At 45.5% G+C, this 121896-nt stretch overlaps 7 protein-coding genes and 4 long non-coding RNA genes across 36 annotated transcripts; 8 read left to right on the top strand and 3 right to left on the bottom strand.

Annotated features, from left to right (window-relative positions):
* Window positions 1-870: 870 nt before the first annotated feature.
* rnf224 (ring finger protein 224) lies at window positions 871-6619 on the top strand. 4 transcript variants are annotated; one of them, XR_011183503.1, is made up of 4 exons: window positions 871-1271; window positions 1959-2933; window positions 3452-3506; window positions 3943-4624. XR_011183503.1 is itself a non-coding variant. In XM_015366567.2 (3 exons), exon 3 carries the CDS (start codon window positions 4624-4626, stop codon window positions 5203-5205), a length of 582 nt encoding a protein of 193 aa, XP_015222053.1. In that variant the 5' UTR covers window positions 2482-2933; window positions 3452-3506; window positions 3943-4623; the 3' UTR covers window positions 5206-6619. The 4 variants fall into 4 exon arrangements, 2 of the variants coding, with proteins under 2 accessions (XP_015222053.1, XP_015222052.1); XR_001480715.2 differs by having other exon boundaries at window positions 871-1304; XM_015366567.2 differs by lacking the exon at window positions 871-1271 and having other exon boundaries at window positions 2482-2933; window positions 3943-6619.
* prpf4 (pre-mRNA splicing tri-snRNP complex factor PRPF4) lies at window positions 6608-12340 on the bottom strand. 3 transcript variants are annotated; one of them, XM_006640489.3, is made up of 14 exons: window positions 12257-12340; window positions 10991-11178; window positions 10613-10799; window positions 10411-10498; window positions 10235-10314; window positions 9533-9626; window positions 9156-9250; window positions 8852-8910; window positions 8617-8740; window positions 8393-8482; window positions 8175-8297; window positions 7958-8065; window positions 7577-7695; window positions 6608-7460 (listed from the first exon to the last, which is right to left on the bottom strand). In XM_006640489.3, exons 2-14 carry the CDS (start codon window positions 11151-11153, stop codon window positions 7267-7269), a joined length of 1524 nt encoding a protein of 507 aa, XP_006640552.1. In that variant the 5' UTR covers window positions 11154-11178; window positions 12257-12340; the 3' UTR covers window positions 6608-7266. The 3 variants fall into 3 exon arrangements, with proteins under 3 accessions (XP_006640552.1, XP_015221983.1, XP_015221984.1); XM_015366497.2 differs by having other exon boundaries at window positions 10991-11273; window positions 12257-12322; XM_015366498.2 differs by lacking the exon at window positions 12257-12340 and adding an exon at window positions 12056-12199.
* A 308-nt stretch (window positions 12341-12648) lies between these two features.
* Window positions 12649-15361, top strand: cdc26 (cell division cycle 26 homolog). Of its 3 annotated transcripts, none has more exons than XM_006640488.3 (4): window positions 12649-12745; window positions 13006-13078; window positions 14082-14222; window positions 14514-15361. In XM_006640488.3, the coding sequence occupies exons 3-4, from the start codon at window positions 14142-14144 to the stop codon at window positions 14697-14699; spliced, it is 267 nt and encodes an 88-aa protein (XP_006640551.1). In that variant the 5' UTR covers window positions 12649-12745; window positions 13006-13078; window positions 14082-14141; the 3' UTR covers window positions 14700-15361. The 3 variants fall into 3 exon arrangements, with proteins under 3 accessions (XP_006640551.1, XP_015222298.1, XP_069039350.1); XM_015366812.2 differs by having other exon boundaries at window positions 12695-12745; window positions 13009-13078; XM_069183249.1 differs by lacking the exons at window positions 12649-12745; window positions 13006-13078 and adding an exon at window positions 13589-13694.
* Window positions 15362-15457: 96 nt separating this feature from the next.
* Window positions 15458-24356, bottom strand: slc31a1 (solute carrier family 31 member 1). 5 transcript variants are annotated; one of them, XM_069183246.1, is made up of 6 exons: window positions 24170-24356; window positions 22655-22741; window positions 18714-18822; window positions 18508-18580; window positions 17899-18067; window positions 15458-17683 (listed from the first exon to the last, which is right to left on the bottom strand). In XM_069183246.1, exons 2-6 carry the CDS (start codon window positions 22657-22659, stop codon window positions 17482-17484), a joined length of 558 nt encoding a protein of 185 aa, XP_069039347.1. In that variant the 5' UTR covers window positions 22660-22741; window positions 24170-24356; the 3' UTR covers window positions 15458-17481. The 5 variants fall into 5 exon arrangements, with proteins under 5 accessions (XP_069039347.1, XP_069039348.1, XP_015222296.1 ...); XM_069183247.1 differs by lacking the exon at window positions 24170-24356 and adding an exon at window positions 23253-23422; XM_015366810.2 differs by lacking the exon at window positions 22655-22741 and having other exon boundaries at window positions 24170-24352.
* A 4230-nt stretch (window positions 24357-28586) lies between these two features.
* LOC102691906 (cholesterol 7-desaturase nvd) lies at window positions 28587-43354 on the top strand. The gene is made up of 7 exons (XM_006640486.3): window positions 28587-29418; window positions 37852-38040; window positions 38471-38649; window positions 38811-38936; window positions 39524-39643; window positions 40086-40262; window positions 40477-43354. The coding sequence occupies exons 1-7, from the start codon at window positions 28989-28991 to the stop codon at window positions 40636-40638; spliced, it is 1383 nt and encodes a 460-aa protein (XP_006640549.1). The 5' UTR covers window positions 28587-28988; the 3' UTR covers window positions 40639-43354.
* Window positions 43355-44695: 1341 nt separating this feature from the next.
* Window positions 44696-46193, top strand: LOC138224958 (uncharacterized). The gene has a single exon (XM_069183304.1). The coding sequence runs from the start codon at window positions 44996-44998 to the stop codon at window positions 46025-46027; it is 1032 nt and encodes a 343-aa protein (XP_069039405.1). The 5' UTR covers window positions 44696-44995; the 3' UTR covers window positions 46028-46193.
* Window positions 46194-48286: 2093 nt separating this feature from the next.
* LOC138224940 (uncharacterized) lies at window positions 48287-52352 on the bottom strand. Its single transcript, XR_011183443.1, has 2 exons — window positions 52092-52352; window positions 48287-51011 (listed from the first exon to the last, which is right to left on the bottom strand). It is a non-coding gene; the product is annotated as an uncharacterized lncRNA (long non-coding RNA).
* grin1a (glutamate receptor, ionotropic, N-methyl D-aspartate 1a) lies at window positions 48489-76206 on the top strand. 15 transcript variants are annotated; one of them, XM_015366759.2, is made up of 23 exons: window positions 48489-49717; window positions 53648-53782; window positions 54120-54296; window positions 57548-57610; window positions 58252-58349; window positions 58872-58993; window positions 59211-59385; window positions 60074-60218; window positions 61090-61176; window positions 61625-61760; window positions 61955-62082; window positions 62403-62567; window positions 62691-62809; window positions 63196-63308; window positions 63621-63769; window positions 65543-65700; window positions 66033-66194; window positions 66365-66474; window positions 66641-66786; window positions 67289-67345; window positions 70074-70100; window positions 70919-71029; window positions 74659-76206. In XM_015366759.2, exons 1-23 carry the CDS (start codon window positions 49469-49471, stop codon window positions 74722-74724), a joined length of 2898 nt encoding a protein of 965 aa, XP_015222245.1. In that variant the 5' UTR covers window positions 48489-49468; the 3' UTR covers window positions 74725-76206. The 15 variants fall into 15 exon arrangements, with proteins under 15 accessions (XP_015222245.1, XP_069039266.1, XP_069039265.1 ...); XM_069183165.1 differs by having other exon boundaries at window positions 61625-61773; window positions 61956-62082; XM_069183164.1 differs by having other exon boundaries at window positions 61625-61773; window positions 61956-62082; window positions 74656-76206.
* Window positions 76207-81928: 5722 nt separating this feature from the next.
* LOC107079796 (uncharacterized) lies at window positions 81929-85342 on the top strand. The gene is made up of 2 exons (XR_001480709.2): window positions 81929-82284; window positions 83067-85342. It is a non-coding gene; the product is annotated as an uncharacterized lncRNA (long non-coding RNA).
* Window positions 85343-98072: 12730 nt separating this feature from the next.
* On the top strand, window positions 98073-99152 carry LOC138225006 (uncharacterized). Its single transcript, XR_011183536.1, has 2 exons — window positions 98073-98168; window positions 99053-99152. It is a non-coding gene; the product is annotated as an uncharacterized lncRNA (long non-coding RNA).
* Window positions 99153-115877: 16725 nt separating this feature from the next.
* On the top strand, window positions 115878-116959 carry LOC138224978 (uncharacterized). Its single transcript, XR_011183504.1, has 2 exons — window positions 115878-115975; window positions 116860-116959. It is a non-coding gene; the product is annotated as an uncharacterized lncRNA (long non-coding RNA).
* The last annotated feature ends 4937 nt before the right edge of the window (window positions 116960-121896 follow it).

Raw genomic sequence — 121896 nt, 5'->3', positions numbered from 1 at the left:
ACATTGCAGACATCTTCTGTCCACTTTCCAATATGAATGGTGATTCCATGTTCATATTAAAATTCTCTACACAGTATCTGCACACCTGAATAGTGATCCTGTCTGGAGCCCCTGTACAAAATCTATGTGAGTTTCACCAGGAGGAAGAACACCATGTTAATGCTGGACTGTCCTGCTGGCTGGGCTCCCCATGTTAATGCTGGACTGTCCTGGCTGGCTGGGGTTCCCATGTTAATGCTGGACTGTCCTGGCTGGCTGGGGTCCCCATGTTAATGCTGGACTGTCCTGGCTGGCTGGGGTTCCCATGTTAATGCTGGACTGTCCTGGCTGGCTGGGGTCCCCATGTTAATGCTGGACTGTCCTGGCTGGCTGGGGTTCCCATGTTAATGCTGGACTGTCCTGGCTGGCTGGGGTCCCCATGTTAATGCTGGACTGTCCTGCTGGCTGGGGTCCCCATGTTAATGCTGGACTGTCCTGCTGGCTGGGGTCCCCATGTTAATGCTGGACTGTCCTGGCTGGCTGGGGTCCCCATGTTAATGCTGGACTGTCCTGCTGGCTGGGGTCCCCATGTTAGTGCTGGACTGTCCTGCTGGCTGGGGTCCCCATGTTAATGCTGGACTGTCCTGGCTGGCTGGGGTCCCCATGTTAATGCTGGACTGTCCTGCTGGCTGGGGTCCCCATGTTAGTGCTGGACTGACCTGCTGGCTGGGGTCCCCATGTTAATGCTGGACTGTCCTGGCTGGCTGGGGTTCCCATGTTAATGCTGGACTGTCCTGGCTGGCTGGGGTCCCCATGTTAATGCTGGACTGTCCTGGCTGGCTGGGGTCCCCATGTTAAGATGGTTTCCACTGTGCTCGGATGCTGGGGAAAGTGTTGGGTTTCTGAGTGGCTTCTAAGAGCGAAGCAGTGGCTGTAAACTGATCCCTGTTTCACCTGTTCCCGAAGAATAGAAACCTGAGCCGGTGACAGCTCTCACCCCACCTGACAGCTGCCGCACCAGGGCAGCAGCAGGCCTGGCACCTGATACAGGCAGGTGGGCAGCACACTGCAGGGAGCCTCTCGAGAGCCGGTCCGATCTCCCTCTCCGAGCTGCAGGATGGCTTCAGTCTCAGTCTTCAGACTCGGGGCTGATGGGCACAGGACTCCAGGACTCTGAGCTGCCCAGGACATTTGCAGCTGGGGATCTGGACACAGCGGACATGAGCGAAGGCGGCAGGCAGCCACATCACAACCCCAGAGGGGCTCTGTAGGTCTCCACCGCAGAAGAAAAGGTCAGAAGTAAATGCAGGGAACAAAATGTAGAGGTAAAAATCTCAAATTTGAACTACATTCAAAATGAAAAACGAAGTAGAAAAATTTGGGGAAAATTCATGAATGAGGAATCTGTTAATTACTCTCTAATTAGATCAAATATGAATTAGAACTCCACTTGTTTTCACACCATAAAAAAAGATAAGATGACCTATCTAAACGCAAGCTTTAAAATAATCAGTCAACATTATTCATGGTTGTTTTGTAGCTGCTGTAGGATTGAAACAGAAATGAGGTGCTTGAATTTCTTCTTTCAGTAAGACTGAAACCAGTTTCTGAGATATATTAATGTTTCCAAAGCAGTTTCATACAGAGTAGTTCAGTTTTAATTATTCAAGAAACGTATTCCAACATTTATGAGCAAAAACTCTACTTCAAGTTTTAATGTCTTTTGCTTATAGACTATTGAGATTAATATCTTTAATTTCTTCTCTGTTTGAGGATACCACACCATTTTCTAGGAAGTGTATCCATAAAAAAGAAGGAAAAATTCCTTTGTTTTCTGACCACTGGTGCTAGAGATGCAAACAGGGCTGAGGGCTGTTGCTGTGGGACAGTGCTGGACAGGGTGGAAGAGTTTGCTGGACATCTCGAGGCACACAGAGGATTGAGGGTGACCGTCTTGCTTTCCGTGTTTCTCCCCTCAGCGAGGATGCCCCTGGAGGCAGGGGAGGCTCAGCCGGAGATGGCGTCTGCCTCGCAGGGGCCTGCAGAGGGCAGCGTGGAGCTCGCGGCAAAGCACGGCAGGGACAGCCGCAAGCTGGACTGCATCATCTGTTACTCCTCCTTCAACCTGGCCGAGAGGCTGCCACGCAAGCTCTACTGCGGCCACACGTTCTGCCAGGCCTGCCTGCGGCGACTGGACGTGTTGCTCAATGAGCAGCTCTGGATACCCTGCCCCCAGTGCCGCCAGAACACCCCTCTGCCTCGCGGGGGCGCCAGCACGCTGGACCTGGACCTGGCGGCCTTCCTAGCTGCCAAGGCCGAGGCGGAGAGCCAGCGGGCTTGCACACAGCAGGGTGGCGCCGATCTGGAGCGCAAGCTGTCGTCGTGCAAGCAGCCAATCACACAGCAGCCACCGTCGGTTTGGTCCCGGGGTACTCCCTCCGAGCCGCACTTTCCCAGGAGCCCCTGCTGCAGGACGTGCTTCTCCTGCTGCTGCGCGTGAGCGGGAGGATCGTTCAGATGCCTTCGAACTTCACGGCTCCCCCCTCTGTGAACATATCGCACGGTCTAAACACTTTCTAGTCACAGGAAGACTCCTGACTTTGTCTTGAATGGCTGATTTGTGTGTGATCAATCAACACCCTTTTACTAGTATCGGTTTCTTTGAGCAGGAAGCAACAGGCTGTTTCCCATGATTAAAGAAGGTGAATTCATTTAATGAAACAGGATCAGCTGTCTTGCACTGGACTGTATGGTCATGTGATTAAACAGCGCCACTTCGTCCCTTTTTCTCAAGCACACAGTGTCTGTGTACTTGTCTGTACCGGTGCCTATGGTACTATAAGCCACCACAGCCAGTCATGTTTCCACCTGAGAGGGGAGACTGGTAGAGAGGAGCACCTTGAGGGCAGCAGAGCCTCACAGGAGCTTTCTCTCTCTCGTTCTTCGAGTTTAAGGTAAAATCTGCGAGACCTTTGCAATTCACAGCTAGAATTTAGTTATTAAAATTAGTGTTCAAGCCTTGTGGTTGTTAGTTTTTACTGCTACTGTTATTCATCATATTGGAGCATAGCTAATGTGAAAGAGTTAATCTCTGCATTGTAGATCTGGCTGGTTTTCTTTGTTATTGCTTAAGCTTATCATTTGTTGAATACACTAGCTTTCTGTGGCTTGTGAGCAAAGGCCCAGGTCTGCAAGTACTGAGGGCCAGTGTGGTAGCTGTGTGCGCGAGTGGAGCTGTTCAACTGCAGCAGCTCACAGCGCACCTGTGGACACTGAGTCACATGGCCTGAGCACACCTGAGGCCTGTTTCCATAACGACACCCCCTTCCCTCCGCCTCCCTGGAGCCCTGCTCCACTGCGAGCAGCAGTTCAGCAGTCTCCAGCACAGCCGGCACCCTCTCTCCTCTGCAGGTGCTCTTTAACTGCTGTCAAGTCACTGAAACGATTAGATTTTGTGTTTTTCACTTCACAGCCTGTGAGCTCTTCGCACTCGGACCCCCGGAGCCAGGCCACAAGAACAAGGACAGGTAAGAGCTGACACTCCTGTTTTCTTACACTGCGCTCAGAAGAGCTCCGGCTCTCTGCACCAGGAGAGGAGGCAGGCTGGCTCGAGACAGAGGGACCGCTGCTCTGTGTGTGTAATGGGAGTCTTAACCTAAGAGCTGTGCTTATCTGCGTATGGGGAGCAAGTAATTGCTGGGTGTTTCTATGTGGAGAGCTGTGTGCAGCAGACAGCTGTTCACATGAACACGGTGACCACTGGGGTCCAGAGGCCGGACTGGGCCCGGCAGGCAGTAAGCCACACCGCAGTGCTGCCGATCTGACAGTTCACTTCGCACCGAGCTCAGGGGCGCCATTTTAAACTGATGGTTTTGGTTACATGACTATTCTGCCCACAGTCGCAGCCACAAAATGCGTCTGAAGAGCAGTCTAAGCTCACATTTCTCCGTCTCTCATTTACAGATATAAGCTGTGGACTGAGAATGGGGACTCAGGGTGCAGCTCCTGCCTCTGACCCTCCCCGACAGGATCCCCAGCATCTCTCATCCAGCCCTCTGCCCAGAGAGGCCCCTGTGTGCTACAGCTTTTGTGGAGCGAAAATCAGAATCTCCAGAACCTCTGTTGTTGTGCCCTGCTGGTAAACGCTGAGAGATGAGGGCATTTCCAGAAATACCTGTCTCCACAGAGCCAGCCCCTCTGGGCCATCGCCTGTAAGGAATCACCTGAGCGTGAAGCAAACAGGAGTCAGCTGTCAGCAGCTGCTGCTTGTGAAGTCCCTCCAGTCTGGAACCATGCTAGTTTACTCTCGGAGACAATCCCTCATCCAGCGGTGGTTTAAGCAGCACTGAACTTGTTGAGCGTTTAGCAGTTTGGTTTGTGGACTGGAAGCTGTTCATTTCAGAGTATTCGTATCTGCAGGCTGAATGGGGGGCTGTAATAAGCTATTGGAGTGGTGAGCCGGTCTGTATAGCGCTGGAGACTGAGCTGGCCAGTTGCTCCGCAGGGCAGCCCAAGAGCACAGCGATGTCTCGGACACACCTGCCCTTCCTGAAGCCAGCCGCTGCCCAGCGTAGCTGATCAGGGCACCCGGACTGCTTTTCTGCGGCGCGTTGCCCAGCACAGCCCCGACACCCAGTGTCAGCCATGGCCGAGGAGCCCCCCCCGCCCCAGCTGGACTGTGCCATCTGCTGGAGCCCCTTCGACAACGCCTTCCGGACGCCCAAGCTGCTGGCGTGCCACCACGCCTTCTGCCTGGAGTGCCTGGCGCGGCTCAGCCTGGCGATGGACCCCGAGCCGCAGGGGGGGCTGTCCTGCCCGCTGTGCCGCCGCCTCACGCCCCTGCACGACGCGCAGAGCATCGCCGAGCTGCCTACAGACCAAGCCCTGCTGGACCGCCTGCGGCTGGAGGCCCGGCCCGTGGCCCTGGAGGACGGGCGGCTGTGGTACCGGGCCGCCCCGGCCCGCTCCTGGCTGCGGCGCAGCCGGCCCACGGTCTACACGCTCAGCCTGGACGTGGAGCGCCGGCTCCGGGCCGGTCAGAACCAGGTGGGGCCCGGGGAGGAAGCTCTGGTCTCCGAGAGCGAGGAGGAGGAGGAGGAGGAGGGCTGCTGGTTCAGCCCTCAGTTCCGCGTCTTCACCTACCTCACCTCAGGGATCTTCGGCATCTTGCTGCTGCTCCTGCTCTGCTTCCTGTGGGCCCGCAGGGACCTGTGGGTGGCACCCTGAGACCGGGGACCTGGATACCCCTCCAGCAGGGGGGGCGGGGGAAACTGCAGATTCCCACCAGTGGCTCCTTCCACAGGACTGCAGAGACCCGTAACCCTTGTGACACAAGGCAGCGCCTGCTGGCAGCTTACCTCCCCCTCCTCTGGCCCCCAGAACCCACCAGCTGCGCCTTGTCAGCTGCAGCAGCCTGATGCCACTGCCCGGCCACTCTGTCCTTCACAGTGGACAGCAGCCCGATGCCACTGCCCGGCCACACCGTCCTTCACAGTGGACAGCAGCCCGATGCCACTGCCCGGCCACACTGTCCTTCACAGAGGACAGCAGTCCGATGTCACTGCCCGGCCCCGCTGTCCTTCACAGTGGACAGCAGCCCGATGCCACTGCCCGGCCCCGCTGTCCTTCACAGTGGACAGCAGCCCGATGCCACTGCCCGGCCCCGCTGTCCTTCACAGTGGACAGCAGCCCGATGCCACTGCCCGGCCACTCTGTCCTTCACAGTGGACAGCAGCCCGATGCCACTGCCCGGCCACTCTGTCCTTCACAGTGGACAGCAGCCCGATGCCACTGCCCGGCCACTCTGTCCTTCACAGTGGACAGCAGCCCGATGCCACTGCCCGGCCCCACTGTCCTTCACAGTGGACAGCAGCCCGATGCCACTGCCCGGCCACTCTGTCCTTCACAGTGGACAGCAGCCCGATGCCACTGCCCGGCCCCACTGTCCTTCACAGTGGACAGCAGCCCGATGCCACTGCCCGGCCACACTGTCCTTCACAGAGGACAGCAGCCCAGTCCCACTAGCTTGATCCAATCAGCGCCCTGATGTGCATCACATGCCCGTCGTTAATAAGAGGAGAGAAGTACTACTGATAGTATTAAGAAAAATTAGCTGTTACAAAAACAATGCTTTCTAATCTGGTGGTGAATTATAGCAGACATGGGACAATCCGAAGATTTAAACAGAACTGGCCCAACTATCCCCTGTATTTGTGTGCCTAGCTTACATAATGACTATGACTTAGTAAAACATGGGGAAAATGTAGCAAAATGTCACTGCTGTCGTATTCACTGAATGAATAGAGTCTGTTGCACAGTCTGCCTGCTGACAATGGGCTGCCAGCACACCGATTCGTGTAACAAGGGGCTGCGAGTAGCCGAATGAATCCAGAGATTAAGATTCAATGAAGTAACTGCAAGGGAACTGACTGAAGATGTCAAATGCTGGTCATCCACACACAGCCCTGCAGGACTTCTATAACTTATCAATGAAAATGACCCAATAATGGTCATTCATGATGACAACCATCAGTAATGTCTTATAGTCAGTCAATAATAAGTCAAACTGCAAATACAGACATTCCAAATGTAACCCAATAATGGTTGAGTAATGCACGAAATATACAAATTATGTTTTTTTTAACAAATGTTTAATTCAGTCATGCTGAAAAACTCATGTTTACACAGAAAAAACAAGGGTGCTCATTTTTTAAACTAAAAACAATTGTAAAACGAAAGAATGCTGCTTGATATGTGGTTTCTTTTCATCCATATCCTTTACTTTCTGGTATTCTAAAGAAAACAGCACAGCAGCAGCTGCGTAAGGCTGGATTAACACCCACTGTCCACAAGAGGGAGCCGCTGTAGCATTAATCAATGAGAAGTCCAAACCCTTGTTCTGTCCCCTGGCTGCTCAGAGCCAGTAGGGCTCGCCCTGTGAAAACCCCGGACTATTTAAAAAAAATAAATTCAAAAGCCTGAAACTGACCGTGGTTTGTAAGTCTACAGTCAGCTGTGAAAAAAAGGACCTCTTTGGTCTGAGGCGTGGAGACCCGCTGAAACGAAGGTGAATTGGTAAGAGGAGACAGTTTCCTTGAGGCCTCCAGCTCTGGTCCTGAAGTGTGTTACAGGCGTCTTCACCTGGGTCTGAAGAGCAACCTCATGAACTAATGACTAGTCTTCTAAGAAGCTAAAGGCTGGGGTAAGATGAAACAGACACATGGCTCTGTATGGCCAGCGTGGGGAACTCCAGTCTAGAGTCTCTCATACTGGGGTCACGGTCTCCTCTCACTCCGACACCCACAGTTTGAAGGTGCGGTCGTAGGAGCAGGTGGCGATGAGCTGCCCGTCGGGCGAGATGTCAAGACCCATCACCTTCCCCTCGTGGCCGGCCAGCGTCTTGAGGGGCGACCAGCCCGGGTGGCTCCAGACCTTGGCGGTGTTGTCGTAGGCGCCGGTCACGAGGTAGTGCCCGTCCGTGGCTGGAGGGGGAGAGAGAACGCGAATGTTGAGAGGCAGCTAGGAAAGTCAACAGGTGGGAAAAACAGAGGCTGGCAGAGAAGGAAAGAGGAGCTGAGAGCGCGGCAGCCAGACTCACGCTGGAAGCGGACTGAGGACAGCAGGTTCTGGTGCGCGGGAATTGTGTAAACGCACTTCCTCTGTCGCAGGTCCCACACCTTGCAGGTGTTATCCCCACTGCCCGTGGCCACATGAAACCTGCGGGCAGGGGCACAGGTTAGCAGGAAGGACACACTTCAACTTCAGGCTGTCTCCGCAACCCTGCTGAACATACACACAGTCCCCGAGTTCACTGTCCACAGCAGGGCATCACCTGCTCCTCCGGGCGCCTCTGCTGGGTTCACTGGTGCAGAAAGCACAACTCCAGCCTCTCCAGCCAGGACAGACTGTGCAAGTTACTTGCACCGTCTGGGGGTGCTACAAGTAACCCCCCTACTCAGAAACCTTACTCCCACATTACCCGTTGGGCGAGAAGTTGATGCTGTAGATCTCCTTTAGGTGTCCCTCCAGAAACATGACACAGCGGCCTGTGCGCAGGTCCCACACCCGGCCGAACGAATCCAGACCCCTGGGGACAGAGAGAGAGGCTGAGGAGAGTGCAGACCGGCTGGAAACAGGGCGCCGGCACTCCATGCGGCGGGTCCGAAGGGCACGGCGCATGCGGCGCTCTCTCGTACCCGGTGCCGGCCAGGGAGCCGTCGGGATGGAAGTGCATGTCGTGGACGCCCTTGCTGTGGCCCTCCTGATGCAGGATTTCCTCCTGGGCCTCCAGGTCCCACAGCCGCCACGAGTTGTCGTAGCTGAGGGGGGAAGGTAAAGGCCAGGGGTCAGAAAGACGGGCTGACCGTGTGCAGAGCAGTCACGAGCACCACTGACCGCACCGCTGCGTGCTCACCAGGTGGTTCCCAGGAAGCGGCCGGAGGGGTGCCAGGCTACCCGGGCCACACGCATGGAGTGACCCTCAATGTCGGCCACAGGCTCGTCGCTGTGGAGGGGAGAGCAGAGCTGTGTTAGCGACGCAGACAGGGAGGGAGCAGAACCGCGAGGGTCAGACAGAGGAACAGGAGCGCACAGACGGAGAGGGACAGATGTGAGAATCGGGACTGATGGGAGGCAGACCTGTCCAGGCTCCAGAGCTTGACAGAGCCATCGGCGGCGCAGGACGCCAAGTTCACGTCCTTCTCGTCCAGAGACAGTGTGGCCTGGGGGTGGAAGGTGATGGCACCTACGTTGGTGTTGTGTCCTGAGGGACAGACAGAGGCCGTTAGAGTACCCGGCCCCCACAGTGGACCCCACAGCCTCTCTCTGAAAGCCCTGAGTGAAGGAAAGCTTGTGAGCTGGACAGCAGACTCACCCCTCATGGTGCGGATGAGGCTGCAGTCAGGGATGGACCAGAGCTTGCACAGTCCGCTCCTGTAGGAAGAGGGACGTGCTCAGGGAAACTCACCGGCACGACGGACACAGAACCATGCAGTGGGAGACCCGTACCCTCTGAACATGAGTCATCAAAACAATATACAAAGAAACAAGAGGAGTCCATGAAGTAACTCATAACCGACAGGCAGGAAAAAGAGGTACAGGATTTAAAGTGTGTATATCCAGCTTGGGGCACTGGCGTGTCAGGCACCCTGTCAGCGGGGGGCGCTGGAGAGTCTCACCAGGATGCTGTGACCAGCATTTTGGAGTTGGGGCTGAACTGGCAGTAGGAGATAGACCGGTCATCCCCAATCTGACTGCAGAAATTATTCAGATTCTGAAAGACCCAAGTGCAAAAAGACAAAACAAAAAGAGTCAATAACATCAGGTAATTTGCATGGATTTAAAGCATGCCAACAAATCGAGTTTTTGAGTTTGATTGTTCAAGTATTAAATCTTTACTAAAGGAAAATCAAACAAAATCAGGAAACTCAAAAAAATCTTTTGTACCCCCCCCTCCCCCAACACAAAATCACAAACCAGAATCGCAAAGCTACATCCTCCAAAAAACGTGAACCTGCCACCCTCAGCTCCCGCCTGGCTTCCAGGCCCCACCCACCCGCAGTGACTTGTGGAGCTCCTGCTGCCGCGCGGTCCGGGTGGATTCTGGGATCTCCTTCTGGTCCCGTGCTGCCTCCAGCCGCTGCATTGTCCTGGGAACACAGAGCACACAGCGGGGTGACCCTGCCACCAGCCACGCCAGAGACTCGCCAGCCATGACACTGCGACCACAGGACCACCGCTAACTGGTCAGGGGCTGTACAATACAAAGTACTCCTGCCGGACAGACCACTGCCCCTCAATCACTGCCACTGACAAACTGAGACAGTCAGGAATCACTTCAACAGGCTGATAAAAGATGCTGGACTGCAGCCATGCAGTTCCAGAGGCTGACGGTGCTGCTACTCCGAGACAGAGAGGGGCTACACGGTCGGGGGCGATATGAATTCTTTTATGTCTCCACAGCTGAGCTTCCAGTGCGCTTCCAATCAAAGCCTCCGACAGCAATCAGCAGTGTTATATTAACAGCAGCCAGCCCAACCTGAGACACCCAGACAGGCTGCACTACATGTACAATCAGCACATCCTGCAACAATGCGCACAACAGTTCTCACGAGAAGATATAAAACAAGAGTTTTCTAGATGAAAAGTATTTAGTGTGCAGGTTAAGTATAACACAACCTGCTACTCTCTCATGCTGCAGTGCATCTAGAAGCAGGATTAGATGCCACTGAGGAGTGTAAACACCCTAGTTTCTCACCTGGGTAGGGAGTATCGGGCCAACCACAGACGGGCCTCCTTCAGACTGCCTGGGCCCTCATGGTACCAGGTCTGCTGGAACTGAGAACATGAGAGACAGAGAGGGAGGTTATTCAGACTAAAGAGCAGAGAGTGAAAAGAATAAAAGAATCCTGTCCTGCCCAGCTGCTCCTGTACCTCGTCCTGCGACCGCTTGGATTTGTCGTCCTCCTTCTTGGACTTCTTCAGAGCGTCAGTTCCCACCACCGACAGGATGTTCCGCAGCCTGGAGGAGAGAGGAGGCTTCAGCTCAGCCGTGATCTCTGGGGCTACGCTCCCCGCAGACTGGCACCACCGTCACTGCGCCCCCCTCGGCTGACCTCTGCCCTGCTGCACCCACCTCTCCCGGCGCTCGGCGGGCCCCTCCCCGAACAGCGTGATGGGCTCCCCCAGGGCGCGCAGGCAGGCCTTCACCTCCGCGTCATCAGTGGAGACGTTGATCTGCCGAGCACGCTTCCTGCGCTCAAACTCTGCCAGGACTTCTGCCTGACGTTCATTCACCCGCTCCTCCAGCTCCATAGACTCGCCTGAACACAGACAGGGCACCGTTCAGCGCCGGGCACACAGGCGGGGCCCCGCTCGGGGCGCTGGCACACAGGCGGGGCCCCGCTCGGGGCGCTGGCACAGACAGCCGACAGCGTCAGTGACACGCGGTAGCTACAGGCCCCGGCCCAGTGGGGGCTGTGCTGTGTGCTGTAGGCCTGAACTGCGCACTGACCGCTGCAGATGTTGATGTTGCCGGCCTCGATGCCGGCCTTCAGGGCCTCCCTGCTGGCGCCGCGCGCATCGCCCCGGCCCAGGCGCTCGCGCTCGCGCTCCTCCAGGCTGCCATAGAAGATGCGCGACTTCTTCACCGCGGGCACGTCCTCCTCGTCCGACATCGTGCTCGAGCCACTGGACCGCTTACTGGACACAGGGAGAAGGAAGAGAGTCGAGAGCACGTCTCCCCAAACTCCTGGACAGCACCCTCCGCACGGCACACAGCGGGGTCCGGATCACAGCTACACAAACACACAGACGCACAAACACACTTTCACCCAGGACAGGCGAGAAGGGTCCCCAGGCCGGAGGTGTCCTCTGTGTGAACACTGAGAACAGGGCACTGGGAGTCAGCAGGTCTGTGGTCACCTGTAACATCGCTGTCGACCCAAGAGTCATGAAATACCTTTCACATGAGACTTATCAGGACAAAATACTGACCTGTAACATCACATCACATTTTCTGTCCACTATTAACAAATGAGAGGATGTAAAGCAGCAAAATGAACGGGTTTTGTGCTGTTATAGGTGTTTAGGGTGACAGTGGCCGCGTAAACTCACAGGTCCACAGGTCCTGTAGCAAGGGTGTGTAAGGACTATGCACAGCATGAGTCGATGCGTTTAATATAACGTTGTTTATTTTGAGTATAGTTGATTTGTACTGTTAATGTATTTTTTAAGTGCGTGTAAAACATAACTGCTTGGATTTAAATCAAGTTTCTAAGAAATCAGAAAGTCTTATAGTTAACTATGTTAAACGGCAGTGGGAGCCAGACTGCAAACAAGGCAGCAAAGGTTAATAACTGTCGGCCCAGAGACATCAAGACCGATCGCATTAGTTTTCACGTTCAGCCAAATTAAACGTTGAATTCCTTAAGAAATGTAATAAAAGTAAGTCTACTTTCCCATAGAATCACAAACAGGCAGCGCAACGAGGAAACAGGACGAATTCAAATATTTCTACGCAACTCTGAGGATATCACGAAGAGAGGAGAAGCTACTTGAAGAAAAGTCACATCATTACTGTGTCCAGGAGCGGTGTTTCCGAACAGCAGTGCGACAGATATCAGCGCTGAGACGGAGCAGCAGATCTGAGGACTTAAACACGTGTGCAACCCTGCAGACCTGACCCCAGCTCTGCTCCAGGAACCGTGGACCCCACACACACTGCGGAAACTGCCAATTAATCGCTTCTATTATGAAAATGTATTGAAGTTACAAATACCTGAACTCCTAGACGAAACCACCGCGATGCTGGCGAGAGGAAGCGAGTATTGCACGAGCGCTCTCCAGTGGCAGGCGGACAAACCGATACCGGAGCCGGAAATTGCGTCACTGGTTGTAGTAGCAACCCATTCCGGACGGACAGCGCGTTCTGTCGGCCGGGAGGCCTAATAGACTTAAGGAATGTATTTCAAAACATATTTTTCCAACTAAATGTAAAATTCACCCATCGGTTAGTCTCACATATATTACAGAAGATATATCTATCACTTGAGATGGTGCATTGTTCTGACACATCATGTGCCCCAATATGAACCGCTAACTCATGAAACAAGGGGCTCACTGTAGTCCTATCTGGGAGATGTAGTTCATTGTACAAAGGAAGCAATCTGGATTAAGTCTCATTAGACTACAAATCCCATCTACAGGGGGTGCGCTTCCTTTTGTGGTTCACCGTTCATTTCAGCGGGGTCTATATACAATATAGGAGGTATGTGGGGTTTAGGACTACTTTACGTCCATTATTTACTGTATGTTTGCAATAAGAAGAAGTCCCAATTCCTGTAAATGTGTTTATTCCGTGCCTGGCGGCCTGTGAAGGAACACTTGTAATTTGAAGTTTCGAAACTTGGTTGACTGTTGCTGTTGTCCTCCAGACCTGCTTCTGCAGCCGGGCCGCTGGCAGCCTCTTCACCGCACGAATGACGACGCCCGGCTGCCTTTCTCATTTTGTCTTTATTTTGTTTTCAGCAGCAACGCCGGTTCGTCCGGGACGAGTGAGCGCAGGCTGGTCGGTCCGCGGAGAGCGCCGTGCGAGAGCTAGGTACCTCGGTTTGAGCTGCCTCGTCAGATATTCCCACCTGTAGCAAAGTATTATCTCAGTTAATGAATGTTACGAACACTTGGTTTTATTATATTTAGAGGCTAAGATTAATGCAAGTGCTGCCCCTTATAGGCACCGATGTTTATACGTTAGCGAGGCAGTATGCAGGATAGGCCGGCTAATTACTGAGTTCTGAACAGCACAGTTTGATAACTGTTAAAATCCTACCCTAGGTATAATATATTCTGAAATTATTAAAGGATTAATAAAGTAGTTTTGAAAGCAATAAAGTGCATTAAAGTAATAAGATAAGATCACTTTATTGGCCATATACAATTTCTTGCATCAGGAATTTGTCTTTTTGCATACCACAGCTTGCTCTCCATGAGACACACAGACAGGGAGAGAAGCTGGGGGTCAGAGCGCAGGGTCAGCCATTTATACGGCGCCCCTGGAGCAGCTGGGGCCTTGCTCCAGGGGCCTTGCTCAGGGGCCCAATGAAGTAGGATTCCTCTGCGGGCCGCTGGATACGAACCGGCAACCTCCCAGCCACAGGCGCAGATCCACCGCTCCGCACCTCAGGAACACAGTAGTACAGCAGACAACCAGACAATCTGTACGTGTATTAGCTACACGAGAAAGGCGTGCATGGCCCTCAGCTGTTGCATTATAAAAAAATCATGTCGAGGAAACATTCTGCAAGTGCCACCTAAAAAGTAGTGTGTTGCATTCTTTTATCATAAAATATATGGGAGTCTGAAAAACCTGTCTGATGTGACAGATGGACAGTAGATAAAACTTCCTGTTTCCTGTTTCCCAGAGTTTGGGAGAAAAAAGTTTTATTCTGTGAGCTTTGCCCCTTGACGGAGGACCCGTCCAAGCGTTACAGCAGCTGTCAGTTCAGTTCTCGCCGAACCGCGAGACCCGAGTGGTACTGGTGGTACCGGCTTGCGCGGTGTTGCTAGTTGCTAAGTGGAAGTCTCCCTGCCGCCCCTGTGTCCAGGACCCGGTTCCCGTGCTGCCGGAGGTGGGGTCCAGTCCCCGGAGCTGCCACACGGCCGCCATGCTGCGGAGGAAACCCACTCGCATCGAGCTGAAGCTGGACGACATCGAGGAGTTCGACAGCGTGAAGAAGGAGCTAGAGGTAGGAGAGCCGCTGGAGGAGCCTGCTGTGCTAACACTCCCGGAACCTGAGGACGTGGGGATATAACGTTAAGGGCAAGAACAGGCCCTCCGAGATGTGTTTTCCTGTGAGTGGTTCTGTCACTGTACGTGCCTGATTATTCAAGACCCCAGCCTCTCGGCCCGGGCAGGCCGAGCACGCAGGGCTGCAGCGAAGCTCGAGGCTCTGGCAGGCTCCCTGGGGCGGAGGCGGCGGATGGCGCTACTGTATTTGAATGAATTGACAGAGCCTGTTTGCCCTCCTCGCCCACAGAGCCGCAAGAAGCAGCGGGAGGAGGTGGATGTGGTGGGCGTGGCCAGCACCGGGGACATGGGCGGGGCTACGGCTGGGGGTGCCGAAGGCAAGACCAGGGAGCAGATGATCAATGAGCGAATTGGGTACAAACCACACCCCAAACCCAACACCCTGCCCTCCCTCTTTGGAAATCTGCAGTTCTAGGGGCTCCTGGGACACTGCTGTGGTGCAAGTGGACTGGCTACACACAGACCATCTTTCAGACTGTTCCATCACCAGCTCCAGCAGGGGGGGAAGGCATTTGTAGCCAAACTGTTTTTAATGCTTCCATAGCTGGACTGTTTTTTCTGGGAGTGTCTCTTGGTGCTGGATGCTGGTGTACTGACAGCTGAACCTTGGCTAACAAAGCCACCAGAGTAAAGTGAAAGAACTGGGGGTGGCACAGTGAGAGAAAGGGGCATCTCAGTGGGGAGCTGGGTCCTGGCTCCAGGGCACTCCATGCGGAGGACTGTACCACCGCTGGCCTCTAGAGGGCGCCAGGATGCAGCCACCAGTGTTCTGAGATTAAAATGCACTGGAAAATATTGCCGATACCTTTCTAGGAGCACTCAGTTTTTATGGATTTGAATGGAACTGACATTTAACAACAATTTTCTTTCTGAAACAACAAAAAACTTTAACAAGCTTCAGTGAAAGAATGATAAAAGTTTAATATCACCAGATGGCAGTGAAACAAGAGAATGTCTCCCTCGCCCAGGCTCAGGGTAAAAAACAACAAGGCTGTGGAAGCAGTGTCTGTGTAGACTGTGGTTATATGCAGTGTTTTATTTTTTAATCGTACAAATAAAACCATCAACATGTCGTGACCCTGTTCTTGTCAGGCAGCTCAGTCTTTTGGCCTCACAGCTGTGTGCTCAGAGGCTCTCATGCAGGGCTCAGTAACTCACAGGAAACGGCTCGGGTCAGCTTTCTCGTACCATTTATTGATCAGTTACCTTCTGATTGGTTACAACAGTACAAGTAGATATGAGCACATACTGTAGATGATTGCTGGCAGGCTGATGAGCCGGGACTGCGGTTCACCGAACTGGTTCTGATCCCAGAGCTGGAACCCGGACTGTCACTGCACAGCAGCTGGAGCCTTGCGAGGTGCTTATCGGATCACACGGGTGGAGCAAAGAACACGTCGCCTGCTCATTCCTGCCCACATAGAGTCACTCGGAGCAGTGTACTTTGTACTTTTAAATGTCCTGTTTCTTGTGTGCTGGATTACATACAAGAGCCAGCAGTTGCTGAACTGTGCAGTGGGAATCCAGATTCCTGCTCTGTATTGCCCCCAGAACTGGTACAATCCACACCTTGGTAACACACATCATATCGAGGCTTTTGGTACAATAAAAATTAACGGCACATGGCAATTAAAAAAAAATTAAAAATAAAGTGACACATGAATCTTAAGTTCATCTGCACAATATGACAGACACCTTGCCTGCTGGTCCTCTAGAGTTAAGCCTGGAGAGTGTTGCTCAAACCCCAGACTTGCAGGCCCCCCTGCCTGCCAGGCCAGAGCAGAGTATAGGGCTAAAGGTTGAACAGCTCCAGCCTCAGCACTTCACTCTGATGCCTTTAGAAGCAGCTGCCTGTCTCTGGGGCAGCTGCAGTTAACGGCTTGATTTTGAAACTCCTGGACTGAGTGTCCTCTGAGGCTGAAAGTTTGAATCTGTAGAGACAGAGTGTAGCTCTGTTGACACTAACTAGTGACCCAGAATGCCAGAACTGTCGGCCCCCTGCTGGTCCAAACGTCTTGGCGAGTCTGGTCTCCCTGGAAGCAACACAACTCACTCATCCTGGATTGTCGCCACAGCAAGGCTGCTCTGGGTTTAAATTTAAATTAGGCCACAGTGCAGTAACATTTGGAGGGACGGCAACTCTGATTAATACACGTTACTTCATGTACTGCAGTTAATATGCTTCTGCAGCCCAGTGGCCATGGAGGGGTTCAGAGACGGTTCCTGATGGAGACGTCGACAGGCACTCCGTGCTACAGTAAAAGTTCATGTAACTAGAAACTCACCCTGGAGTAGCTCAGGCTTGGGTTGGGAGTCTGACTGGCTACTGTGCAGCCTGGGCTGTTCTGCACCTGCTGGCCTGCTGAGTGTGAAGTGTTAAAAGGAAACGAGAACACTTAGCAGTAACGCAGAACACTCCCGTTGCTAAGCAGCACAGGCTGCTGTGGGCTTCAGGCTAAGGCACAATGCTAGTCGAGGGAGCCTAGTTCAGCTGCGTCATGGCTGCTGATTTGCTGGTGACCCGGTGAAACCAGCTGTATCAGCCCGGCTGGGGGTTGGAGCTCCGGCTGGGCTGTGGGGGAGGGATTTAGAAATGTGTGGGGGGACACTGCCAGGTGAGGGTGGACTGTACACGCGCAGGACCAGTAAGGTGGGACTGTCTGCTGAGTCACAGCTCTCCCCACGCTGGCAGCTACAGGCAGATCAGATTGGACCTGATGGGGCTCCTGCTGGAAGGACACCCACAGGAGGCGGTACTGGTGCCACATGGCCCACAGAGCTCCGGTTTCACAGGCACGGCTGTCGGTAGAGGTTCTTCATTGTCACCAGCTGCTTTGTGTTCTCGCCATCTTGTCCTGAATTCAGGAAACTCCTGAATACATAATCATATAATAACTTAATTTCAAACGTAATACGCGGTGAAAGTATTCAAATTGCCTAATGAATTGAATAATGGCTCATTAAAGTCTTTTAAGTATTGAAGAGGAATGAGACCCAGGAGACCGCTTCCCTCTGAGCTGCCAGGACACCGACTGCTGCCGCATCAGGAGAGACAACCGTTAAGGAGGGTGGCGACAACCTGACCGCTCCCACCTCTGGACATCAGAGAAGGGAGGTCACAGGGTCAGCGGGTCTTGGCAAAGGCTGGCTTTGAGGTGGACGTCCAGTCAGGAGTTGGCTCAGGGCTTAGGGGTCAGTTAGTGACAGTGCTCAGTGATGTCCACCACCACAGCCTTCTTCCAGCTGAACAGGAAGTACCCGGTTCCGGCCCCTGCCGCCACAGCAATACACAGGAAGCCATTGTAGGTCATGAAGATCAGCATGAGAAAGTAGCTGACCACCACCTGGATCACATGCAGCACCGTCTGGAGCAGGTGGGGCATGCTGAACATCCGCTGCCTACAGACAGACACCGCGTTACAGAGATGGACACTGACACACAATGCACTCAGAACTGAGACTGACAGCATTGAGCATGTAAATTGTACAGAGAAGTAACGTTTCTATAAGGAGCTTCTGGGATCTTTGACGTCATGTCATTAATATCAGTGCCCATCTCCATAAGTCCCCATGAGTCCCCATGAGTCTCTCAGTGCATCGTGCCCCTCACTCACCCCACGGTCTTGTGCGTCTCCATCAGGACGGTGCCATTGGGCCCAGGGACTGGCATGGAATTGTAGCGAACGCTGACCTGGCTCCGCCGCAGCAGGAACTCCCGTCCGATCTTCAGCCCCTCATAGAACACAGCCAGCAGGAACACGGCGATGCACGCTCCCACCATCTCTGCACGACAGTTCACACAATAAGGACTCTGAGCCCCAGAACCGCTCGGCAAAAATGAGGAAGTGCAGACAAACTCCTCTGACACGCCCACTTTCTAGCCGCTCGTGTCTGAACACAAAGTGGCTCGGAACTGACTGGAGGACAGAGACTTTCCTCCCCAACAGCACTGCAAGTTGCAGGAGTCCAGAGTGTAGCTCTGTCTCCAGATGCCCAGAGAGCCCGGGCTGACTGATCACAACCCTGCCCTCAGCGGGGATCAGCCACCTGTGTGTAGCCACCTAGGGAACCTTATCACTGTCAGCTACTACTCAGGCTCGAACCCCCGATGTCAAAGTCACAGAGCCAACCTGGAATCATAGGCAGCAGGTAGACCATTATTCAGAGATCCAGGGGCAGACAGATACTCAGGTAGCGTGTAACAGAAAAATGGAGAGACTGACCTCCTGGACTGTTGATGACGAGACCAGCGAACAGCAGCTCCACATTCTTATAGTCCATATAAAAAGTCATTTGCTAGGAAGAGAGAGGAAGAGAGCTAAGCAAATTAAATTCTGACAATTACAATAAAACTTACTGTAGTATATTGTGTAAACTGTTCTAAAAGGTAAAAATGTTCACACTACTTAAGTGACAAACTTATACTTACCATTGACATCCCATGCTCCATATCACCATGGTTATGGTCACCATGGGAACCAGTGGTTGACGGTGCCATGGTGCCGTGGTTGTGGTGCTCATGTGACATATTCATGCTTCTGTGGGGGGGATGGGACAGAAAGATTGATCAGTCATCAGCAGACACTAGGAACACTGTGCTGAAACTGGTTCTGTAAATCTAACGAGGAGTTTTAATCCCAGTGTCCTGGCTGTAATACCATTCCGAGCTTCTGCTATCCAGAGATAAAGAGACAGAGATACTGAAGTGATTTAAAACTTCCTGGCCGGTAATCAAGAGTGATTGTTTGCTAATAAAACCAGATAAATCAGGCCAATAGAACAGGCTACCTGGACAGAGCAGCCCTGGGGCAAGGTGCCTGCCTGCGTGTTCAGCTGTAATGGCGTCTCAGCCCCAGTAACTCAATCAAGGTGCACAGATGCTGCTCTCAGCTCCCTGATCAAATTCTCGGCACCCCTCGGGCCAGGCAGTTTGATCGGAACGATGCTGATTGAAAGGAAAATGCAACTAAATTGATAAGCTTGCTTGTAAACACGCTGTTCACTCTGGCAGGTACAGAACAACCTCTAGGCTGGACAGCAGGGAACAGTCTGAGCAGAGAGAGGGGTGAAGGACAGAAAGACAGCTGCAGAAAGAACTGGGGTTGGAGATTTCTTAAGGATGGACAAGGATGAGTCAAACAAGAGCTCCCTCTCATTTTTATATTTCTCAGTTCCAGGACAGGCAATTACATTCAGACATTCCTTTCTAGCTTTATTAGCAAACTGCCTGCGACAGTCACAGCAAGGTCACAAGCAGATGCTGTGGATATAAAGTGTCACTTTAATTATGGCTGCACTGTATTGGATTTTTATTGCAAAAGTGGTAGGTCTGGCTGAGCTACATTCTCAAATGTTCCTGGAAATCAAACAAAGGCTGAATTGAAGAAGGGATTGAAGGACAAACTATCAATAACACTTAATCACACTTTTTTTTCTCCAAAAACATGTCTTCAAATCCTTGAAAGAAAATCTCTCTTCAGAGTGACACTGCCCACATGAAGCCGATTTTGAACTCCTGGACGCTGGGCAGTTGAACTCGAGCAGGCAGCACATGTAGGAGCTATAAGGGCTGGTTCCAGGCTGGGAGGATGAATGCAAGCAACTCTCGGCAGTGAGGAGAGGGCTGACAGCTGGGCCCGTGCAGAGCTCTGCAGGGTGTCCAGAGTCCAGATGCTGATGGCTCTCTGAAATCTGGCTGATTAGCATCTCAACAACCACTGTGACCTGATATAGGTCAACAAGTACATGTTGACTCATGTAAATAAAGAAAACAAATACACCAGTGCAAACACAAGCTTACTCTCACACACAAATACATTACTAACAAACAGACACAAACATAATGCACTGATATATACAGTCATGCACTGAAATTGTCAGAAAGAAATGCACACTCATAGGCACACACACACTCTATGCATGACCTGAAGGCTCTTTTATCAGCTCCAGAGATTTTATTACAGTCATCGAGTAAGGCTGTGTTCAGATAAGTGTTTGACAAAGTACACTACTAGCGAAGTTCTTTACAATTGGGTTTCAATTCCAAATCTGTAATCTTTATGATTCTGCTGTAAGAACAAAGCACTCTACACTCTTACCCAGTCATATTTCTTTAGTCTTCATGCCACACTTCCTGGTCTACACATAGGAAATTACAATATTGTCAGCTGAAGAGTGGGCTGACCAGGGAGAATGAGCACTTAAGGCTTAGGCTCATCTTCAGAGGCCTTAAACATTCTGCTGTTAAATCAAGCTATACCCTGAGAAGAACAAAGGCCATCGACACATTTCACCGACCAGAACAGAACTCTGGCTTCTTCTAAACCCTGGGGAAACGGAGCCTCCTTAGCCACTTATCATGCATTCATCCTGCAAACTGTTCCATAAGAAGCACACAAAAATATGTACCCAAGTTCTTGTTACAGAGATGCCAGTCATTCAGTCTCTCACTCACCCAGGTTCCTGCTGTCTGTCTTCAGCCTCTGACCAGCTCTGGTAGCACTTTAGCACTTGGTGTATAGGAGTGAAGCCCCAGAGAGAATGTGTGTTAATCTGTCAACTGCTCTCTCATGTGATCTTTCTCCTGCCTCCAATTTCCTGCCTGAAACACCCCTAACCCTGCCCACAGCGGACAGGACTCCTCCTACAGCAGCTTACAATATATCTGCATCAGCTCTAGTCTCCTCCCTCTCCCTCTCATGCAAAGTCAATCTGTACTGTTAAACACCCTCTTTCTTGCCTTCTGCTGTCTCTCTCTTTATTTCCTCTGGCAGGGAAATCACTCCATTCCCTGTCGATGGAAATCACCCATTGTCTGTCTGGTTTCAGAAAGTGGCCATTCGGCCATAACTACCACTTTTCCAGTAGCTGTAACAACCACTGTAAAGAAGTATCTTGAGTGGCTCATGACATAACTCAGGATCTACATCACATAGTTCAGGTTAAGAGAATAGTCAGCTTCCTTCAGTCTGCATGCCGGAACATGTAGGAAAGTCAATGTAGATGATGCAGTTAGTACATTACTTCATAAATGTTCTCATTCAGAGAAACACAAGTCTTATTTGACTTCACTGTTGACAACTTTGAGTTTTTCTGGCCCCTGCAGATCTGTGTTCCGTTTATTCATAATCTGGAATGTAATGAGTTTCACTGCAACGAGCAGACAGATCAGTTCCTCTCCAGAGCACAAGAGAGCACTCAAGAAACAGGCCCTCTGTGACCATCTGGTTACTGCTTCCTGGGCTATATCTCTGACCTTGACCCTGAGTGTGCTTCTGGTTTACAGTCAAGGCAGATGGATGAGTGTAACCCTCTTCAGCAGGCCAGGAAAAGAATCAGAGTCCAGGCTAGAGAGGTGAAGCAAACACCAGGCCTTTATTTCAGGACTGAACTTAAGGCACCATACAGCAGCATGAAAGGAAGAAAAAGTTTCTCTCTCCTTTTTCTTTCTCCGCCCATTTCCTCTTTACAGCCAGATAACAGAAGTTACAATCCTCAATCCCACCCAACCCCCTCTTCCAGCAGCGAGATGGCTTTCCTTTCTAGCCTTTCTGTTTTCAAAAACTGAATTTGTAGCTGCCTGCAGTCTACGCGCTGCGTGTCATTATCCCAAGGACGTATTGTTAACAAAAGAAGTGCTTTAAACATAAAGAACTTTTTACAGATGCAAGGTCATTGGTGCTTTGAGTACAGGCATAATGTTATAACTGCAACAATTTTGAGATTATAATGGTGTTATATAAATGATGTAGGTGGGTGCCAGTACCTACAGCTTCCACATACCAAAAAACATTCCTGAACATCCCTGAAATTACACATCCCCGAAGGACCAATGCTGTGCTGAAAGGGGCTGGTGGGAAGTGTTTTAGGAGCTCAGTGTGATGAAGAACTGAAATGCAGACAAGTCTCAGGGATTCAGCGTCTACCAAACCTCAGAGAAGCATTGTGGTGCTGGTAAATTGTGACCTTGGGTAAATAACAGCTCTTAATCAAGAGCAGACTGCTTTCCCTCCCTTTGCAGCTTTCTGATCCAGTCTGTCAGAAAGGGAACACACAATACTCATTCTTGACCCCCTGCAGGGCTCAATCCTAGCTCCCTACTGCAAAGTTCCACGACAACAGCGCATTAATTAAAACACAGCTCGGCGTTTACTGACTGAACAACACAAACCTTCTGCCTGGGTGGGAGTCAGCAGCAGCTCTGACCTCAGGAGTTGCTCATTCAGAGACCCACTTCAACGGAAAGACAAACCTTCCCCTGAAGAGCGGGACTCTGGAGACCTGGTCTGGTCAGTCTGCACTGGTGCCCACGGCACACTCCGGGTTTCTGACTCATACAACACTCATTTCATTCCTCTTTTTTCCACCAACCTCATTTCCGGTAGATTGGATTCCTGGAGATCTCTGCACCCCTACCGTTTTCCAACCACTTCCCTAAGTGCCAGAGCAAACTTGATCCTGGTGGAAAAATGCCTTGTAAATAACCCTGGATATGTGGACACAGCCAAAGAATTCAGAGAAAAACTTCAATCTGAGTATTTTTAATATGAGTAATGCTTTAATAAGAAAAAATGTATGGGTGTCTACTTTTACTTCTTTTTTACAGACTAGTGTTTCCTGTTTGTTTGGTGTTCAGTTTGTTGGAGCAGCTTGGGCACCAGCAAGACTACAGCTGTGTCTCCATCTGGGACTGAACCCACAGACTACACAGCCTGGAGCACCGCCCCACACTGTGACGTGTCCACTCTGTTCCCTGTACTCCTGCTCTCTGCTCATCAGTGCCCACACTGTAGCCCGTACTCCTGCTCTCTTCATCTACACCAGACAAGCCTGCCTGCAAGACTGTTCAGTGCATCAGAACTCAGCACTTGCCTTGACAATTCTATTGAGCCTCTTTATATAGAAATATAGCAATTGGCTAAATACAAAACATGAAAGGTTTCCCTTTTCAGTGCCGATATTGCTGTACCTGTACCAGACTCCCAGCAGACGGCCATGTTTCACATAAGAAAGAAGAAACTCCTGTAGAAACCTCGGCTTCTCGGCTTCATGAAAAAACAGGCTGGTCACTGTAGCTGAGCTGGAAGTACTACAGCTAACCTGAGCCCAGCTAGGAGGTAAACAGTGTAGTATTGACTTTGGCGCTAACCCTCCAGAGCAGACTGTACTTACTGCAAGTGAGAGTCAACAGGAAATTGCGCAAAAGTAAATACAAACACTGAAATACCAGAGCAGGACCTGAAGGTTATTTCTAAAAAAAAACAAAACAAATTTCCAACCACAGCTTGTATGGTGTGCTTCGGGCTGGTGCTGGGGCTCTGTGTGGTCTCCCCCACTTCCCTTTGTGACCTGGGGTGTGGGTCAGAGGAGGCCAGCGTGCCTGTTGCTCAGTCGGGACTCCGAGAGCTGACACAGCGCTGCCCGCACCCTCTGGAGAGCGGTTTCATTACACTTCAGCGATTCTCTTCCTAAGAACATACAGCACGACTGGAGCAGTTTAATGTTCTCCAAAAGCATCGATCTGACAGCGATATGAAGAGACGCAGAAGCGCTGATGCAATCCTGCACGGCTCTCGCCTTCAGATGGCACACACACCGGTGTGCGGACTGCGCATCTCCAATGGGAACCAGTAACCAGTTCATCCGCAAACGCCAGCAGACGACTGTTATTTTTTTAAAAAAGCTCAAACTCACAGAAACCCCCTGAACATCCTACGTAAACTCATCATCAAAAAGCGCTCACTAACACACGCGAACATCTGCCGCTTGGCACTCAGGATCGTCATAAAGAAGCGCACAAGAACAGAGGTCAAACTGCAGACAACAGACCTCCTGTCTCCCCACATCCCACACACACACACACGGCCCAATATCGGATATACCTACCCTCGCCAGAACACCCTCCAATAGTGCCTGTTTCTCCCCTCCGCTTAATCCCGCACAAAGCGAACCGGCTAAATTCTCCAGACCAGCCGACACCGTCCCAGGACCCAGACACCTCTCGCAGCAGCAAGCTGACGTAACACACAGGCTGCAAGCGATCCGCCAATCATCGTGTCCGCAGCACGGGACTTCACCGGCTTCCGGCTCTGCCACATGTACACACGCAAAAACCGCAATATCCTAAAAAATAGATTCTTTGTCGTCCACAGGCAGAAGGGGGCTTAAATGCTTTAGATTTTAGGACATCTAATGCTATTTTTAAGATTAAATGGATACAAAACTATTAAAATAATTAGCAAAGTATGTGGCATATAATCCCCAATTTGATATTTCAAGAATTAGGGGTATAGAGTTTTTACTTAAGTGTAACTTTGACATTGGAAAAATCCCCTTGAAACTTCCTAGTTTTCATAAACGTACTTCTAACGTGGTCACTTATGTGTAAACATAACTTTTCCCCTCATAGATTTACTATTTGGAACAACTTTATATAAAAGTTAGAAATAAAACCTTGTTTTTAAAATTGGGTTAAGAATGGTATAATTTGGATTAAACAATTAATCAATGCTGACGTTGAAATATATAATTACATCGAGTTTGTTAATACAATATTTCTATTAATTTTGATCAGTATTTCATTGTAATTAACGCGATTTCTGGGGAAATATCGGCCTTTTGGCTAAGATCAAGTGTATCTACGCTTTTCAAAAAGCCGCCTGTAGATGACCAGACCAGTCCCGAAACAAATAAGACACATGAGATGCTACAGGCATCTTGGGTTTTGAGGAGTACAGCCTGGCTTCCCGAACACAAGCAGCAGATACATGCTCGACCTGTAGGAGTTAAGCACGAAGAGGTCCTAAAATATCTCCTGTAAACAAATTACATGTTTTGGAATGCATGAATAACATTGAGATAATGTTGACAGATAGATGCGAGTATGCATTTACAGATAATTATTCAGATCGCCTCTAAATGCCCTGCAGTATTTTTAAGTGAACGACGTTTACAGCGCTAAAATACATCCTAAGTATGTATTTGACGCTTTTATTAGCAGACCATTCTTAAAATTAAAGGTACGATGGATTGGTCAGCACTGTAATGCGACTATAACAGTTCAGTGTTAAGTCTTGTGTGAATTTCCAAATTAGGTTTTGGCATCGAAAAAAATACTAATTTCGTGGGTCACATACAAGTTTAAAAGCATTATGAAGGATCAACCAAGAATTTAGAACTTAATATTTTTATACCTTCGCAGTTTTTATTCTCATGTAGCCTCACTCGATATTACCCTTGGGGCGATGCATTTACTCCAACCTCTGAAATCCTTACGTAAAGGCAAGTTAAAAGCTCCGTGAAGCTGCCCCCCCTACAGACAGCACAAACGATGAAACCCACCTCATTCGTTAGCGCTACGTTTGTGCCGGTTTGTGCCGTTGAAAGTAGCGTTTGTGCTGCTTTCGTTCCCGAGATACACAGTGACTTTGACCTCCAGTGACCCCGTCTGCCGAGTTCAAGCGCTCTGTTACAGTTTAGCTCGTACCATTAACATTATAAAGACAATCAATATCCATAAACATATGAGCCTCCTTAGATGTGAATAATACTAAGACATGACGCATGCCGACAAGTTAACCATCTATGACATGAACCTGTGGCTGTAATTTACGTAAAATCACCGTGATTGTAAGATCTCTGTTTTTCCTTTTCTTCCTTTTCCTTTCTTTTCCTACCGTGACTTTTCCTGTTGCCAAACGCGTAACTGTGGGATACCATCGGGCAAGACCTCCGCAGCTTGTCATGATAGGGACCCCATGTATATCGCATGTATATCGCGGCAGTGTATATCACGACTGGCGCCTTGCTTCCATGCCACCCTGCCACAGCTATCGCAACAGGTCTCATATCAGGACATGATATACCCAGATAGACGTGTCGCGATGTATGTACTCCATGTCACGACATGGGGGTGGGGCATTTTGTCAGGGTATGTCATATCGCGATATACGGACTCCATGTCGCGACATAGGACAGGGCATTTTTGTCGGGGTATGTCATATCATGTCGCGACATGTTCTGTAAGGAATACATGGTATTTGAACAATTTTAATCGTATATTTAAGGTAGAGGAAACACCTGCTTTGTACTTCAAAAATGAATAGAAATGTAAAGTCTATGATCATTATATTGTTATGCTCGTGCTTTCAATGTTGTTTTTAATTGTTAAATTATATCGCTCTTGAAACTAATACCTAAAAATGTGAATATGGGCTCTCGTGTTGAACCAGCGGCATTTTGGAAACTGGTATCTCTTCACCAATGAAAGGAGTACACAAGCAATACATTTTCGGGAACATGGTTAAAAATTAAAAGAAAACACCTAACCCGATGAACTGTTGTGACATCTGTTGTGCTTCACAATCAAAGTGATCAGCGTGCTTCAGCTACGATTACCAGCTGATGCAGATGCCAGTATCATCAGTAACTCCTGTGCACTAGTACTGCCTACAGTCTTTCCACCGGCTCTTAAAGAGAAGAAGCAGACTCTGGGTTTTTATAGCGGCTGACATTTAACCAGTTACCAGCTCATTCCATCTGCAACAGATTTTCTACGCAAAATAAAATAAAAGCATCGTGAAGCCTGATTTCATGAGGTTAATTGATTTTTGGAGACCTGTATCTGTGTGAATGTTTCTGTTTAATACTTTGCAGCATTCTCATCTGCATATTTGAATTTAAAAGCTGTCAAGAGTTTTGTGTTGGTAGGATAGTTTGGCAGACAATCACTAATAGTAGTGATGCACTACTTTTGTTCTGATTTTTGACAATAGTGGATTCTTACAGATAATAAACCTGTTATACGTGTTTTCCTATTTGTATAAGAAAACAAGGGACCTCTGAGAGCACAATCATATCTATAGAGTTCATCATTGGCTTCTCTTACAAGTGAATCTTCCAGTATCCATAATAGCGCAGGAACAGGTGTTTTTGTTTTTTAAACATCACAGAATCGGCCAATAGAAAACACAGTACAGATATGTGCATGCTCAGAGTGGTGCAGTACCACAGGAGATCTGACAAGTCTGGCTTTTCCTAACAATCAATGTTCCGATATTAAAGTATACAAGTCTATATAGCAAATACTACATAAGCAGCAAAAGACGTTTTAAAAGACTTGGAGAACATTCAAGGGAGGGCAAAAAATAAAATAAAATGTATTTTCCGGCAGATTACATTTAATTGTGAATACCAAAAACATAAACTATAAATATGAAATGGGAAACTGCTTCAAGACACTACTAATGAAGAATTGGGTGTTTATAGTGATGCATCATTTAATTCTTATAGGCAATGTGGGTAAGTGATACAAACGGCAAACAAAGTGCTACGATAAATGTTTGAAAGTGTAGAACATGAATCACGGGATGTTATGTTGACATTGTACCTAATCAGCGTGACTTATGTGAAATTGAAACTAGACGATGCAAGTGGAAACTATTTGGAAATGCAACTGAGATTGATTTACAACTGAGTACAGGAGGAGTCTTTACACAAAGAGCTGCGGAACAGGGAACACCTGTCCGGCCCGGTTGCTGAAGGATTGACTTCTTTCAAGAAACGGCGTGGATCGTTAGCTTCTAAACGGCTTTCTTTCCTTTGTCACGTCTCTTGTGTTACAAACAGAAATATAAATAACGTTTAAATTAGCCACGCGAAGATAAACATCAAGCGAAACTAAAGACGCTGTTGCTTTCAGGATCAGCAGGTCCAGCTCAGATCTTCCGGGGAATGCACCGCAGTCCGTGCAGCTCCGCACGTCTCAGTGGGCCGTGTTGCGGAGATCTCCAAGGGTACAGTCTGAAGTGTGACGTGCTTGCTTGCTTTAATACGATACTCGCTGGAAGTCAAAAGGCTTGGATTTCCGTGAAAAGTTATATAAAGGATAGACTGGTTTTCAAACTGAACAACACCCGTCTGCCAAACAAAATGTACGCATATGCACACACATGACAAGAACTTCTTATAAATGAAAACGAATGAACAAAATGATATCCACATTTCTAGCAGATATCAATGTGAAATAGTGATTGCGAGGTAATGCGGTTCTCCGTCGCTAGATGGAGCCTAAGTTACAGTGTGGAGCTCCCTGGAGTCAAATCTGGATAAACTAAACATGCAAGTTGAATACACGACGTTTTGTGAACCGTACAAGAACGGACTGCTGATCTGTTTTAATGTATTTCTGAATAAGGTGAATTAATTCAACTGTACATGTAAGAAATAATCTTTGATACCATTATTAGCTGGTTACATTATTTTTATAATTCACTGCTAAGACGTGGTGCCTTGCATCAGGCTAGAGGGTGTGCTGTGGGTTCCGGATTAATGAGATCAGCACTGAGCAGCGCCTGTCCCGGCCTGGTCTCCAAGGCACGCCGGTACCGTCCCGCGCACCTGTCTGCCTCACCTGGAGGGGCAGGGCCAGAGCAGCTCGCGGGGAGGGGGCCGCGGCGCGTTTCCAGGGCGACTCCAGCGCGCACCGTGTTCGCCAGGTTTAAAAGCCAGACCCCCAGGAGCGAACCTCGTCAGCACGAGCCTCGGCGTCCGCACCAGTGCTTTAAGGGGGCAGCGGCGTTAGTTTTCTCCTGTATGGACAGTCGTCACCGGGGTTCAGGGGCGCGTCGGTGCAGCAGGGGGCGGGTCATTCTAGCGAAGACTAGCGCATTTTAGTGTGCGCACACTACAAGTGAGCAGGTCAGGGATGGAGAACTCCAGCCTCTCGCTTCTTTTCAAGGTGGTGGGCGTGCTGCTGCTCGGCCTGGCTGCGGGGCTGGTCCTGGACGTCCGAGGGCTTTCACACACCTTTCTGGTGACCGGGTACCCCGAGCACTGGAGGAAAGCGGGGCTGGCCGGCGCCCCAGCCCGGGCGGCAGCCTGCATTCTCGCCGGGATCTCGCTGATAGCCCTCGGCTGGCTGTATAGGCTGCTCTTTGCCCCGCTGGAGCTGCTCCGGAAGCCCGAAGAGGTGGGATACATCCCCGAGGAGGGTCGGACCCGAGCCCAAACCGCTAACGAGGTGAGGAGGCGGCGGAAGACCGGAGACCTGCCGCCTGTCTACCCGAACGGCTGGTACCGGGTGCTGGACTCGCACCTGCTGGAGAAGGGCGACGTCAGGAGCGTCACGGTGCTGGGTAAGTTCACCTGTCCGGACCATCCAGCGGCCGCACAGGGCCGCCTAGGGCAGCAGGGTATCAGACTGGGAAAGGCCGTTTGCTCCCGGAGCGCTTATGTAAGGAGGTCTGGAGCCTGATCGCCAACATTTGGATTGTGTCGCAGATCATGTCGGGCATTTCAGACACGCGTTTTACTTATTCAGGAGTCCTCGTCTGCCGCAGGAGGGTTCTTGTTAGTGCAGCGATAACTCAGATCGTGATATGCATGTTGTCACCTGGCGAGGGGGTCCCAGTAGGGGTGCCAAGTCCTGCCCAGAAGAGACAGGTGTGACAGCCAGTATGTCCGCTGTTATTTTACTGGTTAAGTACAGGTAGCTTCGTTTCAAGACTTCCAGACCACAATCCAGCGTTTGTACACGCGTCTCTCGCCCTAGAAACTGAGCAGCGTGGAGTCCTGCCGACTTCCAAACACGTGGGAAGTTTTATGCAATAGCCATAGTTGGTGAAATAGTTTCAGTTCTATTTTAAAATACAGTAGAGAAAAATTTGATTCATTCAGTAGAATTCTATAGACGCTGCTAGATCCCTTTCTGATGCCTCTGAATGGAGAAATCTGTTCTTGTTTGAGCCCTAATTCCAGTCCAAATGTGTCCGCAGGTTTTCATATCATCTCTACTCTCAGTGACTTAAAGTAGCTCATTCTGGGCTTAATTAGATCAATTTTAATTGGTCCCCACAGGTCTTTATGTGATCTCAAGAAATCTTGAAAATCTGCGGATACACTGGCCCTCCCGGATCATGACTGGGGATCCCTGCTTAGAGCAGAGAATGTTGTTCAGCGTGGTATGTGAAAGCAGGGAGAGAGGCCTGGGGTCAGAGCGCAGGGTCAGACACTTATAGGGCGCCCCTGGAGCAGTTGGGGTTAAGGGACTTGCTCAGGGGCCCAACGGAGTAGGATTCCTCTGCCGGCTGCGGGATACGAACCAGCAACCTTCCAGCCACAGGCGCAGATCCTGAGCCACAGAGCCACTGCAGCTAGGACTCTGGAGCCTAGTTTCTGGGCTCATGCTGGTGGTGGGGTGGAGGTGTTGGAGGTTTGGGTACCTTCCCGCCTGCCCATGTGGTATGCTTGAGCACTAGATGGCAGAGCAGCTATTCTGCCTGAGTCATTTGGCTGCTTGGAGAAACATCGGTGCTGAACCACAGGCCTGTGTCTTCTCTGCTGGTCCTAGTGGGATTTCATAACTCCAGGGCAGAAACGGACATGTTGCATTATACTGCTTTGTTGACTTGTAAGAAAGTGAGATGCCTGGAGTTGACTGTTTTGTCCATCTGAGCCTTTTGTCTTTCATTCCATTTTGTGATCTTTTGAGAACTGCAATATTCTCCACAAGGCCTCCATCATCCAGTACAAACATCAGCCACTCGTGGGCCTGAGCTTCTGCCTGAGCTTTCTGATGCTTGAGGCTTGTCCACTAGACAATGCTGGTTGTACCTGATCAGCTCTGTGCTTGGTGTTGCCATCTCCACCTTATCTCATCGTCAAGACTGTTCATTGGAAACCTGGAAATCCCTGTAGTTTCCCAGTATGTCCTTGTTACTTCATGGATTTATTTCTCTCTCTCGAGGGACAAGCAGACTTAATGATTTATGTCTCTCATTGTATATAGCAAAACAGCAACTTAAGTTCTGATATGGGGCTTGTGGGTTGTGCAGCGTTTTTCTTGGGGCATAAGAGGTCCACTATACATTTGTTATGGGAGACAAATTTCTCTACAGAGTCCTCTTGGCCACATGTTCACATGTTCACAGACTGTACATTCACAAACTACAGGCAGCAGCACAGGGAGTGGCCAGCCTGCAGAAGAGAGCAGAATCGCCTTGCTCAAGGTCCTGGTCAGAGCTCTCCGCTTTGATGGGGTTGCCAGGGGAAAATCATCTTGAAAGAGCACTGTCCTCTGACACCCTGCACTCTGCAAAGGGGCTTGGACAAACCCAGTAGCTCCTGCAGTCTTGAGACGTTAAGTGTACTGTGGGGCAGCCAGCTTTCCCAGCTGGCTTAGCTTGAGAAGAAGTGTTTCTGTGATATTGTTTTCATCAAGATCAGCTAATGGATCAGCTCATGTGCTCAGTGTGTTTCTGCGATTTGTTTTAAATCCAGCAGCAAATGGCTGGAGTATGACTGCCTGCACACCGAAACCCCCCTCCAGCCATCCCCACCTCCTCCGAAACTGTGTCCCATTTATCCGCCACTGCAGAGCAAGTCCTGGAAACCATAGCAACAGACTGAGCTGGGCACAGTGCCAGAACAGCCGCCAAAAGATCAGCAATGCGTCTGATTCCTGTTGTCCAAGTGGCTGTCCTGTCCCCTGTGGCATGGGACCATTCCCCTGTCCCCTTCCCGACTCCAGATCTCTCTTAAACGGATCTATAGATTTTGTTTGTGAAATGGTGTCTTGATTATATTTTGGAAACCAGTATTGGTCATACTGCTGCAGATTTTATTCATGTTGTGACCTAGATCAGTTCAGGCTGTTTTGTTCAGAGAATGTGTTTGGCAGCATAATCTCCAGTGTCTGTCCAGAAAAAGAAATCCGTGAGGCTCAATCCTGCCCCATCAGCCTTCTTCTGCTGGGGTGTATAAGGGCTTCTCTGCTGCTGATTGAGCAGTGTTACAAACACACAGGGAATTTGTTTTTACTTGTGGTTTTCAATTTAGTGTACATATTTTACCAGGCGTGATTTCTGAAGGTCAGTGTAACGTGCACATTACAAGCTGTGCCTGTAAATCCCATAGATGTCTGCAGCAGCACATTTTAGCAAGGCAGGAAAAACTCACTTTAAAGCATGATGATGCAGTAGTATGTTGTTCTGCTGACAGACCAGTAATTTAGCTATGTATCTAAGAAGCTGGTACAAAACATCAGGAACGGACTGGACAGTCTGTGGAAGAAGCTCCCTTGTGCAGTCGAGTGCATGTGCATCTTATAGTTCTGATAGCAGCATTGCTTACAAATTTCTTTTAACAATCCACTTCTTACAGATGAACAACCATATTTATTGTACTCGTAAGTAGCATTGATTTCAGCTTCCTCTCTGGTCTCGCACTGTGGAGCTGCAGTGCAGGCTTGTCCTTGCCGAGAGCAGCCATCTGTTAACATGCTATTGAGGCTTTTGCTCCTTGGGATTAATGGCGCACATGTTCCAGCAATGTGTCAGTGTGTCTGAAGGCTTTCCCTGGGCAGGTGCTGCGTTCAGGATTTTGTGGTGCAAAAAGCATTCCAGTCCTGAGACTCACAAATGTTCCTGACGCTGTTCAAACGTCACCCTGTCAACCTGTGGGTGTCTGAGCAGCTCTGATAGTCTCTCTCTCTGTGTTCTGGCAGGGTTGGCTCTGTGCTCCGAAGGGAATAGAGTCCCTCAATTACCCCAGAATGAACTGGGAACAAACACAGCTTTGTGTCCTGGATTTCAGCAAGAAATAATTATTCATGTTTTTGTATTCCAAGTCTCATTATGCTTCAGTTTACTTCCTCCTCCAATAACCAAATAAACAAAATTGTAACCACAGAAGCTCTACAGTGGGAGGTGTAGGGCCATGCATCTGTCAGTCACATTGTGTTGTTTACCAGCCCTGAATTTCATTCATTTCCTTAGAGACATGGGGTAAAACCTCCTTCTGCTACATTTGAAGAACCCTAAAAGAATGCAATAGCTGGTGAGCAGATGTAGTGTTTAATTACAGGAGTTGATCAGACGCCGTGCCTCTGTTCCGCTGTGTAGAGAGGACATGTCCACTGAGCAGGCAGGCAGCAGAAGCTGTATTCAGTCTGTCCATGTGTGCAGGTCCTGAAGGATAGTGTGTCTCTCTGTGCTGCTACAGCACATTGTTATCCTGTGCTGATGGAATGAATAGGAGCCTGTAGACTTCTATAAAGATGTGCTTGGGCTCCAAGGCATGGAGGCAGCTGTCACCACCAGAAACTCCAGGAGCAGTACTGGAAAGGATTTGCGTTCATGTTAATTTTTCAGGTTTAGACCACACTGCTTTTCAAAGCAGCACAACATTTTCATAAGAAGGGGTAAGTGGCTGATAAAGATGATTTCCATATGCAGGGCACTGAAATGAGAACCCTTTGGTTGGGAACTGGGAAGCGTTTTGAGTCCGTTCTCCAAGCTCTTCCGAGTGGCAGGTGTCTTGCTTGAGACCCTATCGGACTCGGGGTTGCACACAGAGCTGCAGTGTTGCAGAGTGACCGGCTGCTTCCTGTTCTCCCCTCTTGGGTGCACTGACCCCTCTCTCAGCAAACACCAGTGCACTGCCGTCACCTCTCCGCCTCAGGCCTCCTAGTGCCACAGGGCTGGAATGCACAGCACAGAATCGGGATATTTGCTTCTAAGATCTGTCTTATCGGTTGTCAGCGAAGTTGTTCTTGAGGTGTTTGTGTGTGTTCATTAACGATAGTATTAATTGTAGAGAACACCAGCCCAGTATGCATCATTTTATTTAACCTGGCACTCTTGAATTATTTGTTTTTTCTTAAACGCTCCAAGAAACACATGACTGCACAGATCACTTTGATTTGATTTCCATAGTGATAAAACCGTGAGTAACTACGACACTGAAATGTTTATTGCCTATTCTGTCAAAGGGGACGGCCAGGCGTTTGGATTGTCGACACAAAGGTATCCAGGCTATCAGAGCAGCCTGGACCCCACGGGCTGCTGCACACAATGGTTGTTTGCTGAAACTCTTTTCAGTAAAGAAAACGAGAAGAAACACAATAGAGGCTTCCTTGGCAACATGGCTGAGATACCTGCACAGGTAGAGCAAGGGGGAGCCCTTGTAACGGCAGCAGGAAGTTTGACTCGAGTGGTCATTGCCCTGACAGGATGGAGTCTGAGGGCTGGGACGGAATACTGGGGTGTCCCCAAAAAAGATACTGGGCCCCAGTTTGGCAAGGCGTTGCTGTACTGTGAGGGAGAAGTCGTCCCTTGTTGAACCCCATATATATGAAAAAAGCCTTCTGATTCCACTAGAGACCCGCACTATAATTAAAGAGCTTTGGTACAAGATGCAAGTAAAGGTTTATTCCTTGGTCAAAAGATAAGAAAAGAAACACAACGTTTCTGCTGTGGATCCTTTTTCAGGTGTGTCACACCCTTCTGTTTTCAGCATGGAATAAACCTTTACTTGTTCCTTTGCAGCCTACGCATGCTGACGCAGAGCCCTACTTGAACTACTTTGGTATACGATGTTTAATGAAGTGTTTTGAAATATTGCCCAGATTTATTGTCTTCTTTTGTCTTACACGTGCTCTCAATGTGTTTTCTGTGAAACTGAACTGTCAGATCTGTGTTAAATAGTCGAAGGTTTTTCGTTTCAGTGACCGCTGTGTGGACCTTTAATTCCACTGCACTTAAAATGTTGTGCTGCTTTGAAAACCAATGTGGTCTAAACCTGAAAATTACTTTTTAGTGCTGCTTCTGCTCAGCGCAATCTAAAATTAACTGCAAACATAAGGCACGTCTTTACACAGATGTTTGTGGGAGTCTGGAATAAGCTGCTCAGCCTTGTCATCAAAACTGATGGAATTAAAAAAAAAAAAAAACAGGATGAGAGCCAAGCATCTGTGATCCACTAGCAACTACACAAGCTAGAAGGGCCACATACCCCCCTCCTGTTTGTGCCCTTTCTTAAGTGTGAGAGGTTACATGAACTGTGAAGGTAACTGGAGTTCAAAGACAGGAACCAGTCTAACAGGTCTGCAAGCTTCAGTGTCAGGTCTGATGCAGTATGTTCTGGCACTCCTGGGGGGTAGTGCAGACCTGCATTCTCAGAGATTCACATGCACATCGCTGGGGGCTCAAGTGGTCACTGTGAGCCTGGATCATGCCATCTCTTCCGCAGAGAGAAGATGGTGACCTTTGTTCCCCAGGGGGGTGTGGCTGGAGAACAATCGGCTCTTCCATCATGGAGACTCTTTTTCTGCAAGCAGAACCCTCTCGTAGCTGTGATTTCACTTTGAAATGGCGATCAGTTAGAGAAACGTTACCATGACCACTGCATCATGTCCCTAGGAGTCATGAGCCTTCAGAGAAATGATGTTTAAAGGGTTTCCAGCCAATCAGTTATCCTTCCTTCATTCAGCTTTACCCAATACAGGGTCATGGGGGAGCAGGTAACATGCACAAGGCAGGGGACACCCCTGGTGGGGCGTCAGCCCATACAGGGCCCACACACACACGCACGCACACGCACACGCACGCACACGCACGCACACAATCACAGCAGGGCTAATTCTCCCAAAAGCTAATTAACCTACAAGTGTGTCTTTGGACTGTTGGAGTAAACCTGAGCACCTGCAGGAAACCCACGCAGACATGGGGAGAACAGATAGCACCCCAAAAATTGAACCCAGGGCCGCAGCTCTGCGAGGCAGCAATGCCAACCACTCTGCCATGGTGCTGCCTTTATGTAGCATCCAATTTACATAAATATCTAAAGACACTCCTTTCAGGTCATAAGAGACTCGTCTTGGAGCTGAGTCATTTCTGTGATCAGAGTTCATAATTGTGTAATTCCTTGGCTCGTTATTCATGGTGTGCCTGTGGTGTTTTCAGACTTTTTTGAGGAAAATAATGTTTCTTGACAAGAATTGCAGCAATATGTTTGCATTGCCACATATTACAGAAATACTAATGTTTTTCTATAGCTCATTACAGATGTGAAAGTTAAAATTGTGCCAGTCTGGCTTATTGTTCTAGAGCCCCAAGGACTACACATTCCCAGGCTGGACCCGCATGGGAATGTGAGCTCTCCAGTCAGACTGGTCCAGTAATGCTCAGGCTGACTGGTTCTGTGGGCTGAGCTCTTGCATGTCAGAGTCAAGGCTCAAAAGACTTGACATATTTTGCTGACTGACAACAAGGCAGCGATGTAGGGGAAAGGATAAGCAGCCGGAGAAGCTCAGGAGCCTGCAGGCAGGATGGTTCTGTTTGAAGTGGAGCCCATAGAAAGGATGCATTTGCCCTGTAGTTGGAGCCATCTTTACGGGATCATATCTTACTCCACAGTTTTCACCTGGATGTTCTTTCAGAAGTCTGGATTATAGTCTGGATTATAGTGAAGGTCTTTTCCAGGTCAGTAATGCTCACTGCAAGAGCATCATCTTGCCAGGAGAATCTTCTGTGAAGTACCATCTTTGTTTGTGATGGATGGCATCACATCAACTGCAGCTAAACCATTCACCCACTTTGAATGAAAACACACCAACAACAACTGCTTTCTGTAACACATGTGGAAGGTTTTAGCTGTATAAGAGCACTTTTTCCAGATCTGCCATTGAGCAAAAGTGACACAGAAGTTGATTGGTGTGAATAATGTGGTCCTCAGGGGCTGTGTGCAGTGTGAGCAGCAGTAACCCTGGTCCTGCACAGCAGGCCAGACCGCTTGTACAATGTGCTGTGAAGAGACTGAGTGGTTGTGAATTATTCCTGGCTAGGAATGTGAGATCAATGTTTCCACAATCCTTAAGACCTGTGGTAGGCTCTTGCCTTTAACCCAATTCAGATAAGCTTTCCAATACTGTGAGTGTCTCGTGACCAAGGCAGGTTAGTTTAACAGGCTGGGCTTAATGCATCTTGAAACCATAATCTTATGCAGTTCTTTAGATGTAATAAAACCGACAGTAACCGTTTCATTTAAATTGTTTTATTTATATGGATTCTAGTCTCGTCAATGATGTGGAAGAAAATAAGAAGGAAACAAGTGGAACTTTAATAACATTTACTGTCTCTATGAATAGCTTGTGAGTGAGCAATAATGACATATAATTTCACTCTTCCAATCACCTTAATCTCCAACCAGCTGTGATCACCAGGGGCAATGCAAATCCAGAAAGTCCACTGCCCTAATATTGCTAATCGTGGTGATTTAGAAAATTACTTGTTTATCAGGAACTTTGAGGTTTGGATTTGATCTGACAAGTGCAGGTGACTATCCCATCTCTCTAGATGTAGATGTATGTTCCCCTTCAGAGAGTGATGGCATGTTTCAAGTGTCTCGGGTCAGAGCTGTCGACTTCCCCATCTCTTGACACCCTGCTACACCTGCCTGTCCTCACTCACATCATTAACCATTCATTGTATCGCATAAGTGCTGTAAACCTTTGCTGAAGGCAGGTATGTTTTTTCCTGATTTTCTTATCTTGCTTATTCTGATTCCTGCTGATTTCTGCACGGTGTGTGGGTGGAGGGCTGTGCCATTAATCAGAGTTGAACATGTGCTGTTGTGATGAAGAATGTACAGTTACACTGCCACCTTGTGGACGGCTGTTCGGCTTGTGAACGAACCGCATTCTTGCTAGATTGATGCCTCCCTCTCATTTCGCTCAGGAATGTCGGTTGGCATGTCAGACTGGCTAGGAAAGCTTCCTCTCTCCCCCGCAGGCGAGCAGGTGGCCGTGTTTCGGGCGCTGGATGGGACGGCCCATGTGGTTGACGCCTACTGTCCCCACCTGGGCGCCAACCTTGCAGTGGGGGGGCGTGTGGTGGGGGGGTGCATCGAATGCCCCTTCCACGGCTGGCAGTTCCGCGGGGAGGACGGCAGGTGTGTGCGCATCCCCTACGCTGAGAAAGGTGGGTCGAGAGTCTCTGCTGCGACGCTAATGCAGACTGCAGACTGCAGCAAGAGGGACAGTCAGAGATATTTCTACCTTGCATTTAAAATTTTACTTGTATTATTTAATTTTTTTAAATTGAGATCAGTTTTTAAATTAAGATGCATGCAGCAGGGCCTGAGATGTGGGGCTTCAGTCTGGGCAGAGCTGGATTTAGCTCCATGATTTCACTCTAAGCACAAAGGTGAAAGGCAGGTTCTGAGAACGGCCCTCTTGTGGCATCACATCCTGTGGGCTTGGAATCCATTTCTTCGTTCGTTTTCTTTCGAGAGTGACGGCTGTATGATGAGGGTACTTGCAGTATGTGCGTGGCAAAGCGCTCCGCAGGGTCTCATGGGCAGAGTGCACCTGCTTCTCGGTTCTTCTGACCCCTCGGTGTCTGGCTGCAGTTCCGGACTTCGCCCGGATCCGGACGTGGCCGAGCTGCGAGCTGAACGGGATGGTGTTGGTGTGGTACCACTGCGATGGGGTGGATCCCACCTGGAGCATTCCAGAGCAGGAGGAGATCACCAGCAGGGCGTGGGTGTACCGCGGGCGCACGGAGCACTTCATCAATGCACACATAGAGGTTCGTCTGGACAGGGGGCTGCCTGGGTCCGCTCATCATCTTTAACGGGAATGATCTATAAACTGTGCATTTAAAAGAAATGTAATTGCAACCTTTTCCTGTCAGCTATAGAGAGGGGAGCCTGTTGTAGGTAATGTTTAATGAGCTCTGTGCCCCTGCAGGAGATCCCGGAGAACGCAGCGGATATTGCTCACCTGGCACACCTGCACACGCCTGGCATTGTGAGTGGGGTGGACCTGCGCTACACCAACAGCAAGACCTGGGAGTTTGTCCGTCATGACTGGAAGGTGAGGGGTCGGGACCTCTCTGAGGGACCCAGGAAGCAGAGCGCAGATCTTAGGACCTGTGAGCTCTGGTCTGTTCCCATAACTGTGACTTTGAAAAACTGGCCCTTCAGTAGGCTGAAGCCAGGAGGGCTGGTGCAGGTGTGACAGAATGAACCCTGTCAGATGACAGCAGCGGATTTCTGGGGAGATAGTCTCTCTTTACAAATTTGCTGAAGTGGTGTAAGTTAAGCTTCCTTTGAGAGGGAAAGCCCCCAATCATAGCAGCAATTCCACAGTGTTGGATGTGTGCGCATTGAGAGCATCAGTGGTCAGACCGACCCCTTGGTGTGAGGTGTGGGCATGTTTTTACTGATACACATCCCCCCAGAAACAGTAACTTCTGACAGGCAGTGTGGGGATGTCCCCACACAGGAGAGGATTTTGTGAACAAACTGGTATCTTTTACACCTGCGATGTGCTGGGGTGTATCTGGGGCCGTGCAGGGCTTTGGGTACTGAAGCCAAGCGGAAGTGGTGTGACTCCGGTGTGACTCCGGTGTGACTCCGGTGTGACTCCGGTGTGACTCCGGTGTGCTGTGTGTTGCGCAGGTGCAGTGGGCGCCCGAGCCAGAGCCCAGCCAGCACTGCTCCCGGATGCTGGTGAAGCACGCCCTCACCATCTTCGGCAGGCGGTGGCCACTGCTGGACCTCGACGTTGTGGCCAGACAGGTGCGACAGAGGAGAAGGGTTTCTCCCTCAGTGTGTGTGTGAGCGGGATGCGAGCTGCGTGGTCACAATCCTATGGAGCTTCAGGACGTGCGTCTGCTGTTTATGCACTTCAGGGACCTTTTGTAATTATTATTGGAGTATATTAGTAGAATCAGACTTCAATTTCTTTGGTTTTGTGCTTTTTATTCGTATAAAGGACTGAAGCTCATGAAGCCTAAAATGGATCAAAATGCTGTTGCATGAGATGTATTTTTGTCTTATCTGTATGTCAGCAATGCTCAGCCATAGGCTATCCAGCTTTAGCCTCTTCCTCTGGTCTGCCGGTGCTGCCTGCATGCTGAGAGGTGTGGGATGGGTTTTCGTTCCTGCCGTGTCGTGAGTCTGCACGCCACCTGATTGTGATTCTGGGTTGCCTTTGTCCTGACCTGTGTGTATTTGGCAGGTGGGCCCTGGTGTGGTGTTCCTGACCTTTGACCACAGTTTCCTGGGTCGCGGGGTGATCATGCACTGCGTGACCCCAGTGGAGCCACTGCTGCAGTGTGTCTCCCACAGCATCTTCTACCAGAGCAACATTCCGCCCATAGTGCCCAAATTCATCCTGCGTGCAGAGTGCATACAGGTAACTGCCTGCTCAGACTCTTTCTATGATTTTTGGATGTAGTAGTAGATTTCCTAAGCCTTCTAGAAGACACTTCTACGATTTTGAACAAACCATTTCCGTGTGATATTTTGCGATTTCTTTGGTATTTTAAAAATGTCTTGTTTTCAGCATTTCTGTACCTGAAAGTGCTATCCGAGAGAGGCTCACCCTGTCTTGCTGTCCGTTCCAACAGTTTGAGCGCGACGTGATGATCTGGAACAACAAGAAGTACATCTCCAAGCCCCTGCTGGTGAAGGAGGACTCCGCCATCCAGAGGCATCGCCGGTGGTTCAGCCAGTTCTACAGTGAGAACAGCCCGCGGCTCGGCTTCCAGCAGGACTCGCTGGACTGGTGACCCCTCCGTGTGAGGGAGTCCAGACTGGGGGACACCCTCTTTCTCTGCCTGTACTGCCTGTCCTCCCTTTACAAACCACTTTCACTAACCCAGGGATGGGGCGCTCTTTTTCCTGAGGGCCGTGTGTTTTTTGCACATTCTTGAAGTCTGCAGAGCTGGAAATAGCTGTTAAACTGGTCCCGTTAAGCCAGCAGCAAACTGATTAGAGTCATTAAGAGCTGAACTGGAATGAAAACCTGCAGGTTCACTGGCCCCCAGGGGCAAGACTGCCCTCCCCTGCCTTGGCCCGTAGTGTACATCCAGCCCCAGGCCTGTTCCAGCATATGGGCTCATGGGCCAAGTGTAGAAACTCATCTCTTGCCAGTCCCTTTCAGTTAATTTTGCTGAAGTCTGGCGAATAGCTTGTTAGAGTTAGACTTCACTGGCTTCAGCAATTTAATGACAATCAGTGACCTTGATATGCATCAGATTTAATACTCGATACTATAAACTACTTCCAGTGCTAATCAGCTGAGTGACTCATGAACTGAATCAAAGCCGAGATCAGGGGAGACCACCTTGCATTTTCAGTCTAGAGATCTTGTTTGTGTCGATCACCTGATCTCCCAAAGGAGAAAAACCCAGGAAAAATTGGGGGTTAAGGAATTGGTTCCTTTAAATCTAAATTAGCTGCACCGAGATTGATTGGCACTCTTCCGCTAAATGTAAAAATATGAAACAAGAGCTCTGCAGTGGAGCTGGTACAAGGAAAGACAATGTGAAACAAATGTGAAACTTGCTTGTGAAACTGAAGCACTGGATGCCTCGCCCACTGGGCTAGAGGTGTTCCAGATGGGGGTTGCAGTTGCAAGTGCTGTTGCAGTCGGCGTGGGGGCCCCAGGCAGAGTTCAGGAGGGGGCGCTGTGTCGCAGTGAGTCCTGGATCTACTGAAGAGGAAATGATTGAGTGTGAGTGTGGGGGGAGGAAGGCTGAGATGTTACGTTTTATCCAGTTTTTAGAGAACCTTTCTATTCCAATAAGTGCCTGATGATGGCCTGAATGTGATTGAATGGTTAAATTAAAGAGCAGTTAAAAGCAATAATACTTAAATCCCAAACTGTATTATTTAGGAATTGTATGAAACCAACCAGAAACCATTAAAAGGTTTTGATGTTTTCTTGTTTATATAATAAAAACAAAATTGTGTATCTGTAGACACAGGCTATAAATACATTTTTATACAGGCGATTTTTGGTCTCCTGTGTTAGTAATGCCATGTTTCCAGAGACTGATTAAATTATTGTTATCGCTGTGAATCCTTTCCTCAACAGTTGTATTCTACAGTCCTTTCAGACTTTCTTATGTGAGCATTGATCCTCAAGCGCAGATGACTTCTACAACCATGGCAGCTCTGTCTGTCCACACCAGAGACACTCAGGTGCAGCTCAGAGTGAAGAGCTGAGTCTTGCGGGACAGAGGGGAATCTCTTTGTGATACTAGAGTTGCTCTCCTGTACATGAGTGCTGTCTCGCAGTGAGCATACAAGTGTTACAGTTTTTGCCTTAAGTCTGTATTTTGCGGGAACTTAACACACATGTTGACGTTATACAGTGCAGTTCTGTAGTTTAGTGCCATGATTTTTTTTTCCACGTTCGTGATAATTGGGATGACATAAATTTGCATTCTATAACCGATAACCAACATTAGTATTAACAGCAGGAAATATTCTCAAGTTTTTACATACTGATCATTTAAAAACATATTTTAGCATAGAAATCTCCAAAAACAACACCAGCTTTCTCTGAAGAATTATCTGCTTCAGGGATTCCAGTGGTGGACCGAAAATGTTGACAAAAACACATTTCTAGAAGTAACATTGTCAAGCAGATGTAGACTGAAATCTGCCACCATAAGGAGTTCCTTGCTAAGGCCCTACAGACTGTGGCACTACAAACACTGCGAGTGAGGGGGCTCAGTACCTTCTCAGATGAGGAGTGTACAGTACTTCTTTTGCATGAGTGCATGTTCTGGGAGATTAAGTGTTTCTCCAGTGTGTTCAGCATTCAGCTCTTTTTTTTCTATGAGATACCATTCACACCTTGTACTGTATATTTTATTTTAAAAGTTTGATGTTCAGATTAGCCCTGGAGAAATATACCTTGTTAAAAGAGCTCATAACGCATCTCTTTCCATTTGTATAATAAAGTATTTGGCTGTTGACATGGAATACAAGAGCTGTCCCTGGAGGCAGATGCACTCTGAACCCTGATCTCTGCAAGGAAACTGGATGCAGTTCATACCAAGCAGTGAATACTTTCGAAAATAACAAAGTAGCATTTTTTCTAAAGCCCTGTTTGCTTGATTTTAATGTTTGAAAAACAATCCATTATTTTCCCCTGTGCCTTTTATTTTGTCATGTGATTCTGAGAATACTTTTAACTTCCATTTGCCTGCTGTGTAGCTGGGAATGAGCCTGCAGCCCAGGTGCTCGGGATGAGCTGGAAGGAAGCAGCTCTGTGTTTTACAGGGAGCTCACAGCCCTGCGCACATGTGCACCTTTGCCTGGCTAGGCTGGCTGGCTGGGAGGCAGGACAGGAGCCTGTAGACAAAGGGACACTGTGGATCTGCGTTTTTGTTGTTTTCTGGAAAACAGATTTTTAAAATTATTTTTGTAATTACATAGGCTACAAGAATGGATATTTTAATGTTGACTTTAAAATAAAATATACCAACAATATTTGAGTTTTCATGGTTTTTCATTTTCATGTGTGTAGTGTGTAGAGCTCAGCAGCGCCTTTATTTCTTGAGGTGCCTCAAGCGATGGGGGATGCCAATACATGTGTTGGTGAACTTCTACCGCTGCACCATCGAGAGCGTCCTCACCAACGGGATCACCGTGTGGTATGGCAACACCTCTTCGTGAGAAAGAAAGGCACTGGAGAGAATGGTCAATATGGCCCAGAAGATCATCGGCTATGGTCTCACCGAGATTAAACAGCTCTATGAGGACCGCTGCCGTGGTAGAATTCTGGCCATCACAGAGGACAGTCACCACCCCGGGCATGAGCTCTTCACCCCACTGCCCTCAGGCAAGAGATATAAGAGCATACGGACACTTACCACTAGATTCTTCAATAGCTTCTATCCACAAGCAGTGAGACTGGCGAACACATTTAGCCATCCCCCTCGGACCACACCTACACCATCACCATCTACCTCTTTATGATTTCTTATCTATTGCACATCTCCAGTCATTCTTTACACGTCTGTATTGTTTACATTCAAACTGTCTGCATGTTTACTTGCACATTGTCTATTGTTTGTTTGTACATTGTCTTGATGCACTGTTTGCACTTTGTCTTGTTTTTTACACTTGTTTTACAATCGAGAGACTTTCTGTAAGTAAGAATTCCATTGTACCAGTAACCGGTTAAATATGGCAATAAAGTTCAAGTTCAAGTTCAAGAGTTATCAGGAGATGAGCCTCTGCGTTGTGAAGCAGCGACCCGACTCCTGGAGGGTCTGTTGTCGTTTGGTTTTTGCTCCAACCTGAGCTCTCAGTGGGAGCATTTTGTAACTTGGCCCTGAGATGTTTTGTAAGTAACTGTACCTTTAATGCAGCGTGTGGTTTGAATGATTAACAGCAAACGACCTGAAGAAACAGCCCGTGTAGATCTAGCTAAGAAAATAATTCGCTTCCTTGATTACTCAGGCTGAAAGAAAACACAGCAGACGCCAGACTGCCCGGGAGGTGAGAGTGACACCCTGGAGTAGACAGCTGGCTGTTTGCACACGGAACTTTAAGTGCAGTTTGAATGTTAAGCGTGAGCTCTGCACTGTCGCGATCGCCTATGTGTTCGTAGGTGAAACATTTTTTGTGTTTCAATACGCACAGTATTTGTCTGGATAATTGCGATATCATTCAGACAGCTCACGATTGCACACCTCCAACTGGAAAAAGTCCCCTCCTCATTAGCGTCCTTCCCGATTGGCGGCCAGTGCCAGGCAGGTGTGCAGAGTACGTTATCTGGACTTATCTGGGAAACTGCTTGTGGAGACGGAGGCGATTGGGACAGACAGCCACTCCCACATCCCCAGCTGCTGGAAGACCTTGTTCATGATCGACTGCGCCGCTCGCCCACTAATTAACTCTCCTTTCCGCGGTATTCTGCAAATGAAGAGCGTTAATAAGCGCCCGTTGCCTCGTATAGCGAAAAATAGAGCACATTTAAAATCCAGCGCTTTAATTGTGTTTCTGATTTCAGTGAGGCGGTGAACTATTATTTAAATAGTGTCGATAGAACTTTGCTTCAACAGATTGATTATACGATCATGGTGATATATCGTAAATAGACTGGAGTTGTGCTTTGTTTAAACCATGGAGCTGGACCCCAAAGAGGAAGGACACGCGAATGCGGAGAACGAACTCGTCTGTCCCGGGAGAGCTCCTGCCCCGGCCTCTGCGGTGGACGAGCCGCAGGAGGGGCCGGTGGTCGCCGCCCTTCGCCGCAGTTCGTCGGCGTCCCTGGGTGCGAGCAGCGCTGCGCGGCCGGAGCCTGACGCAGAGGGCGCTCTCTCGGTCCAGCACAGCCCCGCGGCGCTGGGACCCACTACCCGCCCCGAGGTGTGGCCTGGCGGACGGTGCTCGGAAGCACGAAAGCCGCCCGCTGAGGTCTGGGACGGCGGGGAGTCCGAGCGGGAGCAGCGGAGTGACCTGGTCAGGGAGCCTTTGCTCCGGGAAACCGGGAGCGAGGTGCAGAGCGGACCCGGGGAAGCGAGGGATCGCCTCAGTGAGAGCTGGAGTGCAGGACTGTTGCTCTCCTTGGTGGAGGAGACCAAGGGAAACCCGGACTCGCTGAACCGCAACGGCCTGGCCGTCTCGGAGAGTACCGACGAGTGTCCGATCTGCACCGAACTATACGAGTCCCAGGGGGACCGCCTGAGGGCGCTGCTGCACTGTCACCACACGGTGTGCCAGCGGTGCTTGGCTGCGCTGCAGCAGCGCGCCACTGACAGAAGCCGAGTCTGCTGTCCGCTGTGCCGGCAGAAGACGCCGCTGCCACAGTGGGAAATCCGCAGCATGCAGGAGGAGCTGATGAGCCACATGGGCACGTCGAGCCCCAGCACCCCCCAGCCCACTCCCTCCTCATCTGCTCTGCCCCCCCGGCAAAGGGGGCTGTGCGCTAATGTAGAACGGCAGTTAGTGTCCCGGCTAGAGACTGGGCGGGCGTGCGGCTGCTTCCCTTATCCCCCCGGGCTGCTGCGCTTCATCCGGGCTCTGCGACCGCGCTGCCGCTGCTGCCACCTAGTGGCCCTGCTCCTGCTGCACCTGGCCGAGCTGAGCTGCCTGCTGCTGGTGTTCCTGCCCGTCATCGTGCTGGTGCTGCTCTTCACTCTCGTCAGCAAATAGACCCAGGGCTGCCCCCAGCCCAGCCCGAGCACCCGGCCCAGGGCTGCCCCCAGCCCAGCCCGAGCACTAGGACTGCCAAAACAGACTGAAATAATTTTATAATTTTACCTACTCATCTTTCCAAGCCTCAGAACATGCCACGTGTTAAATAATAATTTAAAATTTTTGATTTTGCCTCTTCCAAATGCCTCTTCTCTTGCTGTAATAATATCTAAACTTCTCGGCACTGAAAAATGCTGCAGACACATGAAAGGATATTATACAGGTTCAGACTGTTCACAGCACTTTCAAAATGACCTGTGATTTCCCCCAGGGGAGAGAGAGTTGTGGTTCCTCTTCAGATTCCTTTCCTCTCTCAAAAGTGTCTCTAATGAGATTTGTTAGAGCAATCGTTCAAATGAAGAACACTTTCCAAACATTAAACAGGCTCCCGGGATGCATCAGAAGCAGAGGGTTAGAGTCCTCTTTAATAATGTACTTTAGCAGCAGGACAACTACTGTACATCATGCCTAATGCATGTGCATCCTCCGCTATTGTTAAGGTAAGTAATTCCAATAAATACATCTGAATAACACTACCTGGATGTAAAACTGTCTGACAATTCTGCTTGTAATCTAAACGTGATAAAAGTGCAGTGCAGCTCACAGGGCCTGTGAGAGCCGAGGCGGACAGGCGCAGTGCAGAGGGGTGTCGCTGTACTGCAGCGGGGGAGGGGCAGCAGCACACAGAGAGCAGGCCAGCGGGAGTCGTGTCGGCCCTTTGATTCTGTCGCTCCCAGCAGGAGGCACGCAGGCCCCTCGCTGCGACAGAGCGCCTGTCCACAGGATCCCCTGAGGCAGAGGGCCCGCGAGTGCGCGGCGCCCTTGTTCTCTGTGTGCATGGGGCCTGCACATCAGGAACTGGGAGGAATCCAGTGCGGAAATGGATTGCTGGGCCTGGTGTGTACTGTTGTAGGATCCGTATGTAGGTGAGAGTGGCAGGGTGGTGCTGTGGTCAGCGCTGGGACTCTGGGTGCGATTCCAGACCTGCGCTGGGATTTGTGTGGAGTCTCTGTTGTCCCTGTGTTTGCCTGGATCTTCTCCAGGTGCCCCGATTTCCTCCTGCTGTCCGAAGACATACTGATGGGTTCATTGGTATGTGGGAAAAACTGGCCCTCATTTTGTGTGTTTGTGTGCCCTACGATGGACTGGCATCTCGCCCAGGGTTTCCTGGGCCCATTGCTTGCTAGGATAGACTCCAGCTCAACCACCACTCTGGATTGGAAGAGGCAGTTAGAAAAGGGAGGGATATAAGTGATGAAACTAATGTACTAGTGTATAGGTATCTTAAACATTTTACACAATGTTCCTGTTTTGAATGGAATTCTGAATATGTTGTATAAACATATAGGTTTATCTTTTAAAGACTTTCATTGTCTCACATAAGAGCAACAAGAAGATACAACTTGTCTTCTCTCCTATGCAATAAAACCTCAAATGGCTAAATTTGTGGTCTTGTAGTTATAATCATAGAAACAGGAATGTGTAAATGTTTTCAATACAATATATTCATTAGAAAATTATCAGACATTACAAAGTTGTCCTAGGAATCATCCTGTCCAGCTGATCAGTCTGGATGTTCAATTATTGTATCTAAAATTAATCACATTATTTTTTACACTAGTAGGTATATTACCAAACACCCATTACTTCAAAACCTTTGATTCATTTGCACTCTTCAAGCTACTGGCAAAAGTGGTTAATTATATCCTGCAGTGTGGACTGCGGATTGGCTGCTGATGACTTCATCACAATGCTGTTTAAAGCAGTGGTATTTGGTAATTGAGGATACTACCATAATATTTGTTTTTACTTTACATTCTCCATTAAAATGACCAGGATATTACTGGAATCTTTTCTACGCGTCTGTAGAGGCGAGGGTATTGCTTCATTTTGTGATCACACCGAGCTTTAATCACTATTTCGAGTACACTGTTTGCAACACTTCAGTCGGGAACGTCTGGTTTCCATGGAAACGCTGTTCGGTCGGGATGCGCAGTCAGTCTGAGGCTCGCTACTGTATTATAATGTTGCCGAAGGAGAAAAAACGTTATATGGAAAACTGCGTATACAGTTTTACAAAAAAATGAAATCCATAGGAATCACATGAATTCAAGTTGATGAAATATGACTGTCAGAGGGTTCAGTTTCACCACATTCTAATGTTACGTACGTTAATAATAATCGATTGTTTAAAGAAAATGATCACTAAAACTCACAGCAGTAAATCAGATTTATATATTTATTCATTACTTTACACATTTATAAACGGAAATCCTCTTGCAATCGTGTATAGAACACATCTGCTGTTTCTCACGTTTGAGCAGTTCAATCCACTGCTGACACACTTATGTAATAACCCAGATGAAATGCAAAAAAACAAAACAAAAGAGAGACTCACGCTACAGAATGGAGAAACTGGAGAATATAGGAGTTTTATATACTGTACACATAAACGTCAATTTAATTCATACTTGGTTATTTAAAATATTCAATTTACAGCCGTTGCTCCAGGTCAGGGCGAGCAGTGGTCAACAGGGAAGGAAGAGCCTCTCGGACAGTGGTCAGAATAACAATGTGACTCACGAAATATGTCAAATTAATGTGAACGACAGGGGAATTAAAATATGTTTTAAAAGCGCATGGCAGTAATAAAGTCTAAATACAGCGTATGATGACACTGGCGTAAGAGAAGCACAGTTTGCTCCTTGTGTTCCATTTTTAAACAGAACATTTTACACGTAAAATTATTAATTAAAATAAAGTTATTTTATTTTATGTTGCGATCCTCAGGCCGACTAAAAATAGGTTTGGTCCCTGTACTGAACATCATAGACCGGCCATCCGACCTAGAACTGCGCACTGAGCGGAGCCGCGGGAGCGCGCCTGTGCTCGTGCACGGCCGTCAGTACCAGGGACAGAGCTCGGCGCGAGATTGCTGCAAGCAGCTCACTCACCCTGAGCGTCCGAACCCAACCAACAACCCGAACTGGGGCACAGGGAGGAACGGACAGGTTACATTTATACATGCATGGCAAAGGCATCTACAGCATCCAGGACAAAGGCTGGAAGATCGAGCCAATTCCACAGACCTTTCTCAACAGTTGCCTCTAATAGCGGATCTAGTCCAGTAAAATAAAAACAAGGATACGTGATATTTCGGCAAATTAAAAGAAAAAGGGGAAAGGTTTCATACAGATCTATTCATGTTCCACATGCAGGCGAGGACAGAGCACATTCCTTTGCAGAGCATATTGAAAATGATTTTTTCCAGTGACAGCAAATCCCTGAGCTGAACAGGCTCACAGAGCACAGGATAGCCAGCGCAGCCGTGGAGACAGACCGACCGACAGCTCAGAGTTACTCTCGTCGTGTCCGCATAGTAGTTCAGTCTTTCACACGATGCGCTTGTTTCTGTTGGCGGTTTTCTTCTCCTGCTCCTGCGCCAGGGGCGGCTGCGAACCCAAAATGGTGAATATCGGGGCTGTCCTGAGCCAGAAGAGGTACGAGCAGGTCTTCAAAGACGCAGTGACTCAAGCTAATCAACTGTACGGGAAAGAGAAGTTCAAGATGAATGCCATCTCCGTCACCCACAAGCCGAACGCCATTCAGATGGCTCTGTCTGTATGCGAAGACCTCATCTCCAGCCAGGTAAACACGACGAGATTCGTTTCTTCCCTGACGAATGTAATTCACACACGATATGTCACCGCAACATCGGCGCTTTGTTGGTCCATCAGAGCTCGAATCGGTCGGAGTTCGGGGTGTTCGGGCGGTCTGATTCTCCTGATTGTCACCCGCTGAGCTGGGAGCAGCATCTGGTTGAAATCTGCGAACTCGGTAACGCAAAACTAAATCGCTTAAATTAAAACGCTATTTTCTTTATTTTATTTTCACTGGAATCATAACGATTCAGATATTTAAGAGTCCCTCCGACACCAGTGTGGAACAGTCAGATATGCAAGCCATCATGGATGACCCAATTAATTCCTTATTGAAGACACGCAGATCTACATGCGCATACAAAGTGAGCTTATATCAGAAACAATCCATTACAATCCATATGAAAACCTTTCATTAACGATAACATTACTGCTTAATGTTTTCTTCATTATTTGAAGAGTAGTAATTAATTTTGATTCCATCAGGCTGATCACGACGACGACGATTTTTGCTCATATCAATACTCCTTGCATTATTTTTCTGCTACAATTCCTAAAGCTGGTTATTCACAAACTACATAATCAAAATAATAATTTGATACATGACACATTTGATACATTTCCCCAGAATCACACTGGTAACATTCTGAATATTTACTTAAACAGACAAGACGTTAGGATATTAATTTTGGTGCAATACTTTCCGTATTGCATATTTTCAGGCTACGATTCATTAACATGAATCGTTCACTAACCGAACTGAACTGGAAAACGGAATAACCAGAGACGCCATCATGTCGTTAAACACTAGTCGATCCTCTTTCGGAGGAAACAATTCTTACATTAGGACTGGAGACTGGGATGTGTGTGGTGTGTTTGCAGAGTGGCATTCTATAGATTACAAAGCATGATACAAAGATTAGAGGTAGAATATGGACGATTTTTCTACATGATTTCCAGAATACACAGAGAGCACTATTTTGTTTGACAGTGAAGAGCAGTATTTAGAATAAAATAAGGATGAATTAAAACCATTACACTAGAGTCATCACGTATAATTCTTTCAACTTTGAAATGTGATTTGTAATGAGCTGTATATATTACTACCGCACTGCGTGAGGCAGTATTTAAATCGCAGTTCGTGGAGCACGCACCCACTCAAGAGCCTCAGCGGACAGGAGGCAACACGCGTGATCTCCGAGGAAGGAGGTTCCGCGGAGTCGGATCCACGGGCTCGACTGGTCACATGACGCGTCACCGCCGACTCAAGAGCAGAACACGGGCTGTAGTTAAACAAAGTGGTGGAAGACAACAGCAAAGAGATATAAAAGGATATAAATCCCACAAACAGCATAGCCAAACAATGTGCTACTTATTCATAACCTATTAAGAGTGAAAATAATTCCAATCTTTGACCAGGGAAATCACTTAGACTAAAGGCATCTCAGACATGCAGTAGTGAGATCCTATTTGAAGAGGGAACAAAGCTGATATTAATACCGTCAGACTTTCCACACGTCATGGGCAGGACAAGGGGACAATTTTATGAAACGTATGGTGCACAATACATCTGTGGTCATAATGCTCTGCACGTTTCACGCGTCTCCCCTGGCTGTGCACTAGGGCGTGCAGCTGGTGCAGTGTGAGCTCCTCGGGTCTCTGAGCAGAGGGCGAGTCCAGCGCTGCCAGTTCGCGCGCACACCGTGTCACCTCGCAGACATGTTTATGAGTCCATTCTGTTCACTCAGTTTTTACTTCTTTATGTAGAAACAATTCTATAACAATCCAAGTGAAACTGTTTCTCTTGCGTTTCAAGACCATAGTTAATCCAGACGGATCTGTATTTCAGACTTTTAGCTTCATGAATGTTTGAAAAGGAATAGAATCACTTATCTTAAAGACAAGTCACGCCAGGCACTTCCTTAATCTGTTTGATCAGGTTCTAAACGATCCGACCCAATGGGTATGTTTCTACTCCCCTCCAAACGTGTCACTTTATTAATTCTTCTTGTCAGCACATCTATATCAGCAACAGGCATGGCTGTTGCAATAGTGAAACCATCGTGGCTCAGATTTCAAAGCATACCACCCTGATGAGTAAAATATAAGGTGTCAACAATTCCTTGTCCTGCTGAATAAAACTGATTAGTTGTGACTTCAGAATCTGCTTTACTTCACTGTGAGATGGAGCACCGTCTCAAAGCCTGCAGGGTTTGGGCTGTAAAAAAAGAAGCCGTGCACTTGCTTGTTATAAGATTCGTATTATCCATCACAACAGCAAGCTCGAAAAGGAAAACATAAAGAGTAAAGGACATATATATTAGATTTTTTTACATTTGTTAACTGTGGCTAATCATACTCACCTGCCTGCAGAGGTAAAACCACACCCACCGTCGAGGCAGAAGCAAAACCTGGAGTAGCATCGAACGCCATCTAGCCCGAACCAGGGCGCCCTCTTGCGGAGTGGAGGGGAACTGGTCTCCCTATCCGTATTATACACCGGGGTCCAAAAACTGAAATCCGGCCCGGCCGAGGGCATAGTCGAGCTAGGTGAATGCCCAGGGTCTCCTCAGTGTGCAACACACCGTTTTTAATCTTCATGTTCAAATGTGAGCGAAACTCCTTCTCTTTCTGCTTTGGATTGTCCTAATGGAAACCCGGTCAAAAAATGACCAATATTAATCGAGTACGTAACGTTTCTGAAGCTCGGAAAAGAAGTGCGGGACAAGCGATCTCCAAGCAGAGGTACGCCACACGAATTCAGTGTAATAACGCTTTTGTATTTCTTTTTGTTTTGAGCCCGTCAGGTCCATATAACCAGCGAATGGCAGGCAATGCACACTTTCAAGGTAGACGCGTAGCCTACTGGAGGTGTTGAACTGTTTAACTACACGTTTCCCGCAGTTGTACGCACGCCGTGCGGGTCATCAGCGCGGCCCGGCCAAACAGAAGCGTGAAAGCAAAAAGTTTAGTAGAAAAGACTAGTATTAAAACGCGCTTTCTCCTGTATCACATTCATTGGGGGTGTTGTGAACCCAGCCGGTAGCCCTCGCACTGCAGCCACTCCCGGTGACAGCAGGCGGACCAGAGAGGAGCTGCTCGGAGCTCAAGCCGATTCAAACACGCCTGATGTCCCCCCTGGCACAAAGCGGGCTCAGCGGACTGGCCATGTGCAGAATGTTGTTTTGTCAAGTTTCCCATCTGCTCAGCTTTACTGATCTCAACTCCCTTGTTATTGAGTGCACCTAATTCGTCTTTAATTACATATTTGTTTCTACAATATTTTATACAAAGGTTTCAATGCAGTAATTTTTATTCCGTTTTCCTCTAATTTTGAAGTTACAGATTCTGCTGATCGTTTTTTATTATTAATGGTTCTCTTTATTACTGTCAATGTTGAAATACCTCAACATTGACAGTTGAGGTACAAGGAATATTTTACATATTCCTTGTAAAATGTGTGCTTCTTGTTTGTAACTTATTATGTGCTCTCCTGAGCTGGTTAATATGTTTTCTAGTTATATAATTCATGAATGTAATTGTTCTAAATAGTAAAGTAAGGTGGGGTGGGAGCTGATAATAGTCGTGTCTGCGCCCCTCGTGATGTGGAGGGACCCCAGAAAGCTGTGCTGGCTCTGGCATGTAAGAAGAGCAGAACTTCCAAAATAAGCTGCAGCTGCTCAGCTCTGCTAGTTCTTCATGATAACCAGAACGAGGAGGCGCTGTTGTTGTGTTCCTGCTGGCCGCATCGTAAACTAATGCCATTCTCTTTGTTACCCTTCTTGTTGAAGCTGAGCCCGACCTCTGCTGTGCACTGGGCCTGGGTTACTGCTTGAGATAGAGGGTTTCTGTTCCCATGGTCCAGTCTGATTGAGCAGAAGATCTGGTGCATCTTTTAACTCTCTTGTTTTTCGGACAGGTGTATGCTATCCTCGTGAGCCACCCACCACAGTCTAATGACCACCTGACTCCCACTCCAGTGTCCTATACTGCTGGCTTCTACCGCATCCCTGTGGTGGGACTGACCACCCGCATGTCCATCTACTCTGACAAGGTGAGACCAGCACACCTGGCACAGCGTCCTCCACTGGAAGGGGTTTTGATGCAATCGCCATATTTTCATGCCTTATTAAATTCAACCTGTGTTTTTGTTCCAATCCAAAGTGCTTTGAGCTTGGTGTCTATTCAGGATTTCATAAAGTTGTTATGAGTAAATCCTTCCTAAGAGTTTTCCTGTGCTTCGTCACCATAGCCTTTACTGATGTTCTCTTGCTGTTCCAGCACAGTGCTGTATCCCCCAGGCACGCAGCCGTTAAAGAGACGCAGGGCCGGTGAGCACAGTAACACGGTAACTGTGTTGTTGTACATTGATGCTGTCCTTCCCCCCTCAGAGTATACACCTGTCGTTCCTGCGCACGGTGCCCCCCTACTCTCACCAGGCACATGTCTGGTTCGACATGATGCGGGAATTCCGCTGGAATCATATTATCCTGATTGTGAGCGACGACCACGAGGGCCGGGCAGCGCAGAAGAGGCTGGAGACCCTGCTGGAAGAGAAGGAGACCAAGGTGAGACACCGCGCCCTTCACCCGTGTCTGCGCGCGCGCGCGTGTGTGTGTGTAAGGTACTCGTGTTAAATATCTCAGAGGTGTTCTATGTATGTAGAGTTTTGTTATGTAAACACATTTCTTTCCATTGTAACATTGGCTAACATTTTATGCTAGAAGCATCAACAGCGTCTTGACTGGTTATCTGACAAAACCTTGTACTTACTCATCTCACGTGCTTTGCGCATAGTCAAATTCTCCTTCGTGTGAATCCACAACAGGAGCAAAATCAAGGATGTAACCTGGGGCTCTGCAAAAAATCAATCAAGTCAAATACATAAATTGCTGGATTTACTTTGTATGCAGATATTTAATTAATTGATAAAACAAAGCAATGCAAACGATTCCTACGGATTTTAAGTGAAGAGAAGTTTTTGTGTTTCAAGGCTGTACTTTATTTTCAAGAAATAGTTTATTACACTTTGCCTTAAGATGTCCTTATAAGATGCTACTCTGCTTTACTGGGGTTGTGCTAATTAAGCTGAAGGTGACACTGCAGATTGGCTCTGCTGTAGATGAGGGCTCAGCTCTTGAATGACGTATTGCCAGGCCTCCAGGTGCTGTTTCAGGGCTGAGTTCTGCTTTCCAGCTGTTGGTTTTGTAGGAGATGCTGCTTGATTGTGTTGTGAGACAAACCTTTAATCGTACTTGAATTAAAAACTGTAGTTGTTTGCTGAAATAAGTCTGTAATAAGTGTATCAATCTGTTAATGATTGTAAGTATTTATGGGTAGAACTTGGCCAGGTCTAACAATGCAATAATCCACTTGCTGTCGAATGTCAGGTCTGGTCTGATGTTTAACAAATGACGTCATTCGTCGGTACTGTGTCAGTGCAAATCTGGAACAGCCTTTGGCTGCAAATGCAGGTTCTGCTCACAAGGGGGAGTCGATGTAAAAGAATTTGAATAAATAGACTGCAAAGGACTTGCATTCTTGATATTTAATGAAAAAAGGGGTTGGTTTTCACCTGCATATATCACCAGAGAAAAAAGTCAGTATGAATTCTTATCTGGAGAAAAAGAAATGACAGAATGTGATGATGAATGTCCTGTTGAAGTAAGTGCTGAAGACATGCTGAGGACCCCAGTAGGGGGCGTCTGTTGGAGCAAGGCAGCAGTGTGACCCCCCACCCTGTTGGGCACAGCTGGGGTAGCTGTTGCTAAGTAACGATGTGGCCACCCAGTAAGGAATGAGATAAAAAATAATCTGTATTTTCAATATCTAAAGTCAGAGAACATAGAATAAAAGATTATTGGCAATTTAAAAATATCCTTGATATGTTGCAGTGGAATTTGTATTATATGTTAGAAAATGCCAGTAAATGAAAATGAGTAAAAGCAGCTCAAAGTCTTTGGCAAGAAGACAGATTGGTTGTTTGGCACGTAAGTGATTTTGCTTCAGAAGTAAACCTGCTGTCGCAGTCCTCCCTCCTCCCTCCTGTCTTATCCGTCCTGCAATCACAGCAAACCCGAGGGAGCTGCCTCCGGCTTGCTAAGGAAGTGGGCTCTCCTGGGTGTCGTGTGGGCTCCGCCGGGCCGGGCCGGGCCGGGCCTCTGCAGCTGGACACGGCCAGCACGCGGGAATCACAACATTGCGCTGCGCTCGTGCTGTAGACAGTTGGGTCTGGTCAGCAGTGACACTCTGGTGGAGGACTTTTGATTCGTTCTGTGCCGGTGCTGTACTGGACGTACTGGACGTTTTTGGAAGTTGTTGTTTTTCTAACAGTCCATCTCATGTGCACAGTAAGCCTGGATTTTTGTGACGCTTTTAGAATATCACCTTCCAGAATTCATAACTGTCAAACTGAAAGCGTTCTAGTGTGTTTCCTATTAACAGTTTTTTTTCCACAAAGTCAAGAGTAAGCTTATTAAATAAGAATAGTAGTTCATGGGCTTTGTTGGTGGCGCCATTTGGCAGTTTGGGGCAGTGACATCGCTGGTTGCATGGTGTTTACAGCAAACGGTGTGGCTCAGTCATCAGCAGTGTACTATTATTTTAAATCAATCATTGTTTTTGGCAGGTGTGTCAAAAGTATAAAGACTTTAGGTATTGCTCTTCGAGTGCTTGTTGACGCACAGTGGTCAGTCACCTCGCTTGCTCACAGTATGTCAGCCGGGGGCACATTCCACACTGGCGCTGGGGGCGTGCAGTTCTGCCGAGCCCTGGCTGGACACTTGGACACTGGCTGCAGGCGTCTCGGTTCCACCCCAGCGCAAGGCACTTCCCTGCAGCTGCTCCAGTGCTCTGAAATGTGTGAACAGGTCAAAGTGTTGCTGGAGGTCATCGAGGGGGATCGCGTGCTCTCGGTTTGCCGAGTGTCTGCTCGGAGTCCGCTCCACCCTGAGGAGCCCCTAGGCTCCAGCGCAAAGTCTTCCTGCCGAAAGCAAAGCGTCTAATTGGCCACAAACTGGTTGCTTTTGTTCAGCCCTTGTTGAAGGGCTGTGGGCAGCTTTGAAGTCAAAGACATGGAATCCTGGGGACACTGGAGTGGTGCTGTAGAGCTTATTATCCAAAGACAAACCGAAAAATCAAAACCCTTCAGCTATTAATGTGTAATTCACAGGAGGAAATGGCTGATATATTACACTATTCCTGCGATATGCCGTGAGTGCGAGAAACAGCCGCCTCACTAAAATTGTCACAAGTGAACCACCACCATGACCGCTGAAGCAGAGCCACCATTCAACTGCTGTGACGTTTTATTCTCTTAAAATACGTAACCATGATGCGGATACGTACTATTGATTTAAGGCTTAAACAATGTTCCACAGACAAAACTCTTTTCATTTAAAAAAATACATATTTTTTTAACTGACATTTAAAATCGCCAACTTAAATACCAGTGTTCCCAAATAGATCACAAGAAAGTTTGTTAAAATAAGAGTTTTATGGTTCCAAAAATCAATGCAGGTATTCTAATAATAATATTCAAACTCAAATTCAAGTTGAGATGTTGAGCGGAAAAGCTGAAACTCTATTTTGAGATTTCACAGCAGCAAGCTTTCTATGCCTGTCTATATAAAATACAGAAGATCAACCGTAAACTCAATTAGCTGTCCTCTTTGATATTTTTGCAAGCCCCAGCGTTAGAGAATCCAATTTTGAAGCAGGAAAGTGGAGAGATGTTGGATTGCTTTACTGCACACCATTTTCAACTGTTTATAATATTCTTCTGTGTCTGCATATTTTCTCTGTGCACATTATTCATCAGAATAAAAACAGGAACTATGAAAACCTCGACCAACTGTCCTATGACAACAAGCGAGGACCCAAGGTATATTTGCATGGACAATGCACGCCGCCCACCAATTCTATAAAAGTAGCAACTAGAAACCAATCAAACACAGTCACCAATCGACCCAGAAATTCTTATCTGGTAGCACGTCTTTTTCTGTTTAGACTTTTTATGATTTTAATCGAGAATGGTTTTATGTTGCGAGAGTTTTTTATTTCAATAAAAAGTCCGGCCTTATTTTTGTGTAAGGAATGCATGTGTCAAAATCAAAGTTTGCAAGTATATATCTTTGTGGAAATCTGGTAGTGTGGGACAGACACTTCCCAGATGCTACTTCCCTTTTTGCAGATTTTCTTACTTTCAAATGTTTTTTGGGATAAAAATGCCCCCTCTCCCTTCTCCACCTGTCTTTAATTTCCAGTTGCATTGATCTTCTTCTCCCCTCTATCTCTAACATGCACGTCCTTCTTTGGAGTCTTGATAACCCTGAGTTTGCATGCCCAATGAAGAACTTTTTTCTCCAAGCTTAAACTATGAATTTTTTTTTAGTTGAACAGATTCTCTTGGAAATCTTTTTTTTTTTTACTAAAAAGAAAAAGAAAACAAATCAAGAACTAAAGACAGATGGTTCTCAGTGTGGGTAAGTAGCCTACTTGACTGATTCTGTGCCCCAATCGCAGGCAGAGAAAGTCCTTCAGTTCAATCAAGACACAAACTTAACGGCGCTGCTGCAGGAAGCCAAGGAGCTGGAGGCCCGTGTCATCATCCTCTCTGCTAGGTTAGTCTCATTTCCTCTCCTTCTTCTCCACACTGGAATGATACTTGATGCACTTTCTGGTCGTGCCAAGGTGATGTTCCACTGGTAATCCACCCCTGGGTTAAGCTGATGAATGTATTGTGCTGTACACAGGGGTCTCTTCTTCCACAGGAGGCAATAATGAGCACCGCATGTTTTCCTGTTGTGCCTGCTTGCTGATGAAGTACTGCATGAGAAGCAAGAAAAAGCTGAACATGATGTTGTACAATATCAACAATGGTGACAGAGGAATGAAATCCCAGTGTCATGAAATGCCTTATTTGTACCATTTTTATATTTCAGAATCTATTCTGAAGCTTTAAGAGCTTTCACTGAAGGGGAAAAGGACCTGTTTGGTTTTGGGTAGTGAGAGTGTCATTTGGAGGGGGCCTGGCTCTCTTGACTGGAAGGCTGTTACGGAAACTGCGGGAGGGGATATTTAGGAAAAGAGCCTGGTTCAGTGTTTCAGGATGTGTCTTGGTGACAATGTTTGTTTGTTCCAAGTGAAGAGGATGCTGCTGCAGTGTACAAAGCGGCTCGGCACCTGAACATGACCGGATCCGGCTACGTGTGGCTGGTGGGAGAGAGGGAGATGTCAGGAAAGGCTCTCAGTGAAGCCCCTGATGGTGAGAATCCCTTCCGCTCTTCAGCAGTTCTCACTCTAAACATGTTCTCAAATAAAGTGTGTAGATGATTCTTGTAAGCAGGTAAAGTGTGTGATGCAGTCAGTCAGTACTAAATGAGATGCTTATTTTAAAAAAGAGAGGATAATGCCTTTGCATGGGAATAGTGTCTGATGAGTCGGCAGAAGCTCTTGGAACCTGAAAGTCTCTGTGTTGGCAGGGCTGATTGGCCTCCAGCTCATCAACGGGAAGAATGAGTCAGCGCACATCAACGACGCAGTGGCTGTGGTGGCTCAGTCCATCCTGGAGCTCTTCGAGAAGGAGAACATCACGGAGCCACCAAGGGGCTGCGTTGGCAATACGAACATCTGGAAAACGGGACCACTCTTCAAACGGTATGAGCTGCAGCATGGCCAGCTGACTGTCAGCCACTCTCTAGTCCATAAGCACACTCCCACAGTCCCAGTGGTGACATTCATATGAAACACTGATTCAGATAGTAGTTGCTTCATCCAAAATCTGACAATTATACTGCATGAGGCAATTTTGCTACTAAAAGAACACCAGTTCAGAGAAATACAAATGAGTCAGCTTTACCCTGCTTTACTTTTTAGGTCTTTACTCAGTGTCAGGACTGAACTACTACTACTGTTAGACAGAACCAGATACATTGTACTCTCAGAGAGCCACGGTTCAGTGTTTCTTACAAGTCCTGATGTAGTGAAGTTGGATTATAGCTACTCTTGGCATATACCTCAGTTGTATAATTATAACGAAAGGGTCAGTGAATGCATATGTTCTTGAATATAAGCAATATTCGCCAAAGTATGAGAACTTTCATGTTCCTACGTGAAACAAATTCATGTTTGAATTCATCTTACCGTCGAAAAGTTAAAATTTAATACTTTCAAATTAATGTTGTATTGGGATAAGAAGCAAAATAGTAGATTTTCAAAACTTCGTTATCTGTACACCACGTTGCATGAAATGATAAGGTTATGACACCTTTGTCAGCTTTGAAAGTCTGCCAATTCTGTAGCTCTTATTGCCGCCAGAGTGATGATTTGTCATCTGAATTCTCAGAGTACTGATGTCCTCCAAGTATCCCGATGGTCTGACGGGACGGGTGGAGTTTAACGATGATGGGGACCGGAAATTTGCCCACTACAGCATTCTGAACTACCAGAAAAGCAGGCTGGTGCAAGTGGGCATATACAACGGCACTCAAGTAGGGGGATATTTTTAATGCTCCTGACTGTCAGTTAGTTTACTGTAGTGCACCAGAGAGCACTCACACTGCATTGCCTGTCACACATCCATTCACAAGAAATAAGGCCAAAAAGTTACGTAATCTGTAAGTAATTTACAGTTCATCCAACAGAATTATTTTTTTTCTAAAGCTTATTTCTAAAGTCTTATTTCTGTAGTGTAATGCTTTTTCAACAGGTTGTGCAGATCCAACATCCTTATGTTCTGTTATGTCTCAGCGTGACAGTTTATTTCTCTTTATATGATCATTTCCATCTCAAGTCATGTAGAAATGGAAACAAATAACATTAAAATGAATAGACTATGCAAATGCACCTCGGGAGGAAGAACCAAGTTAGTTTTTAACAAGAACATAGTTAAAAATACTATGTTAGGCATACACAGTGCACAGATAAATGTTAGTAGATTATTTAGTTTCATCTGACTTTGAAAGACTCCAGTGACGAGCTTGTCGAATTGGACCATTACAATGGTAGCCACATGTACAGGGAGCTGTAGGACAGCAGCTCTTGCTCAGTGTTTAGTGAAGACAACTTGCTGCTGTTGATGAGTGAGGATCCTGGCCCAGCCAGCAGCTCATGACAGCCTCAGTCAGACTGAGACGGATGGCTCATCTTCAGGCTGGGCCACAGGTGAGCTCTCCATGCTCAGTGATCAAGGCGTCTGTGGTGCCACCGTGACGTCATTTGACTTGTATATTCTTAAATATTAAAATTAAAGAAAAAGTAGCTCTTCAAACTAATGGACAGGGGATACACCTCTACTTCTATTCAATCTCTTCTGTCCATGTCCTGGGTGTTTGATCTGCTGTTTCTGGTGGCCCTGCACAGGTTGTGCTTAACAACCAAAGAAAGATCATCTGGCCAGGTGGGGAAACAGAGAAGCCACGAGGGTACCAGATGTCAACCAGACTGAAGGTGAGACTGAAGGGTAATGGGCCATCTAATAATCGCCATCCATGAACTGAACCAACTAGCAGCTGGTGTGTGATGAGCGTACTGGCACACGTTGACTGCTGTTGCATCATCCAGGTGGGATTACACATTTGTGGCGGTGGAGGGGAGTCCACATTACCTGTAAAGCGCTTAGAGTGGAATGTGCAGGAAATTCCTGTTTAAGTATAAGGATTATTATTACCTTGAATCAGTAGTTCAGGACAGGAAGAATCAGCCAGACCGCTTCAGTTTTGAAACACGGTCTCTGTCCATTTAATCCTGGGGGACAGAATGGAGATGTTGGGAAGTTTGGTTTGTGCGTGGCTGGAGTCAGCTCTGTGATACTGATTGCAGTAGAAAAACGAAACAGAAAAATTAAGAGAAAGTCCATAAGGACAAAGGGCTTTAAATTATGTGTTTTTGTTTTTAGATTGTTACTATCCACCAAGAGCCCTTTGTTTATGTGAAGCCTACAATGCATGACGGAACCTGCAAGGAAGAGCACACAGTCAACGGAGACTTGATAAAAAAGGTGATCTGCACGGGCCCCAATGAGACCATCCCAGGTAACAAAACAGGGACGTTGATGATGTCACTGTGATTTACTTCTCAAGAAAATCTACATGAAGGAGCTCTTCTTAAATATATGTATATCTATACATATGGCGTATAGATAAACGCAATATTCTGTGTACATTCACTTTGGCAATGAAAATCTGCAGACTTGTATTAAAAGGTGCCTCTGCTGTTTGGGTTACAGGACGCCCCATTGTGCCGCAGTGTTGTTATGGGTTCTGCATTGACCTGCTCATCAAACTTGCCAAGACTATGAACTTTACCTACGAGGTCCACCTGGTGGCTGATGGGAAGTTTGGAACACAGGAGCGGGTGAGTTTGGCATTACTGGAAATGGAAGGATTTACTGACTAGCTGTGACCTTGATTACTTATTAAACGCATGTTTACAAATCACACACTCACAGCAGAACAGCGTGGGTCACACTAGGGTTTGCTGTCTTAAAAACTGATTAATTATTGTGTGTATGTTAGTCAATCAGACATTGTTAATTTAATATTTAAAGCCTTTCTGACATTGGACAGTGTTTTTTTTTAGTTCTGGCATTTGTGTTATAAAATGCTTTTCATCATGCCTGTTTTTAAAAGTTTTTGCATTTGACAATAATCTGCATCTTTATTCCTCTTCTCCAGGTGAACAACAGCAACAAGAAGGAGTGGAATGGGATGATGGGAGAGCTCCTCAGTGGATTAGCAGACATGATAGTGGCTCCTTTGACCATCAACAATGAACGAGCACAATACATTGAGTTCTCCAAGCCATTCAAATACCAGGGGCTGACCATACTGGTGAAGAAGGTAGCATGGCCGCTGTGTGTCTGTGGTCCTTGCTGAGCAGAGTAATAGTCTGCTGAGTGACTCCAGGCCCCTGCACAAGGATTGTGAGCCCCTGGGTGACATTGCTTTATCTCTGTGTTACAGGAAATCCCACGCAGTACTTTGGACTCCTTCATGCAGCCCTTCCAGAGCACGTTGTGGTTGCTGGTGGGGCTGTCAGTGCATGTAGTGGCAGTCATGCTCTATCTACTAGACCGATTCAGGTGAGAAATGTGGATTGGGGTCCCAGTTTGTCTGCTGTTTCTTCAAGAATACTTTTTGCCATTTTGTTCTGTGGTTCCTGTCTTTTTTGTCTACATTCTCTTCCTTTTAGAAATGTGTTTTCTTTCATTCATTTCTCTGTTTCTCTTCGGTCCGTCTTTTGCCTCTTTTGTCTGTGTGCATCTCAGGAATTATGAGGGTGCTGTGGGACAGAGCCCACTGCCCAGGGAGGCTCCTTAGACTCGAATAGGTGAGCCGGTGAGCCGTGGGGCGTGTAGAGTTGAGCCAGATACAACAGCAGGTGTACGTGTGGAGGAGAGAAGGCGTGTCTTCTGAGTATCTGTAATATTCACTGTGTGTCAAAGGGCAGCTTTATCCTGTTTTCTAGCCCATTTGGACGTTTCAAAGTGAACAGTGAAGAAGAGGAAGAGGATGCTCTGACATTGTCATCTGCTATGTGGTTCTCTTGGGGAGTGCTGCTGAACTCGGGCATTGGAGAAGGTAATGAGCCTGGTCTAATGATCACTGGTTTATCCCCCCCATCGTATTTCCTCTTCCTCTTCAGTCATCCTTCTATTGTTTCATTGTAAGAGCAGTAACTGGAGGAGCACGTGGTGCAAGTGCACTGCGGACAGTTCAGTGTGTTCAGAGTGTCCTGTGTGCTTCATGCTGCTCTATAAGAACCTCGTTTTCCTGTTTGGAGTTCAGTAAGCTGTCCTGACAGATGGCGCGGTCTGAGCTTTCTGGTTTTGTTACTGTGATTCTGACTGGCTTCATTTTGTCAGACACTAAACGCTGTCTGTCTGTTTTCAGGGGCTCCTCGCAGTTTCTCGGCGCGCATTCTGGGCATGGTGTGGGCTGGCTTTGCCATGATCATCGTTGCCTCCTACACTGCTAACCTGGCTGCTTTCCTGGTGTTGGACCGGCCAGAGGAGCGCATTACTGGGATCAATGACCCTCGGGTGTGTGTGCCTGCTAGTATCCCTATGAGTTAAATGTCACCAGGGGGAGTCCAGCTCAGAGACCTCTGCCACTGCCCTTCCCTTGCATACTGCAGCTACAGTCTTTGTTAAAATGGTCTGCTTAAATCTGGTATTAACACCGATTCTCCAAGGCTCTGCATACGTCTTCATGTAGGCGCTAAGAGAAGTGCACAAGGCACAGTGGCGGTGGTGTTGCAGTCAGAATCGGGTGCAGGACCGGAGAGTTTGGGCCCAGTGGTGGCGGGGTCAAGCTCTCCGGAGAAAGTGATGAGAGAGCGTGTGGATCCTCATCAGGCTTCGCTGTGGCAGTGGTGATGGTAGGCTGTAAGCTAGCGTTGACCGGCGCAGTACATGCAGCAGAAGGCAGGTGATTGTGGGGGCCACCGCTGTCCCTGCCGAGCCAGCACAGATGAGGGGTCCGTCCCTGGAGCTGTGCCGGCTGCACACACTTTGACGAGGCGGTCTCCTGGTAGCTGGGCTCAAGAGGTGCACTCTGGACTGGGGAAGTTCAGGTCCAATGCAGGGTTCCAGGGAGAAAGCACATGCAGGTTCTGGCATAGAAGTAGCTGGAGGAGCTGCAGCAAGCTTGGTGCTAAGATCACAGCAGGATGATGACCCGAGGAGCTATCTGTTTTGTGTTGCAACTCTGCCCCCAGCCGAGAGGCTGTTGTTGGTGCCGCAGGCTGAAGCAGTGATGGACTTTGGGCCTTTAGCTCTCCAGGATGGCTAAAGGAGAGGTGCTGCTGACAGGTAGCACCCCAGGGCGACTGGTTAAGCAGCAGTGAAGAATGGTAGCTGCTAGCTGCTGAAGCAGATGGTATGGAGATTGACTTGTAGATCAACGAAGACCCGCTAAGACAGGGGTCTGCATCTGAAGCCATAGGGCTGGCTGGAGCGAGGCTGCTCCGAGTGGACGATGAATGACCGGCAGAATGTGGTGTTAACGTCTGACCATGTCTTAAGGCCACAGAAAACCACAAAACCCTTTGAAAAAGTTTGTGGTCTCCCGGGGCAACCTCCGACTGTGATGCGCCGCTCCCCCACAGCCTGACAACGACTGATTCTCACTTGGGTAGCAAGGCAGCTTGGTGTGCTGCTGCCTCCTGGCTGAACTGGGGCAGCTTCTCTGGGGCATTTGCATGTTCTGTGTTTTGCCTGGTGCTCCAGTTTCTTATCACCTTACAAAGACATGCTGGAGAGGTTCATTGGTATCTCAGTACATTTTGAGCAGCAGCGGGGTGTTCTGGCTGGGGTACAGGGAACAGTCCCATCTTGTGTCATGAGCTCTGGGTTGCTGTGATCCTTGCTGGGAATTAATGGCTTTTTGATAACAGATGGAGGTTTCTGACTGCAAAACATATTCTTGCAGATATTAATGCTTTTAAATGCCATTTTATTTAAAAACAATAAGGTCATTAACTACGCCTCCTATAATTTTCTGTTTTAGCCTGTCTGTAAAACAACTAACTCAATGTGGAGAATTAAGTTTTAAAAAATCAGGTTTTCGGAGATAGTCAGATCCCCTTTGAAATAATGAAATAATCATTATGAAATCATTGGTGTGACTGTCAAAACACCATGAACTGTAGCAAAGCAAAGTGAAATTATGTTAAATGCATGTTAAAAGATATGGAGGTATGGTGTGGCAAGGAGAAGTAAAAACATTGCATACGCATAGAAAATGCCAGATAATCTTGCTGTTTTTTCTCAGGTTCCTTTTCCTCCCCCCATTTCATTCTCATCTGTTCTTAGCTGCGCAACCCTTCGGACAAGTTCATCTACGCCACGGTGAAGCAGAGCTCGGTGGACATCTACTTCCGCAGGCAGGTGGAGCTGAGCACCATGTACCGTCACATGGAGAAGCACAACTACGAGAGTGCGGCCGAGGCCATCCAGGCTGTCAGAGACAAGTGAGTGGTCGTCGCTGCCTCAGCACATGGCCGAGTTCAACAGCTGCAGAATACCCGTCTTCTTCCTTCAAGACTGCCGATGTCCCACTCACAGAGGAGTTTAAAATCCACAATCTGAAATGAAGATGACCTCTTTCATGGCCCTAATGAGCCTGATTTATTTAGTGTCTGTGTTTTTTACTGATGTTAAATAATGACAGCAGAATAAAAAAGCATCGTCGGTCGTCATCAGATTCACAAGATTGTATTTAATTAGCTTGAAAAACACGGCTTGCGGCTGTTCTTTGCGGTGGTAAAACGTGACCTGTCCTGCACCCTAATGTCCTTCACAGCAAGCTGCATGCTTTCATCTGGGACTCGGCAGTGCTTGAGTTCGAGGCATCGCAGAAGTGTGATCTAGTCACAACTGGAGAGCTCTTCTTCCGCTCCGGCTTTGGCATCGGCATGAGGAAGGACAGCCCCTGGAAACAGAATGTCTCCCTCGCCATCCTCAGGTCTGTGATCCCCACAGGCCTCTTTCCTCCTGCTGTACCTCATGTTCTCTCTTTCTTTGCCGGAGCGTTATTTGAGGTAGTGATAAATTGTCTGTGTACCTGAACTTGCAAAAATTTCTTTCTCATTCAGAAGTTGGTGTCATTTTCATCTCCCTGTTTTTTTTCTGCAGTTCTCATGAAAATGGCTTTATGGAAGACTTGGACAAGACATGGGTCAGATACCAGGAGTGTGACTCGAGGAGTAATGCCCCAGCTACACTCACCTTTGAAAACATGGCAGGTATGGCAGCATTCAGGGACAGTTTTTTATACCGGCAATTTGTTTTGCATTAACTCCTGTGTTATTCACTGTATTTCATACTGAATGTACACATACTGTACATCCAATAGAACTACCTGCACTCTCCAGTGCCTCTGATACCGTCTGCTTTTCCCTTCACTTTCAGGAGTCTTCATGCTGGTGGCTGGGGGCATTGTGGCAGGCATATTCTTGATATTTATTGAGATCGCGTACAAGCGCCACAAGGATGCCCGCAGGAAGCAGATGCAGCTGGCTTTTGCTGCAGTCAACGTGTGGAGGAAGAACCTGCAGGTATGTCTTTAACCCTGAGCCAGTGGAGGAGGCCGAGTCGTGGCTTGGCAGGGCCTCCGTGACCCGGCAGCGCCCTCGCTCTCCGGCGGTGCTGGAGGATCAGGAGCTGGCAGCTGGGTACCTTCAGTTTCCTGTCTAAACGGATGCAGAGTCACGGGTGCGAGTGAACTGTAGGGAGTGGATTTCAGTTAAAAATCTGAAGGATTTTGAACCTAATCTTTAAAGCTTGCAGTTAAGCATTCTTACTCCTTACAGATGAAGCTCCCATATGAAGATAGGTATACTGTATACAGTATGTATTTAGGCTTATAAACAGTTGTGAGCACAAGGCTGAAAGAGGGGTCTGGTCTCACTATCCCAGTGGCTGTGGTTCGAGTGCAGTCGTGCAGTCAGCAGGGTCTCCCCCTGTAGCGCACTGCTGGAAAAGCGAGTGTAGCATCAGTCCCCCAGCGCCGATAGGACACAGTCCAACACAGCTCCTGTCTCTTGTGTGCCCCTGCAGGACAATAAGGAGGTTCCGGGGAGGGAAGTACTGGGCCGGGCCGGGACTCCGAGATTAGTACGTAACAACCATCCCGTTGCATGTCATCCTATCTGTCAGAATTGGAGTTCCACTAGCAAACTAGCAGATAACGAAAAAAGAAAATTCATTCCAGTTCATGGCATGAAGCAGTGATACGCGTGTTTTTGTGTCGCTTGTAAGTAGAACAAAAACCGACAGACAGATAAAATCCATAGATACAACCGTTTTGGCTCCTACCCCTTTGGAGATCGGCAGTGTACAAGGGCTTCCTTATTCTTGCCTCGTATTGGCCCCACGTCCCTGGTGATTACCAGTAGCTGGTTAGGAAGGGAGAACGCTGTCATTTGTGTCGGGATGAGCTGTTGTTCCTCTCCTACGTGGGGTTCAAAGGGGCTCCGAGTATACTCAGGATGAGCCCGATTTCCAGCCCCTCCCCCTCTATCCTCCTCCTCCTGAGTGCCGCGCTGTTGCTCTGACTGTGAGGTTGTGCTGGGGTGTTGGTGTTACGCTCTGCTGTGCGCTTCTCGTCTTGTGTGTTTGCTGTCCCAGCCAAGTGAGACGCTGACACTATGGTACAGGACTGGTTTTCTCAATTTGACTAAAGCCTTGGTATACAAGCCTTGAGCTTTGCAAGCGCTTGGACTCTCTAGTAATGTGTCTTTGTGCCAAACGCCTGGTGTTAATGACAACGTTAGGTAGTCTAAATTCATTATGAATAATCTTAAAATGCCAAAATTAAAATAGATAAGGGCAATCCTGTTACTGTTTTTGAAGTGTATTTATATTGGTGCTAAACCCACAGGGAGACTAAGTGTTGCTTTAGGATAGTATTAGCTGATACCATCCTGAGTGTAATGTATCAATGTACAATGAAGCTGAACAAATGTATAAATGCATCTTGACATTTATAAGACAACAGAAATGGCACCACATTGAACAAGCTCAGTCAATGTATATCAGCTTCATAACATTCTTTGCAAAAGCCCTTTTGTTTTGACAATACCTAAATCAGTCTTTAAGGTGAAGAGTAATGTTCAAGGGGTATAGTAAGCTGAAATGGATTGTAATGTCTGCAGGAATGCTAAATGTTAGTTCAATGGTCTACTTCTCGGATCTCGGAAGGAATTTTCTCTCTGCCATCTTTTCTCTCCAAGTTTTTGTTCCTCTTTACTAGCAAAAAACATGAATGTTTAGATTACAGCTGTCATAATTTAGTATGATCCGTCAAAACCAGAGCAAGGAAACGCAAGGCAAGTGAGAAATTCGCTAAATGGACATGAAATACGAGGAGACGTGGTGGCTCTCGGTGGCTCTGGGAGCTGTGCAGTAAATACTCTGAGCGTGATATTGCCGTGGGCTATTGATAAGGCAGCTGTTGTTGAATTATCAAACCAAGGAAGCCCAAGTGACAGGTAAGCTCAAAATAGAGGATTTACTACTGTTTCAGTTTATCAACATAATTCTCTATTGTTTGAATATCTTCTTAGTTAGGCTTACTTGGGTATACACATGTATTTGTGTATATATAAATATATGTATATACCTACACATACACATTTCACCACAGGGAGCTCTGGAAATGGTGCAATATTGAATAACCTGATCTGGATGTACAGAGTACCAGAAGTCTTTCACATATCTTTGAAAAATAAGGACAAGTACAACTCATTATGAACGCCTGCTATTGAAGGAATAAGTATGGTGGTTCTTTGTTGTGTTATTTCAGAGGGTTCCCATAACTTTGCATGTAGAGTCAATTTCTGCTGCCTGCAGTAACTGCCTTTGTTTCAACACTTAGATTGGTAATGACAAGTTTCATTTAGAGACGTACAGGGACACCTTGAAAGAGGTTTAATGGGTCCATATAACACTTCTGCCAGTGAGCTCAGGCTTTGCCTTGGAGGCTGCATACTGTGTCATTCAAAAGCTGTCCCACTGCACAACCCCTGTATTTATAGGACTGTATCATTCTTGCAGTGCTGCTGACATTACAGCATTGGAGCAGTGCACATAAGTAAACTGAAACATGCATCGATACACAATCATGCTCAATCTGAAACATTCAAATAAAAAGCTTATCATTTGCAAAGTCACTCAATGTTTTCCTTTTTAGAAGAATTTGTGATTTTATCAGGACACAGCTATTTGAATCACTCACTGGCTTGTTAAAGTTCAATTAAGTTAGACCATTATTTTGGGAAGTACTGTCTTAACTAAAGGAAGGCCATTTCTTCTTGTCATTTCTTGTTCAAGTTTTTACTGAAACACCACCTTCAGGTTTAGTATTTATCTCAGGTCCTGAGTGTGAAATTAAAGGGTTAGCAGAGTCACAGGTCAAAAGGTCGCACGAGAGCCCCAGGGTCATTGAGTTTCTTGACAGAGGACCCCTCGTTTGGGACCGTGCTGGCCTGGATCACTTTCATTTCATCCATTCTGCTTCTCCTGTTGAGTTCCCTGTGATGCATGCCTTCAGGTGAAATTCACACCACACTGCCTTACTCCTAACGTGTGGGGTGAATTTCCGTTATACCTGGCTCTCGGTATAATGCAGGGTTTTTATTTCAGTTTACTTTTTTGCTTTTTCTCACATTTTTCTGCATCGTTCTGGTTTCCCCAGTCAATTTATTTGAAGAAGGTGCTTGGCTTTATTTCATTTTTGTGCTTTCTTTGCTGTTATTAAGGTAGCATTTATTCATTTATTTTTTAAGTACAATGAACATAAAACAGAAGATGAATGTTTCTTTTTTCTTTTTTTCCAATGCAGCCCTCTACCTCTCTAGAGAAACAGGATGTAAGGATACCTAATTATGAATATATCCAGTCACACCTGCTCTTACACTTTTTGTAAATAAGGCAGAGACAAGGGTTCACCATGCTGAATGGGTTGGATAGGAGTAGGGATGGGTACTACTTCACACAACGTGGAAGGGGGGACCACACTGCATTCTGGTGAAAGATGATTAAAGCAGTTTCACTCAATGTGGGTGCATCCACCCATGCTCTTAAGAAAATGTTACTTGTTACAGTTTCAGATTACCAAGTCAAGTTAAAGCCAGATGGATATACAGTAGAAACCTTTGGGGTGAGGGTTTATGAAGTTAAAGATGCTCCAGTTGACAGCATGGGTTGACATCCGCTCCACTGCCACACTCGGTACCCTGACATAGGTTGTCCACCACACAACTTCCCCAGGGATGCAGTACAAGCCTGGGGAACAGCACAAGTCTTGTCTTGCCAGTGTTAGGACACCATGGTCTTATCTGATTTAGTTTTGCAAACTTTGTAAAGAAAGAATAGCGTGCCAGCACTGGTGCTTTCAGCTGTTTTCTTGAAAGATTCATGAAATATGTACCCAGCATCTAAGACTGCTCGAGCAAAGCTCACTGTCTAGGTAGCGGAGAAGCCCCTTGGCTTTGATGGGGGGGAGCTCGGGATGACATGGTGCTGTGTCCCTTCCTGTGGCCCCTCCACTGGACAAACTGCTGCCCAGCCAGAGCTGGATTTCCATCAGCAGGCAGTGACTCGTCAGCTGTGAGGTAGGGCAAGATGAAACCAAACACTCTCCATCTGAGAATTTCAATAATTCTTCTACATATATATTTATTTTAGGATAGAAAAAGTGGTAGAGCAGAGCCCGACCCCAAAAAGAAAGCCTCTTTTAGGTCCATCAGTTCCACCCTGGCCTCCAGCATCAAGAGACGTAGGTCCTCCAAAGATACGGTAAGGAGATGAAGAAGTTACACCCTCCCTGTTCCTCTCTCTTTTTCTCTCTTTCAGTCACTCTCTACCTGCTCTGCCTTTCTCTCTTACCATCCCATCTTTACTGACAGAACGTCCCATTCCAGAGTTTCTTCACCCTCACACATGCACTTGCAGTCATGGCCACATGTCTGTCAATCCACCATCTAGAACCCATCCAGACGTTTGCTCAGCAGGGACGAGCCCAAGGGTAGTAGCCTGCAGGGGACCTAGAGTGGGCCGAGAACACTAGGTTTGACCGGAGGGAGGGTTAGGGCGATCGCTAGGCAGGGAGCGGAGTTGAGACCAGATTCTGTTCCAGTTTCTCTGTGCTGCTCTTTCTCCCCAATCACAAAACTTAATATTCTCAGTTTTTTTTCTTTTTTGTATGTAAGCGTTTCCTGTCCCTTTACTGCTTTGTCTTGTCATTAAAAACATTTAATTTGAATTTCACCTCACCTTGTATGTATAATATTTATATTAGTTACGTTTTAATTTTTTTCTTCCTTTGAGGTGTTTCCAAGCCGATATTAGTTTTACCAGTGAGCACAAATAGCACAGCTGATCAACACCGCTGTAAACTTTCAGTGGCCCAGGCAAACCGACAAGATGTAATGACCAACTTGTAAAACTAACCAGAGCACTTTTTTCTAGCAAAGTTTCCATTACTGGAAGATCCTGCTGACACTATATGTATTTGGTACATTTTGCTATGCAGGTGGAACTTGGCAGAGTTTAATTCTTATAATCTAATTTTTTATTTTGTCTTCAACTGAAAACATGGAAATCGCCAGCATGAATATCATGAAAACCCTTTCCTTTTTTCCACATTGAAGCATCCATGGAACAACAACGAGTGATACAAATCCTTGTCATATGTGATGTTACAGCAGGATTTGGGAAAGGGGCCCAGAGATCAGTTTCTAGTTTGAGAAGATCTGGGAAGAGATTAATGGGATTCTTGTTGAAAGGAGTTCAACAGCCATACTATCCATACTGCTGCTCATTTTATTTCATTACTCAGTATGGAGTAAGTGCATAAAACTGACTTGCATAAGAACACAAACATCACTGGGATGAGGAACAGTTATCATTGGCTTGACCTTTTCCAGATCCACTCTGGGACCCAGCGAGGTGAGAGAGATGAAGTCTGGCTCTACATAGCTTTTCTTCATAGATTTAGACGGGTGACCAAGTGAAGGTCTTGGCAATGAGAAATGGCACAGTAAAACAGAGAATTACACACAGTCCTCGGCGGGGAGCAGTGACACTGGAAGGCAACACCTCACATTAGTGGTGCTGGTAGTGTTGCTACTCAGGAGAACAGCAGCACTGCAGTGCAATTCCTTTTGTTTGCATGTTGCTAAAACCTAAAGTTTTCTATTTTATAGGTTATTTTCTTGGCTACCTTGATGGACAAGAATGATCTTAATTAAAAAAGTTAAAGATTTCCTGCAGTTTCCTCTCTAGTCCTGCACAGTTACTCTACAGGCTTAATGTACAGGTGACCTGCCAGTCAGAGTTGCTGGTGGTAATGTACTGTATTTGGTTTGAACTGACTTTTCTGCAGATACTGAATGCCCGGGTGCTCCCACTGACAGGCTCTTCTTTCCTTTGTTGTTCACAAAATAAACATTTCAGCCACCCATCCAGGACTAGAGTCCAGCCAGCCTGATTGTGATGGGTACTTGTTAAATTTGACTTAGCAGAACAGACCAAGAGATCTGGCATCTACTGTCTGTGTTCTTACTGTACAGTTGGCCATCACCTCCTCCACTACCATCAGTCTTAAGCTCTTCAGAGAGGAGTCTGGAAAGAGACTGAATTGCAGTCTGGACCTTGTAGTCAACCAAAAAGCAAACAAGGTTTTATACAAACATGCCAGTCATTGGAGGTGTATATATCTGTCCTGAACACTCATTTGATTATTTGCTTCTTTGTGGGAGAAATAACAGTGAGGACCTGCAGGGACAGACTCAATAACTAGTACTTTTGATATTATAAGAACTAACAGCTGAAAAATCTCCTTACTGGAATGTACCCATCTTCAGTCGTATCATTGTTTTATCAGTGTTTTTAAATGGATTTCAATGGATTTGAGTGTTCCCACTACATGCCACAATGCTTCTTTTTCCTGTGCCAGCATGACTGTAGGTGTAGAGGCTTTCTCTTTTGCTCTTCACCTGTCTCTCAGCAGGAGGGACCTTCGGGAAAGGTTTGGAATGTTCAGGACGAAGGACTCTGTAAAACGTTTGCTTACTGTCACGTATTAAAAGTATTCTGCTCATCTTCTGCTCTGTTAGCCAAATACAATTACTCCTCCATGAATATTGTATTGGTTTCAAATACTGGAGAACTTTATAGCATGTTGCATTTGCTGCTGTGCTGATGAATTCTCTTCAGTGTACTTTTAATGTAGTTTTGTAGTTCAATCACACTACTGAAATGGTAGTGTTGCTTGTAAAAAATCAATCTTTAAACTTCCCTTTGTGCCTTTAGTGCTTTGCAGGAGCACTTTTCACAAAGCTTGGTTTCTGGTCTTATTAGGTTTCCAACCACAATGTCGCTGCATAAAGAATATTTTAAAAAATCATGATCACTTGGAGCTCCTCTTAAGTAACTTTATATATTTGTATTTATTAAAATACAATTAATTAGCAAAGATTTTTCAGCCAACTGCAATTTGATGTTTTGTGAAAAGTGTTTCATATTTAATCAGTACTTATGAATATTGTAAATATTTTTCAAAATGGTAAAGGTTTTGGGGAAATTTACTTTAAAAATTCTAAAACCAGTAATTTAGTTACTGTTTACATGTAAGCTGATGTAGTGCTTATCAATGGCTATGGTTTGTTTGAAAACGTTTATTGATATTAAAAGAGATTAGATATTAAATACAAACCTATTTAACAAGTGCTGACCCACCTGGCCAGTGATAAATGTTTAACGCACAAGTAATACTGGTGTTACTCTTGTTCTTCAAGGTAACACAGTATTTCTTGAAGTCTCACTGCTCTAAAATCCAATACATTGTGACCTTTGAACCCAAAAACCTGTTACATACTTCACTAAAGTTCTTTCTTTAGCCCTTCCCCCTGGAGATACTGACAAAAGACTTCTCCTCAGACAGACAGTCACCCCGCTATGACTGGTGGCATTGGCCTCTAGGTGTCCACCTGATCTCCTACAGTTCTGGGAGTGACTGGGCCTCAGGCCATGAGCCACGCAATGGAAATTTGGATGGTGTCTCCTGCGGTCAAATGGGCCTCAATGCTAAAAATGGTTGAGTCAACAGATGTGTAATACTACAGTACCTCTGTTGGAATCCTTTAACTGGCACAACAAAGCTGTGTTCTCATGGTCATGTTTACCCTATTGATTAAAATGGAGGCTAGAACAGGTTTAAATGTGCCTGCTCATCGTCTCCTCTGTCAATCAGAGCTGCATGCAAATATTCAGGAATTTCAGCTGCCTAGGGGGAATAGGTTAAACACGTAGAAAACTCTTTGGTTCATTACATCTAAAATGACCATTTTTTGTATGCGGATGTAAGGAAATGGTGCTGGAGAAATTGATTCTTTTTTCTTTTTGTGTGTTTTCGCTTTCAGCAGTATCACCCTACCGACATCACGGGCCAGCTGAACCTCTCCGACCCCTCGGTCAGCACTGTAGTGTGAGGACGAGGCCCAGTCCAGGGGCAAGGGGAGACCAGGAAGAAGACACTTACTGCCCTCTCCATCCCAGCACACAGTGTATCTGCCTTGTAATGGACTCAGTCACAGGTCATGACACTCTGGATGCTCAGACGATGTAATAAATCAGTAACAATCTGTAGCTTATTATTTTGTGAATATCAAATAATAATTCTCACTTAAGTTTAGACTTTGTGCCTACAGCACCTATTGTCTGTAGTGTGTCAATAATAATTATCTTTTTGGCACACTTCACTCAAAGCGCTTTACAGGTAATTGGTACTCCCCTCCACCACCACCAATGTGCATCCAAAGTAATGTTTTTGAACTGTATGTTACTGAGAGATTCTTGCTGAGATCTCTCTTCTGCATTCCAGTTGTATTGAACAAAATCTTCAGAAAACTATTAACCCAAATTCTGCAACAAGACCCAATGGTAACCATGAGGTCTCCTGTAGCTCTTCTGACAAACTGAGGGCAAATGGAAACAAAAATGGACTTTAATTGTTAAACTGTATAGATTGTGTAGACTATGAACAAAAGGATGTGATTTTTAGATTTAAGGGGCTGCATTGTTTTTGCTGCATTGGATTCTGTGACATCCTTGTATCTAGTCTTTCACCGTCCTGTGCTGCTGCCCCCCCCCGACACACACTGTGCACTGTAGGAGGGGCACACACTAGAAACAGACTACTGCAGCATTTCTGTCTTCATTTAGAAGCTTTTGTGATAATACTGTATTTTCAAATCTGCAATGTAAATATTTAAAACTTGTAGAAAGCTGAGTAATTATTTATTATTAATGCAACGTAATATTCCACTTTTAAAAGAAGCAGGAAGGAAGACACGAAAAGGGCAGTAGCTCAGTGCACCTGGGTGGCTCTGGCGGGTGAGTTAAGATGAACATGCTCTGGTTGGCCATGAACCTGACTGCTTCAGCTTCTGTAGGCCTGGAGCCTGTAAAAGGAGCAGTACTGATGGACACAGAATGAGAGCAGACTGTCCCTTTCAAAGTCTTCCAGATAAGAGGTGACAGACATTCCTTGACTGGTCCTTGCTCTCCTAGGAGTCTGAGCCCAGAAGAGACGATTCGAGCACGGTTGTGGCTAATATTCCAGTTTAATCCTGAACCTTTATTACGCTTATGGACAGCTCTTTAAAATTTTAATGTGTAAGGACTGATGCAGCTGAAATGATCTGTGTACTGCAGAGGCAGAAAATAGTCCATTTGTGTTCACTATGAGCCTAAGGTTACTAGTGTCTGCTGAAAACAAAATGTACATTTGTATGTAAACAATGTTTCCATTTTGAAGACATGATTATATTTGGAATTGACTTTTTTCATGTCTATGTGTGATATACTGTATATGACTAATGTTCTACAACAGGTGTCAGCCTTGCTCCTTCATTTCTAGATATATGTACACAACTGTATATGACTTGACAGTAAAAGGCATTAAGTTATAAGTGAATTCATGGATTTTTTAAAATATCTGCAGTATTTTAATTCTGGTTATAATATTAAGGCTAATTATGTCTTTTTATATGTGCCAATTTTATTCATTATGGGCTTTGACTTGACCACCTATCCTGATCACCAGTGGACTTTGTTTCTGGCCATTAATGAATAACGACTGATTAGGTATTCTGGGCAGTGGGAGGCACAGCCATAGCTACACATCCAGGTACACTAAGCAAGTGAGATTAGAAAGCCCATTTATTTTCTTTCTTTCATAATGAACTGTTATATACTGTAGTTTTTCTATTAGTTTACTTGTATTTACATATTGAAAAAGTTTAGCTTTTGGAGATTAAGTGAAGGCAAGGGCTTTAGCAACTTGATTCTTAATGTCTAAGAGAATTCCTTTTCGGAATCTAAAATTACCTTTTCTTTAATGTTTAATTGGTGTAGACAAACACAATGGTTGTCGCTCAGTTAAGCTGCTGTATTTGTGCAGCTAATGTGTGAGTTTGTTTATGGTTAAGAAACTGCTGACTGTGTAGGTAGAGCCCTCTCAGACATAAGGCCCTACCACCTGTCAAAAATCAAACTGAAATTAGTTTCGTTTGTCTACATGTTCTGACAGCATCATTTTCTTCAGGTGAAGGTAATTGGATGGAAAACTGCTGTTCTAGAAACAGATGAAGAACAAACAGGAAACTTTCAGAAGCTGCTGTTCTCTCTCTGCACAATAATAGTCACATCCCCTTGATCTAGACAGCAACAGTGCATGTTTATATCACACATTGCTCACATTGCTTTCCATCAGCACAGACTTGCTATAACTGCTCAGACTGTGATACAACACGGATCAACTCTAAACGTGCTTCTATTACATTCAGATTCCGGGCAGAGGAAGGCAGAGCTCCTTGTTCTGAGAAAGCTAAGATAACTTGGCATGAGGATAAGGATTAAGGAATAATTCAGATGTGAAGTCAGGTTAGCATATGCAGAAAACCTTTAATATTCAGTCACAGTGTTTTTAAAATATGTTCCCTTCTTACAGTTAATATTCCTCAATGTTTGCAGAAATAAAACGTTCTTCTACAGTGCAGTCTGCTGCAGTTTCATACATATCTACAGAGACATCCTTGTTGTGCAAACTGGTCTGTTCACTGAGGCAGTGTTTTCCTTGAGGTTTGCCTGGGGTTCATTCCAGAAACATCAGCAGATCACCCTCCCATGGAACCTGTTAGACTTCCTCTCCTGTGTTCTAAAGATGGCAAAGCACGGGAAAGGAGATATGTTTAAACACCAGGATCCAAACTCTAAAATTAGTTTACGACTGTACAAACAGCAGATGAGAGCTGGAGCAAACTTCTTTTCTGATAAGGTGTAGAAAGAAAATATATTTTCATTCAAATATGCCCAAATTGGTATTTTCTCTCCTCACTAACAATTCCAAATTCACTTCTAGTCATGCAGAATTTCCAGACATCGTGGGTAACTGTGTGAGTACCATCTCAACCTCATGACAAGCACTCATGTTCACTTGCTTACAATTACTAGCTACTGTATTACTTGCTTAAAATGAAAATAGTGTCCTAATTAACAGTGAAAGATACTTCTCTACATTCATTGACATAATAAACACTTTATGGGTGTTTGTATTGTATAGTACCCTGATATATATATTTTCCTGTATTTTTATATTATACAGGAAAGTTCTGCTGTTTTTTTCAAAAAGCACTGCGATAATGCATTTTGTTTCAAAGGACCCTAGAAGTGTTTGTGTCTAAGCTAAAGAAGCAGTGCTGGTCTTTTGTACACAGTGTTAGATTGGAACAAGTGGATGAGACAAATGGCCTTCTCTCACTCACAATCTATCTTATTGGCCTTTGAATATTTTGAATATTTTTATCAAATCCCCCCGTAATCATCTCAAGACTAGAAAGGTTCAATTCCATCAGTTTGTCAGTGTTCAGTCTAGGACATTTCCTCAGGCCCCAGAATGTATCTTCTTATTTTTCTCTGGACACAAAAAGTGTAGACAATATTCTAAATGAGGCCTTACCAGTGCAGTATATAATTTTAACATAACATCCTTTGATTTAATTCTTTAACTATTAATAACTTTGTGAATTTGTATATAATTATAAATTATTGGTTTCTTCTGATGCTCGGTATACTTCTCTGTTGCTTTCTGTTTTAAAACTGTAACACTGCCTAACGTTTTTATTTTATTAAATTTAAAATTATAAAAGACTAAATTCACTAAAGCGTTTGACCTTAAAATGAAATAAAAACGATGGAGCAGTTCGTTTATAGACGTCTCAAGTTCGGGAGGCAGTGGGGTGGTTTCTTCTGCCAGGGATCATGTTTCCTGCCGGTCCGGCTCCGTGTTCGTACACAGCAGCTGCACGACAGCACTGATATGTTTACTGCATGTTTGGCGTTGACTTCGGCTGCTTATTTCTGATGTGCTCTGTTGGGAAAACGATACTTTCTGTTTCCCGTCTCCACCTTTGCTGTTCATTCTGCCCTAAATGTTAAGAATCAGATTCAGTGAATGGCTAAGATTTCGTTTATAAACAAAGCATTTGTTTAGCCTAACAACAACAAGATTCTTATTTCAATGACTCATAGTTGTCATAAACACTATCACAAAAGTCACTACAGAAAAATAACCTATATTTTTTTAGTTTTATCATGGAAAAACTCCAAAGTCTTTGGTAATTTCCAGAAGTGTATGAAGCTTTAAAAATATATTTTTTAAATAATTTAAAAATAAAACAATGAACTCATCAAATGTCATACAAACATTTCATGATGAAATCCTCAGAAAGAAAATACTTTGCGTAATAATGTGGTAAACTAAGCATATAATATTATGGTGAATAACCATAGATTGCATAAAGTATTAATTTAAAAATATAAATTGGAGTAGTGTTGATTCAGCAAAATAAGAAACCTGTCTGTAAAAATAAAATTATATACTGTATTAGTATTCCAATCTCTGGCACAGAGAAATATATCCTGCAGATCATAACAACACAGAGCAGGTGTTTCCCTCAAGATTGACGGGGCACATTTAATTCTGGAAGGCTTCTCTGAACTTTACTCTAGATGTTGTCTATGCCAATTTTATAATATTCTAGACACCTCTCTTTATTTTCAATAAATCGAGCCGCATTAATGCATCTTGTTTCATTTGGCTATGTACAGTACCTTGATCAAAATAATTATTTTCCTATGCAACAGTAACTTTAATTGTTCAATTAAAAACTCCTGCTAATAGCACATTACAAGTTTTGTTTAATTTACTAGTATAGACAAAGCTTTATCATCATAATACAATGTCAAAAAGTTGATCTCACACACACACACACTGATATTGAGAGCTACACCAAAGTAATTTTTGAAACATGTATTTCTACTGGTAACAGTTGGATTCTGTAGTGTTTTTCAATTGGACCAGTATGCAACAGAGAATAGTTCAAGTAGGGAGCTGCGTCAGCATGCGTAGGCTGCAGAGGAACGGGTAACAGGTTTATCCCATGCTGGAAAAAAAGCAAAGGAAACAACATTTCGGCTGTGGAGCCTCGTTCAGGTGTGCAACAGAGATTAGTTCTGTGATAGTCCACTGCCTGCATACCCATTGTTACAATGTGTGTCTGTGAGTGCCCTGCCCTGCAGTGGGATGGCTTGCCAGGATATTCTATGCTTCCCCTGAGACCCTGAATATTAGGATGGATATTTAGAAGTGTTAAATCTTTTTTTGTAGAAGGTGCATTTGTATTTTATTGAACAGACATGACATTTATTCTGATGAGCAAGACTGGTGATCAACAGGACTGGGCAACAGAGATCTGCTGTGACGTCAGACGCTTGTCCTGAGTGTAAAGAAACAATGCAAGCAGTACTCATGCTGTGTCTGAAAAGCACTGCTTTGAAAGGGCTGTGGCCTGCAGATGTTGTTCAATGGGATTTGATCCCATTAGGCCTACCTACCGCATCTCATCCCAACTCAAATCAAAAATGTTCCATTGGCCCCAAATCTGGTGAGGAGGGTGTTCATGGCATAGTAGAATAAGACATTTCACAGCCTCATTTTACAAGAAAGGTGTTGTTACACAAAGCACAAGAGGGCCTCCATTGGCCTGCTAGAAAGTCAGGAAGAGTCTGCAAGAACATTAAGTGAGGTCTCATGACTTCATTAATAAAGCACCTTCCAGTTATGTTGCCATCAACCACTACAGGTGGAGTTCTACAGACCTTCAGACTTGGACCTCAGTTCTTGGTGAGGTGCTCTGGTTCATGGTGTCCCAGATTATGGCCTTTTATGGACAGAGTTTAGCTACAGCGCCTTGATAGGACAGAAATGGTGGCTGTGAATTTCCAATGTAAATGACCTCATCATCCATCTGTACCAAGTCAACTCTCACTGATGGAGTTATTCAATGCTTCTGCAAACTTACTAAAGTGTATCATTTTCAGTCATAAGTGATCAGTTAATCTATATGATACCAAAGACATTTAATCACCATCCAAAACTGCTGTACTTTATTTTTTATGCTCGGCATATTTTGTCTGGCAAATAGGTGTGCTATGTTTATTGAAATAGAACTTTTGCTTAACCTCTTAATATAAATTTTGAAGTGCATTTTAGAGGAAACTAATTTTTTATTCTGGTTACAGACTTTATAGAGTTTTCATTATTATTTAAATTGATGTAAAATCTAAAAATGCTTCTTAACTTCCTTCAAATTTATAATGACAATGGACAATGAACAATTATAGACTTTTTATCTCCATATTTTTGCACTGACTCTTCTCCCTGTTAACCTACAGAAATGTCATCAGGCCAATGAACTGATTTCAGCTCCAAGAGGTGCCTTTCATATTGACATAACCTAGGATAGGACAACAATCAAGGACGAATATCCATCTGTTTGCTAAACTGGAACAAGGCTGTAAATTCGGGTGTGTGTCATTTTCATTAACCCCTTCCGGGTATGATAAAGATAAGAATCTGAATTTTTTTTATTACAGTTGTGTTCTTAATTTATGCAAAACAACCTTCAACCACGACTGAGCCTAAGATCTCATAAACAGTAGGAACAGCCGGTTTGTGGTCTATAAAAACACTAATCTTTTTACAACTGGATGTCGGCTTTTTCTTCAGCTTTCACGTGTCAGTTAAACACTAATGCTTTTAAATACGAAAGAAGGCGAGCGGCTTCTCTCTTCCCCTCAGCCAGCGAGTTTCCTGGTGGCGCTAATCTTCGACCTCAGAGCCCAGTTTTAACTGCAGTATACCCGCCGATACCCGCATTTTCACAAGTACAATATTGTTCTGTTACCACAATAACGGTTTTTAAAGAGTTATTGTAGATAATGACAACAACTATGCTGTACAGAGAGGATAATACATTAACATTTTGTTAAATTGAGATATGCCAAAAGACACAATGATTTAATTGCATTTTAATGTAGTAATGATTGATGCAGCATAAGCCCCGTTTATCATTACTCCAACACTTAGTACCTAATTCAAATGGATTGGTGTCATGATGGTCAGATGCTCAATTTTCTAATAATTTTTCTTGAAAAATCAAATGAATGTATTTGAAAATATACCATCATTTGATCGAAACCGAGTAGGTGTGCAGCTTAGAGAGATCATGCTACAAACCCTGCTCATCTCGGGTCTTAGACCAGCAAAGACTCATTAGAAAAAATGGTACTGACCAGCCTGACAGTCCAGGGGTTAAATCTGCACCCGCGGCCCCACCTGCCGGCAGCGCGGTGCGACCCCGCCTCTCGCTCCTGGGGGCGGGGCAGCACCTGGCGAGGTAAGCGCTCAGCTCGCGCTGCATAAAGCAGAGAAGCTGCCAGCGCTCGCAGTCAGCCTGGAGCAGGCAACGCAGCTGAGCGCCTTTCTATGTGCGAGTGCATATTTATTTAACAATTATTGCAGTTATTTATGACTTGCAGTACAATTAGAAATGTCTTCTCTCGCTAGGGAAATACATAATTGATATACAGTCATTAACGACCGTTCGATTTCCATCTCATTTTCTGGATCCAAAAGAGAGTCCGAGGTAGGTTCTCATTACTGTTTTTACTTTCAGGACTTTCAACCGGGCTGTGATGATGTTCACTCGAAGGAACTCTTTAAAACAACTGCTATAAACTAGTCTTATTTTATTTGACTAGGACTTGCTTTTATTCAAAGAGACTTGTACTTGTATTTACTGTATACAGCAGTCTGTGTGAGACACGTTGCTCAAGGATGATTGTAATTGTGATTACATTGATTGATTGTATTGTGCTACAATATTGAACTCCGGATTTCAGCACATCTTGTTAATAGTCCTGGCGGCACTCCATGCTCCTGCTGGTTTTAAGCAGTCCTGAGCAATAATGAAACCTTCCAAACGCTTTAATCGTGTTCATCTGGCCGTTGTTTTGTGTTACATTGTTTTTAGTATGCTCCTGTTCTTTAGTTTACGTTTATTCTAAACACTTCAGTATTTGCAATGAATTCCAAAAATGTATTCTATATCGAATTTACACTCAAGACATGCATATTTTCATTTGTACATCCCACTACAGATGAATTTTGCTGTTATATGCAGGGAGAAATCCCCCTGCATATTCCTCTTAGGTATGAACAGTAGAAATCAATTAACAGTGTAAGATTAACACTGTTACCAATTAACAATGGAAACAGTTTGATTTAGGAAATGCCTAAGCCCCAACACACAATTTAACTCTCGTGTTTTTTGTAAGGGAAAATATGCCTTGCTTGGTGCTTATATTATATGGTGTATAATCGTGGAGCTGCAGATGTGTAAACAGGAGACTCTTCTTGTGTTGCTAGATTACCTCTCTCACCGACAGACCCATGCTGTCAAACCGAGCCAGAGGTCCCTCTGCAGTTCATTGTCTCAGGTGTAGAACACAGTGGATTGTGTGCGAATAGTAAACAGACGTTTCCTGAGACGTTTCATCTGTCGTACTGCAGGTACAGTATAGCACCACCTCCGGCTCACTGTGACCTCAGTGAAGAAAGGGCCTCCCGTCCGCTACTGCTGACTAATTAAGGTGACAGGCTGGTGAACGGCACTGCCTGGGAAGACATGGAGTTCAGACAGGGTAACTCTGTCCAGGCGTGGATAAAGCGATCCCTGCGGATCTTCCAGAAAACGCCTCCCTTAAGCTGCGACGCTGAGATGGGGAAGCCTGCTCCTGCAGCTGTGGTAGGCTGGTCCTGGCAGCGAGTCTCGCTGGTCCTCGTCGTCCTGCTGGCTCTGGCTGTGATGGTACTGCTGCTCTTCTGGAACTACCAGTGCATCATCATCCAGCGCGTCTGCCAAGCCCAGGAGGAGCGCTCACCCTTCCCCGTCTTCGCGCCACAGTCCGAGCTGCCACAGGACGCAGCCGAGCAGGGCTAGAGCAGGGAACGAACAGGAGGAGCGGAGAGAGCTGCAGCTTCGTGTGGGTGTGAAGGCAACTGTGCTCTGAACTAAGAGTACAATTAAACTGGAGTCAAACAGCACCTTCGCCAAATTTGTATCTCCAAGATAGTGCAAGCACATGGAATAGTGCTCTGCTTGTGACGCTCATGAGAAATGTTTCCGTAGGGGATACCAGAATTATACATTGGCTAAACGGTTTGTTGTAACTGATTCAAAGTTCAGAACTTTACAGACGTTCAGAATATCATTCAACGAGTGTTATTATTCATAGGAAGAGTAATTGCTAGCTGGATGTTGCATTTTGTACTCCCTCATTTTTCAACAGGCAACTTTAAAAACGAACATCTGAAGGATCCCTCTTTGAGAGTGAATCATCATTCAATTCTGTACATATATCACTAGTTGGAATTGCACTGAATTCTGCTGGTACAGTATATGGGTGTAAGTTAGGGTACAACCTGAATGGGACACTAGTCGATTGCAGACCACACACATGTGGGGGAAAACTGAGTTCTGTCACTTGACCTAGACTGCATGTCTTTGGAAGGAATTTACAGCACTCAGAGTAAACTCACGTGCCCATGTGAGGTGCAGGAGAATTCAAGCTCCACAAACGGGGGCCCACAGGCTACAGTTCAGCCCAGTAATCAAGAGCTGTGAGGTGGCAGCAGGACTCACCCCCAGACCTGGACCCCCTAGGTCTGAATATATTCCAAATCTGTTCTTGGTGACACAGAAGAACAGAAGGTGAAGGCACTGAGCATATTTTAATCCTGATCATCATTTCTGGCATGAGTACCAGGATGAACAAAAAGCTTCACATTTTAATTATTATTTTTTGTTTGTAAAAACACTAGATGTTGGGTGGCAAGATGATGTCTTGGTTAGAGCTGCTGCCTCTAGAGTTCCTGGGTGTTAGGGGTGATTCTGGGTGTTGTTTGCATGTTCTCCCCATGTGTGTATGGGTTTTCTGGTGGACTGGTCCAGGTTAAATACTGTCTCTAAACTGTTCTCTGCAAACATGTGTGAGTAGATGTGTTTGTGTACCAGGATGAACTGATCTCCTATCCTGTGCCTCATTGTTGTATCCCATGCATGGATGGATGAAGAACTGCACAGCCCAAGGTTTAGCTTATGCAATGAATTTTACAATACTAGTTTATCTAATTTAGACTGTGGCACTCTAAATGTACATACCATAGTCATCCGCTGAGGTTCTTTTGTCTTTGTTACATTAAGCCTTTTAAAACACATATTTTCCAAATGACAAATCTGATTTTTAAGATTGTGTATTTGTATGTTACAAATGGATCATGTGCACAACAATGTTTAATGTAGGTTAATAAAACTTGTATTGTTGAACTTACCTGATCATGTCATTCGTTTCTTGTTTCATTTTAGAAAAAATATTACCGGCAGGTAGTGCTTCTCGTTTTGAGTATTAAATGCAATTCAATAGTTTGAAGAACAAATACACTTTAAAAATGTCATATGTGCTATAGAATAACTAAACTGTTGGAGCATTGTTGTGAGATTTATGCCAACACTACAGCTGACAAAAGCACAATGATGACTAATGGATGGGGGTGTAGCATTAACTCATTGTTTTACCATAAAGAATAACAAACCTAAACCCTGTAAATTTAATAAAAAAGGCCAATAAATATAACCAACCACAGTCTATGATAATGTATTCCCATTTCTTGCATATGTGTTTTTTTTACTGAAAAAAAGAAAAAATATTCTATTTAGTGGCACAGACAATGTTGACTGACCCTCAACAAGCCAGAGTTGTCTGTTCAACAGGTTTTAGGCTTATTACTCAACACAGAAGGTCAGGTCAATGGGAGGACCACCTGGCTTGTTTGTTCAGTAATTAATCAAAGCTAGCCAAGCCTCTTCCTTGTATCTGGCTTAGAACTTTTTCCAAAGTGTTGTAAAAAAAACATCAGCATTTATACAGACATCTTTAACCGTTTTTAGATATGCTGCATTTTGGCAGTGGATAATTGAATTTGTAAATCACCAACATTTCTGAAACTATCTTTCTGTTGGTCCTATTCTCTGGGCGTTTCCATTTGTGATTGTTTAGAAAGTCACAGACCTTGGTTTAGATCTCACTTCATTTGTAACACCATACATACACAAAAAATCCTTCATGCAGCACTACCAGCCATGCAGGAAAGAGGGATTTGTGCAAGGCTGTGATTATGTTTCATATTCATGTGCTTTTGTTATTAGTCACGTATATACAGTTGTGATATCCCACTTGACAACTGCACAGAAAGAACATGGTAACTTATTGAAAAATATGCAGAGCCTTGCAGAAGTATCCACATCCTTCCAATGTCTTCACCTACAAATGATATAGAAACTTAAGCCTAGGTTTTTAATCAAAATTTGAACTTTCAAACTGAACACTGCCATGGATGAAATGCCAGCAAAAACTGCACAGGAAAAAACAAAACTAAAATGTGTTAATTGTAAGTATTCCTTTCCTAAGTATACCTTTGATGGCAGCTATTGATAGTCTTTTTAAATAAGTCTCTGCCACCTTTGTAAACAGGGCCAGTGGAATTTTCACCTGTTCTTATTTGCAGATCTTCTCAAACTCTGTCTGTCTGGTTAGGTTTGCATTTACAACCATTTTCAAGTCCTGCCCCAGTCTTGCCTGTTGGATTCAAGGCAGGGCTTTGACTGGGCCATTCAAGGACATCCATTTGCTTTGGGTCAGTGTCCTACTGGGAGGTCAATTTTCATCTCATGTACTATGCTGTTGGTCAGTAGAAGTCTGAAGCAGGTTTTCCTCTACTGTTCTTGCAATCTATTCCCTTCAGGCAACTCAAGCTTCCCAGTCCCTGCTGAAGACAAGTTGAGAAGCGGCCCCGGCAATTCTAGATGATGAAAGGTTATGGAGGTTTTAAAATATATTAATCCTGATTTATATGCAAATATTTAAATGTTTTGGATATTAACAACCTCTACCTATCAATTGTTCGTCTTGTTGTTTTAAATGTTCAGTGAGCATCAAAAGACAACATTTCTAAATGCAAAAAAATATATTAGAAAAAAGACACATTTTATGTGTTCACAGACTTGACTCAGGTAAACTCATTATACTGACTTTGACTTGTCATCAACAGGGTTGATCAACAGGCTGGTAGCAGGTGATGCCACTGTTGCTCTCACCCTAAAACTCTAGAAGTCCATCTGTGACCTGCAACACGTTTTGCACCAGAATGCAGATCCTCTCCTGTGGGATTATGTAATATTCCTTTCACAGAGACTGGACAAGCATGAGCCAACCTGTGCACTGGTCTCCCAGCCCCACATGTCACACGGGCATCCCATCAATCAAAGGGGCTCCGCTCTGCTCCATCCACATCTGTGGTGCCCAGTGAAACCTGCGCCCAATCAACTCTCTCACTAATGAGGTGATTTAATGCTTCTGCAACAGAGTCACTAAAGTGCATCATGATAACACATTAAAAATCAATTCATCATTCATGATCAATCAAAGTCAAAACATTTAATCAACTTCTAAAATACATACTTTATTTTGTTCTTAAAACACGCATAGGGTGCAAGGGTCTTCTGATGGAGAGTGCAGTAAATGTTAAGGACTGGAGTGTGTTGAAAAAACGATTTTTTTAAATTTCAGTAGCATCCGTGATTTAACTAACTAATACAATAACGTTTTTCAGTATTTTAAGAAAATTCACCCATGAACAGAAATAATTATAGACTTGTGCTGTCTGTGTATTCCTGTTGTTCTTTCAGTAGACAAATAATCTTGATGAATTCAATATGTGAAAAACACATAATTTATTTTTCTGGACACGGTCTCCATCTTGTGGCTGACGTGCAGAATGACAGTCGAGGATGAAATGTACTTTCAATGAAACCGGAACAGTGAAAGCCATTTATTAGGCACATAAGCTTTTACATTCCAGATAGTGAGAAGACAGGTTTGTTGTATTGTGATTTGATAAAAAATGTGAGAATAGGCACAAAGCAGGGTACACACAGGGACATAACTGTGATGGACTGGCACTCGTTCCTGAAGACTTCACATACAAATCCTTTAACCCTGAGATATTCCCTCGCAGCGTGGTCGGCCTGTAGATGGGGTGTTTCTTTATTGATCTTGCCCTCGCCCAGCTCAGGTGTCTTTGTAGATACAGTAGCTGCCTGAGCCTGAACCATGTTACGATTGATGGGGATGCGTCCGGAGTCTGCATCACATAACCTGAATTGTCTGGTGTCATATTTTAGCGTTATTCTCTAGACACTTTTACACATTGTGAGTTGCATAATCCTCTGATTTTCATTGTTATATGAATTCACTTCCCACAATATGACTCTAATTGTCAAATTGATTGTCTGTTTTTACTGATGTTTTCACTGTTGTATGTGCTAGGCTGTTTGATAATGATGCACCGGGGAGGAACAAGTCAACAAATCATTAAGGGATCAAAAATCAAAAGTTATGAAATTAAATAAATGTTGTTTGTCTTAAAATGTTTTATTGATGTATTATTGATAAAAAGGGTTACAGTTTTTAAATTAGAATGTTTTTAAATGTCATGAAATTGGAAGTTTCTGTTATTGTCGTGAATTACAAAGTGTAAGATTTATGGGATTACATATCAAGGCTGTTTTAATAAAGAAGAGGCTTTACCACCACGGAAAACACTTTTTTTTGCATTTTTGCCAGAGGTTTCAGTCCTTTGAGTTATATTTGTTCAGATCAATTAACATTTGTCTGCATGTGATGGTGATTTCCTTTCTCTTATTGTTGAAAATACAGTTATTCAACAATATTGTTATTCAATTAATGTAGTTTCTGGGAAAGAAATTATGAAATTGCATTTCTAAGACTTTAGGATTCAGTTAAAATATTTTTTAGGATTTTTTAATTTTATTGAATGTCATGTAGGGTATTAGAGGGCTAATATAGCGCTACACGTACAGTAGGTTGTCCTTAACCCTTATCTGCTGGAATTGTAGTGTGCTTTCTGTCAGCAGAGGTTAATTGGAGGTTAATTAATATCAGCTGTGGACTCCCAGCTGACCTATATGTAGGTAGCTGAAAGAAAGAGAACAGGTGGCCTGAAGAAGGTTCCACGGCCGAAACGTTGTGTCCTCCTCCTCCTCGAATAAACCTATTACTTGTTCCTTTGCAGCCTACGCATGCTGACGCAGCTCCCCACTTGAACTACTGTATATAGGTATATGAGCGCTATAGAGCTGGGAGGAGTAAATTATAATTATAATTTATTTTGTCATTTAAGAATGGCACTATTGCTCAAGTGGACCGGATAATTCATACATCAGAAAGACTACCAAAACCAGAATTATTCTGCAGCTAGGATCACACCTTCTCCTTCCCTTAACGACAGACTACTGTTCTTTTAATTTTCTCCATTCATTGGAAGTTTCATTTCACACCTCTTCACCCCTTTCTGTCCCCTGCTCCCACCTCTCGCTCCTCCTCCCTCCCAGCCTTTGTTCTCCCGCTACATTACCTTTGCCTACTGCCCTGTCTCTCTCACACCTGAAGAAGGCTCCACGGCTGAAACGTTGTGTTCTTTCTTTTTTTTTCAGCATGGAATAAACCAATTACTTGGACCGGATAAGGGTACGTAACTAGTAATGCGTTACTCAATTGCAATTTGCATTTGTGTTACATACTGTAAACTTAAGTCTTAGGGGCTGCGTTCGTTGCACTTGATCTAGGTTGTTTCAATTTATTTCTGTGGATCTTCTCCGTTTTGAGGTTGAGATAGATGAACAATGACTGACAAACTTATGTACAGTACTACATACTCCTTAAAGCGGAGTTAGCAAGACGATACGAAAGCAAGGGCGTAACTATTTCTTAAACAGAATTATCAGAGGTGTTTATATATATTATAAGGCTCTGATACCTGGGAATGGATTTCATCTACAAGAAAAAAATCAGCAGCTCTTAAAAGGTAATGGTAGACGTGGGAGACTTCTGTAACAAGTCATTTTAGTATATTACCGTTCCTCTGCACTTGTGAGCCTTTGGAACTTTAAAATGGCGTTTTGTTTGCCTCTCACTTGGTGTGCGCACCAGTCCAGTAAAGCACCGGCACTGTACTGCGGTCCTACAAAACCTAGCTATCCATTGGATGAGCCACCTGGTCTCCAACACATTCGGCACACCCCGGCTATTCCAACACTGGTATTGTTGGACCACAGCCACAGGACAGAGAAGAGACACTGTTCCGAAAAACCGTCCCAAATAAAACTCATCGGCATCTTTTAAAAATGACTTTCTTTAATGTGCCCTTACACTTATATAACTTATTCTCTGCAACCCAAAATCCCAAATATGCTTTCTTTCCCCTGAAAACCAGAGTCCCATCACAATAACAAAAAAGCACAAACCAATCTATTAAACCAACACCCGGATGCGGCAGAACACATGAAAGACTTACACCCCGTTTAAAGATGCATTTAATTGCAGATCTCTGCTCTCCTGTTGATATCTGAAAATTCACTCTACTTGAATTTGACTTTAATACAGATAAGAACGAAGATAGACATGAAAGTTCGTTATGCATACATGATACTTATTAATAAACTTCGTTATTAATAAATGTACTATGACGAAAGATATTTTAAATATTACAATTTTCTGAGACAGATGCATAAAGATCGAAAACAATACAGATGATAACTGTGACCTTTCTGAAAGCAGCCCTGAAAATTAACAATTATTTTGGTTGTGTTGTAAAAACATTCTGGACCGATTTACAAACGTATATAAAGAGGTTAATATTGATAGCACTTAATTGGTGGTGATGGAAGGGAGTCCCCATTACCTGTAAAGCGCTTTGAGTGGAGTGTCCAGAAAAGCGCTATATAAGTGTAAGCAATTATTATTATTAAATTATTATTAAGAAATAAAGTTGTTGCTTTTTTTTAATCCCATTGAAAGAAATATGAAAATATCGTTTGTATTTTAAAAAAAATTATTATACTTGCACGCTGTAAGAACGTTGAAGCACTTACGGACCTTATTTGCATTTAGCTTGTTTAATCTTTTTTCATAAAATGTACATGTATTATTGTATGTCCACCCTGACAATACTCGTGATCTGTTATATGTATTCTTGTTTTTATTGTTTGTGTTTTTGTTATAATTAAAAATAAAAAGCCGCGAGTCGATGACGTCAAAAGAAAGTTGCCAACAGTGCTTCTGGGAAATGTAGAATGTGAATTATGTAGAATTCACAACGTGTTCCATTTGTACAGGAAAACCATTGAGAGCAGATTCACTTCTTCTGCGCCAGAATGAATGATTTCCATCTTCACTCTAGGGTACTGTACTTTATAGCACTGTATTGTATTCTGCAGATATGTCTGTTATGTATGCATTTCTTTCTCACTGTCAGTACTCCATGCAGGTCCAGCAGAAAACACAAGGAGGTCGAATTGATCAGCAGCGTGAGCCGACTCGCCGGTAAACACTCTCCAGCGGTGTCTGGAGTTCACTAATAACTCTCTGCCCTGAAGGCCAGGTTTCCAGGAGCCCGCAGTGCTTGACGAGCAGAGAGCGGAACCACACCGAGCACAGCGACAGACCGATTCCACCGGATCCGGACTTCCGGCTAAGGAAAACCCGGAGTGGATCTGCCTTTCCACCGGATCCGGACTTCCGGCTACGGAAAACCCGGAGTGGATCGGCCTTCCACCGGATCCGGACTGCCGGCTACGGAAAACCCGGAGTGGATCGGCCTTCCACTGGATCCGGACTGCCGGCTACGGAAAACCCGGAGTGGATCGGCCTTCCACTGGATCCGGACTGCCGGCTACGGAAAACCCGGAGTGGATCGGCCTTCCACTGGATCCGGACTGTCGGCTACGGAAAACCCGGAGTGGATCGGCCTTCCACTGGATCCGGACTGCCGGCTACGGAAAACCCGGAGTGGATCGGCCTTCCACTGGATCCGGACTGTCGGCTACGGAAAACCCGGAGTGGATCGGCCTTCCACTGGATCCGGACTGCCGGCTAAGGATTTCAGCAGGAGGCGGGAGACAGGCTCTTGTCCAGTCACAGCTTCGGTCCCGGGACTTTTCCGAATTCCGGCGGGCGGTGACACTTCCGAGAAATGTCCACTGGGTGGCGACAGAGATACACGAGTCCACGGAGCTGAGTCTCAAAGCGCTATCGGAAAGACTTGAAATCGGAAAGAAATACATTTGTTACATTTTAATCCCATTGAAAAGGAAGATGAAAATATCGTTTGTATTTTAAAACATTATTATACTTGCGCAACCTAATTATTAAGGGAATGGTGTGAGAGGAGACCGTGTTTGAACAGTTTAAGACGGATGTAAAGACATTTTATTTCAGAATGTCTTTCTGAAATGTGTCTGTTTCTGTGTTGTAAGAACGTTGAAGCATGGACGGGCCTTATCTGCATTTACCTTGTTGAATCTTTTTTTCCATAAAATGTACATGTATTATTGCATGTATCCTGACAATACGACTGCTACGTTACGTTTTCTTGTAGTTTTTGGTCTCATAAAGAATACAAAAGACGCCATTCCGGAAGGTGTAGTGGGTTTATTAAAAGCAAATCAAAGTGTTAATAGGACTGACGTCCTTTTGGGTCCTACAACTGATTTATTCTTGGATGGCTTGGAAATAAAGGATAAGAAGTGTAACAATACTCATATTAGAAATCTTTGTAAACCCCATCTTATCCCTTCTTGTTTGTCTTTTTGGAATGCAATGTTTGAAAATATAAACTGGAAGTTAGTTTGGACAATTCCTGATAGATTTTGTATTACAAATAAAGTTAAAGAGATATCGTTTAAAATCATTCATAAGTTTTATCCAGTGAAATTAGTACTCTTTAAATTTAAGCATGAGCAGGATGATCTGTGTGTCTTTTGTCGGGCGGAAAAGGAATCTTTGGTGCATTTATTTGTTAGATGTAGGTTTGTGAAGTTGTTTTGGACGGATTTACAGAGTTTTGTTTGCAGGAAGTTAAAGGTGTTTTTTAGATTGAAGGATTTTGACATTTTATTGTACTGTTTAGTAGAAAATTTGGAAAAAGAGCATTTATTTATAGTCAATTTATTAATCATTCTTGGTAAATTTCACATCCATAAATCCAAATGGTCTAATAATACTCCCCTGTTTAGTTCTTTTGAGGTGGAGCTGAAACATTATTTAAAAAAACCACTTTCTTCACAGGTATATTCACTATTGCATCCAAATTAGATTCCTTCAGAGAAAACAGTTCACACTTGTCAATATTCAAAGACAATCCTGAAACTGATGAGAACACATTTAAAACCTCTTTACTATTCTTAAGAAAAATAGTGGTATCGTCTGCTAGTTGACAAATCTTAATTTCCCTTCCCAAGATACTAATGCCTTCCGTAATGCTATTATTAATATGAAGAGTCAAAGTCTGAGTTACTAATAAAAAGAGAAAAGGAGATATTGGACATCCCTGCCTAATACCTCTGCCAATTTCAAATCTCGGAGATGTACCATTATGTAATCTGACTGAGCTATTACACCCATTATAAAGAGTCTTAACATTCTGAAAATATTCACCAAAACCAAAAAATTCTAAACACTTAAAAATAAACGTATGCTCTACTGTATCAAAAGCTTTATAAAAGTCCACAAATAAGATATAACTATCATCTTCTATAAGATCACTGTAATCTATCAGGTCCAGAATTAAATGGATATTATTACAAATATGCCTGCCTTTCATAAAATCAGATTGCGTCTCATCAATAATCTGAGCCAACCCTTTCTTTAATCTATTCGCAAATATCAAAGGTAATAATTTTGCATCATTATTCAACAGAGTTATAGGTCTCCAATTTTCTAATATTAGCTTATCCTTGTCAGGTTTGGGAATAAGTGAAATCAAACCCTGTTTCAGAGAAGGTGGCATTTCTTTTTTTTGTATAGCTTCTTCAAAAACACCAAATAAAAAATCAATTAACAAATCTTGAAAAAATAAAATTCACTACATAAACCATCATTCCCAGGGGATTTATTGTCTTTTAACTTATCAATATTAATCTTTATTTCGTTCTTAGTACTTTGTTGATCACATTGTATACGGAATTCCTCATCTATAAATCTAGCGTCTCTCCTTATGGAATGCAAAAATACATCCATATCCGACCTGTTCTGTCTTGCGGAGTATAAAGTTTTGTAAAAATCCGTAACATATAAAGCTATATCTCTGAGATTATCTGTAATACTGCCATTAATTTTTAACTTCTCAATCAATTTATATTCTAAATTTCTTTTTTCTAAGCAACGTGAGGTGACTCGTCAGTAAACAAACTCCCCAGCGACGTCTGGATTTCAATAACTCTCTGCCCTGCAATACGGTTTTCCAGGAGTCCGCAGTGCTTAACGAGCAGAGAGCGGAACCACAGCATCCTGGGCCGCGGCTACACACCGACCTCGGGCGACGGACCGGCTGTCGCGCTAATCACGCATCAGATCCGGTTTCGTCGTAGTTAAGTGACGTCAAATGAGCGGCGCAGGGCTTGTCCAATCACCGCCGTTGGCTGGAAAAGGCGGGATTTCCTTTTAGTTTTTGTGAGTGACACCGCAACTAGCCAATCACCACGGACTTCCCTGTTCTTCCACGGAATTACCGCCCTCAAGTTGAGTGACTCGGCTCAGAACCAATCAGCGCCGAGATTTCGGCAGGAGGCGGGGTAGATAGGGTTTTCGTCCAATCACAATTACAATTCCGGGACTTTACCTAATTACGGCGGGCGGTGACACTTCCGAGAAATGTCCACTGGGCGGCAACAGAGATACACGAGTCTAAGGCGGTGAGTCTCAAAGCGCTGTCGAAGACTTGTTGTGCAGACATTGAATTTTTTTTCAGAAGTGTAAATATATTATACTATGTACCCCTGATGACATTATTGATTTGCTATATATACTCTTGTTATGTGTCGTATTTATTTTTATTGCTACGTGAGTTAAAAAGAACTGCACTTCTGAGAAATGTCCACTGGGCGGCGACAGAGATACACGAGTCTATGGCGGCGAATCTTAAAGCGCCTCCATACAGATCCTCGTTGTGCAGAGATTGAAAATCAAAACAGATGGTAACTGTGACTTTTGTGACAGCAACTCTGAAAGCTAGCTAATGTAAAGAAGGAAACTAATATTGACATTACTTTTAAAGAAGTAAAATCATGCTACATTTAAACCCATTGAAAGTAATATGAAAATATCGTTTGTATTTAAAAAAATATTATACTTCCACGATATAAATAATTAACGAAATGCTGTGAGAGGAGACCCATGTTTGAACACTTGAAAACGGATGTAAATGCGTTTGTACAGACAATTTGAAACATGTACGGACCTTATCTGCTTTTGTTTACTATTAAACAAGATTACTTGTTTAATCTTTTTGCATAACATGTACATGTATTATTGTATGTACCCCTGACTTTACTCTATGTTATATGTATTCTTGTTTTTATGGCATGTATTGTTGTTATAATTAAAAATAAAAAGACGCGAATCGATTACGTCAAAAGGAAGTCGCCACAGGGCTTGTGGGAAATGTAGTCTTTATAGTGCTCTGGACTGCGCTCCACACGTGTTCCGCAGATTTGATTGAGCATCAGAATTAATTATACAATGTCAGTGTATTTACCGTGTCGCGGATTTCTATGTCTGTCTTACAAGACGGACTCGGCAGGAGCTCTTTCTTGCTCTCCGGAGTGAAGCTGCTCTGGGAAGAGACGAGCAAATCTTCAGACTCTTTGTAAATGAGACATCATGACAGCTGTGCCGAACTGCTCTTTATTGACCTGTTGAACCTGTTTGTGTAAAAAGCAGGAGTCTTGTGTACCCCTGATTGTGTTATGTGTACTCTAGTGTGTTTGCAGCGCTCGTCCTGCCTGGTTTATCAACTCGACACAGAAACAAAACCCACTGCCGTCGTGTCTGTAGGTTTTTGAGCTCTCTTGTCTTGTTTGCAAACTTTTCTCCGGTGTTTATTTTACTTTGTTAAATAAAACGTGGTTGCCGGGGCAACGGAGCTGCAGTAGTTGTTGCCGGAGCGGGTCTGACCTCCAGCAGGTCAACAGGCGGCTTTTTTAATCTAATCTGCGAGAAAAACAGAAACTTAAGAAACTTGAGTCTAAAAAGCGCTGGCTGGAGTATTTTGTGGAAGAAACGGTGACTCGCAGGCTGTGGGACAGGACTATCAGGGACACATCAGCGCTGGACACCAGCCTCACACCGCTGGGCTCACTGCGCCATGAGCGAGTCCGTCGGCGCCTCCTCCTGCTGGGGTGTGTTACTGCAGGAGTGAGGAGTCTCCGGTCCCCGGTCGCGTCATGATCTGCAAGTGGAGGTGAGAGACGGCGGCGCAGTGGGTGGCAGCGCTGGGAGCCTGGATTTAGTTCCTGGGGTGATGTGTGTGTGGAGTTTGCATGCTCTGCCTGTGTTCTCATGGGTCTGGTTTCCTGGGGTGCTGTCTGTGTGGAGTCTGCATGCTCTGCCCCTGTTCTCATGGGTCTGGTTTCCTGGGGTGCTGTCTGTGTGGATACCTGGTGAAGAGACCCAGTGAGTGTTTGTGTGGCCAGCTGCGTCAACTTCAATAAAACTGGCCTTTTGGTTTGTTTGAGTGCTGACTTGCTATGGTGTATTTTTTCTCTCTGTGAACAACACGTCCTACGGCCAACACTACCCACACAGGAGGTGTGTGCGTGACAGCTCCTCACCTGCAGCAGGAGTCCAACTGTGCACAGATTTCTTGTTGGGTTTTGTTGTTTGAAGTTTCTGTTTGTATGTAGGAAGCAATTGTGCCATCGCGTGGTCCGAGTTATAGCACGCGACGAGAGCTCCCGAAGAGCGCCTGCCTCCTGCCCGATTCGACGTCTAAAATCATCACAGAACGGTGAGGAGCCTCTGACACAGCCCCCAGTACTGGGTGTGCAGAAAGAATCCTATTGTACAGTTTTGGTGTGAAATGGCCTCCAGTTCTTGTAACATGATGGGTTTCTCTGGACTGCAGTCCCAGTGCACTCTGCTTTGGATTTGCAGTGGTGTTTTCTACAATGGAAAACCCTTTGTTTGTACAGAATGGAAATGGCAGTCTGCATGTTTTAATAATCTAATGTGATCATGTACTACAGCTTAAACACTGAGCCAGGTGACGTTTGATTCTAAAAGATTTCTCCATCATTTCAGCCCGGCAGCTCCTCCTCCCTTCCAGCTGAGACTCTTCCCTCTCCAGAGGTGGGTTAGTGCTCTCAGGTCATCTTCTCTCACACAGCTGCGGGGCAGAAACGCTACTTCCACTGGGCAGAGAGCAGACGGGCAGTGGGAAGGGCAGCCCTGTGTTTGGGGATCAGGGCTGTCCCTGCTGAGGGATGCTTTCAGAGCCAAAGCAACTGGCTGGGTTATGAACTTTATGGTGTGATCCAAATAAGACATACAAAGACAGAGAATGAGAAAGAAATAGTATTGCATGTATCTGATCAAAACAGTCTCTTTCAGACAAAACAAATATTGAACAAAAACTTAGTTGCAACACACTGCACTACACTTTCTTCTAGGCTGACATTACTGATAGTTTGTGCTGTCTTCCTTTCAGTCTGCAGGGTGTGCATCTTTTTCCTCAGCTTCCTACACGAGGAATCAGTTTCTCCTGCCCTGGTTTCACTCCTTTATATCTCACAATCTTCTGCAGCTCCTGGAGGCTGACGACATGTTTGCTGTTTCTGAAAAATTGCTGACTGGCTCATCAGCACAATTGCTGATTCAAAATCCTTTACTCACATGTTGCCTTAGCCTCTGTATCACAGAGATGTGTGCTTTTCTGGGTTGGGTAGATCAATAGTGTGCTTTTGCTCAGTTGCTCTGCTCAATGCGTGGTCTTTTAACTCCGGCTGGGTACGAGCACCTCACTCTCCACACGGCTTTCCAAGGCTCTGTCATCGTGTGTGAGGATGTTGTGTAGCTCGTGAAACAGTTCCCCCATTTGAGCCCTGGATTTACTGGGTACTTGAATACCTGAATCTTGCCATCAGTCCTGATCACCTTGTTTTTGTTCTGCAAGGACAAGGCACCTCCCCAGCACTGAACACAAACTGATACTGGCGGGTTGATTGTGTTGTGGTGTGAGTTTGTGTCTGTGGGGGTGAGGTGTCCCCTGCAGCGCGAACAAACATGCAGACTCCACACAAACAGCACCCCTGGAATCAAACCCAGGGCCCCGGTGCTATGAGGCAGCGATGCTAACCACTGTGCCGCAGTGTTGCCCCCTTTGAAAATGTCTGACTTCCGTTTAATTTGAGGTCACAAGCTTATAAATGGTCTCACAACGTTTGTCTCATCTCAGGTTTCTCTGACCAGTCCCAAGGACCTGTAGTCACTGACAGCTTCTGCAGTCTGACGGTTCATTTCAGTAGGCTGGAGGGATGGCGCAATTATCCTCAAATCAGTGAGTATTGTTTTGCTCTTGTAACAAGAGAAGTCAACAGACTATTCCGTGAAACTGTTCAGACTGGCCCGTGGTGATTTTCTGGGTCCTTTAGTAAGCTGACCGGGACTGTGTCATCGACACACTTTGTGAGAAGCCAGTCTATGTGTTTGCTCTTGTGATCATTCGTGAACGAATGTAAGAGAGTGTAAGAGAGGGAGAAGATTCGGCCCTGGAGTGATCCAGTTTTCTATTTAACAACCTCAAACTGCAGGAGAGAAATGCTTCATTTCTAAGATGGAAATATAATCAGAAAGTATAATTAGCCATTTGTGTATATCATGTCAAAAAATGTTTTATATATAAAAATAATTTAGGAGAGACATTTGCTTAATAAGGCAGTAGAATAAATGTTGTGATGCTGGTGTGATGGTGCTCTCCAACAAACTGATACAAATGGACAGAGAGACAAAGTGAGAAAGAAAATGTATACATAACAGACATATATGCAGAATACAATACAGTACTATAAAGTACAGTACCCTAGAGTGAAGATGGAAATCATTCATTCTGGCGCAGAAGAAGTGAATCTGCTCTCAATGGTTTTCCTGTACAATTGGAACACGTTGTGAATTCTACATAATTCACAGGAAACAAAATAAACAACTCATTCACTCCCCTGCTGTCCGTGACCCAGAGCTCAGTAATCATTTCACTACTGAAGATCATGCAGTTTTTAATGCTTTTCATTTTAACATCCTACTTGTTAATATTTCCTCTTAGATGAGAATATTCTCTTCGGCGTGTCTTTACAACTCTTCTCTTATTGCTCCTCTTGTCAGTAACCCGGTGTGAAAGCTCTCTCTGTCGGAATCAATGTCTTACCTCTCCGTCTTGTGTTTCAGGTCTCCTCTGGCTGCTGACCCTGCCGTCAGGACAGAACACATCCCGCACTGACCACACTGCTGGGTTTACTGTACGTGACAATAAAGAGCTTGAGCAACACATCTAATGTGATCTCTGCACGCTTCCCGAGTAGGGTCAAGCAACGTTCTATATAGTGCACATCATCATCGGGATGAAAAACAAAAATCCCCAGTGGGAGTCCAGTCTTTCCCTGCTACGCAAATTGCTTTTCGTTAGGTGAGGTCGCAAATTCTTATTGGAGAATGTTGTACAGTTTCTTAATGCAATAGGGCAAGTAAGACTGAAGTTCCCCCCGTGTTGGCCAATCAGTGGAACGAAACTGAAAAAAGCTCCTTGAAACTGTGATTCATACACTTGTACACTGGCTCAGCATGGTGCTCACCTTGGGTGTCTGCTGAAATTTGATTTTTTTTCAGGAGCACTGTGACCCAGAGCTCAATAATCATTTCAGCTACTGAAGATCATTCAGTTTTTAATGCTTTTCATTTTAACATCCTACTTGTTAGTATTTCCTCTTAGGTGAGAATACTCTGGTACTTTTCTGGGTCTTAGTTGAGTGAGCTTTATTAGAATAATTGAACAATACTTTCACCTCCACATAACACTCATAGATTTTTCAAGGGTTAAATATGGGAGCTACGTTTCTTACATGTTTCCTTTTGTAAGTTGATTCACAAAGCTTTCACCGCCTCCACTCCAGTGAATCACTTTGTTTAGCAAGTGATCAGGTGTAACAGTTTAATTTCTTCCTGCAAATAATGCCTTTTCCTTTTTCATCCCATTCAAGTCTCCGTCCTAGTTAAAGTCATTGTGATGTAGAACGGCAGTGGTCCAGTTGAAAGGTTCAAGGTTTCACTGTGTTTTAGAGTGCAGATAAAGAAGATAATAGGAGAGGAAACTGGAAAAGCCGTGACTCTGTCATTCCATTCAATTCAATTTATTTTCATATAGCACCTTTCACAACAAGGTTGCCCCAAGACGCTAAACAATGCAGGTAAATATACATTTTGTGAATACAGAACTGAAGACAATGGAGGAAAGGAACCAAAGACTCCTCAGTAAGGAGAATAAAATCCTCTAGGGGTCCAAGGTCAACTGGCTGCCCAACCCCTTTGGGCATGCTAACATTATATCATTAAAAAGAAAGAAAGAAATGAATGCGGGTATTAATCCATCCATCCATCACGTCGTCTGTATGTCAGTACCCCATGCAGGTCTCTGCAGACCAGCAGAATCCTCCTAAACGACAGTTGTATCCATGATGCCCCTCTTGGATCCATGGCACTGATGCAGCATTCAACTCACATGGTGCCCAGCCCAGGACAGACAGGCCTCTGAAACTATGCTGTGTACAGTATTTCTCCTCTGCAGCATCCCTGCGAGGCAGGACAGGTGCCTGACCTCTGAGAGCCTTGTAAGTAAGTAGAAGGAGTTTGAAGTCTGCCCTGTACCTGAGAGGAAGCCAATGAAGAGAGAGAAGTATGGGGGTTATGTGGTCATTCTTTCTGCTCCAAGTAACAATTCTACCTGCTGCATTCTGTAAGTATTCAAACTCTTTGCTGTGACAAATCTAACGTACTTTAGGCAGACAAAACAACCTTAAAAAGCCACATGATTTTTAAGTAGTCTGTCTGTGTGTAGTAACAGTGGTTCACATTATTTCAGAACGTATACGCCCGTCTCTGTAACTTTCCTCAGTCAGCTAGTGAACATTCTGTATTTACACCACGAATGCACTACTTTGTCTCGCGCGCGGTCACACTGGCCGTCCACAGGCACGGGCAGGAGCAGGGAACACGAGGCCGCTCTGTAGTGCCCCTGTGGCTCTCCAGCAGAGGGGAGCACTTTGCTCAACAGCCCTGAGCCGAAAGACCCAGTGATAAAGCTGAAAATCTGGCAAGTCCCCCAGTCTCCCTGGGGCGCTGAAGAGGATTTCATCTGATGCTGAGGTTCCTGTAACTCAACACAAAATTGAACACGGCGAGTTATGAGTTTGTGAAGAAGTGACAGCGGAACAATGTCAAACAGGAAGTTAACCTACAGGAAAGAATGAATTGAATCTCTGATATTCAAGCACGCAGTGTGACGTCTACTGTCTATTCAAATCTACTCTGCAAGTCTTACAATTCTTTTTCATACACCGTCTCCTGGTTATTGTTTTGTGAGTGCTTGAACTGTTTCTCAGTAGAAATAAGACCGATAACTCACTGCTTCAGGATGCACACTATCGTCGATGAAACCTGTGGTGTAAGCAAGCGAAAAGAGACAGATCCTTCTAAAACACAGAGGCCATCGGCAGGGCAGAAACACTCTTCAACAGGTAGGAGCTGTGGAGCCGTGATTCCCCCGAGCCAGAGCCCTCGTCCTCCCTCGACAGCGAACTGAGCTCCAGCGACTGGAGCAGCTACCTGCCGTCGTGGGACCTCCTGCAGATTGGGAACGGGTAAGGCAATTCGACACGAGCCCACTCCTCTTCCCACTGCTTACACCCCTATAACAAATAGTTTCAGGGTATTCAAGTACAGGATAAAGAGATGACAGGTGTTCCCAATTGGCTGAGGATACAACTCTCTCTCTGAGAAAGCACACAGAGGTGGACAAAGCAATTAAATGCCTTTACAAGTCATTTCCTCTGTATCTGGTCTTTCTTTACATATCAGAAAAGTGAACTGGTGGCTGTTGAAAAGTGTCTGCTCCGTACGTAATATACATGTAAAAGATGTGATTAAATATCTTGGTATTAAGATTTTCAAAAAGGTGATTTTGTGATTTGATGTTCTCTACCTTAGTAAAATAAAAAAAAAAACTTTATTCATGGTTGTTATTTGTCAAACACGGGAAGGAGGCCTAAATGCTACAGGGTTTAGAGCATCTAATACCGATACCGACAGAGTACTATTTACAAAATTAAGCAAAGTAGGTGGTGTATGTTTCCCTAATTTAATCATTCAGGAACTAGCGGGTATAGACTTTTTACTTGAATGTCATTTGGATGCTGGAAACCCCCCTGAAACTTGCCAGCTTCCATGAAGAAGTTCTCCTCACGTGGTCTCTTATAGATAAACATACCTCCCATAGATACATCATCTAGAATACAGAGAAAAAATAAACCTGTGCTTTGAAAACTGGGTTTAAAATAGTATAAGCGGGGTCAACAAATTAACTGGTGTGGATGATGAAATGTAGAATCAAGCAGATTTTATGAATAGATATAATGTTTGTGATACGTCTGATAACAATCCGTCGTAACCAGAGTTACTCCTAGAGAGGTATTGATGCTTTTAAGAAACTAACAGTATACCATCAGAAACTATGGAAGAATTTACAACCTTTATTAGACTACAAGGAAAACAATTTAGTTATACTTGTACTAATAAATACTTCAGATCCCTCTCGCAATCTCACAATATCTTGTCAAACTATTTTGGAGCACCTCTTTGGGGAAAGTGAGTGGAATCAAACATGACTATTGTCAAACAGATTTTGTATGAATAATAAGGTTAAGGCGTCAGTACAAAATTGTACATTGAATCGACCCGGTAAAGATACACAGTGTGCATAGATTTAAAAGTAATATAGATGATAATGGTCTTTCTCAAAGCAGCCCAGAAACCTTACGTTTGTTTTTGTTTTGTTCTGTTGTTATAACACTTCTAATTCTGACATTTCCTGTAGACAAATTGATGTTATTTTACTGCTCAATACTGCTGAACCGAATCTAAAATATAATGTATCATTGGCTTAATCATTATACTTGCTCGTTATTAGATGTATAAATAGCCTAAAGATGAGAAATAATCGAAAATTGAATAATTAGACCGTATGTCGTAGTAGCAGATTGTACTTCTCGCCTAACTGATGTGGTCGAGCAACACCACAATCGCCATACAATCCGTCCGTTCTCATGCTCTGACTTTCAGGTTGGGCAGTGGAATGGATTCCAGGGCAAACTCGTTCTTGTTTGATTATCCGTGTGAAATCTCGCCCAATATAACGGGTAAGCTCATGCACTGAAATTATGCGCTTCCAAATTGAAGCGACACGCATTTGAATAATTCAAAATACACACGAGGGAACGTCTCCAAACCATGTCTAAGTATCACAACATGAAAGCTGTGCGTACCTTCTCTTTATTTGCCTGTATAATGTACTCCGGTGATCTGTAACGTAGTCTTGCGTGCATCGTAAAGGATCCGGACTTCCGGCTACGGAAAACCCGGAGTGGATCGGCCTTTCCACCGGACCCGGACTTCCGGCTACGGAAAACCCGGAGTGGATCGGCCTTCCACTGGATCCGGACTGCCGGCTACGGAAAACCCGGAGTGGATCGGCCTTCCACTGGATCCGGACTGCCGGCTACGGAAAACCCGGAGTGGATCGGCCTTCTACTGGATCCGGACTGCCGGCTAAGGAAAACCCGGAGTGGATCGGCCTTCCACTGGATCCGGACTGTGAGCAGCTTTTGTCCAATCGGCGCTGAGATTTCAGCAGGAGGCGGGAGACAGGCTCTTGTCCAGTCACAGCTTCAGTCCCGGGACTTTTCCGAATTCCGGCGGGCGGTGACACTTCCGAGAAATGTCCACTGGGTGGCGACAGAGATACACGAGTCCACGGAGCTGAGTCTCAAAGCGCTATCGGAAAGACTTGAAATCGGAAAGAAATAAATTTGTTACGTTTTAATCCCATTGAAAAGGAAGATGAAAATATCGTTTGTATTTTTAAACATTATTATACTTGCGCAACATAATTATTAAGGGAATGGTGTGAGAGGAGACCGTGTTTGAACAGTTTAAGACGGATGTAAAGACATTTTATTTCAGAATGTCTTTCTGAAATGTGTCTGTTTCTGTGTTGTAAGAACGTTGAAGCATGGACGGGCCTTATCTGCATTTACCTTGTTGAATCTTTTTTTCCATAAAATGTACATGTATTATTGCATGTATCCTGACAATACGACTGCTACGTTACGTTTTCTTGTAGTTTTTGGTCTCATAAAAAATACAAAAGTATGAGTCGATGACGTCAAAATGGTGTCGCCCACAGGGCTTATGGGTAATGTAGTCTCTATAGTTCACTGGGCTGCCCTGCCCATGTGTTTCGCTGATTTCATTGAACATTAGAATGAATTATATTAATACAATTTCAGCGTATTTATCGTGTCTTGTATTTCTTTGTCTCTCTTATGTGTTCCCTTGTGTGTATGTTTTCTTGTATTTCACGTGTCTGCAGCGCTGGTTAATCGACCCGGCACATAAAGCAAACCCACTGTCCTCGTGTTTCTTAGCTCCCGTCTTGTTTGCAAACTTTTCTCCTGTGTTTATTTTACTTTGTCAATAAAACGTGGTTGCCGGGGAAACGGTGCTGCAGAAGTTGTTGCGAGCTGACCTCTAGGAGGTAAACAGTCGGCTTTTGTAATCTAATCAGCGAGCAAAGCAGAAACGTTAGTCTAAAAAGCGCTGGCTGGAGTATTTTGTGGACATTATGCAGAAGAAAAGGAAGAAACGGTGAGTCGCAGGCTGTCGGTAAATATCAGCGCTGGACACCAGCCTCACACCGCTGGGCTCACTGCACCATGAGCGAGTCCGTCGGCGCCTCCTCCTGCTGGGGTGTGTTACTGCAGGAGTGAGGAGTCTCCGGTCCCCGGTCGCGTCCTGATCTGCAAGTGGAGGTGAGAGACGGCGGCGCAGTGGGTGGCAGCGCTGGGAGCCTGGATTTAGTTCCTGGGGTGCTGTGTGTGTGGAGTTTGCATGCTCTGCTTATGTTCTCGTGGCTCCAGTTTTCTGGGGTGCTGTGTGTGTGGAGTTTGCATGCTCTCCTTATGTTCTCGTGGGTCTAGTTCCTGGGGTGCAAAATTCTGTTTATTTCACAAGACGGACCCGAGCAGCAGCATGTGTCTGCAGCGCTCATCCTGCCTGCATGTTTGCAAACTTTTCTCCTGTGTTTATTTTACTTTGTTAAATAAAACGTGGTTGCTGGGGAAACGGTGCTGCAGAAGTTGTTTCGATCTGACCTCCGGGAGGGAGACAGCTGGCAAAGCCGAAACTTTAGTCTAAACGGCGCTGGCTGGAGTATTTTGTGGACATTTCGCAGAAGAAAAGGAAGAAGCGGTGAGTCGCAGGCTGTAGGACAGGACTGTCGGGGAAATGTAAGCGCTGGGCTGAGCGAGTCCGTCGGCGCCTCCTCCTGCAGGAGTGAGGAGTCTCCGGTCTCCGGTCGCGTCCTGATCTGCATGTGGAGGTGAAAGGCTGAGAGACGGCGCACATGCTCTGCACATGTTCTCATGTGTCTGGTTTCCTGGAGTGCTGTCTGTGTGGAGTTTGCATGCTCTGCTCATGTTCTCAAGGGTTTCCTGCCGCTTCTGCAGTCCAGTGTTGGTGAGTCTGTCGGGTTGATTGTGTTGTGGTGTGAGTGTGCCCTAAAGGGGGTTTTAATAGTATGGGGTTTGTGTGTTCACTTGTATGCAGACCACTGGAGAGACCGGTTGTTTTTTGCCAGGCAGACTAATGGCTGCATATTCAATTCCAGCTACTGATGTTGCCAAACCAGCAAGTGGGACAGTGTTTGAAAACCCTTTCAATGAAAGGTTTGTAGAACAGTGTTGCTATTGTTCTGTTTAATTCGAGGTCACCAAGCTTATAAATGGTCTCACAACGTTTGTCTCTTTTCAGGTTTCTCCGACCCGGAGAGTGAACAAAGAAGTGATAAGGGCCCATAACACCTAAGCTCGGCACTCTCACACTCTTCAGCCACACGAGCTTCCTCCTGGTAAAATACTGGGCAAGCCCCTTTCTGACAGGGACAGTGGAAAACCCCCTGAGGGAGATGGGCTGAGGGGAGGAATAAAACCATCTGAGCCGGAACGGAGCGCGCTCCCGATTCCCACCAGACCCGGGAGACGACACAGGCAGCACAAGGGAAGCTGCGGAGCGCGAGTTCGCGGAGGCAAGGACCGATGGACGACCACGGGAGACAGTGGCTTTGGAACAGAGGTACTGTACAGAGACTTTTAATACCTGAAGGCAAGGAGCGAGAAACCGGCCCGGCTAGCCGCTCCAAACTGAGGGGAATGGAATACAGTTCGCGGGAGGATTTCTAGTGGAACCTGAACGGAGTCTGGGGAAATGGGACCGGCCTCTCGTTCACTGGGGCCATCAAAGACTTTACAGGTACGAAGAAGAATCGTTCGAGTGGCCACTCTTCGGTACTTGACAGAAAAGACTGCCGTCCCTCTGGATTCATTATGACCCTTGGAAGGACCTTTTGTTGCTGCTGTTTTCGTTGTGTCTTTGGCTGATGGTGAATGTGGATAGAAAATAAAAAGGTCACTTATACGATACACATGCTTGTCGCTGGTCTGTGTGGGCATTGGTGGATCTGGGAGATCAACAGAACCTGTTGCATTGCTAGGTGCCGTAGTCATATATGAGGCAGGAAATAATTGTTGTTTGAGGGGTCACCTCACTCTGACACGAACGTGTTGGGAAGACGCGCCAGTTCTGACGTTAGTGCGACGGGTCTGTAGGCATTAAGGCAGGTTCTTGTGTCCTTTTTTGGAACAGGAACAATAACAGAAGATTTGAAGCAGTCTGGCACTGTGCACTGGGACAATGATTGCTTAAAAACGTCTGTAAAGATTGGAGCAAGTTGGCCAGCACAGGGCTGTAGTGTGGCTGGAGATACACAGTCAGGTCCTGCTGCCTTTTTACAGTTTTGCTTTTTGAATAGCCTTAACACATCCTGTTCTTTGCTTCACAGGGCATTCTCAAGACTTGTTAACGGCGTCAAGTCTTCGTGAAAGATTGAGTGTGAGTGGGTATGGCACTCCAGTTGAGTGGGGGACAATAGCTCATCCCCAGGATGTGAATTATTTGGACGAGTTGCGAGACTGCCATGGACAAGGTCGTTGGAGATCCTTTGTGTTTCAGGCCTGCTGTAAAATGTGTTATCTGGTAGAGAGTGATCAAGATGTATCTGAGGGGATTTTCTTTTGTAATTGGTAACAGTTTGGAGACCTTTCCAGACAGATAAACAGTCTTTGTTAGCAAACAGTTGTTCCAGCTGTGGACAGGAGGGGAAACAAAAGGTAGAGAACACTATTTTTAGAGAAATGGTCCTAAAGGAACAAAGCATAGTGTAGGATGCCACTAGCTTAAGTCTTAACAGCACTGCATGAGAGGAGACTCCAGTGTCTATTTGTTCCGAGGGATCCTCAGAAAGGTCAAAAGGTTGCAAACAGATAGGAGACTGGTTACATGCCTGAAGCTTAGCTAGAGGAACATAACAGTGCTGGAATTCTGAGAGGGGAGGTTATCAGAGCCTAATGTTATTGCGAAAAATGGCAACTAGGTATAGACGATCTGCTGAATAATAATAATAATAATAATAATAATTGCTTACACTTATATAGCGCTTTTCTGGACACTCCACTCAAAGCACTTTACAGGTAATGGGGACTCCCCTCCACCACCACCAATGTGGAGCATCCACCTGGATGATGCGACGGCAGCCATAGTGCGCCAGAACGCTCACCACACATCAGCTATCAGTGGGGAGGAGAGCAGAGTAATGTAGCCAATTCATAGAAGGGGATTATTAGGAGGCCATGATTGGTAAGGGCCAATTGGAAATTTGGCCAGGATGCCGGGGTTACACCCCTACTCTTTTCGAGAAGCACCCTGGGATTTTTAATGACCACAGAGAGTCAGGACCTCGGTTTTACGTCTCATCCGAAGGACAGCGCCTGTTTACAGTATAGTGTCCCCATCACTATACTGGGGCATTAGGACCCACATGGACCACAGGGTGAGCACCCCCTGCTGGCCCCACTAACACCTCTTCCAGCAGCAACCTTAGTTTTTCCCAGGAGGTCTCCCATCCAGGTACTGACCAGGCTCACACCTGCTTAGCTTCAGTGGGTTGCCAGTTGTGAGTTGCAGGGTGATATGGCTGCTGACTGTCTGTCCTGTGAATTGTTAAGGGTTTCATGTATTTGTGTGTCCAAGTAGTCCGGACTGCTGTGCTATGTGTTGTTTGTCTTTTGAATTTTCTGTTTTACACCTATTGTATCCATAGTGGTATGGGCCAAATCCAATTTAAAGGGTGTTGTGAGCACTGGGGTTTGTTGGGAGTGGTGAGTTAGGAGTCTGGAAATGAGAGCAAGGTGCGAGTGGATATGATAAAAAGATTGTTCCTTTATTTTGTTTCTGATACCTGGTGAAGAGACGCAGTGAGTGTTTGAATGGCCAGCTGCGTCAACTTCAATAAAACTGGCCTTTTGGTTTGTTTGAGTGCTGACTTGCTATGGTGTATTTTTTCTCTCTGTGAACAACAGGTCCTACGGCCAACACTACCCACACAGGAGGTGTGTGCGTGACAGCTCCTCAGCTGCAGCAGGAGTCCAAGTGTGCACAGATTTCTTGTTGGGGTTTGTTGTTTGAAGTTTCTGTTTGTATGTAGGAAGCAATTGTGCCATCGCGTGGTCCGAGTTATAGCACGGGACGAGAGCTCCCGAAGAGCGCCTGCCTCCTGCCCGATTCGACGTCTAAAATCATCACAGAACGAGAGGAGCCAACAGGAATGCAAGTCTCTTCTGGTGAGGAGCCTCCGACACAGCCCCCAGTACTGGGTGTGCAGAAAGAATCCTGTTCTACAGTTGTGGTGCGAAATGGCCTCCAGTCCTTGTCAAATGCTGGGTTTCTCTGGACTGCAGTCCCCTCCGCATTTGGATGATTGTGATTGGTGTTGCTGTAGCTGTGCTGTCCTGAGACTGACTGGTGTCAAGACCAGCTGTACTCTGGGATCAGCAGGGCCTAGTGGTGGTATGAATTGTGGCCTCTGTTTCTCAGGTGTAACAAGTGTTTGATTACTCTGTTCTGTATGTGTCACGGACGTCCAAAGGGACTAACCGTAGGGAGCAGGAGAGCGGAAAAAGACCCATATGCGTAGCGGCGAGACGGGAAAGAGGCTTCGGGCTCATTAGTGCAAAGAGTTCAGGAATGCCGTATAGAAACCTATGCCCTCAGGGAGCGGACGTGGGGCGCCCTGGTGCTAGGCGGGTCTCAGGACATCCGAACAACAATGCTGAGCGAGGACAGAGTGCAAGACCCGGAAATATATAGCCCAAGGGAAAGAGAGGGACAGGAAGGACAGCAGACCGGAAACTAGGGACAGGACAGAGAAGGAGCGCCCTCTGGCTGCAGAGGGCGTGACAGTATGTTTATCAATAGTGGGTACTGGCCTAATTCAGCCCTGCACTCGCTGTTAGCTGTTTTTCTCTGCGCAAGGCGGATGTTTCTACAGATTGATTAGAGTTTCTACAGAGTGTACTCCTGGTCTGTGAGGGGACCCCACACTTCACTGCCGTATAGGGCAATGGGTTGGATTACACTTTCAGATATTTGGAGCGAAATTCTTGTTGGTGGGTTGACATTGAAGAGCCTCCTTCTTATTGCGTAGAAAGCCCTGAGTGCCTTCTCCCTCAGTGCCTTTAGTGCCAGGTCAAAACTCCCAGAAGAGCTGATGGTGAGACCGAGATATGTGTAGCTGGATGTGTGCTCCAATGTGTTGTTGTTCAGTGTGAATTTGTACCTGTTTCCCTGAGGTCTGGCTTTCTCCTGGAAAACCATAACTCTGGTCTTGTCCAGATTGACTGGCAGTGCCCAGGTGTGACAGTCCTGCTCCAGCAATGCCAGGCTCTGCTGTTCTGGGTCCAGATGGGCTGGCAGTGCCCAGGTGTGAATGTGATGGGATGTGTGGCGGTTTGGTAGGAAGCCAGTCTGACTCTAATGCAGGACATTGTGCTCAGTAAGGAGGGCCGGTTATCAGATATTCAAGTTACGACAGAGTTCCTTCCCCAGGTTACTGTTCACACTGAAGCTCCGGTACCTGTTGGGGTCGAGTCTGTCTCCATTCTTACAGACGGGCATGATCAGTCCTTGATTCCAGGCCTCAGGGAAACAGCCGGCCGTCAGGACGAGGTTGGGGAGTTTGAGCAGGCTTTGCTGCAGGTCTGAGCTGCAGTTGGATCAAGCGTTGTTGACTGTGTCTTGGCTACAGGCCTTTTGTGGTCTGAGAGTTGTCTGTTTGTGTATGTGCTTATCTTCTTTAGGGTGTGCATGTAGTGTCTAACCATCTCACAGTATCTGAGGCGCAGTTCAGAGTGGTGTGGTGTTGTTTTAGTTCTGGTAGTTCTCTTCAGTTGTTTCTGCACTCTGTATCAAACCATTTGATATTGTTTCTGAGTGTGTTTCATATGAATGTAGTCATTTTGATTTTAAGGCTAGTTTCTCAAAAACATGGTTTATAAATTTATGCCCGATTTGTTGGTTTGATTCAGAGCGTTTTGAAATGTAAGGGATCAAGTAATGGGTTTATTTGCTGCTGAAAAGAGAAGAAAGAAAAAAAAGAAATGAGACAATTAGCTTGTAATGAGTTTATAACAACAGTAATTAGATTCCTGCAAGCACTCTTTTCATTGTCCAACAACTGAAAGCTTTTAGGTATAAAGGAAGGGTCCTCTAATATTTGATGTGTGAGATTGTCGTTCTATTGGAGATGTTAGTGAGTCTGAGGATTCGTGTTAATATGACAATACTGCTACTACTATTAATAATACAGCATGGCAAGACTTCTTTCAGTCATTTCCCACCCCTCCACCTCAGTGAATCACACATGTTAAACTTCCATCTCGGGTTCCAGATCAGACATGAGCAATCCTATATTACAAATACTTAGCACCAGACAATTTAACCAGACAATAATTTAAGCAATTATTCATTCAAGAGAAGCAGCAGGACGAGTAAAGTGCCCCTCTGATGGCCGGTCAGTGGAATTAAACTGGAAAATTTCTTAGAAATGATTATTCTTACAATGATGTGCCAATGGCGCCGCTTGGTGGTCATTCAGCAAAATTTCACCGAAAGTTTTTTTTAATTAAAATACCGTTAGTAATGTTCGTATTAGTTATTTTAATTTTAAAAATATTTAAGCATTTTCAACAGCAAAGAATACATTGCCTTGCAAACAAGAGTAATGAATGAATGTATTGTACATGGATACAAAATACAAAATAAATACAATAAACCAAAAATTAAAATGACGTTCAAAAGGCGCGAGTCGATGACGTCAGAAGGAAGTCGCCCACGGGGCGTATGGGTAATGTAGTTTCTGTAGTTCTCTGGCCCGCACTGCCCACGTGTTTCGGTGATTTGATTGAACATCAGAATTAATTATATTGTACCATTTCAGCGTGTTTGTCGTGTCATGGATTTCTATGACTGTCTTATGGGTTCTCTTGTGTGTCATGTTTATTTTAGTGGGTGGCAGTGCTGGGGCCCTGAACTGTAATCATTCGTGTTTAGTATTTGTTACTGTGACCCTCCTGGGAGGAGGGGACCTTTGTAAGATTCCTGTCCTGGCAAGCAGCAGGTGAGAGTTTGCTGTCCGACTCAATTACACCTCCGCTACCTCATTTCACCTCTTTCACCAGCCTGTAAAGGGGGTTGTGATAGTATGGGGTCTTTCTCTTTAACAACCTCAAACCGCAGGAAAGAAATGCTTCATTTATAAGATTGAAATATAACCAGAAAGTATAAAAATAGCTATTTGTGTGTATCATGTCAGAAATATTTGTTTTTATTTTAAAAGAATTTAGAAGAGAAATATGATTAATAAGGCAGTAGAATCCATTTAAACTGTCATTTTCCTGTTTAGGTTGGAAAGTTTAATTTGATCAAGTCCACTTGAGTGCCTAAGCAACTGTTTGGGTAGTTTGGCTGGTGTGGTGGTGCTCTCCAAATACCTGATCCAAACGGACAGAGAGACAAAGTGAGAAAGAAAAGGTGTAAATAACAGACATATCATATTCAGAATACAGTAATGTGCTGTTCAGCACAGTGACCTAGAGTGAAGATGGAAATCAGTCATTCTAGTGCTCTCAACGGTTTTCCATTACAAACGGACCAGGGCTTCCTGAGACACAGGCAGTTGGAGTTATATAGAGTTAGAGGTTGTTTTCACGGCACCAGCCGACTAAAGCAGAGACCTCCTTCCACTCCAGAATTTTTTTTTTTATTTGGGTGGGATCATCTGGAGTCTTGATTCCTTTCACGGAGTCAGCAGTAGATACACAGCTGTTAGCATAGGAGGAGTACAGAAGAGGTGACAGCAGTGCTGGGGACCCTCTGGCACAACCAGAGGTGTGAAATTGAAATTGTTTGGAAGGAATGGGAAGCTAAAGGCAGAGTCACAATCTCTGATTCATGTAATCAAAACAGTAAGTTCTTCCTCGGGCAGCTTCGTTAGAACATTTTAAATAGATGTAAAAGTGTATTTACAGACTATATCAGCCCTTATCTTTATTTACCTGGTTTAATCTTTTTTTCAGAAGTGTAAATATATTATACTATGTACCCCTGATGGAATTATTGATGTGCTATAAATATACTCTTGTTTGTATTGTATCTATTTTTATTGCTACAATAAAAAGTTAAAAAGAACTGCACTTTCGAGAAATGTCCACTGGGCGGCGACAGAGATACACGAGTCTATGGCGGCGAGTCCAATAGCGCCTCCGTACAGATCCTCGTTGTGCAGAGATTGAAAATCAATACAGATGATAACTGTGACGTTTGTGACAGCAACTCTGAAAGATAACGTAAAGAAGGAAACTAATATTGACATTACTTTTAAAGAAGTTAAATAATACTACATTTTAAACCTATTGAAAGTAATATGAAAATATCGTTTGTATTTAAAAAAAATGATACTTCCACGATATAATAATTAACGAAATGCTGTGAGAGGAGACCCATGTTTAAACACTTTAAAACGGATGTAAATGCGTCTGTACAGACAATTTGAAACATGGACGGACCTCATCTGCTTTTGTTTACTATTAAACAAGATTACTTGTTTAATCTTTTTCCATAACATGTACATGTATTATCGTATGTACCCCTGACTATACTCTGTGTTATATGTATTCTTGTTTTTATGGCATGTATTGTTGTTATATTTAAAAATAAAAAGACGCGACTCGATTACGTCAAAAGGAAGTCGCCACAGGGCTTGTGGGAAATGTAGTCTCTATAGTGCTCTGGACTGCGCTCCACACATGTTCCGCAGATTTGATTGAGCATCAGAATTAATTATACAATGTCAGTGTATTTACCGTGTCACGGATTTCTATGTTTGTCTTACAAGACGGACTCGGCAGGAGCTGTTTCTTGCTCTCCGGAGTGAAGGTGCTCTGGGAAGAGACGAGCAAATCTTCAGACTCTTTGTAAATGAGACATCATGACAGCTGTGCCGACCTGCTCTTGATTGACCTGTTGAACCTGTTTGTGTAAAAAGCAGGAGTCTTGTGTACCCCTGATTGTGTTATGTGTACTCTAGTGTGTTTGCAGCGCTCGTCCTGCCTGGTTTATCAACTCGACACAGAAACAAAACCCACTGCCGTCGTGTCTGTGGGTTTCTGAGCTCTCTTGTCTTGTTTGTCTCCTGTGTTTATTTTACTTTGTTAAATAAAACGTGGTTGCCGGGGCAACGGAGCTGCAGTAGTTGTTGCCGGAGCGGGTCTGACCTCCAGCAGGTCAACAGGCGGCTTTTTTAATCTAATCTCCGAGAAAAACAGAAACTTAAGAAACTTGAGTCTAAAAAGCGCTGGCTGGAGTATTTTGTGGAAGAAACGGTGACTCGCAGGCTGTGGGACAGGACTATCAGGGACACATCAGCGCTGGACACCAGCCTCACACCGCTGGGCTCACTGCACCATGAGCGAGTCCGTCGGCGCCTCCTCCTGCTGGGGTGTGTTACTGCAGGAGTGAGGAGTCTCCGGTCTCCGGTTGCGTCATGATCTGCAAGTGGAGGTGAGAGATGGCGGCGCAGTGGGTGGCAGCGCTGGGAGCCTGGATTTAGTTCCTGGGGTGCTGTCTGTGTGGAGTCTGCATGCTCTGCCCCTGTTCTCATGGGTCTGGTTTCCTGGGGTGCTGTCTGTGTGGATACCTGGTGAAGAGACCCAGTGAGTGTTTGAGTGGCCAGCTGCGTCAACTTCAATAAAACTGGCCTTTTGGTTTGTTTGAATGCTGACTTGCTATGGTGTATTTTTTCTCTCTGTGAACAACACGTCCTACGGCCAACACTACCCACACAGGAGGTGTGTGCGTGACAGCTCCTCAGCTGAAGCAGGAGTCCAAGTGTGCACAGATTTCTTGTTGGGTTTTGTTGTTTGAAGTCTCTGTTTGTATGTAGGAAGCAATTGTGCCATCGCGTGGTCCGAGTTATAGCACGCGACCAGAGCTCCCGAAGAGCGCCTGCCTCCTGCCCGATTCGACGTCTAAAATCATCACAGAACGGTGAGGAGCCTCTGACACAGCCCCCAGTACTGGGTGTGCAGAAAGAATCCTATTGTACAGTTTTGGTGTGAAATGGCCTCCAGTTCTTGTAACATGATGGGTTTCTCTGGACTGCAGTCCCAGTGCACTCCGGTTTGGATTTGCAGTGGTGTTTTCTACAATGGAAAACCCTTTGTTTGTACAGAATGGAAATGGCAGTCTGCATGTTTTAATAATCTAATGTGATCATGTACTACAGCTTAAACACTGAGCCAGGTGACGTTTGATTCTAAAAGATTTCTCCATCATTTCAGCCCGGCAGCTCCTCCTCCCTTCCAGCTGAGACTCTTCCCTCTCCAGAGGTGGGTTAGTGCTCTCAGGTCATCTTCTCTCACACAGCTGCGGGGCAGAAACGCTACTTCCACTGGGCAGAGAGCAGACGGGCAGTGGGAAGGGCAGCCCTGTGTTTGGGGATCAGGGCTGTCCCTGCTGAGGGATGCTTTCAGAGCCAAAGCAACTGGCTGGGTTATGAACTTTATGGTGTGATCCAAATAAGACATACAAAGACAGAGAATGAGAAAGAAATAGTATTGCATGTATCTGATCAAAACAGTCTCTTTCAGACAAAACAAATATTGAACAAAAACTTAGTTGCAACACACTGCACTACACTTTCTTCTAGGCTGACATTACTGATAGTTTGTGCTGTCTTCCTTTCAGTCTGCAGGGTGTGCATCTTTTTCCTCAGCTTCCTACACGAGGAATCAGTTTCTCCTGCCCTGGTTTCACTCCTTTATATCTCACAATCTTCTGCAGCTCCTGGAGGCTGACGACATGTTTGCTGTTTCTGAAAAATTGCTGACTGGCTCATCAGCACAATTGCTGATTCAAAATCCTTTACTCACATGTTGCCTTAGCCTCTGTATCACAGAGATGTGTGCTTTTCTGGGTTGGGTAGATCAATAGTGTGCTTTTGCTCAGTTGCTCTGCTCAATGCGTGGTCTTTTAACTCCGGCTGGGTACGAGCACCTCACTCTCCACACGGCTTTCCAAGGCTCTGTCATCGTGTGTGAGGATGTTGTGTAGCTCGTGAAACAGTTCCCCCATTTGAGCCCTGGATTTACTGGGTACTTGAATACCTGAATCTTGCCATCAGTCCTGATCACCTTGTTTTTGTTCTGCAAGGACAAGGCACCTCCCCAGCACTGAACACAAACTGATACTGGCGGGTTGATTGTGTTGTGGTGTGAGTTTGTGTCTGTGGGGGTGAGGTGTCCCCTGCAGCGCGAACAAACATGCAGACTCCACACAAACAGCACCCCTGGAATCAAACCCAGGGCCCCGGTGCTATGAGGCAGCGATGCTAACCACTGTGCCGCAGTGTTGCCCCCTTTGAAAATGTCTGACTTCCGTTTAATTTGAGGTCACAAGCTTATAAATGGTCTCACAACGTTTGTCTCATCTCAGGTTTCTCTGACCAGTCCCAAGGACCTGTAGTCACTGACAGCTTCTGCAGTCTGACGGTTCATTTCAGTAGGCTGGAGGGATGGCGCAATTATCCTCAAATCAGTGAGTATTGTTTTGCTCTTGTAACAAGAGAAGTCAACAGACTATTCCGTGAAACTGTTCAGACTGGCCCGTGGTGATTTTCTGGGTCCTTTAGTAAGCTGACCGGGACTGTGTCATCGACACACTTTGTGAGAAGCCAGTCTATGTGTTTGCTCTTGTGATCATTCGTGAACGAATGTAAGAGAGTGTAAGAGAGGGAGAAGATTCGGCCCTGGAGTGATCCAGTTTTCTATTTAACAACCTCAAACTGCAGGAGAGAAATGCTTCATTTCTAAGATGGAAATATAATCAGAAAGTATAATTAGCCATTTGTGTATATCATGTCAAAAAATGTTTTATATATAAAAAGAATTTAGTAGAGACATTTGCTTAATAAGGCAGTAGAATAAATGTTGTGATGCTGGTGTGATGGTGCTCTCCAACAAACTGATACAAATGGACAGAGAGACAAAGTGAGAAAGAAAATGTATACATAACAGACATATATGCAGAATACAATACAGTGCTATAAAGTACAGTACCCTAGAGTGAAGATGGAAATCATTCATTCTGGCGCAGAAGAAGTGAATCTGCTCTCAATGGTTTTCCTGTACAAATGGAACACGTTGTGAATCCTACATAATTCACAGGAAACAAAATAAACAACTCATTCACTCCCCTGCTGTCCGTGACCCAAAGCTCAGTAATCATTTCGCTACTGAAGATCATGCAGTTTTTAATGCTTTTCATTTTAACATCCTACTTGTTAATATTTCCTCTTAGATGAGAATATTCTCTTCGGCGTGTCTTTACAACTCTTCTCTTATTGCTCCTCTTGTCAGTAATCCGGTGTGAAAGCTCTCTCTGTCGGAATCAATGTCTTACCTCTCCGTCTTGTGTTTCAGGTCTCCTCTGGCTGCTGACCCTGCCGTCAGGACAGAACACATCCCGCACTGACCACACTGCTGGGTTTACTGTACGTGACAATAAAGAGCTTGAGCAACACATCTAATGTGATCTCTGCACGCTTCCCGAGGAGCAGAGACGATAAGGTCTGTGTCCGTTCCAGAGTCTTTGCGAGAGGCCTGTTTAGTCCGTCACTGAGATGATTTTAGATGCCTGTGAGTCGTGCCCACTGAAAAATGAAATAGTGCAGCACAATGAGACTTCAAGCAAAGATCTCATTAGCCCCTTCTGTGAATTGGTGTCTCGCAAGAGATCTTCCATCTCTTTGAAAGTTTCACAGCTTTGACCTCTAGATTAGAAATGACACCAATTGCACATGGGTCCAGCAACGTTCTATATAGTGCACATCACCATCGGGATGAAAAACAAAAATCCCCAGTGGGAGTCCACTCTTTCCCTGCTACGCAAATTGCTTTTCGTTAGGTGAGGTCGCAAGTTCTTATTGGAGAATGTTGTACAGTTTCTTAATGCAATAGGGCGAGTAAGACTGAAGTTCCCCCTGTGTTGGCCGATCAGTGGAACGAAACTGAAAAAAGCTCCTTGAAACTGTGATTCATACACTTATACACTGGCTCAGCATGGTGCTCACCTGCTGTCCTTGGGTGTCTGCTGAAATTTGATTTTTTTTCAGGAGCACTGTGACCCAGAGCTCAATAATCATTTCAGCTACTGAAGATCATTCACTTTTTAATGCTTTTCATTTTAGCATCCTACTTGTTAGTATTTCCTCTTAGGTGAGAATACTCTGGTACTTTTCTGGGTCTTAGTTGAGTGAGCTTTATTAGAATAATTGAACAATACTTTCACCTCCACATAACACTCATAGATTTTTCAAGGGTTAAATATGGGAGCCACGTTTCTTACATGTATCCTTTTGTAAGTTGATTCACAAAGCTTTCACCGCCTCCACTCCAGTGAATCACTTTGTTTAGCAAGTGATCAGGTGTAACAGTTTAATTTCTTCCTGCAAATAATGCCTTTTCCTTTTTCATCCCATTCAAGTCTCCGTCCTAGTTAGAGTCATTGTGATGTAGAACGGCAGTGGTCCACTTGAAAGGTTCAAGGTTTCACTGTGTTTTAGAGTGCAGATAAAGAAGATAATAGGAGAGGAAACTGGAAAAGCTGTGACTCTGTCATTCCATTCAATTCAATTTATTTTCATATAGCGCCTTTCACAACAAGGTTGCCCCAAGGTGCTGAACAATGCAGGTAAATATACATTTTGTGAATACAGAACTGAAGACAATGGAGGAAAGGAACCAAAGACTCCTCAGTAAGGAGAATAAAATCCTCTAGGGGTCCAAGGTCAACTGGCTGCCCAACCCCTTTGGGCATGCTAACATTATATCATTAAAAAAAAGAAAGAAATGAATGCGGGTATTAATCCATCCATCCATCACGTCGTCTGTATGTCAGTACCCCATGCAGGTCTCTGCAGACCAGCAGAATCCTCCTAAACGACAGTTGTATCCATGATGCCCCTCTTGGATCCATGGCACTGATGCAGCATTCAACTCACATGGTGCCCAGCCCAGGACAGACAGGCCTCTGAAACTATGCTGTGTACAGTATTTCTCCTCTGCAGCATCCCTGCGAGGCAGGACAGGTGCCTGACCTCTGAGAGCCTTGTAAGTAAGTAGAAGGAGTTTGAAGTCTGCCCTGTACCTGAGAGGAAGCCAATGAAGAGAGAGAAGTATGGGGGTTATGTGGTCATTCTTTCTGCTCCAAGTAACAATTCTAGCTGCTGCATTCTGTAAGTATTCAAACTCTTTGCTGTGACAAATCTAACGTACTTTAGGCAGACAAAACAACCTTAAAAAGCCACATGATTTTTAAGTAGTCTGTCTGTGTGTAGTAACAGTGGTTCACATTATTTCAGAACGTATACGCCCGTCTCTGTAACTTTCCTCAGTCAGCTAGTGAACATTCTGTATTTACACCACGAATGCACTACTTTGTCTCACGCGCGGTCACACTGGCCGTCCACAGGCACGGGCAGGAGCAGGGAACACGAGGCCGCTCTGTAGTGCCCCTGTGGCTCTCCAGCAGAGGGGAGCACTTTGCTCAACAGCCCTGAGCCGAAGGACCCAGTGATAAAGCTGAAAATCTGGCAAGTCCCCCAGTCTCCCTGGGGCGCTGAAGAGGATTTCATCTGATGCTGAGGTTCCTGTAACTCAACACAAAATTGAACACGGCGAGTTATGAGTTTGTGAAGAAGTGACAGCGGAACAATGTCAAACAGGAAGTTAACCTACAGGAAAGAATGAATTGAATCTCTGATATTCAAGCACGCAGTGTGACGTCTACTGTCTATTCAAATCTACTCTGCAAGTCTTACAATTCTTTTTCATACACCGTCTCCTGGTTATTGTTTTGTGAGTGCTTGAACTGTTTCTCAGTAGAAATAAGACCGATAACTCACTGCTTCAGGATGCACACTATCGTCGATGAAACCTGTGGTGTAAGCAAGCGAAAAGAGACAGATCCTTCTAAAACACAGAGGCCATCGGCAGGGCAGAAACACTCTTCAACAGGTAGGAGCTGTGGAGCCGTGATTCCCCCGAGCCAGAGCCCTCGTCCTCCCTCGACAGCGAACTGAGCTCCAGCGACTGGAGCAGCTACCTGCCGTCGTGGGACCTCCTGCAGATTGGGAACGGGTAAGGCAATTCGACACGAGCCCACTCCTCTTCCCACTGCTTACACCCCTATAACAAATAGTTTCAGGGTATTCAAGTACAGGATAAAGAGATGACAGGTGTTCCCAATTGGCTGAGGATACAACTCTCTCTCTGAGAAAGCACACAGAGGTGGACAAAGCAATTAAATGCGTTTACAAGTCATTTCCTCTGTATCTGGTCTTTCTTTACATATCAGAAAAGTGAACTGGTGGCTGTTGAAAAGTGTCTGCTCCGTACGTAATATACATGTAAAAGATGTGATTAAATATCTTGGTATTAAGATTTTCAAAAAGGTGATTTTGTGATTTGATGTTCTCTACCTTAGTAAAATAAAAAAAAAAAACTTTATTCATGGTTGTTATTTGTCAAACACGGGAAGGAGGCCTAAATGCTACAGGGTTTAGAGCATCTAATACCGATACCGACAGAGTACTATTTACAAAATTAAGCAAAGTAGGTGGTGTATGTTTCCCTAATTTAATCATTCAGGATCTAGCGGGTATAGACTTTTTACTTGAATGTCATTTGGATGCTGGAAACCCCCCTGAAACTTGCCAGCTTCCATGAAGAAGTTCTCCTCACGTGGTCTCTTATAGATAAACATACCTCCCATAGATACATCATCTAGAATACAGAGAAAAAATAAACCTGTGCTTTGAAAACTGGGTTTAAAATAGTATAAGCGGGGTCAACAAATTAACTGGTGTGGATGATGAAATGTAGAATCAAGCAGATTTTATGAATAGATATAATGTTTGTGATACGTCTGATAACAATCCGTCGTAACCAGAGTTACTCCTAGAGAGGTATTGATGCTTTTAAGAAACTAACAGTATACCATCAGAAACTATGGAAGAATTTACAACCTTTATTAGACTACAAGGAAAACAATTTAGTTATACTTGTACTAATAAATACTTCAGATCCCTCTCGCAATCTCACAATATCTTGTCAAACTATTTTGGAGCACCTCTTTGGGGAAAGTGAGTGGAATCAAACATGACTATTGTCAAACAGATTTTGTATGAATAATAAGGTTAAGGCGTCAGTACAAAATTGTACATTGAATCGACCCGGTAAAGATACACAGTGTGCATAGATTTAAAAGTAATATAGATGATAATGGTCTTTCTCAAAGCAGCCCAGAAACCTTACGTTTGTTTTTGTTTTGTTCTGTTGTTATAACACTTCTAATTCTGACATTTCCTGTAGACAAATTGATGTTATTTTACTGCTCAATACTGCTGAACCGAATCTAAAATATAATGTATCATTGGCTTAATCATTATACTTGCTCGTTATTAGATGTATAAATAGCCTAAAGATGAGAAATAATCGAAAATTGAATAATTAGACCGTATGTCGTAGTAGCAGATTGTACTTCTCGCCTAACTGATGTGGTCGAGCAACACCACAATCGCCATACAATCCGTCCGTTCTCATGCTCTGACTTTCAGGTTGGGCAGTGGAATGGATTCCAGGGCAAACTCGTTCTTGTTTGATTATCCGTGTGAAATCTCGCCCAATATAACGGGTAAGCTCATGCACTGAAATTATGCGCTTCCAAATTGAAGCGACACGCATTTGAATAATTCAAAATACACACGAGGGAACGTCTCCAAACCATGTCTAAGTATCACAACATGAAAGCTGTGCGTACCTTCTCTTTATTTGCCTGTATAATGTACTCCGGTGATCTGTAACGTAGTCTTGCGTGCATCGTAAAGGATCCGGACTTCCGGCTACGGAAAACCCGGAGTGGATCGGCCTTTCCACCGGACCCGGACTTCCGGCTACGGAAAACCCGGAGTGGATCGGCCTTCCACTGGATCCGGACTGCCGGCTACGGAAAACCCGGAGTGGATCGGCCTTCCACTGGATCCGGACTGCCGGCTACGGAAAACCCGGAGTGGATCGGCCTTCTACTGGATCCGGACTGCCGGCTAAGGAAAACCCGGAGTGGATCGGCCTTCCACTGGATCCGGACTGTGAGCAGCTTTTGTCCAATCGGCGCTGAGATTTCAGCAGGAGGCGGGAGACAGGCTCTTGTCCAGTCACAGCTTCAGTCCCGGGACTTTTCCGAATTCCGGCGGGCGGTGACACTTCCGAGAAATGTCCACTGGGTGGCGACAGAGATACACGAGTCCACGGAGCTGAGTCTCAAAGCGCTATCGGAAAGACTTGAAATCGGAAAGAAATAAATTTGTTACGTTTTAATCCCATTGAAAAGGAAGATGAAAATATCGTTTGTATTTTTAAACATTATTATACTTGCGCAACATAATTATTAAGGGAATG

This window comes from Lepisosteus oculatus, chromosome 24 (assembly GCF_040954835.1).
Source record: "Lepisosteus oculatus isolate fLepOcu1 chromosome 24, fLepOcu1.hap2, whole genome shotgun sequence".
In the NCBI taxonomy this organism is placed as follows: Eukaryota; Metazoa; Chordata; class Actinopteri; order Semionotiformes; family Lepisosteidae; genus Lepisosteus; species Lepisosteus oculatus.
This window is presented reverse-complemented; position numbering and strand designations above follow the sequence as displayed.

Bases quoted from the DNA above. Each gene is read 5' to 3' on its own strand.
- rnf224 (XM_015366567.2), top strand. From the start codon at position 4,624: ATGGCCGAGGAGCCCCCCCCGCCCCAGCTGGACTGTGCCATCTGCTGG.
- prpf4 (XM_006640489.3), bottom strand. From the start codon at position 11,153: ATGTCGGACGAGGAGGACGTGCCCGCGGTGAAGAAGTCGCGCATCTTC. The intron at 10,800-10,990 runs GTCAGTGCGCAG...GTCTGTGTTCAG, and splicing joins CAACATCAACATCTGCAGCG to GCGAGTCTATGGAGCTGGAG. The intron at 10,315-10,410 runs GTACAGGAGCAG...TCATGTTCTCAG, and splicing joins CCAAGCGGTCGCAGGACGAG to TTCCAGCAGACCTGGTACCA.
- cdc26 (XM_006640488.3), top strand. From the start codon at position 14,142: ATGCTGCGGAGGAAACCCACTCGCATCGAGCTGAAGCTGGACGACATC. The intron at 14,223-14,513 runs GTAGGAGAGCCG...CCTCGCCCACAG, and splicing joins GCGTGAAGAAGGAGCTAGAG to AGCCGCAAGAAGCAGCGGGA.
- slc31a1 (XM_069183246.1), bottom strand. The intron at 18,068-18,507 runs GTCAGTCTCTCC...ACTGTCGTGCAG, and splicing joins CGTCATCAACAGTCCAGGAG to AGATGGTGGGAGCGTGCATC. The intron at 17,684-17,898 runs GTGAGTGAGGGG...GTCTGTCTGTAG, and splicing joins GAGACGCACAAGACCGTGGG to GCAGCGGATGTTCAGCATGC.
- LOC102691906 (XM_006640486.3), top strand. From the start codon at position 28,989: ATGGAGAACTCCAGCCTCTCGCTTCTTTTCAAGGTGGTGGGCGTGCTG. The intron at 29,419-37,851 runs GTAAGTTCACCT...TCTCCCCCGCAG, and splicing joins CAGGAGCGTCACGGTGCTGG to GCGAGCAGGTGGCCGTGTTT. The intron at 40,263-40,476 runs GTAACTGCCTGC...CCGTTCCAACAG, and splicing joins TGCGTGCAGAGTGCATACAG to TTTGAGCGCGACGTGATGAT.
- LOC138224958 (XM_069183304.1), top strand. From the start codon at position 44,996: ATGGAGCTGGACCCCAAAGAGGAAGGACACGCGAATGCGGAGAACGAA.
- grin1a (XM_069183164.1), top strand. From the start codon at position 49,469: ATGCGCTTGTTTCTGTTGGCGGTTTTCTTCTCCTGCTCCTGCGCCAGG. The intron at 49,718-53,647 runs GTAAACACGACG...TTTTTCGGACAG, and splicing joins AAGACCTCATCTCCAGCCAG to GTGTATGCTATCCTCGTGAG. The intron at 67,346-70,073 runs GTACGTAACAAC...TTTCCAATGCAG, and splicing joins GGGCCGGGACTCCGAGATTA to CCCTCTACCTCTCTAGAGAA.